General features: G+C 37.2%; 9 protein-coding genes across 10 annotated transcripts in view; 7 read left to right on the top strand and 2 right to left on the bottom strand.

Annotated features, from left to right (window-relative positions):
• Positions 1-51,675, bottom strand: part of LOC136247462 (uncharacterized) — a 55,009-nt gene extending 3,334 nt beyond the window's left edge. Inside the window, exons 1-4 of one of the 2 annotated variants that reach the window (XR_010697566.1) lie at positions 51,457-51,675; positions 38,335-41,417; positions 37,779-37,936; positions 37,652-37,725 (exon numbers count right to left, since the gene is read on the bottom strand). Coding sequence is in view for 1 of the 2 variants with exons in the window: in XM_066039177.1 (XP_065895249.1) it covers positions 37,652-37,725; positions 37,779-41,416 (3,712 nt within the window). In the remaining variant the exon portion in view is untranslated. Of the gene's footprint in view, positions 1-37,651; positions 37,726-37,778; positions 41,418-51,456 lie in introns of those variants that run through there. The other variant, XM_066039177.1, reaches the window with a different exon arrangement.
• LOC136248156 (calcium-responsive transcription factor-like) lies at positions 51,534-53,094 on the top strand. The gene is made up of 3 exons (XM_066039971.1): positions 51,534-51,898; positions 52,301-53,030; positions 53,078-53,094. The coding sequence occupies exons 1-3, from the start codon at positions 51,626-51,628 to the stop codon at positions 53,092-53,094; spliced, it is 1,020 nt and encodes a 339-aa protein (XP_065896043.1). The 5' UTR covers positions 51,534-51,625.
• Positions 53,095-54,423: 1,329 nt separating this feature from the next.
• On the top strand, positions 54,424-57,571 carry LOC136245896 (uncharacterized). Its single transcript, XM_066037353.1, has 9 exons — positions 54,424-54,714; positions 54,803-55,135; positions 55,189-55,230; positions 55,584-55,677; positions 55,734-55,874; positions 55,931-55,998; positions 56,495-56,549; positions 56,806-56,861; positions 56,916-57,571. Exons 1-9 carry the CDS (start codon positions 54,457-54,459, stop codon positions 57,444-57,446), a joined length of 1,578 nt encoding a protein of 525 aa, XP_065893425.1. The 5' UTR covers positions 54,424-54,456; the 3' UTR covers positions 57,447-57,571.
• A 20,370-nt stretch (positions 57,572-77,941) lies between these two features.
• Positions 77,942-86,337, bottom strand: LOC136248155 (probable outer membrane protein pmp20). The gene is made up of 2 exons (XM_066039970.1): positions 81,050-86,337; positions 77,942-78,172 (listed from the first exon to the last, which is right to left on the bottom strand). Exons 1-2 carry the CDS (start codon positions 86,335-86,337, stop codon positions 78,076-78,078), a joined length of 5,385 nt encoding a protein of 1,794 aa, XP_065896042.1. The 3' UTR covers positions 77,942-78,075.
• A 19,403-nt stretch (positions 86,338-105,740) lies between these two features.
• On the top strand, positions 105,741-115,419 carry LOC136247461 (probable outer membrane protein pmp20). The gene is made up of 2 exons (XM_066039176.1): positions 105,741-111,056; positions 115,116-115,419. The coding sequence occupies exons 1-2, from the start codon at positions 105,766-105,768 to the stop codon at positions 115,192-115,194; spliced, it is 5,370 nt and encodes a 1,789-aa protein (XP_065895248.1). The 5' UTR covers positions 105,741-105,765; the 3' UTR covers positions 115,195-115,419.
• An 8,809-nt stretch (positions 115,420-124,228) lies between these two features.
• LOC136248154 (uncharacterized protein B0403.1-like) lies at positions 124,229-126,155 on the top strand. The gene is made up of 2 exons (XM_066039969.1): positions 124,229-124,915; positions 126,069-126,155. The coding sequence occupies exons 1-2, from the start codon at positions 124,229-124,231 to the stop codon at positions 126,153-126,155; spliced, it is 774 nt and encodes a 257-aa protein (XP_065896041.1).
• A 4,903-nt stretch (positions 126,156-131,058) lies between these two features.
• Positions 131,059-138,472, top strand: LOC136245886 (tyrosinase-like). The gene is made up of 3 exons (XM_066037346.1): positions 131,059-131,169; positions 135,025-136,663; positions 138,143-138,472. Exons 1-3 carry the CDS (start codon positions 131,123-131,125, stop codon positions 138,191-138,193), a joined length of 1,737 nt encoding a protein of 578 aa, XP_065893418.1. The 5' UTR covers positions 131,059-131,122; the 3' UTR covers positions 138,194-138,472.
• A 1,266-nt stretch (positions 138,473-139,738) lies between these two features.
• LOC136248153 (uncharacterized) lies at positions 139,739-141,077 on the top strand. Its single transcript, XM_066039968.1, has 3 exons — positions 139,739-140,426; positions 140,879-140,908; positions 140,980-141,077. Exons 1-3 carry the CDS (start codon positions 139,739-139,741, stop codon positions 141,075-141,077), a joined length of 816 nt encoding a protein of 271 aa, XP_065896040.1.
• Positions 141,078-141,100: 23 nt separating this feature from the next.
• LOC136248152 (uncharacterized) lies at positions 141,101-141,775 on the top strand. Its single transcript, XM_066039967.1, has one exon. It carries the CDS (start codon positions 141,101-141,103, stop codon positions 141,773-141,775), a length of 675 nt encoding a protein of 224 aa, XP_065896039.1.
• Positions 141,776-144,179: the final 2,404 nt, after the last annotated feature.

The raw sequence follows: 144,179 nt of genomic DNA, 5'->3' as shown, positions 1-144,179 counted from the left end.
ATTTGGCGGTATTTTCGAACTCCATTTATTTTTCATTTATTTATTTATTTTGTTTATTAAGGCTTTGCAGCACAAGTGCTGAAGGTCTGTAGGACACTTGGTCCTACAGCCTATCCAGAGTTGTTACATAAAGTGTGTTTGAAAAGGTGGAGAAAGGAGAGAAAAATCCATGACTGGACCTGGGCAGCCTCGAACCTGCAGCCATCCGATTAACGCTCGAACGGTTACAGGAGTCTGCCAGGCGGTCAGGATGTTTTCTCCTTGTCAATTTCAGGTATATATATCCATAGGAACTCTAGAGAGTGACCTATTATCCAAAGGAACCAAATGGACATTAGTTTATTTATTAAGGCTTTACAGCACAAGTGCTGAAGGTCTGTAGGACACTTGGTCCTACAGCCTATCCATTTAAGCCATGCCCACTAGTAGATTTTATGCTTCTGCAAGAAACTCATCAGTGCTAAAGTACAGAAACCAGTAAATAAACACCTTGCACGTATAAAACTGTACTGTGAAGTTGATATCAAGGATATTTCCATTGTTACACTGCATTTTTAGCTCTTACATGAAGGAGATGCAGAAAGTGAAAAAATGAAGTAAAGAGAAGCAACCTCCTGACCATCCCTATTATGTTAGTCTAGGTGGCCACCACAAATACAACCATAAAATTTAAAGGGCGTTGCTTTATCTACCTTATATGGGTGCATAAGTATGCACAATATTGTCAAAATTTTGCTACTTTATGCACCCATATAAGGCAGCTAAAGCAACGCCTTTTAAATTTTATGGTTGTATTTGTGGTGGGCCACCTAAACTAACATATAGGGATGGTAAGGAGGTTGCTTCTTACTTCATTTTTTCACTTTTTTTTGTATGTCCTTCATGTAGGAGCTAAAAATGCAGTCCAACAAGGAAAATATTCTTGATATCAATTTCACAGTACAGTTCTATACATGCAAGGTGTTTATTTACCAGTTTCTGTACTTTAGCACTAGAGCTGTACCGATAATCGGATCGGCCAAAATATCGGCCACCGATATGGCAATTTTTACCAATATCGACATCGGTACAGAACAGTACGAGGACCGATATCAGCAATAGTTTGTACATAAACGGATTATAATATTGGCTTTCTATGTTATCCATGTGGCTGTTCAGTAGCAGTGGCTTATTGTTCACTGGACAGCAGGCACAACGCTACGAGAAGCCATACAAATACACATGATTCTAGTGTTTGCTGCTGGAAAGCTTATCAGTCTTAAATAAATGAAGCAGTTATATATAGTACCTTTGTAATAAAGAACAGACACAAGAAAACCCACTGTACCAGCCTTCACACAAGCCAATAAAATGCGCAGTAATGCAGAAATATCCGTTTAAGACTCCATGGGAATATGCATAATAATGTTTGTGGGTGCCTAATTGTCTGGATTGCACAATAGAAACCCAAGTCACTATCACCACAAGTATAGAGTGAGCAATGAATATATCCACATGTTGTTGTAGAGTAGGTAACTGTACACTTTTGCATAGATTAACTATGACTTTTGTTTGTAATGCAAATATTGGATCGGCTATCGGTTATCAGCTTCTTTTGGTGGTATCCATATCGGATATCTGTACATGCTAAAATCCCATATCGGTACAGCTCTATTTAGCACTGGTGTATTTCTTGCAGAAGCATAAAAGCTACTGGTGGGCATGGCTAAATAAAAATAAATGGCGTTCGAAAATGCCGCCAAATATCGTAAGGCCCGTAATCCCTCTGTGCTAAAGATATTGAAACCATTTTCTGGTCATTGGTGGCTAATGAACACAGATATATTATACATACATTTGAAAAAAATTGGGCATTGTTTTCTGGTAGTAAAATGCAATGTTCGTAAATGGATGGTTTTGTCCAAGCCTGGAATTTGTCGGACCTTGCATACTATTAGCTGCAGCTCGCACGCTATTAATCCTACATACCTGATTATTGGAGGATAATTGCTGCTTGGTGTAGGTTACTTTGTGGTATAATAAACTAAGCTGTTGGATTTCCATGAAGTGAGTGGCAGCTGTTCGAAAACCATAGTGCCCGATAATTGATAGTTGACTCTAGCTAGTAAATTCCTGGACATTTAAAATAGTGAAGTATCTATAGGTCTGCAGTGAGGTTGAGGTTAATATCAAACCAGGAAAATATTTCAAAAAGATCGAGACTCTCTAATAGAACAGTCAAACACTCTAATAGAACAGTCATCGCTTGTAACAGAGAGAATGAGAACCATTAAGTGTTTACCCCAGGAGGCTAATATGTTCTTGACATAGTGGTGTAAATGCAAATTACATAATATTATACTGAGTAGTTGCTGTCCATTGAATACCAATTGCTAAAAGTCAGAAGGTCTATCATATTACAAGTACACAGAGTAGGAATATAACACTTCTTATTATTTAACTTGGATTTAATATCGTGCACTACTCCAACTTGTTTGAGTACTTTTTATCGATGTGCTATGGTCCCTACTGTAGTTGAAAATTCCAAATTTTTCTATGTACTTGTTTGTTAACTTTTTTTGTAAATAATTATTATGACTGGTGAACCCACGTATACCGCATCTGAAATGGCACCGCGTGCCCCAATTATAGTCTGAACAGTGAAGCATCCATTACACTTCGTTGTCAGCTTGTGCAACCTGTTATGCAGCATTTCGAATCAAGAACTGTTCGAAAAGCACCTCTGCAATCCACGCATACCAAAAGAAATGGTGCCGCGCGCCCCGGTTGTATCAATTATTGTCTGAAAAGTAAAGTATCCATTACACTTCATTGTCGGCTATGTTCAACCCGTTACACAGCAGTACGAATCAAGAACTGTTTGAAAAGCACCTCTGCTATCAATATATCCACCATGACAAATACGGACGATTTCTGTTCAGCGGAAGGGAAGCCATCACATGCTATCGCCAAATCGACACTTTTCGTTGTGTCATCATTGGCAGCATGAAGCAAGTACGAGTATGAAGCGTGACGTGTATTTTGTGTTCTATTGTAATAGTGGTTGTAAAGGAGCATGATAACTGTGATTGTTGAAATTGGAGACTGCAAAGTAGTTTGAAAAACTTATGATCAGATTGAGATGATACTACTAAGCCTCTTTAAACGTACATGTAAGGATGAATTACCATTATTATTGAGATTATTAGGAGACTTCACACTTAAACTGATCAAAGATAAAGTGGTCAAAAGTTACAGGATTTTATCAGTTCTCTGAGGGAAACATCATGGCACAAGTGGCAATCTAAGTAAATCTGTTTTTGTAGTAGGGCCCAAACGAACTTGGATTGTCAGGGTTCGAACATACATCAACTAAAGTTCACGAATCTTTCGAACTTTTAAATGGAGCTGATTCCTGTTTATAAATTATAAATCACAGCATATTAAATGTTAAATGCATGTCTCACAAGTTTGCAACACACACATGCAGTTGTACTGACTCAACAGTTTTACTGAGGAAACTTGAAATTAAATACCACAAGTTAAAATGTTTGTGATTACTAGGTTTTAAATACATTTTACTACTGCTATACAGTTGAGACAAGTGATGGCACCACATAGAAACCTTAAAACCTCATAGAGACATGGCCTGTGACCACCACTAAACCATCAACACATAACTTAATTAAATGCCTAATACCATATGTCTGGCCTCCCCCACATCATTATGCAGCAAAGCAAAATGGATAGCTTAACTGTATCACTATCTAATTAGTAACTATAGTTCGAACTGTTCAACCCACATTCGAATGTTCGTTCGTTCGAACGAACCTTCGAATTCATCAAAGTTCGTTTGGGCCCTATTTTGTAGCAGCTTTACTATGCAGCAAAAAAGACTGTTCCAATACTACATAATTGTACTAGCTCCACTTATGGTCGGTATCAAAGCAAAGCAACTAATTCAACAAATTACTCTCTATATGTGACCAAATTTTGGAAAACCGTCAATATATGCACAATAGTACTTTTGTAATAAAACGCATTTAAAAATTATAGGTAAAAAACGCAAGCTCCAGAAAAAAAATTATGCAAGTTTTTATCACCTCACTGTTGGGCGAATTAAGCTGCCAATGGATAACTCCTGGGAATCATCATGTTCGCCTGTTCATGGGGAGTACAAAAATCTTTGTTTAATCTCCATACACGAAAGGATTTCAAAGTTACAGACGTTTGTTTATGTTGCGGTGACGAAAGAATTCACCGACGATCGTTTTTCAGTGAATTTGCCTTCCATCTCAAACACAGAAGCATGCCTGGGGGAAAAACTATACCTTGGTGGATGCACAAATTCATGGCGAACACAATGAGTGAAGAGTCAATTCCATACGTCGTTGTATCAGTAAGTTATGATGGTTTATGTAAACGCCTGTAGATTCTTTTCTCGATAGCTTCTGTACATATCAATTTATTTGCTCATCCGGCTGTCTAGTGCTGTATTTCCGATGCTGCTTAACTTAAGAAGCTGAAACTTAGCTAGTCCATTCCTCTGTCCCTGTAGAAAACATAGAACAAATAAAATCCATTTTGAAAATTGTGCGGATATCGGCGGTTTTCTAAAATTAGGTCACATATACTGTTCTGAGGCAAAATCTATAAAAATTTAATGATTCCAATGCAATTCACTATTGGAGCTAAATTATTTTGGAGTAGTTCCAACACAAAAGCATAGATGGAATAAATACTGTGTGCTATAAAATTGTGGCACTAACATTTCCTCTGAATCTTTCTATAGTCAAAAGTTTTCTACCTCGAAACTTTAGACATATATTACGGTTCCACTTTGCTATTTTTTTCTCATTATGCCAGCACCCATGAGAAGTTTAGTTTGGGAAGTTGATTATTACACTTCAGCACTAGCTAATCATGAAGAGCTTCATATTGATAGCCTTGTTGAAAGTTTGAGAGTGGCCCAGGCTTACTGGGCTACTTGCTGGTGCTAGGCACAATTGGCTTTATGCTAGAACTGCTAGTGTTCTGAGTTAATAGCAATTGTGATAGCAAAATACAAATATTGGCTATCCCACGGCATTCTATTCCATTAACTATCACTACTACAAATGTGCCATAATAAATTTGCGTCATATTATAACACTGATAATAATTGCATCAAAATTTCAAACGATGACTATTTAAAACGTTGAAAATTTTCTGATCTATACGACAGTTCCTCATCTGTTCACCATTCTGGGGTGGCTGTTTAAGCAGAAAATTGGATCAAATTATAAGGATGCAAGGCACCTGGCTGCTGTGATGAAGACTGGAGGTGATTTGTTTAAGGTGTGGTATCTTGTGGTCTGGAAATACTTTGTATTATAGCGTCAGTTGTTTGATTTATTGTCAATTGTACCACTCCCCATAGTGATAGTGGTTGGGGGAAACTGTTTCATTGTGTTGATGGATCAATAATGCTACGATGATTTTAAACTGTTGGTCTCTGCAAGGTGTCATTTTCCTATAGCTATACAGTTGTACTACGTAAAATAACAAATCTAAAGAAAAATTAAAATTTTAAAGTTCAATTTGGGGGCCTATTATGCTGGCATAATTTTCAGCATCATAGGTGCCTGAAAGCATCAAGTACTAGCATAATAGACAGAATAATAGTCATATTGTAAGCAAAAATGCATGCCACAGAAAAAGGTTGACTTACAATAATAGAACAGTCGATGCCACTAATGGCATTAAGAAGTTATCTGACACAACCATTATTACAAGTACACAGAAAAATTTGGAATTTTCAATTAGAGTAGGGACATAGCACATCGATAAAAAGTACTGGAACAAGTTGGAGTAGTGCACGATATTAAATCAAAGTAAAACAATAAAAAGAAGTGTTATATCCCTACTGTGCTCAAGATACCATAATGGAAATGTACAGTACAGTATAGGGATATAACACTTCTTATTGTTTTACTGTGATTTATTATCATGCACTACTCCAACTTGTTTCAGTACTTTTTATTGATGTGCTATGGTCCCTACTCTAGTTGAAAATTCCAAATATTTCTGTGTACCTGTTTGTTAACTTTTTTGTAAATAATTATTATGACTGGTGAACCCACGCATACCGCATCTAAAATGGTGCCGTGCACCCCAGCTATATCAATTATCGTCCGAAAAATGAAGTATCCATCACGCTTCATTGTCAGCTATGTTCAACCTGTTACACAGCATTTCGGATCAAGAACTGTTCGAATAGCACCTCTGTAATCCATGCATACTGAAATAAATGGTGCCGCACGCCCCAGTTATATCGTCTGAAAAGTGAAGTATCCATTACGCTTTGTTGTCTGCTATGTTCAACCCATTACACAGCAGTACAAATCAAGAACTGTTCAAAAAGCACCTCTGTGATCAAAATAACCACTACGGATGATTTCCATTATGAAGGGAAGCCATCATGTGCTACCACCAAATCGACACTTTTCGCAGTCAGCAAAGATGAATGGGACACAAAGGAGGACACTGGTAAGTCCAAAAAGAATGCATTGTACGTACTGCGGTATGCCAAAGGACACCAGTTGGACTGAAGCGACATTGAACAGTGAAAAAATCAAGCCCGTAGCCTTAGCCATTATTTAGTTACACATGTCTGAAGGCATCAGGGAGTCAGTAGAAAATTCCGTTGTTAAATAATTTTTAAAATTCTGTAGCAACTTGTTGAAAGCGTTTCGTGTCGATCTGAAAGCTTGTTTGGGCTTAGTTTTACCCAACCAATACTGCTTCATCACCATCAGGGAAAATTAGGCTGGTTTTTTGGGTGACATTATTCTGTGGGCCACGCCTACTCCTTTGTGGTCCTTACTATACAGTAACTATCGTACTGTATGATAGTTTACAATGCAGCCAAATTCTTAATGTACAATGAGTACTTTTTACACTTAACCAGTTGTTCACACATAAGCCAAAGTTTATATTCATAGAAAGTAACAAAACATTGGAACTGTGGCAAAACCTTTGAGCATAATAGGCAAAAATTTTTAGCAATGCAGCATAGCATAATAGGCAATACTAAAAGCACAATAGGCTGCTGCCTAGGGATCATACAATAAAAAAAGGAAGTAACAAAGGAGGTCGCCTACACTAGTGGACCTGCTTCAGTACCCACGATTGAAGCAGGGATTAAATGTCCACCAGTGTATCTTCAGGTGTACCTTGCTTCACTACTTTTTATTTCTATGATCCTGATCAAATTTAAAATTCCTTATAATTATATACTGCACTTGTTTGTTTACTTGTTTGTAACACTATGATGACTGGTGACAGGGGTGTAGTCAGGATTTTTTGAAGGGGGGTTCCAGCACCAGCATTGAGTTACTATAAGCAGGGGTCTGGGGGCGCAGCCCCCAGCCGCTGAGACACTTTCAATATTTTAAATCAAAACTCAGCAAATTGCTATATTTTATGCAAAAAGTACATTAATTATGATGCATTAAGTGCCCCTGGGATGAAGGTAGTACTAGATAAAGTCACCTAGTGGAAACAAACAGCATAACACATAGACACACATATTATAGTAATCTGTAAGTGATGGTTATATCTCATGTGGTATAGGAGCCACAAATCCACTGATACAAATGACAATCAAAACAATATAACTATACAAATATGCATAGCATGAATTCATTTTGCATAACATGAGTGATAAATTACTGGAGCTATATATCTTTAAACACTGCACACCAAAGCTATAGCAGTATAAGGTCATGCTAAGTTTTGCATTTAATGTTGGAATGTCTGAAAAACTTCATATGGACATGGATATTTACATCATGTTATATTAGAGTATACCTGACTGCTCTATTAGAGTATATCGATCTTTTTAACAAGTTTTGAAGAGGGCTCGTGTTACCTCTGTAAATCCTTCCGTGAGAGATGAATGTAAGTTTTATCAGTTGTTGTGCTGTGCCATTACACTATATTGCTCATTCATTTTGTCCTGCCACACTAAATGGTGTGTTAGGATCCTGCTTACAGAAGTCTAAGTTTTACAGGGAGGGTTCCTGAACCCCCCGGAACCCCCCTTCCCTACGCCCCTGTATAGGGACCCGCCGATTATACTGGCATAATTATGAGCATGCATAATAGGTGCCTGAAAGCATTGAGCATAATGCTAGCATAATAGGTAGAGTATTTGTATAATAGTATGAATTCTTGCTTATCAAAATAGCAATCACGGAAAGATCGATATACTCTAATAGAACAGTCAGTAACTCTAATAGAACAATCACATAGCTGACTGTTCTATTAGAGTATATCGATATTTTCTGTGATATGCATTTTGACAAGTAAGTTTGTGCTTCAGCCACTTGTTATTTATCCATAAACTGGAAATTATTAGCAGATCATGAGAACTGAGGGATAAATAATTGGGCATAATTTGAGCATAATAGGTAAGTATTGAGCATAAATTTAAGCATAATAGGTAAATATTTGAGTAGTGCAGCATAGCATAATAGGTAAAATTATGAGCATAATTGGCGGGTCCCTACCGAGGTATTCCCCCACTCCATGATCGGGTCAACGTCACATGATTTAACTAAATGTACACTGTTAAAATGAAGAGTAACCACAACTCTCAAGGAGTTCCCAGTGTACACTGTGAAAAAAGAGGGATATAAGATGGTATTTCCAGTGGCTTATTGAATACAAAAAAGCTTGATATAACCTGTATTATACTAACAATCTCATGTAAGGCTTTAGTTAATGTGTTAAACATACTGAAACCATATATGTGATGGTATAGTGTGGGCATTATACTAGATATAAGATATTTCAGGTAATGTGGTAAATAAACTGAAACCATATATGTAATAGTATAGTATGCATTATACTAAAGTATAACATGAGTATAATACAGGGTTTATATTAAAGCTTATTTGTATTCAATAAGCCACTGGAAATACCATCTTATATCCCACCTTTTTCACAGTGGTAGGGAGGATTTAACACCCCTGGAGAGTAACCATTACTCCAAAAGATTAACTGGGGAGTAACACATGCTCTGAAGGTGGTCGGTGTCACTTACTCTTCAGAGTAATAGTTATTCTCTTCAGAGTGTTGGTTACTCTCCATGGGGTGTTAAATCCTCCCTACACTGGGAACTCTCATAGTGGTGGTTACTCTTTATTTTTAACAGTGTAGTTACACAATTCGATTGTTATAAGAATGCTTGTGTCAAAATCCCCACTACTGGGGGTAACTTTGTAGGTGAACCCCCGTATAAACCCCCTATGGATCCCGTATTTAATAATTTTATTTATTTATTGATTAGCAAAACCCATCAAGGGTATAACGCTAATGTACAAAAGAAAGGTCATGTAAGTGATTAACTGAACTAGTTATAACTAGATAAATAATCTTTAAAAAATCTATATTACAATTACTTAAATTCTCAATATTCAAGTTATTCCAGTCAGGGATTGTCCTTGGCAGAAATGAATAAAGATATTGGTTCGTTCTGGCATACTGTTGCATAAACTTTTGATCGTGGTTAGCCCTGGTAGTTGCCGGTTAAGGGGGATGGCACTGGCAAATACTGGGTAGGAATATGTATCAACTTGTTTACGAACTTAAATAGCAGAATTAAACGTGAATATCTTCTACGATTCTCAAACGATGGCCATTTCAACATCATTAGCATGTCAGTTATACTGTTTCTGTGGTTCCTCCTCCAAGGTTGTTTAATACAAACCGCACAGCACGATGTTGTAGCATTTCTAGCTTATGGATGGATGTTTGCTGGTACTGGGGGTTACAATTGATAGGCACATAAGACAGACGTACTTTTTGTGCAGCTGTAATTGTCTCAATAGTTGTCGTATTCTGCAGTGATTATATGATAAAGGAAAGGTGGGGTCTATTCTAAGGAACGGAAAGGACCAGAGAGATCAAGATGCTGTAGAGGAGGCAGGGTGTGACTGTGTTCCACTTGTTGTAGAAACTTTTGGTTTTTGGTCACCATTTGCGCTTCAGACCCTTCGTACCATCGCTGAACGCACCACAGCCAGAAGTGGTGCATCAACCAAACAGGCTCATAAACATTTGTTACAACAACTTTCAGTTTCTTTATGGACGAATAATGCCCGTATGATTTTGCGGTACTGGGCTTTGCAGTGAGAGGACTCTGATTTTCCTTTCCCCAAACCCCTGTTGTAATTAATTGTGTTTGTAGTTTAGTTGTAGAGCAATTTGTATTGTAACTCTAAACAAAAAAAAAAGAACGGAACGGAATGATGGACTAAACCACGGAAAGGAACGCTTTCTCAAATTGAAGCTTGTAACTTACCATTGCTGAAACTGCCCTTACAAGTTATCAGTGGGTGATTAAACATGAGATAAAAAGAATTAAAGGATCGATTGTGGGTTCTTGTTTGTTGTCATTAGTAAAGAAGTATTAATTGTGGGATGAGCTGTAATAGTGATGTTCATCCATGCTTCATCTACGGATATATCAAGAAGGGCGCTTTGTGTGAGCTGTTTTGCTTATTTTGACTTTAAATAACAGTCTGGGCCAGCTTTTCAAGTCATAAATCAGTGTACAAAGCAAGCAGGAAGACACTAGTAACAGGAAAGAGCCAGCTGAATTAAAACTTGAAGAATTCTGGGAAGTATATGAGGAACAAATATTTTGGCAGACTGCAAAGAGGCTATATTCTGCAAACATCACTGAAGTGTATGCATGGAATTATTAACAGCCAGTGCAGTGGACTAATGCCGTGTTCAATAGTGGGCTGATTTTTTCTGTTGCACAAATTCAAGGATGTGTCTGACTGCTAGCCTTGAATCAGGCTAAATGCCAAACTCCAAGATCAACCAAATCTTAATTATAAGCCTTCTATGCATGTGAAACCATGCCCATAGCCACCAGGCAAATGTGATTTGGACCAAGATGTGTGTGTAATTTCAATATATCTAGCCAGACCTGAAATGGAACACTCACATTAATTACATACCACCTAAGAATTCTAGAATTTCTTAAGTGTAACATTTCACATGCTTCAATTCAAACAAAACGGGTTAAATTTGTTCGTCTATTTTCAAGCAATTCCCAGTCCAGCTGGTCCATGAAATTACAGTGTGATCACATGTATTTGTTACAGTGCGGGCTGCTCTGTGTTGGATCTACTCTAGAGTTGAGATTTCAAGGTAGACTGCCAATGTACCGACACTAGTAGCATATTTAAGTGGAGAACAAATGAATACAGTAATGCTAGATTATTTATGTATACAAAGTTTTCATAATGAAATTGATATCCCATTTTGATTTGTATATCATTGACATGACACAAAGAATATGCAAGAAACATGCATGGATATATGATAGTAATATATATGTTTAGTATCATCAACTCTTCTTACCTATTGTGGTTTCAGTTTGTATTTATAATGTAACCAATAAGCATGACGACTTTCGATTGTGGGTTTCATTTTAAAAGGCTCTGAAATGAATTACTGCATGGTTGTCACAAGAAATAATACAGTGTATATGTACAGGTACATGATAATGCCATCACACTGTCATCTCACTGTAATTAACACCTACGCAGATCTATTGCATGCACACCTTATGCATGTGCATAAGATACATCAGTAGTAGAGTCACATGCTATATGTCTTGTTTTTCCTTCTTCATCGTTTATGATTTAATGTATGTGCAATGCTGGAAGATATCTTTGTTTGTAAATGCTAGCCTGTATGCTCTTATTGACTTACAAGCTTAATGTGAGACCGAATTGTGTTAATTTTATTAACTAAACCAGCTGTACGTAAACACCAAAGGGTGTTGACAAACACCAAGAAGTGTTCAAAATTGAATTAGCACAGTGCAAACACCCAAGGGTGTTCCTACTACACCAAAGCAGGTGTGGGTGTTTAGGTAACACAGCAACATGAATGGGTGTTTGAGAACACCCAACTTTAAGGTTACGGGTTACCCATTAAATAATTTTGTAGGCGCTTTGCTTATAGTTCTGTTTTAACTGTTTTTCACGGAAGAACTCACTAAAATAACATGGTATATTAACGTACAAGAAATACCAAAAGCGGCAATACACTCAACAAGGGATGCGCTTGTACAGAAATGCAGGCACTAAACAGCGAAACTGTTGAGTTGCTATTCATCAAAAAACCAGGTTTCATGGGAAGCCAGACCATGATATTCAGCATTAATAAGCTATTACTTAGTGATTTCTAGGTCCTCACAGGCGAATTGAGTTGTTATCCGATTGTAACAGCACTGTAGTGCACTCGCGGTATTTCCGTAGCAGAACTAATCGCCATTATCCTAGAAAGATATGATAATTAACCAGCTTCTAGTCAGTTTTCCCACAAGGTCTCCACGACAGGACCTAGATAATATAACCACCCATTGACACTGCCATAAAAAATTAGTGCTAATTGGCTGACAGCTGCTATTTTTGATGAATAATAACCACATTAAGCAGTAGCTCTTAACTTTATTTATTTATTTATTTATTAATGCTTTACAGCACAAGTGCTGAGGGTCTGTAGGGCACCTGGTCCTACAGCCTGCTCAAAGACTTTAGCTACTTAGACTTTAACTACTTAAGGTGTGTTTGAAAAGTTGGAGAAAGGAGAAAAAATCCATGACTGGACCTAGGTGGCCTCGAACCTGCGGCCATCTGATTTACGCTCGAACGCTTACAGGAGTCTACCAGGTGGTCAGGACGTTTTCTCCTTGTTATTTTCATGTAATTATATCCATAGGAATTCTAGAGAGTAACTCATTATCTCTAAGTACCCGAAGTAGAACCAAATGGACACTAGTTTATTTATTAATGCTTTACAGCACAAGTGCTGAAAGTCTGTAGGACACCTGGTCCTACAGCCTGCTCAAAGACTTTAGCTACTTAGACTTTAACTACTTAAGGTGTGTTTGAAAAGTTGGAGAAAGGAGAAAAAAATCCATGACTGGACCTAGGTAGCCTCGAACCTGCAGCCATCCGATTTAAACTCGAACGCTTACAGGAGTCTACCAGGTGGTCAGGATGTTTTCTCCTTGTTATTTTCATGTAATTATATCCATAGGAATTAACACCACATTGCGGGGACTTAATTTTATGCTTGACTACCTTCCGAAGTAAATTATTAACACTCACTTTGTATGATTCCTCCGCTATTATCACGTGGCTATACAACGCTTTAAAGTTAACAACCTTCTCACTAACACCTGCTCGAGTTTCGTGCCAATATTGCACCAACCATTAGGCCAATGAAATTTGATTAGCAGTTTCGCGTCATCGCCCGCATGCTTTTGATACACCCGCATGGAATTTCATTATTGGCATTTCAGATTGAAATACTCTAATAGAGCAGTCACTTTTACTCTAATGGAGCAATGAGCTATACTCTAATGGAAAAATCACTTGTTTTATGGATTAGTAACGTATTTTAGCTATTTAATGCAGGAGTAATCAATGTAGACTCACCTTTTTGGCAGAAATCTTCATGTTTGGGATGTGTGTTGTGCCTTTTGGAAAATAATGAATAATGAATAATAACCGCCCGCCCGCATCAAATTTTCAAAAATCTGAGCGAGAAACTGGTAATCAAGTTTCATTGGCCTTATCGCGCATCGAAAAATAATAACCTATTATTAAGCGCCTAACCCGTAACCTTAACAGTGTACCACGATAAAAATTTGGAGTCTGAAATGTACACCAACTGACAGATACAGCTTGCTAAAGTTCACCTACTATACAACTATATACCACTATTTCAGGTATCTATACTAGTGTTTCAGTAGAGTGTGACAGTGTAAAATCCAACGCAGTTTCCTGAAACCCCCCCCCCCCCCCCCCCCCCCCCCCCCCCCCCCCTCTCCCCTGACTCTAGGGGCATACTCAGGGCCCCTGAATATGCCCCTAGAAAAGTATCAGTATTGGTGGGATCTTGATGAAGACAGCTAAAGTTCACCAAATTGAAATCCTTGTTAATCAACAGTGTTGGGAGTAACACGTTACTTATGTAACGCGTTACGTAATATTATTACTTTTGTGGTAACAAAGTAATATAACGAAATACGCTATAAAAACAGGTAATATAACGCAAGCAACTTTACTTACAAATGTAACGCGTTACCTAAGTAATATAGTTACTGTAACGAGTCTAATATTACATACTATTATTACTACAAGTAACGAAGTTACTAATCTCGTTAGTTATCCTCTGAGTAACACCTAGCCACAACGAAGTAATGAGGCCTACTCAATGAAGCTTATTCACCAGTTTCTTGCTTATAACCAAAATTTGCATATTGTCCAACAACGCAATCATGTCACGTGATAAGGTGATAGTTTCACACGTGACAGCTTAAGGCTGTGGACACAAAGTAATATAATATGTAATATTATTACAGTTACTTTATTTTATGGGTAATATGTAACTGTAACTAAATAGTTCAGTTGCAAGTAATATGTAATATGTAACTAGTTACTTTTACAAAGTAACTTTCCCAACACTGTTAATCAAATTAACCATGTATACGTACAGTTTGCATTTTGTTTGGTCTCAATTGGCTGTCTTGCCAACTGTTACAAGTTTGCTAGTGAAAATGTTCATCTTGGACCATGACATTTGCTTCCCAATTACCACACATTAAAGGCATAGTGCGACCAAAATTTTTACTGCGTGCCATTCATTGCAAACTACAAGAACATTTTTTGCACACTTTATTATGTAGTATATAGCACTCCAGTAGATATGGGGTAGGTATTCATGGGTAAGTTTCTGCATTTGCCATATGTGATTCATTAGAGTCAATTTGAAAACTTCCAACAAGTATGTTTAAAATATTTTGCTGCATAGAATACTATAGTGAAGGCAATGCCTATATATATAAAATCTAATCAAAAACAGCCAAGCTGTAAAAAAAGGTGAAGCCCCCATAAAGGCCATGGTGAAAAAGATGTGAAATCCAAGGTGGCGGCCAAGAAATGGCTGTGATAGTAGGTTAATGGTTACATTTTAATAACAACAATTCAGGTGAATTTGGTGCCAAGACCAAGAGGCACAAAATTCACCTGAATTGCCGTTATTAAAATGTAACCATTAACCTACCATCACAGCCATTTCTTGGCCGCCACCTTGGATTTCACATCTTTTTTCACCATGGCCTTTATGGGGGCCGCACCTTTTTTACAGCTTGGCTGTTTTTGATTAGATATCACTTCTTTTTGTATTTGTATACTGCAAAGCCGGCCTATGGCTGGCTTTGGGGCTTTTTTAACCCATGTGTTTTTTTCTTTACCACAGAAAGAAGAAAAGAACTTAAAGAAGAATTTTAGTACTTCAATTATTTCTGATTTTATTAGTAATTATACAAATTATATACATATTTTTATTACATGCTCATTATTCCCCACAGGATTTTTTTTGCAGCTGATCTCTCTACTGGATGACTTGAAATGTAGCTGAACTATATACAGGATGGTTTCTTTGTAGCTGAACTCTCTGTAACAGGTGATTTGTTTGCAGCTAAACTCTCTACATGGTGGTGTCTTTATAGCCGAACTCTCTACATGATGGTTTCTTTGTAGCTGAACTCTCTATAAGGTGACTTCGTCTAGCTGAACTCTCTACAGGGTGATTTTTTTGTAGCTGAACTCTCTGCAGGGTGATTTGTTTGCAGCTGAACTCTCTACATGATGGTTTCTTTGTAGCTGAACTCTCTACAAGGTGACTTCGTCCAGTTGATCTCTCTACGGGGTGATTTGTTTCTAGCTGAACTCTCTACAGGTGAATTGTTTGCAGCTAAACTCTCTACATGGTGGTTTCTTTGTAGCTGAACTCTCTACAAGGTAACTTCTTCTCTACAGGGTGATTTGTTGTAGTTGAATTGTCTACAAGGTGGTTTGTATGAGGCTGAACTCTCTACATGGCGGTTTCTTTGTAGCTGAACTCTCTACAGAGTGATTTGTTTGCAGCTGAACTCTCTACATGATGGTTTCTTTGTAACTGAACACTCTACAAGGTGACTTCTTCTAGCTGATCTTTCTACAGGGTGAATTGTTGTAGCTGAACTATCTACAAGGTAACTTCTTCTAGCTGATCTCTATACAGGGTGATTTGTTTGTAGTTCAATTCTGTACAGGTGGTTTCTTTGTAGCTGAACTCTGTACATGATGGTTTCTTTGTAGCTAAACTCTTTACAAGATGACTTCTTCTAGCTGAACTCTCTACGGGGTAATTTCTTTGTAGCTGAACTCTCTATATGATGGTTTCTTTGTAAATGAACTCTCTACAAGGTGAATTCTTCTACCTGATCTCTCTACAGGGTGATTTGTTTGTAACTGAACTCTGTACAAGTGTGTTTTTGTGGGTGATCTCACTGCAGGTTGATTTGTTTGTAGCTGAACTCACTAAAGGGTGATTTTGCTTGTAGCTGAACACCTTGCATTGTATCTAGTTTCTAGCTGATCTCTCTACAGGGTGATTTGTTTGTAGCTGATCTCTCTACAAGTTGATTTGTGTGTAGCTGATCTCTCTGCAGGTTGATTAATTTGCAGCCGATCTCAATTTGTTTGTAGCTGAACTGTCTATAAAGTGATTTATTTGTAGCTGATCTCTCTGCAGGTTGATTTGTTTTAGCTGAACTCTCTACAGGGTGATTTACTTGTAGCTGAACTCCTTACATTGTGACTAGTTTCTAGCTGATCTCTCTACAGGGTGATTTGTTTGTAGCTGATCTCTCTACAAGTTGATTTGTGTGTAGCTGATCTTTCTACTGGTTGATTTGTTTGTAGCCGATCTCTCTACAGGGTAATTTGTTTGTAGCTGAACTCTGTACAAGGTGCTTTTTTGTAGGTGATCTCACTGCAGGTTGATTAGTTTGTAGCTGAACTCACTAAAGGGTGATTTGCTTGTAGCTGAACTCCTTACATTGTGTCCAGTTTCTAGCTGATCTCTCTACAGAGTGATTTGTTTGTAGCTGAACTCTCTATAAGGTGATTTATTTGTAGCTGAACTCCTTACATTGTGTGTAGTTTCTAGCTGATCTCTCTACAGGGTGATTTGTTTGTAATTGATCTCTCTACAAGTTGATTTGTGTGTAGCTGATCTCTCTGCAGGTTGATTTGTTTGTAGCCGATCTCTCTATAGGGTAATTTGTTTGTAGCTGAACTCTCTATAAGGTGATTTGTTTGTAGTTGATCTCTCTGCAGGTTGAATTGTTTTAGCTGAACTCTCTACAGGCTGATTTGTTTGTAGCTGATCTCTCTAAAGGGTAATTTGTTTGTAGCTGAACTCTCTACAAGTTGATTTGTGTGTAGCTGATCTCTCTGCAGGTTGATTTGTTTGTAGCCGATCTCTCTACAGGGCAATTTGTTTGTAGCTGATCTCTCTACAGGGTGGTTTTTTGTAGCTGACCTCTCTTCAGGGTGATTTGTTTCTAGCTGATTGCTCTACAGGTTGATTTGTTTGTAGATGAACTCTCTACAGGGTAATTTGCTTGTAGCTGAACTCCTTACTTTGTGTCTAGTTTTTAGCTGATCTCTCTACAGGGTGATTTGTTTGTAGCTGAACTCCTTACATTGTGTGTAGTTTCTAGCTGATCTCTCTACAGGGTGATTTGTTTGTAGCTGATCTCTCTACAAGTTGATTTGTGTGTATATAGCTGATCTCTCTGCAGGTTGATTTGTTTGTAGCCGATCTCTCTACAGGTAATCTGTTTGTAGCTGAACTCTCTATAAGGTGATTTATTTGTAGCTGATCTCTCTGCAGGTTGATTTGTATTAGCTGAACTCTCTACAGGGTGATTGCTTGTAGCTGAACTTCTTACATTGTGTCTAGTTTCTAGCTGATGTCTCTACAGGGTGATTTTTTGTAGCTGAACTCTCTTCAGGGTGATTTGTTTCTAGCTGATCTCTCTACAGGTAGATTTGTGTTGATTTGTTCATTGCTGATCGCTCTAAAGGTAATTGATTTGTTGCAGTTGAACACCCTGCAAAGTGTTTTGTTTGTAGCTGATCACTCTAAAGGGTAATTTGTTTGTAGCTGAAATCTCTCCACAGTGACTTGTGCGTAGCTGAATTCTGTGTAACTGAATTCTCTAGAGAGTGACTTAATTGTAGCTGCATTCTCTACACAGTGCATGACTTGTTTATAGCTGAACTTTCTTCAGTGTGACTTGTAATGTTCTGAATCTCTATAGTGGTATATTTGCTTAACTCTCCACATGGTGACTGTCTTCTTGCTGAACTGTCTATAAGATTAACTTTTTGCAGCTGAACTCCCAACAGAATAACTTGTGATGTAATAAGATTCTATAATGGAGTAAATAAATTAGCCGAATGCTCTATTAGGGTGACTGTTCTGTTAGAGTATCTCGATCTCGCATTTGCTACACGGAGTTGGCTTTCGAATCATAACTCAGTGGTTTGTAATCCGATTCTTCTGTACTACTGCAAGGACTTTCTATGAAGATTATTCCAGCTATACACCGATTTTCAGCTCATTGCTCTAAGCGGTTTGCCTAGTAGGCGTGAAAACTAATACTTTTTTATTCATAAAAATCGATCGCGTAATTGTGACACAGGTTGGGTTTTGTGTCATATCTCCGTGGTCTTTATCTCGATTCCTTTCAAACCACCAAAAGGCACTCCTACGATGGTTACTCCATCTACATAGCAATTTTCAACTCATTCCATGAAGCGGTTTACCTTGTAGACGTGACAACAAATCGATCTTGTTTTACGCGAATAATCGGTCATAACTCCTGAACCATTCATCGGATTTGTACCAAATTTGATGCTAGGATTCGCCTTTGGACTCCCTTTCTGTGTGCCAAATTTCAAGGCGATCGGACTACGCGTTTGCTTGTTATAGCAATTTTTGCAAGTGTGTGAAAAGACGAAGAAGAAGAAAAAAAAGAAGAAAAAAACGAAACTTTGGCAGCTCGTATCTCGGAAATGGCTGGAGCGATTTCCTTCAAATTTGGAATGTAGACTCCCTTGGCTGGCGGGCAACTGTGTAGCAAATTTGGTTCCGATCAGATAAGTGATCACCGAGATACAAAGGTGTGAAAATGACGTTTTCGTTCTTCCTGTCAATATACTCACGGTGTGGCGCGCCGGCTTCTTGGGCCGCACGACACACTACCGTGTGTCTTGATATTGCCTCTGGCAGCATTAGTAGAGTCTGGTGCAAGCTTTAATTAATAGACAGCAGTAGTATAATTAGTCTTATGTGGCTGGACATATACTCTTGTTACATGTGGGTGAAAAGGGATTATATACTTTCATTTTCAACTGCAAACAAAATTATGGCTACATATAGCCAACAAGTGTGATATACTAATACCTATAGCTATATATACAGCTCTGTATCCAATTAATCTTTGCAGATACTTACTACTTACACATGGTGTGTATGTGTGCATGCACGTGAGGCAAATTTAATATATCATAATCATAAACAATTATAAGTTGTATGAAATACAAAAACAATAGAAAATGTGAATTATTTAGCTGCATATTTCATACATACCTATATATATATATACATATGTACCACTCTGCGTGGGCAGTTCAAAGGTACCGCTAGTGCCATAATTTGTATATTGCACTGCTGCAGACCTCAGCGAGTGCATTATAACTTATAACGCACTGGTTGCGGTTTTAATTTGTAGACCACAACAAGTGCATTATAAGTTTTAATGCACCGACCGCAGTGCAATATACAGATATTGCACTGGCTGCGGTTTTGTGCAGCATAGCACAAGTGCCGGTGGCGAAGACCACTACGACACCTCAGCTGATAGGTGGAAAGACACTTCACAGATAACTCGAATTCTTTTATAGCCTGACATGTAAAGGTCGATTGTGGGCCATAACGTCACCAATACGTATAATGTTTACAAGCAGCCAATGGCGATCGAAAAAGCCAACACGGGTGGCCACAACTCTAGTCCACATATATATATAAACGTACTTATACACCTTACTAGTCTGGTACCAGATTAAACTGTAGTCCACTTCGACAATGACTCAATAAAACAAATATATTCTAAATAATACTAACCTTTACGTTCGATTGTGGTAACCAGTTTTGTCATGCCACCAGATTTCTGTTTAGCCAGTGTGAATGGTAAGAATTAGACTAGTATCGTTTAGTAGTTGGGTTTTGTTTACTTAAAACGTCTATTTAGCTACTTTTTTTCGCTCGAGGGAATCACTATGGCGATTAGTCTAGCGCTTAGTCTATATGGCGATTGAGTGATCATGCTGGCATGTTGAGCACTACATAATGAGAGTCGAACAGCGAATGCAGGTTAGTGATATAACCCATAGCATACTAGCTTTCAATATCTCAGGTGGCTGCAGTACTGCAGGGTGAACGTCATCGCAACGTCCGGCTTGGTTACCCACAATCGATGTTAGAAACCTGGCCTTTATAAGTGTTACAGCTGTCTTGTGAGACTCTCCCCACCTATTAGGTGAGTGGTACATAACAGTTATACAACGTGCACTCGTGCTCTGCCTGTATAAACACACTTGCCTTCGGGCCTAACGGCCCTCAGGTTCGTGCGTTTATATCAGGCAGAGCACTCGTGGCCGTTGTATAACTATATAATATCCTGTGGCATGCCTTGAATACAATGATCATTTTACAAGATTACAACTCATAATTATTATATGCTATGTACAAAGTCATAAGCTAGCAATGGACAAAATGCTTTAACTGCATGTGGTTGGAAATATTTGGATTCTTTGGTTGCGATGATCACAGACATATAATCCACCTTTGGGACTAATGGCTACGCCTTGTGGACAGTAAAATTGGCTTACTTTGCTCCCACATGATCCAAATATGTGAACACACTCTCCATCACCATCAAATATTGATACTCGTTGGTTGTAAGTATCAGCCACAAAGATGTATCCTTCAGCATCAATGGCTAGACTCCTTGGTTGGCATAACTGACCCCAGTTCATTCCTGGATCACCAAACTTGTCAACATAATGTCCATCAATGGTAAACTTGTAAACACAGCGATGACCAACATCAGCAACAAACAAGTGATCACTGATGGCTACATCATGAGGCTGACTAAGATACGAAGTTCCTATAGTACCACAGAAGGTGCCATTATTTTGGAACACTGCAATCCGTGAATTGCCTGTGTCTGCTATGTACACTCTGTCTTCATGGACTGCAATCCCAGTTGGTTGCCTCAACTGTCCACATCCTCTACTACCAAACTGGAGCAAGTACTTTCCTTTGATATCAAACTTTTGCACCCTGTTATTCTTGATTTCAGCAACATAAAGAGAACCGTCACTGTGTGTACTGTTTGGCAACTACTAGCCATTGGCCTTTGTGACTGTTGGCATGAGGATATCCTTAATAGCCCATGTTCCCATATACGTGTATATATATATATATATAGTTGTCACGTGTCACCATACATGTGGTCAGATTGACACCAATGACATGATGTCAGTAGTCCACAGAAAATATACAGACAGTATAACCAGATTTAATTGTTAAATGTACAGAAGCCAGATATCTTTTTTAGTGCTAAGAACACTGACTGAATCAGATGTTATGTAAGTTTACATAACTGTGAGTATATATGCACAAAATACATATCTGAATACGCCTATATGCAAGTGTACATATAGATGTCTATTTACTCTCTATTCATCTACAAGCAAACCAGTGTGCTACAAATAACTATAATAAACCTGGTGCCATCATTATATACCTTATAATATCATGGTATACCATACAAGAAAAGTGTACACTTTGAATGGTTAAACATTTCGTGTACTGAAATGTCATGTATTGTTGAGAATCCTTTTGATGCTGCCTAAGAACTGTTGCAGTGCAAGCTAGCACAGACTCCAACTAAAAGGGCCTCATACTTTTAGCTTTTAGCCGGACTGACTATGAATTTATGTTTTAAGGGGGTATGCTACTAATTCCTATGGCTTCACATGCAAAATCTTGATCTGTGCATGCTTTCCATTCCATTTTGTATTAGATGTGTTTGTGGTACTTAAAATCACCATCTTAATGCAGTTAGAAGTACCAACTTTAAGACTCAGTTTAGTATTTTAGACCTAAAGAATGGGAGTTCTACAAATTTTGGATCTAGTCTACCAGTTTTAGTTCTACTTTGTGATCTGTTACCTAAATATCTTTTAGCAAAAGTATGGAAGTAATTTTTTGAAGTACTTGATCAAATGAGCTATATTGAACCCTCTAAAATTTCTATGGAAAACAGTAAGCCCCTTTTTTGAAGCCATAGTAATCATATCTAAAAATCTGTTTCCATACATTTATAAAGATAATAGTATGCACTACAAGAATTTTTGGGGAGTTTCACAATTAGCTGTAGGAGGAGAACCAATTTTGGTGTTAAAATTATAACCACACCATAATATGCACATACAGAGAATTTGCACTAAACAGAAGTTCATTATTGTCTCAACTAAAACATGCTTTATTCATCAGGTGGTGAACAGTATCTCTGTTGGCTTTACAGCTTGATATAAATCCACAATTTTATTCACGGAAGCCATAGGACATAGTTGCTTGCATAATACTGAATGTTATGGTATTACTAAATGCTTCTAAGAATTTGTATGAATACCATCTGCTTAGCCATAATATCCAGGGACGTTGTTTGTGGAATGGAATGGAAATGGACTGGAACAGTAGTATGTTTACAGTAGTATGTTTGTTGACTAATAAATTAGCTATGCCTAAATCCTATATTGCAGTGGCGGATCCAGGATGGGGCATTTGGGGCAAATGCCCCCCCCCCCTCCCCCTTCAAGAAATTGCATACAAGATCGATATACTCTAATAGAGCAGTCAATTACTCTAATAAAGCAGTCACAATGTTCATGAGGCAGTGTAGCTTACCTATGAAGCTACAAATAGGATTTTATTTTACATAACAGACGTGATATAGTAGGTAAGGATAACTAGCTATTATTGTTGTGACCTTTTTTTTTTTTTTTTTTTTTTTGGTCTTCAACTGGTTTTCAGCAAGTTTTTTTGGTTTTCAACTGTTTTTCAGAAAGGTGCCCCCCCTCTTTCGAAACTCTGGATCCGCCCCTGTATTGTGTCCTTGGGCCCTTAGGCAAGTGACAATGCACTCTAGCCTAGGTATCTGTGCAAAGAACACTATGATCTGCTATGCAAATTTGCTCTGAACAGTTACTCACCATATTAAAGTGTTATTAACCACCAAGGAGTGGGGAGGGACAACTGGAGCAAATTTTTCCCTGTCCTGGCCTGTTTGGGGCCCCTGTAAAATGCATTTGGTGTACTGTAAAACTAGCCCTACCTTTTTCTTCATCTTGTGCCTGTTGGCCCTATCAGTGTTCTCTCAGATAGACAAAATAATATGATGAAATAAATATGCTTAGTTGACTCCCACCTTATCCCACAAACCACACTGGCAGGGGAAAGGGTAAAAAATAAAGAGGAGCCCAATACAATATGGAAAAGTACACCAAATACATTTTTTACTGAGGCCTCACAGAAACAGGAAAAGATTGCTCCAGTTTCCCCAACCCCCTTCAGGCACTTCCAAAAACAGATGGTTGCTCTATAGACCTTTCATGAATATATGATTAAGCATAGCTAATTTATTAGTATCAAAGGAGCATATTACCATTTCATTCCACATTTTACAACATCCCTAATATCCATGTATATTTTTCTGTCAATTAAGGAGGGGCCTCCAAATTTCTTTTTGCCTAGGACCTCATGTAAGGATGCTAAGTAAGGCCGGCCCACAAGCTAGTTATGCTTGCTAGCATGGCATATATTAATGTAACATGTTTGGCCCATTTGTGTACTGATTGGCCTACTAAAAATACCCTGAAGGCTGTTAGTAACAGTTGAAGCAATAAAATGCATGTTAATTAGTTCAAATTAAAATTTCAGCAATACGCTCACATTTTATGAAGCGTTTTTGCTCCATAGAAAACCCATCATCCAACACTATTTCGTTTCAACTAGAGCTCTGTACAGTGCAACAAGATGGGACTGAGATGAAGAGGAAACTGAACACAACAATGTACTGATGACCTGACAGCATGCTTTGGCTTGTGCTTTACGAAGTTGAACATAGGCTAAAAGTGAAATTCAGTGGAACCTCTCTTAACGGCCACCTGAGTTGGGCGGTCACCTCAGCATATAAACGGCCACGTGACTATGGTCCCAACCAATTCCCAATCAGTTTGTACAGAAATAGTTTGCATTAAGCGGTCACCTCTATAACACATATAATTAACACTGAGCCAGCTTCAGTTTGAAGTCCCAAATAGCACTTCATCATACAAAAAGCCTCTCACAAAGCGACCAGCAACAGCCATGATGGTGAGTGAGCTAGTATAACAGTGTCGCCATCACCAATATATGCAGTACTATTATAATAAGTAATTATTTACTGTAATTAATTGTAGTAGAGTCACTGGCAGCACTTGTCAGTGGCTTTCAGTACCTTTTTTGTGTGTGTGTACTGAAAAACAATAATAATAAGTTTATACTCACAGTTGTGTTCTGTATAGGTAGCTAAGCTTATAACTACTCCATGGCTTTGTCTCTTCGCGTGATTCTATATAAATTTCACCGCCTCACAATATGATGATTTGTAAGGTCGCCGGCTCTTACTCTCAGCGGCCTTCGAGTTCAATATATCACAAGTATGATTATTAGTTTCCTTTAGGTGGGGTCTATTCTACGGAACGGAACGGAATGGAATGATGGACTAAACTACGGAACGGAATGCTTTCTCAAATTGAAGCTTGCAGCTTACCATTGCTGTACAAGTTATCGGTGGTACCATAGGCACTTCCAGCAGGTAATCAAACGCACCCTAAGAAAGATAAAACGAATTTAAGGATCAATTGTGGGTTCTTGTTGGTTGTCACTAGTAACGAAGTACTAATTGTGGGAATCGCTGACTCAACATCGGATGTATCAAGTAGGGAACTTAATGCATGACTTGTTTTTACTAGTATGTGAGTTGTTTTTGCTTACTTTGACTTTAGAATGTACATGTCTGGGGCCCAGCCTTTCTAATCAGCATAAATCAGTATGTAGCTAGCTACGCTACAAAGGAAACAAGTATGGTGGTGTTGTGACCCATACGCGTATTTGTCCTATACGCGTATGGGATATCCCATACGAGTATACCTATAGGGGCTTCCTATACGCGTATGGGGTATCCCGTATGCGTATGGGATACCCATACGCGTACAGGGCGCCCATACGCGTATGGGTCACTAGCTTAAATCGATCTATTAGGTATAAATCTTTCATCCAAGGACATGATAAAAATTCATTTTAAAACCTTCTGGTTGACCAACTAGCTAGCGTAGGCTAGCTAGCTAGAGGCTATTCAAGTCCTGACAGTTTCATGCAGTGGTGAATCCAGATGGATTTAGCTAACTTTACTTTTGATTTTATAGCTATTAAGTGATCGAGATACTCTAATAGAACAGTCACTCTAATAGAGCAGTCAGGCTACAACTTAGTACAACTCTCGCCCTACAGTTAGTTTATTTGACAGTTATTAAAACTTCACAGCATAAAAGCTCGAGGTCTACAGGACTCGACGGTCCTGTAGCCTGAAAACAAATTGCAGCTTTGCATACAATGTTTGCATGAGTGAATTACAAGTACATTGTGTTGAGTCACTGATCAGAGTTAATTGTGTTAAAAGTGTGGAAATTAGTTAAAACTGGAATGGCTGATCATCAATAACATGCAGGAATAGACGGTATGAAAATTGCAGGATTAAAAATTCTTCCTGGAGATAGTTTATAAAAAATGTTGCTTAAGTTGATGTACTAAAGAGATGTGTTGATTACAGGTGGATGACAGGGGCGGATTTAGGGAGGGGGCAGCCTTTTCTTAGTACTTGCATGGCCAATAAAACCATAAATCCTCTATGTGTATCAAAAGCATGCTATAGGCTTATTTGAGGAACTATATGCATCACTATCAACACAAATGATCTCTATTTTTTATTAGGACTATGTAATTATACCTATTGTTCAACTCTGCTCCAGGAGAGTATACACAGCTTCTTTTTCCTCAAGAGTTCTTCAAGAAAAGGTTTTGATTGTGGGTTGCATCTCTATAAGTACGGAAGTTTAAATTGTGGGTTTTGTTATAACCAGTGTTTTCCTCTATGGCTATAAGAGGTGATAAAGTATGGTTTGATTCAAAGCGTTAGTTGGTTTAACTGGTTATAGTCAGTATATAGCTCCCAACTCAGCCATTTAGTAAAACTGTAGTCTTGATAATTGACAGTCTGATAAGGTAGCTATAGCTATAGTATATTCACCCACTTTTGTCTATAAATGTTAAATTTGTATCTGATTCAGTTACCTTCTGATATGACCCCATGCTGTGGATTATGCATGGTGCTGGCATTTATAGCTACATAGCTAGATCAGTCTTCATAACCTGGCAGATCTAGTTGACTCATAATCACAACAGCAAATTAATTCAGAAAGTTAATCATCATAAATGCAAGTATAGCTGCATACACCTTGCTAAGGATGACTAATAGCTACCAGTATACTGACTGCCTTCTGCTTTTACACTTATTTGGTGCTTAAGGCTAACAAAGTGTCACTAAGCTAAAGAGCATGCATACTAATTATGATATTTAAATGTGTCATTATGCTCAACACTACTGCCATACCTGTTTCCATATCACAGATTTAGCTGATTAGAACATGGCTAAGAGGAGCTGATTCATTAGGTAAAAATGGTATATAGCTATAGCTACAGTAAATGCTTAATTGGTAGTTACAAATGTAATGTAATGTACTTTCGCGGCTGTTGGTACGTGTTACCAACAGACCTTTGGTGTGTTTACACCATAAAGCAATAATAATAATAAAATGAAGATCAAGAAACACGGTAGTGTGTCGTGCGGCCCAAGAAGCCGGCGTGCCACCCGTGAGTATATTAACAGGAAGAAAGAAAACGCAATTTTCACACCTATGTAGCTCTGTGATCCCTTATCCGATTGGAACCAAATTTGCTAGAGAGGTGCCGGCCAGCAAGGGGAGTCTACACACCAAATTTGAAGAAAATCGCTCCTGCCATTTCCGAGATACGAGCGAATAAAATTTCGTTTTAATTTCTTCGTTTTTCTTCTTCTACTTCATTTCGCACATTTCGCAAAATCCGCCATAAAACACGAATTCGTGCTCGGATCGGGCTGAAATTTGGCACACTTAAAGGGCCCATTAAGGCGGATCTCTGTACCTCGCTCTGTACCAACTTTGGTAGGAATCCGATGAACATTCACGGAGTTATGACCAATTATTTGCGTAAAATAAGGTCGAAGGTCTGTCACGCCTACAGGGTAAACTCCTTTGAGGAATCAGTTGAAAATTGCTATGTAGATGGAGCAACCATCGTAGGAGTGCCTTTTTGTGGTTTGAAATGAATCGGGATAAAGACCACGGAGATATGACACAAAACCCGACCTGTGTCAAAATTACGCGATCGATTTTTATGAATAAAAATACTATTAGTTTTCGTGTCTATCAGGCAAACCGCTTAGAGCAATGAGCTGAAAATCAGTGTGTAGCTGGAATAATCATCATAGAAAGTCCTTGCAGTGGTACAGAAGAATCGGATTACAAACCACTGAGTTATGATTCGAAAGGCAACTACGTGTAGCAAATGCGAGATCGAGATACTCTAATAGAACAGTCACCCTAATAGAGCATTCAGCTACATTTATAACTAGGGATGCGGGAATTATGCCCGAATAATTTCGGGAATAATGATGGGGTAAAAGAATTGAGCACTATTCCAGCATTTTGATGCATTTTTAGAGCATAATTGGCATAAAAATAAATTAAGATCGAGATACTCTAATAGAGCAGTCACTTACTCTAATAGAACAATCGGCGTGGAATATTTCGTTACCCATTATACTAGTAACTGAGCATCTTGCTAGCAAAAAAGCTTTTCTGATGAATTGACACAGCTAGATTTAGTACTTTAAAGTCTTGCTGTACAATTTACTTACTAAAGAGAAGAACAAGTTATAAAAAGTAGGAATAATTTTGGGAATAATGAGTATTTTTGGGAATAATAAAAAGCATAATGATAAGTTTTTAAAAGTAATTCGGAATAGAATAATGATGAAAATTTTGAGCATAATTCCCACAAGCCTATTTATAACTTACTCCATTACAGAATTATATTACATTGCAGGATATTCTGTACGGAATTCAGCTACAAACAGTTAATCTGATATACAATCCAGCTACATGCAAGTCACCCTGTAGAGAGTTCATCTAGAAACAAGTCACCCTGTATCAGCTAGAAGAAGTCACCTTGTAGAGAGTTCAGCTGCAAATAAATCACCCTGTAGAGAATTCAGCTACAAACAAATCACCCTGTAGAAAGATCAGCTAGAAGAAGTTACCTTGTAGAGAGTTCAGCTACAAAGAAACTACCATGTAGAGTGTTCAGCTGCAAACAAATCACATGTAGAGAGTTCAGCAAGAAACAAGTCACCTTGTAGAGAGATCAGCTAGAAACAAGTCACCCTGTAGAGAGTTCAGCTAGAAGAAGTCACATTGTAGAGAGTTCAGCTACAAAGAAACTACCATGTAGAGAGTTAAGCTGCAAACAAACACCCTGTAGAGAACTCAGCTACAAACAAATCGCCCTGTAGATAGATCAGCTAGAAGAAGTTACCTTGTAGGGAGTTCAGCTACAAAGAAATCATCATGTAGAGAGTTCAGCTGCAAACAAATCATCCTGTAGAGAGTTCAGCTATGAAAATATCACCCTGTAGAGAGTTCAGCTAGAAGAAGTCACCTATTAGAGAGTTCAGCTACAAAGCAACCACCATGTAGAGAGTTCAGCTGCAAAAAAAATTCAATCACTCTGTAGAGAGTTCAGCTAGAAGAAGTCACCTTGTAGAGAGTTCAGCTGCAAATAAATCACCCTGTAGAGAATTCAGCTACAAACAAATCACCCTGTAGCAAGATCAGCTAGAAGAAGTTACCTTGTAGAGAGTTCAGCTACAAAGAAATCACCATGTAGAGAGTTCAACTGCAAACAAATCACCTGTAGAGAGTTCAGCTAGAAACAAGTCACCCTGTAGAGAGATCATCTAGAAGAAGTCACCATGTAGAGAGTTCAGCTACAAAGAAACCGCCGTGTAGAGAGTTCAGCTGCAAACAAATCAGCCTGTACAGAGTTCAGATACAAACAAATCACAGATCAGCTGGAAACAAGTCGCATTGTAGGGAGATCAGGTAGTATAAGTTACCTTGTAGAGAGTTCAGCTACAAAGAAACCACCATGTAGAGAGTTTAGCTGCAAACAAATCACCCAGTAGAAAGTTCAGCTATGAACAGATCACCCTGTTGAGAGTTCAGTTAGAAACAAGTCATCCTGTAGAGAGATCACCTAGAAGTATCACCTTGTAGAGAGTTCAGCTACAAACAAATCACCTGTAGAAAGTTCAGCTACAAACAAATCGCCCTGTAGATAGATCAGCTAGAAGAAGTAACCTTGTAGGGAGTTCAGCTACAAAGAAATCAACCTGTAGAGAGTTCAGCTACAAAGAAATTATCATGTAGAGAGTTCAGCTGCAAACAAATCATCCTGTAGAGAGTTCAGCTATGAAAAGATCACACTGTAGAGAGTTCAGCTAGAAGAAGTCACTTTTTAGAGAGTTCAGCTACAAAGCAACCACCATGTAGAGAGTTCAGCTGCAAACACATCACCCTGTAGAGAATTCAGCTACAAACAAATCGTCCTGTAGAGAGACCAGCTAGAAACAAGTCACCCTGTAGACAGATCAGCTAGAAGAAGTTACCTTGTAGAGAGTTCAGCTGCAAACAAATCACCCTGTAGAGAATTCAACTACAAACAGATAACCCTGCAGAGAGTTCAGCTAGAGTCAAGTCACCCTGTAGAGAGAATCCTGTAAAGAGTTCATCTACGTACAAGCAGATTACCATGTAGAGATTTCAGCTACATTTCAAGTCACCCAGTAGAGAGATCAGCTGCAAATTATCCTGTGGGGATTAATTGACATGTAATAAATATATGCTCTCTTTTTATATTATGAACTCTTGATATATGCATTATATATATAATTTGTACATTTACTGATAAAATCAGAATGAGTTAAAGTGTCTATAAAATCTGCTTCATCTTTTTCTTTTTCCTGTGGTAAAGAAAAATATATAGGTTAAAAAGCCCCAAAGCTGGCCATAGGCCATCTTTGGGGTATACAAATACAAAAAGAAGTGAAATCTAATCAAAAACAGCCAAGCTGTAAAAAACCAAGCGGCACCAAATTCACCTGAATTGTTGTTATTAAAATTTTTACCATTAACCTACCATCACAGCCATTTCTTGGTCGCCACCTTGGATTTCACATCTTTTTTCACCATAGCCTTTTCAAGGGCCGCACTCCTTTTTTTACAGCTTGGCTGTTTTTGATTAGATTATAATACTCTGCGTGATACTCAGTGCATATACAGTGGAGCCTCAGTTATCCAAATCTCTTGGGACCATGCATGGGTGGTCCATAAGTCTGAAAAGTCCATATATCTGAAACTGTGTATAAATAACCTTTAAAAATATCTGCATTTTCAACTATCTTAATAGAACAGACACTACTTTAATAGAGCAGTCATTTCTGTAGTTCAGTTAAGCAAGAATCCGGTTAAGTAGGGTCAGGATAATTGAGCTTCCACTGAATTGCAATCAGCCTTAATACAATGAAAAAGTAAATGATATAAATATCATTATTTTCCACTGAAAACAGCTGAAAACACTTTCAGATCCACCTTTAGGGTCTAAGTTTCAAAAATTTACTGGGGTATCCCCAGACCCCCTAGGTTGGTGTGCTTTGCACACTAATGTAGCCTTTATTTCAAACAGCTATGGATACTAGATGAATCTTATCATGGTCTCTACATTAAACACCCCTTATATATATATAAGTACTATCCCTGTGAGAAGGCTTGGTATCATCTAATGTCTGGCTGTCCCTGTCTGGCTTAGCCTCCCCCCTTTCAAAAATCCTAGATCTGCCTTGAGATGGTTCCACACTCTGACAATTCCATGAAATAGAAGTGCTGATGTATGGAAGAAGGATAATTGGAATGAACTACAGTAACTTGCAAGAGTTTCCAGATCTTGTATACCTGTACCTTACAGCTATTTTCATTAGCTTACTGCTAATTTTATGCTAATAAATGGTAATGATCAGATAGCTGTTTAGGGCACTTTACTGAAACATTAGTCATTGAGTTCATAATGTGTAGCGTATGTGTACATTAGTGGTAGCAATTGTAGCTGCTCAAGTCGAGTTTTTAAAATCATAGTTAAATGATTTAGTATGAATTTCATTGCCCTGCAATGAATGCATTCCAATGTGAGTATATGTCCTTGAATAACTGTGGACTCCATAGTTGAGAACAATAGAGCAACTGAGATCTGGCTAAGAAAACGTACAATTGTTTTTTCACTAGGATAGTGTTTGTCCCTAAAAGTACGATGGAGAAGTCCCAGGGTTTGTTAGGCTTTTCCTGCAATGATTTTATAGCTATAGTGCTCTGACCATTGCAGGTTGTCAGTAAAAGTAATACCGAAGTCTTCTTTGTGCAATGTTTTGTTTGGAGAGTTGAAGCTCTTGGCCAGAATTGTACATGAATAGCTAAATTCAGCTTCGTTGTAAAGAATATTAGTATTGCAGCTCCAGAGTGAGATGATGTTAAGTCCTTGGTTTATATGAATTGATAATCTGCAGTCATTTAGTATCATCAGCAAACAAAAAAGGAATTGAAGAGCGAATACTCTCTGGAAAATCATTGATAATAATGGTGCATGGCCCACAGATACTACCTTGTGGTACTCCTGAGAGAACATTGCACAGCATTTTGACACACTAAGCGTGGTACTTTAAGTAAGATTAATATTAATAACTTTATTAGTTTTTGTATCAGGAAATACACGTCTATAGGTACAAGTAACAAATTAAAACATAATAGAAACCCCAGTGTAGCAACTTTTACTTCAATCGACTACCACGGTCTGGAATGCACTACCCATAATCAATTGTAATCTTAGTACATAGCAACAATAAAGAACAAAATTACTAACTACCTATATATCATTTTGAAACTAATTTTGATTCTAATAATATGTGTACATATTCATTTTTATGTCCCTGTAGCCATTGTAACAAGTCCCCCAAACCACCTAATTTTGAAGCATTGTAGTCCTTGTAACAATCACTTTTGTAACATACGTAATTTTTTTCCCTATAACTAATCACTATATAACTATAACTAATCAACTGCATGTAATTATATATTTTAGGCCACTGGCACAGGTTGCCAGTGGACCTTCAGCATATGTACTTGTAGCCACTAATCTGTTGTAACCATGTAGCATTGTAATTCTGTATGCTGTAAAGTCAAAAACAAATAAATAAAAATCCTAGATCAGCCACTGAGTTTGCAACATCTATTTTAGTTTTAACTAGTCTCGATTTTTTTTTGCAACAATTAATATTTCAGTTTCTGGAAACCTCACAATCACCCCTGACTGGCCTGGGCAGGGTCAGTAGCTAATACTGTATACATGTGCCATCTTCACATGCGGCTGGGGTGAGCTGGGATGGCAGTCCATCAAGCCCAGGGAGCTAAAATAGAGAGGAGAGCTGTCCCATATGCGTATGGAGCGCCCATATGCGTACGGGGCCTCATACGCGTATGGGCGTCCCATATGCGCATGGGGCAAGTGATCTGCCCCATATGCATATGGGGTACCCCATACGCGCATGGGGGAAAATACGCGTATGGTTCATAACAGTGACAAGCTGAATCAACTCAGTCTAAGCAGAATCTAAAGGAATTTTGTGCAGTGTGTGAGGAGCAAACAATCAGATACCTCGAGGAGGCTACATTGTGTGAACATTAATGATTCATTAATAGAGTAGTGGACTAATGCCAGATATCTCAGCCTGAGTAGTGAGTTGAATCCAGGATGGAGTCTATTTTACAGAATGGAATGCTTTCTGTATCAAAACTTGCAGCTTGGCTAGCCACTGTCATCGCTGAAATTGCATTTTATCAGTGGAGCCTGCAGGAAAATTGAATAGGATAACAATAAAATATTAATAGCTGTCTCATGCAGTGATTGTTCTACTACCTGATATATCAAGCAGGTCTCTTCAATTCATTTATTGCATGACCAAGGAAAGTTTTGTTACTACAATACAGTAGCTGATTGGATGTCAGTTGTTTCTGCTGATCTTTACAAGATAAATAGTTTAGAAGACCACTCAATTTCTTCAGTTTCAGATCATAATATCCACAGAGAAATTAACTAGAAAGTTACTGGTGACAGGAAAAGGCTAGGTGATCATGACTTTATTCAGTCTAATAAACAGAATATATGGTTGATTGAGTGAGGTATCACTCAAAATGTTCAGACGACCAGCGGTGGAGATGCATGGATTCATCGAGCAGTTGGAGACACCAAAAGCAAACTGACTGTATGTTTTATTAATATTCATTCACTTTTTTATATTTTCTCAATTTTGAGCCTGTACACAAATAATTAAATTTTTCTTAGTCAATAGAAATCCTAGAATAAGATGGGAGAGAAAATTTATCTTTGTTTACCTATACTGTACAACTTCAAAAGAAAATGAAGAAAACATACAGACAAATCAATAAAATTAGTACAACTACAATAAGGTGAATTACAGATTTAAATACTTAGAGCCTTTAGTTAATTATTGCTCCAAAGCAAAATTGTAGATGGAAAAAAAGACTGGTGAGATCTTGGTTAATTAACGACAGTGGATGGAGATTAAAAGGGTGGTAACTTCTTGTTCTTGAATATGTTGCAAAGTGGAGGTATAGCTAGCAATTCGAAGTTCAAGGGGGGTCTGGGGGTGCAACCCCCAGGAGCTGCAGAATTTTTGCAATTTAAAGGTTTGAAAATGCCTTAAAATTTAAAATTGATGCTAAATTTTAAAGTAAAACTAGCTAGCAACTTGCAAATTTCCCACCAAATTTCACAGGGAACCCATGCAGCATGGCCCCCCTTTAGCTAGGATATAATTACTATACAGTGAATTCACACAGCTACAATAAAAAGCTACACAGCTACAAAAATACAGTATACTACTATACTGGTTTGTATGAAGTGAACAGATCATCACGTAAATATATAGTCTGGCGCCGCCCGCCCCTTCGCAAAAAGTAAGGGTCTGGTGAAATACAAATACCTAATCATTTCAAAAGGAATTCAATTAGACAGCGCACGTGATGCTTGTTACGTCAGATAATTGCACTTCAATTCGAACAAAAGCATTGTGTTGCCAAGGCGATTTCTGTGTGAACGTCATTGGCATGCACTAATTGGCTAGCGCCGAATCTGGGCGCTAGAAATGATTTAGTATCTGTATTTCACCAGACCCTTACTTTATGCGAAGGGGCGGGCGGCGCCAGACTAGCAAATATACTGGTGGACAGTCACGAGACCAATCAGTATTCGAAAATGGCGCGATGTGGGTGAGACTGAGAGTTTGCTTGATATCTCGACAGGACGAGTGGGTAGTTGAAGAGGAATGATTTGTACTCAACATCTCATTCAGCTTCTTGCTGCGAATGAATCATCTGGTTTGTCACTGCCAGCCCTTCTCCCAGTAAAAGAAGCCAAGAGAGACAAGCCAAGGAATGCTAATGACTATTTTATGAAGATTGAATTGTGATATAAGTGTGCTGGTTTAGAATCAAAAAAGGCACCTGTCTTACACGTGATAAATGCCAACTGTCAGCACACGTGATACTGTACGTAGAACCCACGGTCATTTCTGTACAAAACTATACGAATGCTATGCTGTACTGTAGGAGGTACTATACGTGTAATTCTGTGCTTTAGTTAGGCTGAGAAACTAGGTAACTACTCGTGTCATGCATTTTCAATAACATCTGTAAAATGGTACGTAGCTACATGTAGATGTGATCGTCCAAAGATTGCATGAGAGTATAAATGTGGTCAGCTAGTTGGTTCAACTCCAGATTATTGATCTGGTTCAGGCCTGACCAACCGGACCGTCTCCTCCGGCCTTGGCACAGCCTTCGGATCCTTGCTCAGCACTAAGGTATTATGTGGGTATTATGAGTCACTTAAGATAAAAGCATTCTTATCACCTAACAATGTGACTCCAATTTTTCATACTACTTGTAGGCAAAGGTGTACCCATAAACTACACTATCCTAAAATTTCAAAAATTATCCTACCATGTGGTGGGCTGTATGATCTTTTCTCTAAAGTACTTTATGTGGTCCTATTATGAGTCATATGTGCTCCTATTATGAGTCATTATGGGGATATTATGGGTCACAATATTCATTACTTCGTAAGTTAATTATTTTATATCCAATTATGGTAAATGTTGTGGAAATATTTAAAGGCACTCTAATGGCATTCAAAACAACATAGTTGACTTTGTTTTTGCACTTTATATCTTCATGCTCCTTACTACATGGTGAGAGGTACATACAGCTAATCTGAAGCAGTATTCCTGCTTAATGAACTGTGCTATCTCTTAATTGGTTTTGTGGTTAGCTTATGATCACTGTCTATGTTGATCTGAAGTAGTGTCATCCATTTCTTCCTAAATCTGCAGGATTTAACCCTCTGAATACATTTTAAGCTATGCCACCTTTCATACAACCTGACCCAAAAAAAACAGCATATACCTTATAGAGGTTCTATAAACATTCAATCATGCAAACTCCATAAAATTTTATTTAACTGACCATTGTATAGTATTATTCCTTTCACCAGCTTTTACAATATGCTGTTGCATGTAACAAAATGATTTTAGCATGCACCCATATAAAAAGTATTGCAGAGGGATTTTGGGCAACAGGGGCATAGCCAGGATTTTTTGAAGGGGGGTTCCAGCACCAGCATTGAGTTGCTAGAAGCAGGGGTCTGGGGGCGCAGCCCCCAGCCGCTGGGAGACTTTCAATATTTTAATAAATCAAAACTCAGCAAATTGCTATATTTTATGCAAAAAAGTACATTAATTATGATGCATTAAGTGCCCCTGGGATGAAGGTAGTACTAGATAAAGTCACCTAGTGGAAACAGATAGCATAACACATAGAGAGAACACATATAGTAATCTGTAAGTGATGGTTATATCTCACTGTGGTATATAGGAGCCATGAATCTACTGATACAAATGACAATCAAAACAATAATACTATACAAATATGCATAGCATGAATTCATTTTGCATAGCACAAGTGATAAATTACTGGAGCTCTATATCTTTAAACACTGCACACTAAAGCTATAGCAGTATAAGGTCATGCTAAGTTTTGCATTTAATGTTGGAATGTCTGAAAAACTTCATATGAACATGGATATTTAAATGCATGTTCTATTAGAGTATACCTGACTGCTCTATTAGAGTATATACCTGACTGCTCTATTAGAGTATATCGATCTTTTTAACAAGTTTTGCATGTTACCTCTGTAAATCCTTCCCTGAGAGATGAATATAAGTTTTATCAATTGTTGTGCTGTGCCATTACACTATATTGCTCACTCATTTTGTCCTGCCACATGCACTAAATGGTGTGTTAGGATCCTGCTTGCAGAAGTATAAATTTTACAAGAGGGGTTTCTGAACCCCCCGTAACCCCCCCTCCCTACGCCCCTGGGTGAACTAATGCATACCAGAAAGAACAGTGTTAGGCTTATTGATTTTGTCTGAACCATACCACAACCATCAGTTTCTGAAATAGCAAAGTGGCCATTACGCTTCATTTTCAGCTATGCTCAGCCAACTAACTATAAAGTGTTACAAATGAAGGAAGAACCTCTGGAATTAATCAGTCACAACAGAAAAATCAGATGATTCCAGTCAAGCCAACACATGGTGATACCACAAATTGACACCTTGTGAATTCAGCAGAGATAAATGGGATGCAAAGGAGGACACAGTAAGTCAATGAAGCATGCATTGCACATACTGTGGTGTGCCAAAAAGCACTAGCCAAGCTGAAGTGGTGCCAAACAAAAATATCAAGCCCGTAAGCCAGAGCCATTATCGGGTTACGCTTGTCTGAAGGAATCAGTCAGTCAGGCAGTCAGTCAGTCAGTAGAAATTTCTACTATTTTGTTGTAGTAATTTTTCGGAAGTGTACTGAAGGAAGTATAAGGCTTGGCTATGCATTACCAATACTGTACTTCCAAGATGCCATAAAGGTAGTGTGAAACTGGCTTTTAGGATGATACTTTTGGCCACAAAAACACCAAACCGTCGTTATCTCTAATATACTTATGATTAATATATGACTTGGACCTATTCATAACCAAGCAATTTTTAAAAGACAGAAATACATGGTTAAATTCACTTTAAAATGGTAATAATTATAATAAACGAATCACACATTATATTCCAAATTTGCAATACTGTACATAAAATGTAAGTTGTCACACTGTGGAAATTACTATGTTAAGTTTATAGTACAACAATTACAGTGCAGAATGTTTAATAAATAAACATTAAATCAATTATTACTTTTAACTGAAGGGTCAAGAAATGAATCTTGAAGGCGAGAAGAAATCGGCAAATTTAGTTCCTGTTGTTTACTCCTACAACAATGCAAAAAGTAGAGTAACTTACCTATCATAGGAGAGACACATACCTCAGTTGATCTTCATCACCATTATCATCATCACTCTCGTCATTAATGGCAATATAATGATGCCTCTTGTAGTGGACTACCTTGTTAATACTAGCAGTAGTACATATCAAAAGCAGTGGAAGAGTAACTAGTACTACCACTAATACTGTAGAAGCAGACTGTAGGAAGTCAAATGTACTGATGATGACTACTAGCAACATGAACTGTAGGAGTAGTCCATCAAATATATTTAACAGTTTATTTTTGTAAGGCCTAAACCACATGTGAACTGTAGCAATTACAACACAAGTCACTAATAAGTAAAATAACATGCTACCATAGTTGCTATTACCAAGGAGCACAATTAACATAATCACTTGGCGACAAATTAGATAATATGAAGCAAACCAGTAATGCTTTTTCTTGTAGCATCCTTGAAACTGGTCCAAAATTGGCTTGAATTTAATAAAGTTGATCTTTCTATTTAGAAATGGCTCCAACAACAAAATGAAAGGTAACCCAATTCCTATTACCAGTTCACAGATGACAGCCACACTGCCATACAGTGCATGTCTACCTCTAAAGTACTTGATGTTAGGGGATGAGTACGTGTATGCTGCATCAATATCAGTAAATGTTAGTGGCCTCAGTAACTGAAGGGAAGTGGAGGATAATGATGTATATGCTAATAATAAAAGAAGGCAAAAAACACGAATGATACATCGACTTATCAATTCAGACACCCTTCTGAAACTGTTTGCTGCTACTACAAAAGCAAACAGTAATGCTGAAACAGCACCAGCATGGCAGTAATGGATAAACAATTGATCAATTCCACTCATTCTTTGTACTAAACAAAGCTTCCCTAGAAATCGAGGGTTTAATTGTGAAATGTCTGAAAATATAGTTATAAACTGAGCTGCACCACTAGATATATACGGATTATTACCTAGCAGAATACCCACCATACTGTAATAGTATATTATTCCATAAAAGTATCCTGAGGACAGTTGAAAGTTAAAGTACATCAAAAAAAACACGCCACCCACTAATATAATCCAATACAAACAGGTCAATACCACCACTAACACTGTCATTCCAGTACTACAGTGGTCTTCACTGATACAGTCAGTAGAGTCATATGCTAGAGTGTATCCTGGACTGCATTCTCCACAAGCAGGGCCAGACCTGTGATGATCACACTGGTAATCTATACTTTGGGGTAGTTCAAAGTAACCTTCTCTGGTCTTCTTACGATTAACAAACATACAATACTCACTAGGGCACAATGAAGTAGTTGCTTTTCCATTGACACTACCAAACCAGTAACTTCTTTTGATTTCATTGTAGTCATCATAACACTCCACCACACCATGATGGTAGCAAACACATCTTTCAAGTGTCTTATTGTATGTATATGCAGGATGGTGATAACAGGGTACTAACTCAATAGTAAGTATCACCTCTATTTGCTGAAAATAATGATTTATTTCAGAATGGAAGAGCAATGTAACGTTGGTGCTGTTTGATATTTCTCTACCAACTAAAATGACATTCAATGGGGACACATTATCAAATACTAGCAGATTGTTGATTAAGGTATAGTTATCTAGACATTGCACATGAAATCCAGTGGACTCTGCTGGTTTATCAAAATAGTCTAATACAATGCCATAAAATTTTACAGGACAGCCAAGAATTTTGTCAGTTATATAATCTAAAAACTGAATATAATCACCATCCAGTTTGTATAGTTTTAACTGATGTGGAGAAGTCATCACAGGGAAATTAGGTACAGTTAATTGAGTGTAATTGTAGTCATACGGAATATTAATAGATGTACCATTGATTATTTGAAAATAATGGAATTTATAAGGCACATACATTTCAGAATGGGAATCTGAACAAGTTGTATTGATTCTGCAATACTTTGATACACTAAAATAGAGAGAATTAGCATCATAGAGTTGCTTACTATTCACAAATGAGACCGTTGTTACAGTATTTTCACTTGGATCAGTAAAGGTTGTATGATCACGATTGCAGCCATAATTTAACTCCACAAATATTGCTCCTCCATGCGAGATAGCAGAATTATCAACAAAACTTACATTAACTACATCTCCATCAAACCAAATGAAGCTTGCTTCATCAAGGTGTAATGCTCCACCACTGTCAGCAGTGTTGTTTATAAATAGGATATTTCCTGTTAGCCCAAGACTACATCTTGAAAAATATATACACACACCAACATTGTTTGAAAAGGTCGATGAATTAAGCTGTATTGCATTTTCAGTAGATGCAGTTACTGCAACATAAATTACACTTTCATCAGCAACGTTATGATCAAACACACTGTTTTTAATTGCATACTTAAAAGCTCCAAAATAGCGGTTTTGTTCATAGTGTGAATCAATAGATGCAGCAGCACCACGAACAGACGTGTTATTAGAAAAATTACACTTATTAAAAGTTACTATGAGAGTTTCACTGGTACTGTCAATATACAGTGTACTTCCTTTGTAGGTCTTACATATATTTGATAACATACTGACATCATCTAGAGTTATATTAGTTTTAGAGGAAGGTGATTTAATTGACAAAATTCCCAAAATAGTATTGTCAGAATCATATACATTAGATATTTTGCTGTTAGTGATATATAAATGATTCAAACTTAACAAACATAATGGTGCAGTACCACACTCAATACCGATGAGAGGAGAATAATTATCTTCCATGGATGTAAAATTGGTATTATTGATAATGAGTGTATTATTCCAAAAATCACTTCCCAATCCCATGAAGATGGAATTTAGTGTAGTAAAGACAGAATCCAGAATAGACAAAACTACAATACCATCATCTGATGCTGCACGAAGGTAGATACCAGTTGGGTTATTGTAGAAAAGCACTTCTTTGAACATTATACTGACATCTTTCCATGCACGAATAACGATACTAAGTGAATAAGGATTGCTAGAAAAGTTAGTCTGTGAGATGGTAATATTCCAAGTTTTGGTGGCACCTCCTACCCCTGTAGCTACATCAAAGTTATGATAATAAACATTACACCTGTGAATTTCTAGATTTACTGATTGGTTGAGTGCTGTGTAAATAGAAAATCCGATATTATAATCACTCTTTGATACAAAATTACAGTTGGTAAAAGTAACATTGTGATAGACATCATCTAAGGCAACAGCCCGATCTGTAGAATATAGAAAATCACAGTTGAATACGGTGATATTAGCAGAATTTTTAATATATAATCCTGCAAAAACATAAGAAGTGCCACACTTATGCATTTTAATTTCTTCAATGATGAGATTATGGCATGATTCACAGTAAATGCTTCCATTTTTGTTGCAAACAATGGTAGCTCCATTACCAGTTATTGTAACAGCATTGAGATGATGTTGGTATAATCCCATTGTGATTGTGCTGTGTAGTTTAACTGATTGTGATGTAATGTTAATTACAGTGTTACTGGTCATATTCTGTAAAGCATTGGATAGTGAAGAACATGGACATTCTCCTTTCACGCAACATTTATTCCTATCACTACCACCAGTGGTGTTGATGGTGATCACTTTACTGTTGACATGTTGATAGGTGAAGTTTGTCAGATATATCAACACACAAAACAACATGTTCATTCTGCAGTGGTAAATAAGATGTTTGGTATTAGCACAAATTATATTATGTATGTAACACTTTCACACCTCAGATCAAAGGAGCTGCCTGGGCTACATTTCGTATGTAGCCCAGCTAGCCGGGCTATATACGAGATGTAGCCGGGCTACAACTGGGCAGTGATTATATAGATGTCAAGGCGCCAAAATTGATTGTGGGGATTCATTAATACTCACATGATTAGGATGCACGACTTGGATTTCACCATGAAAACTACTTAGATGGAGAACATTTTGTTATCCTTGCCATCCTACGACTTGAAAAACGTTGGGCTAAGGTGAAAACTATTGCTATGGCTTATTCATCAATCGTTTCCGCATGTTTTCTAATATGGACATGCCCCCATCACAAAGCTACCACTCTGCACAGAGTAACCACTCTACAAGCAAGCTTATCTGTCTTGGCATTTAGTAAACTCCATACTTTTTCCATAAACGATTCAATAGCACTGATTAAAACATTAAACTCGCATAACTGAAATTCTCCAGGATATGATAACCGAATGTGACCAGAATGTACTAGCAGCTGACCCATAATCGAAAAAATTTTGGTATGCATATATACATTCAGTGGCTGGACTCTTATTGGCTTGGGTGATTGATTGCCCTGTACAAGCTATCAGCCTAATAAGTGTTAGTTGTAACATGGAGTATTTGGGCTTTGCCTGATATGTACTCCCTCTGCCCTCAGGCAGTCGGGCATATATATCAGCCAGAGCCCTCATATCAGTGTTACAACTATTACAATACTTTTTCATATAATAAAGCAAAGCCTACGACAGTCATGCAAGCCACCGCTATTGCTGCCCAGTGAGCCAGCACTGGAATGCCTGTGCACCACTCAGGTACTTGAGCCTTGTGCAGGAAAATCCTCCTGGAGCAGGGCTAGTAACCCTCAGGTGGACTGTACAAGTCTCACATAGAGAGGTCGTGGAACCTGAAGTTCCACAACGACCCCAACACTGCTAAGCGCAACAAGGACAGTTGGGCATTTGCTTCCCCAGTAAACACCAGGTACCCATTGGTGTTATAGCTGGGTGGGCTGCTTCCCCAGATGACACCAGGCCACCAAGTTCCCATTTTAACAGCTGGGTAGACTGGAGCAATGTGAGTAAAGTTTCTTGCTCAAGGAAACAACAACACCAAATTGGCATAACCGAGAATAGAACCTGGAACCTCTCAATTACCAAGCTGATGTTCTAGCCACTTGGCTATGCTGCCTGCTATATGTAATAGTTATACCACAGGCATGAGTGCATATATACAGGCAAAGCACAAGTGCCGGTGATATAGCTAATACGTTCTACTTTAGCATGAAGACTTGCCTAATTGGCAAAATGTTTAGTCGCTATACCCTTCTCTTATATAGGGAACCAAGTAGGCTGTGATTGTGGGATTGAATTTTGCCAAACAAACTGTGATTGTGGGATTCAATTTTAATATATCAAATGGTAGATTGATTCTACTTTTGCTAATATAGCAATGTGCTAATATAGCAATGTTAAGAGACTAGTGTTAATTATGTTACTTTAATCACTACATTTCCAAAAGTAAAAAACAAACTACTGTTGATGTATTAACTCTCTTACCGCCACTGATTATAAACGCCCGTAGCATCACATTCTAAATGCTCTGTAACTTGTCGAGCGTTTTAGTAGCCCCTGCGCTTATCCTGTACTGGACACGCCCTTAAGTGAACGGGAACAGAAATAATCGGTCTCTCGCTCACTATTGCGCAGTTAGATGATGCAATCGCATACTTTCGGAATGTTGATAACAAGTATCGTAGATGATTCTTTGACATGATAGCACTACTAATAAAGAGAAACAGTAAGGAGAGGGATTATATAGGTTGGAGTGGAGTGTTGCTACTTTTGTACGCCTCGAAACGGTGACCTCATGCTAGTATGCGCATGCGTACTTGCTTAAATGCTGGAAAACCAGACTTAGAGATAATCGCTTCAATTGTAAACAGGTAGTGATGTTTATTGTTATAAACAGTGCTAGCCTGTAAAGTAGTGAAATTTCATGTTTGGTTTCGCTTGGATCGATTTTCGTATTTTAAAGTTATAATGAATTTGTGGTTGCTCTTGCGTACACAAAAACTTTATAATTGAAATTCTTGCTCTATAGCGAGTTAAATGATATAATATAGTTTTATAAGATTATATGGTATGGTGTGTAAGTTATAGCAGTTTAGAAATAGTAGATTGGAGCCTCTAAAAATTTGGCGGTGAAGGGGTTAAAATTGAATCTCACAATCACAGCTTGTTTGGCAAAATTCAAACCTACAATCACAGTTTGCTTGCTTCCCTATATATGAGAAGAGAGATAACGTATAACATCAAAGATATCTAACGATTTCTGGATATAGCGTGCACTCCTATTAGGTGTGCAATATCTCGTTAACTTTTCTGAACCAGTGAAATATGTGATATATATGCACTGGCTTTCCTTTGATGTGAGGTGCAAATGTGGTATATATATATATATATATATATATATGTACCACTTTCACACCTCACTTCAATGGGAAAAGAAAGTGTATAAGTGGTATAATAACACTGCTATCAGTGCTCAGGAATGCATTAACGAGAAATGGAGGTAGTATACTACCTCCTATTCTCATTAATGCATTCCAAGCATTCTCAGAAATCATCTGATTTCTTTGATGAAACTGTGTGAACTCTTCTTTTATAGTGACACTTCACAGGATCGATAGTGGGTTTCAATTTTGTAAAGTGGGCCAAAGCATAGATCATGGACTTGGGAAGAAGACAGTTCGTCATTTACTTAATGAAGAAGGTCACAGGTTAGTTTATATGCTGTTTTGATTGTATAGTCAAGTGGTGACGTCCAGACATAGGCGTAGCGCTAAATTGATTTGGCCATTAGTGCTAACAATATTACTCACTACTTTAGTTTATTCATGGCTAGTAAAGTAAGTACTTTAGTGCACTTGAATCATCTTTATATTGCTATTTTGACACCTGGCGCAATGTCACACACACATAGTGACTGGGCGTGGCGCTAATTTAACTAGGCCATTATAGCACTGTAAACATATTCACTGCTTTAGTTCATTCATGGCTAGTACAGTAAGTACTTTATAGTGTCACTCAAGCTTCATTATTAGCTGTTCAGCTCACATTTGGGCTTCCTGTGTTTAATTGTGTACCCACATCGAAGCGATCTGCATGCTTGTGTTGATACACTTACGTTGGGCCTCTCAGCAGCACCTTGTTATTGCTCTTACGACATTATCCACAATTGAAATTCACATGGTCCCATATAAATACACTCGCAAAGCATTCCTGCAGTTTCCCCACACTTGCAGGTGAATCACCCAAGTGGAATATATTAGTTGTAACATGGGCACTTGTGATTTGCCTGAAATATACACACTCACACTCGAGCTCCGCCCTCGCGCTTGTGCGTATATTTCATGAAAATCACTCGTGCCCATGTTACAACTGCTACATATACATATATACCACACCTGTGGTTGAGATCAGAAGCACCGCGCTGTGGTATATAACTGATATACCATGTTTGGTGGCTATGCTTACCATAATTGTATGGTACATCCCGCGAAATCCTTATCTAAATGGTAAACAAGTCTCTAATAACAAACGCCTACATCAACTAAGAATTATTCACCTGAGCATTGCAAGCAATGATATATGTTCGACTTCACCTTCTTCATATAATTCCAAATAGAATACCGTATAGTGAAAACTTTGGCAGTAAAAAAGTGCAACGAAACCCCTCTGTTGAAAAAATTGGCGGAAAAAACTTTGGTGATTTAAATAATATTCGCCAAAGTTTTTACTGCATGGTAAGTAAGGATAATGACAAGGTGTCAACTCATCAGTTAAGTAGTGTAGTAAGTGTATAGGTATGTAGCTAGAGTTGTTGTTGTAGCAACCGATCTAAAAACGTGGTAGCAAAGGCACGCTTCGCTATCTCTTGCAATGCAGAAAGCAACCGTATTTACTTTTCCCGCAGTGACCTCCAGTAGCAGAGGTTATCACATATATCAAAGTACTTGGTCAAATCCATCGCGAGACAAACTAGCTGACGTGCCGGGAAGCCGGTCCGATTTTCTATCCCAAGGAGTGCTTACCATAGTAGGACAAATTCCTAGGAAGATCTCCAAAGTCAGCTCAATCTTTATGGCGAGATGGTACGAGCTGACCTTCATCTCAAGTTCTAGTTACTCAATGTGCTCATGTGATAATCTAAAATAATGGGCGAAATAAATTTGGCAAATTGAACGCTATTCGCCAAATTCGTCAAAGTTTTTTTACCACCAAAGTTTTTACTATACAGTACAATCACTGTGTGATCTGATTAATTTGTAAATTATATTTCAGAAGGCTCAGACTCAGTCTCACGTATTATTGGTGTTGTTCACAGCTCACAACCACCATACTGTATTTAGAAGGTGCAATACTATGCTACAGTACAGCACATCAAAACACAATGGTTAAACTTAACAACTGACAGATAATATTACTACATGGTTGGGTTTCACTGCTCCTACAGGTTATATAACACAGTTTGACCATATGAAAGATCATAGGCTGGAATGATAGTGGAATTTTCTGAAAACAGACTCCATACTCCAGTCAAGTATTTTAAATATGTCACCAGTAGTAATCCCAGAGTCAGCAGCAGCTAAAGAGGAAGCATTTTATGTGGAATGTGTTGTAAAAGTAGTAACATCAATGCCTGATATCTTAAGAAACTCTTTTAACCATTGAGCAATAGTGCATGGAGCCATTGGGTTATGAGATTTGACAATATCTAAGAATAATTGGCCATTCCCTTTTCTTATTGGTGCCATTACATGTTTATACTGATGTATAGAATCCCCTCTAATGGACCTCAATTTTGGTTGAAGACATCTGTTGCTTCTGCCAATGAGCCCGATCTTTGGCTGAAGAATCGTGGCAGCTGATTGGACAAACAGGAACCAAATAGGTCCACCTCTAGTGGGTCTCATTGCTGATTGATCTTCCTGAATATCTCGGAATGAAGACTCCAGTCCGTCCGGTCTGTCCAAGTCCTGGATTCAGCATCTGACACATAAATGGTAATTTGGGGACACATTGATTTTGTGAGAAAATTTTTGCAATAATGAGTGGGTGCAATGAGTAAAATACTGGCATAACAGGTGCAATATTAATTTTGTGAAGTGGACATAAAAATTGCACAAAAGATCAATACTCTAATAGAGCAGTCACATGTGATATAAAATGTCAACAATACATATATATACTACACCTGTGGTGGGGATGAAAAGTGCTACACTGTGGTATATAACTGATATACCACGGAAAACTGTGGTATATATTATCCTAAAACAAAAACATCCTTGGGGCTGTAAAAAAAGGGCGCTGCCAAGCAAAGTAGGATTAAACAAACAAGCTTATTTAACATGACTGGTAAGAAGAAGGACTGATATCAAGTTGCGGCCAAGTAGGTTGGAATATTACCATGATCAATCTGTTAAACAACTGGTAAGAATAAGGACTGATATGAAGTTGCGGCCAAGTGAATTTCCCATTCTCTTTGTATCTAGCTATAGCTATATAATAAAACCAGAGCAAATACACATGCAACTGTTATTAAATTGTATTTGGCCACTTTATAAAATCACACTCTACAAAAAATGCAGCCAAATGACAATTTAATAACAGTTGCATGTGTATTTGCTCTAGTTTTATATATAACTATAGCTAGACACAAAAAGAATAGGTAATACTGCATTCACTTCACCACAACTTGATATCAGTCCTTGTTCTTACCAGTTGTTTAACAGATTGATCATGGTAATATTCCAATCTACTTGGCTGCAACTTGCTATCAGTCCTTGTCCTTACCAGTCATGTTGAATAAGCTTGTTTGATTGATCCTATTTTGCTTGGGAGTGCCTTTTTATAGCCCTAAAGATGCTTTTGTTTTAAAATATCACACATTTTTGTCACTGAGCAAGACAAAAAATTAATGCATAAAGCTAATAACCAGTTTCATAAAAGCCACCTTTGGATATGACAACAGCTTCAACAGTTATTGTGTGTATTACATCACAGCTTGGGATACGAAGTGGCAAAACCAAAGAATGTAGTTTGGTACAAGTAGGCAGGTACTTGTTGGTGTTGCAACTTCAATAGGGTATGGCTTCTGGACACCATTAAAACCATCAGTGAACAGATTGAGTAAAGGCCATTTCCCAGCAGGTGAGAATGTGCCCTAAACTTCTTATTATATTTGATTGTTCCTTGAAATGCACAAACAAAGCTGTACTGTTGGCTGTGTTAGCTATACTTCAGACCCATTATTAAATGTGACCGTCTCAGCAAAAACTCGACTTGTTCGCACAAGCATGCGTATTGAGAAAATTGAAATTTAAAAATAATTCGTAAAATTACGCATGCTACAAAAAAAACTATGCAAGTTTTTATCGAGCCAGTACTCGAAGAAGGAAGACTCAAATTGATTAAACCTATATACCATCTTATTCGCCTGTTCATGAAGAGATCGCAAATCTTGGTTTCGTTTCCCTAGCTCCAACGGTATGTGTGTCACATGCGTTTGTTTACGATGCGGTAAACGTAAACAAGATTGTCATCGTTTCTTCGACGAAACCGCCTTCATATCCATTTTGCGCAAGTATCTACAGGGCTAATACTATGCCTTGGCTGATGTGTTGATCCATGGTGAATGTTTTAAGCCAAATTGCAATGTTGTAGACTAATCCAAACGGAAGTTATGGCTGCGAATGTAGGCACCTGTAGTTTATTTTCAGTATAGTCGCTGTACAAATCGATTATCTTGCTCTTCCTACTGTCTAACGCTATAATTCCAAAACTACACACCACAGAAGGCTGAAACTTTGGTGGTCCATTCCTTGGACACTGCTGATATTGCTGAGTGAATAAAAAAGATTTTTTTAATTGTGCGAACAAGTCGGGTTTTTGCTGAGACGGTCACAAATAACAACTGAATAACAAACACTTATGAGAATAGCACATGCGATAGCAAGTTCATTGAGTTTACTACACTGATCGTGTTCACCTAGCGTAGACGCTTTTAGCAGCATTAGAGTTCACCAACTGTAAATAAATGCTACTGTAGTTAGAGGTGTCTTAAATTTAAGATAGGGTCCTAAAAGACTGCAAAATAAATCAGCAATTAGCATAGGCAATGTTATTATCTTACGAGCGAACTTATGGAAATTGATTTACCACTTCCCAGAAAAACAGCAGGTCATAATCGAGCGAAAATACTCCATATGTTTAATTACATATCAAAGATTTTCCCATGAAGCACAAGAGTGAATGAATCAAACATTGGGAAAATTGTGTATGGTGGCTCTGGCAAGAGAGGTGGAGTTTCCAAGATGTGTACTGAAGAAGCTTAACTAGCCAAAGAACTTGTGATACTGCTGTGGAATTATCACAGTGTATAAAAAAAGGGCGGCTTGTGCTAACGAGTATGCGGAGGAGAAGCAGAAGAATACGACGTTTTCAGTAAAATTTCATGCGATGTTACTAAAATATAACAGGGATTACTTACTTAGTAATACGCTTATATAACAATACACTAAAGGTTTTGTTGTACCACGAGGTTTTTTTTACAAAAGAATAGTTTTAAAGGTAGATTTTAGGTATGCGTTCTATTAGAGTTGGTTGTTCGTGTAAATAACTCATGGTAGTCACGCACCCTACTTTCCTTGGCCGCGCAACTCACTACTGTGTCTTGATACCACACTTTGTGACTAGGATTATCATATATGGTGCAACTTCACACATTCCACAAAATCCTTATCTAAACAGTAATAACATTAACTGCTCCCCCGTCAATTCCTACTCCAACTAATGAACTGCACTCTTTTTAGACTTATTGCAGTTATTCCAAGAATTGTAGCAGTGCCTTTTTCAGAAGATCAAAGAGACCCTGGGTTGTAGTTGACGATGGTTTGTTGATTTTAAAGTAGCTGATATTTGTATATACCTTTTCATCTGCTCCTTCCTTGTCAAAATAAACAGCCATCATCACTTAATTGTTGGCATTGTCACTATCAGTTGAGCCATCTAACAGAATGGAAAAGAACTTGCAATTCTTGTGCTGATCCACTACCTTCATCCTTAATGCTTCTACAAAATTATGTGAAAAGCTTTTGAAGGTATTTTAGTTGTATAAGCTCTCCCAATATTGACTCCATGACGAGCTTCCAATTCACAAATACCATGATGCTTACAAAAGGATAGCTTCTCATTTACAATAATGTATAAAATATCAAATTTGACTTGCAGCTGCGATCTTTCCTCATCTCACAGTCTGTTCAGAGCAACAACTAATGGTACATTGGTAGACCAGTGAGCTTGGTTGATTTTATCGCTCGGCAATGACATATATACGTAGTATGAATATGCTGTTTGCTCTGAGTGTGATCGCTGATGTGAATCAACTATGCTCCTGAAATCCACTGATTTATAAAATTCCTCCAACTAAATAAGTATTTTAGAGCAAAACTTCTTACAGACCATTTGACCATGACCACAAAACCCTGATTGGCTGGAATGTATGACAGCAGTTAACAGAGGTGTCGCATCATAACACAATTAAAGTGCAGTGTCTTGCTTCTATTGTTGAATTAACCTTATTATTCCTGGAATTTCTGCCAGACGCTGTATGAACTAGCCGATTTCTTTATGAAACGTGGCAGAACACCCCGACGGCATGATGGATCACATGTGTGATACTGTAAAATGCTAAAGCTATATAGCCTAACTTATCCTACCAAACCATTCTACAACTACATAATATAGATTATAAGACAACTCACTGATAGTCTGATCACTGAAAATGGAAGATTCGGGTACCCAAAAACGTTCCAAGCAAAGATGACCAGAAAGTACAATAAAACACTTAATTTACCGCCTATGCTTGTGTCTATGAAAAATACAGCACTCAGGTGGTATCTCAAGACAAATACATATAACACTCAGCTTTGCCTCGTGCTGTATTAGCCCCTTGACACACACCCTCGTGCTGTATTAGCCTCTTGACACACACCCTCGTGCTGTATTTTCCATACACATGCGCAGCGGTGCTTTAACTACAAGGCCACACCAACTTGATTTCCTGTTTCCAGTCCACTGCCCTCATGTTTGTTTTGTCAAGCCATTATTCTGTAAATTGATGTATTCTAAGTATCATGTGGCTGTTTTAGTCCAGATTCTTAAGTATACACAGGAGAACGTATGTTGCAGGCAACCGTGCTGACTATTACGATAAATTCTGCAGAAAAACTGTTCTTAGTTGGACTATATTGACATGTTAATGACAGGGATGCAGTCAAGAATTATTTCTCCTGTGTCAAGTGATCCTCATGTTGAATTGAATGATGGCCACAATTTATCAAAAGTGCACATTAAATACTGTAAGGTGCAGCTGAAGTAGCAGTTAACATGGCTTGTCCACCTTGTAGCTACCAGTGTAATAGACATGTACAAAACATGTGTAGCTGTGTTCTTGCTTAGAAGTTAGCATAATGGAATTTTCCGCCTACCCGCATGGCAAAGTTTATTTGACCAGGATGGGAAACAGGAAATCAACCTGACATAGAATACAATATTGATCACATGTTAGTAATGCATTATACTGGGTGTGTGTGTGCATGTTTTCATCGACAGGTGTTATCATCAATCCGATAACCAAACTTAATTTAATAATTGATGCGCTTTAGATGGAATGTACAAAAATTTTCGATTATCGTTTAGGTTCCCTGGGCTAGTGGTAAAGCACCTCGTACAGGCTCTGAACCCTCCAGTGCCCAACTGGTAGACTTGATAATAAACAATAATAATACAACAATCGTCCACCACGCATTACAACCGTACAAATACCCTCACATTACGTAGCGGGTGTCCAGCACTAGTATGACACAATAAAATTAATTGTTCACTAGAGAAACATACTCGAAAACTTACTTTGCACAGCACGCCAGGCGACACAGACTGGTTGCTTTTCTAAGGACCTTAGTTTCGCGAGACGATATTTGGAAAGGGAATCAATTTATTCACCCAACTTGATGTCAGCACGTGATTATTTATATTGTATAGGCGCTTAGCATAAAGGCGCCAAATCCTGTTTCTATGCATGGCACTGGCCTCGAGGTATTTATTTCAAGTTGTTGTGCTCGAAGATAGAACTATGGAGCTGTCCACTTCAACGTGGCAAGAAGGATTGAAAAGAATTGGAGAATATTACGAAGGATTCGTGAAGATGAAGAATGTTGATGATTTGTTGGCCAAGCATAGCACTGAGACAGTTACTACTTATGGTACCAGACGATCTAGAACAATTGGAGTTTCATCTGCTTGTTTAACTAGTGAAGCGTCAGCTGGGGAGAAAGAAAATCATCAATCATCAGTTAGTCATTTTTGCACTTCAAGCAGCAGTCCGGCCATAGATAAACTCTTGAGCATCTATATGACTTGTAAATGTTAGCTAATTTTCTATTGACTGCTGGTTGAATTGAGTGTATGGTATTTGATATGTACAACAATACTCCATATGGAGGTCTGTACATTTTAAATATATAATTATTATTTATGCTGCCAAGGTCACGTATTGCATAAGATACACTAACTATTTCCTGCTGCAATTTCAGTTCATAGCTAAGTTAAAATTTCAGAGGGGTTTTCAGAACCCCAGGAAACTCCCCGAAATACACCCCCGTTTACTATGCAGATATTATTACACCAGCATTGTTTGCTTTCAGTTTTTTTGGTACATAAACTGTATGCTTACTATCAATCTGCTATACAATAGAATGTGAGAAAATTGTACTGGAGAAAAAATGAAGGAAGCAAGGATGTGTGCTTTGATAATTCACCATTTACGGTAGATAGAGAAGTTCTGCTGGATTGTCAGTATGGACCACAATATTGGAAGGAGAAGGAGAAAAAGAATAAGCAGCTACGCTTGCAAAGCTCAAGAAAAAAGGGATGTTGTGCTCATATTAAATTGCGGTATTACACAGTATATAAGGAATTTCAACTGTGTGACACTGTTACTTCTATGATGAATTCTAGACAGCTGCGAAATAAAAAGGAGAAAGCATTGAAGGACCTTAGAGGTCAAATAGTCGCTGGAAAAGTCAAAGGCGAAGAGTACTGTTATGTTTCTCTTCCTACATTAAAAGCTCATACTGATCACAGTTTCACAGAAGTATCTGGTTATAGCCAGAGAGTCCACCCCATTCTAATAACAAAGATAGCAGAGTTAGTTGCTGATGGAATCACAGATATACAGGAAATAAGAAAGATGCTAAGGAATTATGTGAAACACACAGTTTCTGCCCAACTAAACATAACACCCTGTCATACGGATAGATCATTTTTTCCGATGGTATGTGACATTCGAAACCACGTATCCAAAGCTAAAAGAGCCCTGCAGTTGTCAATACTGGACCAAGAAAATCTGAAATTAAGAATTGAAGAATGGAAAAAGTCTTCTCCTTCTTCCAACCATTTTTTCAGGCCTTACATTAAAAAGTCTGGTGGGCAGGTTGATCAAGATGAATCAACAGGCAATGATAACATCCAGTCCAGCACAAGTTATGATGACCTTGATGATTGCTCCCAAACATTTTTGTGGGTACACCAAGAAAAGTGGCAACGAGATCTCCTAGTCAAATATGGCAATATCATAACGTTGATTGATGCCACTTACAAAACAACAAAATATGAAGTAGCTTTGTTTTTTCTATCTGTAAAAACTAATGTAGGCTATGTGGTGGTAGCTGAATTTGTTGTTTCCTCAGAATCAGCTGAAGAGATTGGAGAAGCAATTTCTATTTTGAAGAAGTGGAATCCTAAATGGAATCCAGCATATTTCATGAGTGATTTCTCAGATGCAGAGTATCTTGCAGTCAAAAATGTCTTTCCATCTACCCCAGTATATATTTGTGACTTTCACAGGGAGCAAGCGTGGGAGAGATGGACAAAGGACCATAAACATGGTCTTTCCAATGAAGAAAGGGAGAAGGTTCTTGACCTGCTACGTGAGTGTGCACATGCACCAGTGCCAAGTCAAGATGAAGAAGTACCGATAGACTACTATTACCAGTGTGCAGTGAAACGTCTAAAGGAGTCACGTGTATGGAAAGATCATACTGCTTTACAAGAGTGGCTCATTGGAACATGGCTGGGAATTCCTGAGGTAAGTTTTGAACATGCCCTTGTTGTTAGGGTGATTTATTGAAAATAACAATTGACTTGTTTACGCTCTATACAATGTCATGTATATAGTACATGTACTTTTAATGCAATTTCAGTCTACAATAGTAGTAGTCTGTATAACGCCTGATATTCTTTGTTAATTAATTGGTGTTATCTGCTTTTGTTACAGAGGTGGGCAAGAGTCTATCGTCAAACTTCTTTTCACGCAGCTGTTGAAACTAATAATGGTATAGAAGCTCAAAACAAAGTTTTGAAATATAGTTATTTGCCACACAGAAGAAACATTACACTTTCGTGTCTAGTTGAGATACTGATTGACAGTTTTCTTCCAGATTCTCATGAGAAATACATATTTCAGAATTACAAAATGAGCTCCACTTACCGGTCATACAGTGATGATGTTCCAAAGTATCTGCATGGGCGGCCGCCAGCTTTGATCAAACACTGCTTAAATCGACTAGATAAAGCAAAGAGAAAATTTACTAAAGAATCTTTTCTAAGCTGTGACATTCAGAAAGGAAAGTTTAGTCTTGCTGGTGAAACAAGCACCCATCACATTGATTTTGGATTATCTGATGGTCAGCCTTCTTGTACGTGTGGTGACTGGTCTAAAACTCACTATCCTTGTAAGCACTTTTTGCGGTTTTTTTGTACCAGTCTGGTTGGAGGTGGGATTCACTGCCAGATGCATATTTGAATAGTGCATATATGTGTACTGATACTCACGCACTGACAGAAGCAACAATGGTGAAAGGTATTATGCCTGATGCAGTACCTATGCTGGAGAGTCAGACAGATCTAGATGCGGATGATTTCTGTGTGGAAATAGGGATTCCACCTAAGGAAGAAACTGGTGCCGGGTTACTGCCACACACGATCACAAAGAGTAGTCTTGAAGGCATCCCGAATGATGCGATGGCCTGCAGCTCAAATGATGCTACACCTACAATTAACACTGAAGTTAAGTCACAAGAATTAGAATTTTCCGATTTGAAGAAACGGGTATGCAACAGATTTGTAATTTAATGTATTGCACATACCATGCATTATTTACATTTTCTAGTTAGAGCAATATTTTTGTTAACTGCAGAAACCTCAAGAAGGGAAGCGGACACAACAACAAATAAGAATTGTTTTAAAGAAAGTTGAAACATTGTCTTTTAATATCATAGATAAGGATAAGCTTAAGGTTTTAAAAGGCAAATGTGATGAGCTGGAAGTATTGGCCAGAGATTTGGCACCCTCAACTGATGGCCTTATCTTAAGGCCTAGCTTATCCAGTACACTAACTGCACGCAGAGCAAAGCTTAAGTTTAAGTCTAGATTTTTGTCATTGACTACTATTCATTGTAAAAGAGGTAGAAAGAGGCAAGATTGGAGAATTAGAAACAGAGTTGGTGTGAAGGCAGCCAAATTGAGAAAGGTATATATACCTTATTGCTTGAGAGTATAATAGATAATGGATATTATACACAGGCATTGTTAGAAGATAACAGTTGCAGTGGCCCCAATGGAAAAGTAAGCATTTAATTTTTATATTTACTCTTAATGTGTTAATACATGCTTGGGGGGAAGACAAACCTCTAATATGACATCACCTGTTCAATTCGTAGCTATTATAGTATCAGAGATATCTTAATGATACAAGTACTACCCATGATATCAGTCATTGTGCGTCAGTTTAATGTGGCCATATTGTTCAAAACAAAATAATTAACAGGCATTATAACCAACACACATTTTGTGGGTTGGCAGTTTCAATAGATCTATGCTACCTATGTATAAAAGTAAATTTGACCTACTGTAAAGATTATATAGCTATTGTTGTGTAATTCGCTATGTATTTTACACTTTAATATCCTTTTATTCAGGATTGCGGAATTGATATCACTGAACCTTCAACATCTGGTGTTGACAACGCTATATCATCAACAGCAGCAACTGTACAGAGAGTGGAAAGAGCAGGTCTGATTATTGTATCCAATGATATTTAATATTAGTACTACACATGTACAATTTAGGCAAGAAGAGATCTTGGTGTAAATGTTCTGGATGTGTACAAGATGATTGCGGTGACTGTTGTAACTGCAAGGATATGAAACGGTTTGGTGGCCCAGGAAAGAAAAAGAAGAGATGCAAGCATCGTCAATGTTTAAACACTGGTACTTATCCAATGGTTAAATCCATGTACATGTGTCATCACTGTATGAATTTATAGGTAGGACATCACATCAAAAGTTACCAGCTGTAGTCATGCCTGGAGTACAACCAGCCAAGAAAACAGAAGTATTTATTTAATGTGTATTACTTGATAGCCACTTGATTAATTAAGAAATCATTTACCATAATAGTAGGAAGTGTTGTTTATGTATTATGCAAACTATTATTTTAAGTGATTTGTTAGAAGCAAGCATACTGTATGTAATACCATACGCAAGAAAATTTACTTTGACGTCAAAAAAATTGATGAATTCTGGCTTGTAAGGATTTGATGAAAAAAGGTGACGAATCACTTGGACTTGCTAAGCGCTTACATAATATGGCTGCCTTTTACATGCTTTTGCTTAGCACAAAGTGGAGAGGCACTTAATTGGTAAGCATTTTGACAAATTGCTGTGATTTGTCAAATCCATCAATGTTTTGATGTCAAAATTTCCTTGCATATAGTAATGCTGATACCAGCTTATTTGTTGTTGTAAATTAACTTTCTATTAAATAAAACTATCTGAATATATAGGGCTGAAAATATATGATCTGGCAACTAATGGATATTTATTTTTAGGTATCATGCACTTCCCTAGACCAGTTAGAGGATTCAACAGTATTAAATGTTGAAGGTATGTTGTATATAAACAAGGGAAAAAACACACACACACACTAACCACTGATACGATTACATTACAATAATTGTTGACACTTCATGTGATAACTTCACATGATAAATCAAATGAAGTTAAAATAATACTTGTATGAGGATGGATGCACTGTTAATTTACAATTAGTTTACTGGTTTATACAATTATTGTAGTGAGAGGCTATTATAGTGCAATCAGTATGCATGACTGTATGTAGTTGATTGATTGGTTTCTATAGAGGAGCTGCCACCTGAAAAAAGCATTGTCATCACAAATATGGAAGATACCCCAAAGGTAATCACCATAATTTGGTTGATAGACAATATATAACCTCTCTGTTGAACGTAGGCTACTCCGAACAATGAAATGGTAGTACTGAATGAGATGAATCGTCTTGTTAAACCTATCATAGGCGATGGGAACTGCTTCTACCGCTCAGTGGCTCAAATTGTTTACGGTGATGAAATGTTACATGGAAAGATCAGGGAGTTGCTGGCTGATTTTATATCTAGGAACCGGACTCATTTTCAACCATACATTGATGGAGACATGGTTGAATACATAGCGAGAGTGCGGCTAACGAGGGTGTGGGGAACAGCTGTGGAGCTGTTAGCAGCAGCCTCACTTTTTGATATACCCGTGTATACATTAGTTCCTTACAAAGACACTTATCACTGGCTGTGCTACAAGCCCCTGGAGAATGCTAAGCTGATCTACCCAAAAGAGCCTCCTCCTTCACGGCTACATCACATAGATCACTTTGAACTCCTTAATGTGCATGGCTGTCATTATGATGTTATTGCTTCTGAAGATGGAGGAGTATACATGCTTGACAGACCCCTGCTTAGTAAAACTGAAGATTTCCTTAGCTTAGATTAATTGTACGTGCTGCATGCACAACACGTAGTGTGTAGATACTGTACCTGAATAAGACATCTTGTGCTGATGACAACTTTATTACATTATATTATTTCTCATGATGGTATAGACAATTCTGTTCTGGATATACAGCTGTGTACAGTATAGTTGAAGGTGTGCATGTGTTTGTGCAGTAATTATAAGGTATAATGATAAAGAGCTCTCTAATAGAACTGGAATGAGGGTTCGGAAGCTTTGTAACCTATAAGGCTTTGCAACCTTCAAAATCTGGTTTTAATGCCAAGTATGCCAATGCCGTGAATGCCAAGTAGACCAGACAGCTCAGCATATTATTAGCTTATTATAAAATTATTTCAAGGAGGAAAGTGGCTAACAATGAAATTTAGGCCTCCATGTACATGTGCATTGCTTACATGAAATAATTTAAGATTATACCAGCATTTGAACTCAAGCGTGACTAGTGATACAAGCATTCACAGTGACATAGATGGACATACACAAATAGACAACAAAAAAAATTGGACTAGAATATTAACATTTAGGTGTTGACTGCTACAAAAAATCACTAACAAGATCATAATAACACAGGAAACTCTCCATACTCACACCATATAATATAGCTAAATGCAGCTGTTGTACTAGTCTGGGGGGACAGATTATGGGGGTACAACCGTAGCATCAGTGACAGCTCACACAGTGGGAAACAGAGTCAGACTCAATATGTCAATGCTATCAGGTAGGCTCCAGCCTGGTAGGCCCGGATGGTATACTTAATGATGGCACAGGACAAACTATAGACACAGTTAGTATCTCACCAGGGAATATAGCTAAGCTAGTGACTACTGGCCATGGACTGCCACTTCCAATTGAGTCCATCATAATATATACGAGATCATATATCCGATATACGGACTCGGATTTACTGTGAATAAGGCAACATTGCTCCACCGGAGTCCACCACGAGCTTCATGGCATACCAGACCAGGCGAATTATACCATGAACGTCTTCCCCGCCTGTACTGATAGAACCAGCAAACGTCTGCAAACTTCCTTCTGTATGATGTTAACCCTCCAGTGGTAAATTTGACGAAGTGATAGAGTCTAGGCTAATAAGCGCGTGTAAAACAACAATTATCTCACGTGCTGACATCAGGTTGGGTGAATAAATTGATTCCCCGAACGGGAAGGACCGATCCTCGTCCAATAACTCTTCACGTGATTGGTGTTTTCCCAGATTAGTGTATCGTGATGCCAGATTGCAGTCAAACTTGATATCAGATAAGACTGCATATTCACTCACAGTTAAAGTGTTCTCTGAGATACATGTGAGTTTTAGTATGTACAAGGTGGTGTTGTGGTGTATTCGTATGCAGCAAAGGGTGTATCTATTTCACGGACCGGACCAGGCGAATTTTCCACTTTGGACTCGGAAAAACATTCGACTAATGAAATACAAAGTAACCGGAGTTAGTATGCAACATTGAGAAGTGGTTATATGTAGACTGTACCACATGATGTATGATAAGACTACCCTCGAGACCACCAGTGGCGTAGCTACCATTGAGGCAGCTGCCTCGGTAAAAAATGCTCAACTCAGTGAACAGGCTGAGCAGGCCTGAGTTTGGCACCCCAAATTTTCTACTCAAACGTTACTAGACAGCATTACTGTACCACACACAATAGTATCTATAGCTGTAGTGCTAAGCAGAGCCAGAACCCATGGTGAAACAGTCCGGCATTCACTTTTCAGCTACCGTACAGAGGGAAACTTTGGCGCTGTTAAAATTTGGCGAATTTAGCGAATGACCATGAATTTGCCAAATTTTCTCCATCCAAATATTTTGCTGGTGAAGAAAATAGTCAACCAAGTCTCGAACTAATCGATTTTCTACTCGATTAAGGGCTACTGGGCCAGGCATCACGCAAGAGCCAAGCCTGCTTTGACTCATAGGTAGCTAGCTACTGTACACGTGGTATCCTCAAACTTCACCTCGAATGGGGCGTGACAAGCAGCGAGTCCTACCATATTAAGTACGATATTCAGAGGGTGTAGATCTACTGTCTATACAGTATTACCTTTTAGTTGATAGCTGACTCCAGGCGCGGAAGAGGCGTGTTCTCACTTCAGACACAGCAATTAGTAATCTAAGTAATTAAATAGGGCATCTGCTCTGCTAACAATTTGCCAAATTTTATTTCGCCAACAATGATATTTTGCTTGATTCGCCAAATTGTTCCTCCTCCAAAGTTTCCCTCCATACAGTACTTGAATTTGCAAAAGGATCGAGATACTCTAATAGAGCAGTCATCGTAATATACTCTAATAGAACATTTGGTACAGATTATAGCCACCGTTCTCATTACACTGCTTGGTCTAAATCATTTACATTAATTTTATGTTAATCAATTGATCATGCATATCATGCATTAGCAGTTACAATAAAAAATTGCCTCCATATGCCATTTCAAAGCATGTATTTTCAAAAATTTTCTTAAGGGAGCATCCCTAGCGCATGCAGTTGAGCATCACATCAAAGAGATAATCTCTGACTTAAACATCACATCAGATCAATACTGAAAAAAAAGTGACTATGACTTGCAGTCTATGACTCAAAATATCTCTGGGATAATTCAGTTTTTGTGTTGAGTGAGTCTAATAATTGAAGGATGGTATACTGTAAACTGGGTCTTCTGAAACAATTTCTTCCATCCAACCAGAGAGTCAACCTGAAAATGCTCCACCACCCATGCTTGAAAGTGTGCATGAATCACTGAGTTCAGTCAGAAGCTGACTCTCTCAATTATTCAATGTATAAACTTTGCCTCAGTAAATTTTTTTTCCTAGCTACGCCACTGGACGACCACCTCATAATCAGTGTTGGGAGTAACGCGTTACTTATGTAACGTGTTACGTAATATTATTACTTTTGTGGTAACAAAGTAATATAACGAAATACGCTATGAAAACAGGTAATATAACGCAAGATACTTTACTTACAAATGTAACGCGTTACCTAAGTAATATAATTACTGTAACGAGTCTAATATTATGTAATATTATTACTAATAGTAACAAAGTTACTAATCTCGTTAGTAATCCTCTGAGTAACGCCTAACCACAACAAAGTAACGAGGCCTACTGAATGAGGCTTATTCACTAGGTTCTTACTTATAACCAAGATTTGCACATTGTCCAACAACGCAATCATGTCACATGATAAGGTGATAGTTTCACACGTGACAGCTTAAGGCTGACACAAAGTATTATAATATGTAATATTATTACAGTTACTTTATTTTATGGGTAATATGTAACTGTAACGAAATAGTTCAGTTGCAAGTAATATGTAATATGTAACTAGTTACTTTACAAAGTAACTTGCCCAATACTGCTCATAATGCCTCTGAATCATGTGGACGTTCGAATTGTCGAGTGATCACGGCTGATGGATGATCGCATAAGGCAGTGACAACCATGGACCACCAAGGTAGGCACTAACTACAATATTTAGGATTTTGAAGTGGGCAGGGCATCTTGATCTAGTCAGTGTAGTGGCAGGACCATATTTAGCTACTGGAGGGCACATAAGTTTTCATTTCCTATCTGTGCAGGATAACATGCAGACACTAATTTTATTCAGTAAAATGGCCCTTCCTGTAAAAGACACTGGGGTCTCTGCACCGATGACAATTTTCTGTGTAGGAATGATTTGTTAATATCATAGATAGTAATCGTCTATCTCAGTACCACAGTCCAAGACATTCTAGACAGTGCCTCTCAACAATGTATATCACTACATCTCAGCAAGGGGTAACACACAGGCACTCACTGTAGGTAGATCTGCTACCATGGTCTAAGTCAAAGGTCAAGGCCACCAAATTCGTGCCAAATCAACAGTCAAGGGTAAAAATTTACAACCCAGAATCAAAAAGTACTGAACCGCCATCGCTAAGTCACAGGTCAGAAGGGTCTTAGTCACAAGTCAAAGCAAAGTTTTGGCTAGTCAAAACTGACTGCGGTCGCAGGCTGACCTACAATGAGTATATGTGCAACACCCCCTTGTCACAGGAATTTCATGGCACAGGGTTTTGTGCCTTAACTGAGAATCAATTTAAATGCTTAAGTTTTATGTACTTTAATATAGTTGCTTCATGGTCCAACCAACCACAGATTGAAGCATTGAAAAAAAATCTCTCAAGTAAAAAAATAAAGCTTAAATACCTGTTTAAGCACAGGTGTCATTCTTTCAATACTGTTTACCTCTATCTTCTAATAACCAGCTCTAAAGTACATTACAACTGCAAGCAAATGTGAGACTATGCCTTTCTTCTATTTATTTTTGTACTCATTATTATGTTCTATGCTGACCTACCTACCCCACCCTTCAGAGTGGAACAGCAAATGAAGTTGAACAAACATAATATAAGCGTTTTATTTTGTTTACGACATCCACTGTTGTGCCTGCACAGGTGTCATCTCTTGATCCCTCACAAGTGAAAGAGGTTCTGACTCAAAAAGTATTTATGCAACAGTAGCCACTACAGAGATCTTTGGCAGTATGATGGGACATCACTGTGTGTAACTAGTAAAATATAAGACATGCTCTGGTACAGTACACAGGAACTGCTTATGGTGACGTTAATGCCTTCAGTACCCTCTCTTAACTAAATCAGCATAAAGTAAACATATAGTAAATAGCGAATTTTTTACATACCATAAATGGTGAAAGTTTCGTGGTTAAGGCTTACTGAGACTATTGGTGATGAAATTTTTGCGGCAAATCTTATAACTATATAGTACACTGTAAATTATTTATTTATTGGGGAAACTTTAGCGGTTTGCTTTGAAACCATGAAAAATTTGAAACTTTCACCCAGTAGAACTTTCCCTGTTTACGGTATGTGCTAAGCTTGTAGTACACTGATACTGAATAGTAACCAATTATATTACAGGCATTGATGATTCTACTTCTAATTACACAGTATTGAGTATTAGTGCACTACTTTTTCATGTCAGTGCTCTGTGCTGCAGTCAACTTGGCTTTGGCTTTGTTGAGAGAGAGCTGCTCCTACTGTATATACAGTAGCACAAAGAAGATAACATCAAAGTAGAGAACATATTTAGCACATGAATGACTTCATTTTAAAATGGACTAGTTGACTACAAGCCACTCAGCACATTTCCCAGGCTGCATAAGTTGTATAAATGTAATATATATGTACTTGCACATACCAGTAACCCTAGGGTTTGTATGATGAGTTACCAGTGTACAATTAAGCAGTAGCTAATAAACACTTATCAAGATAACTATGTGCAGCAATTAATGAGATCTCACTAAAGTATATACCATACAACAGGAAATTTGATATGGAAAATTTGACAAATTGTATACGTTATCAATATTTAACTCATTAAAGTTCTACTGAACATGTGCCTCTGTTTGTAATAAGTTTTGTGTGCTTATGCGTGTAGCAGCAATTCAAGATCAAGGTGTGAAGTGAGACACTGCACTTTTAACCTACATGAAGAATGTCTATTTTGCAGTGCTTTATAGCTACATATCAAGGTATCCACGCCCATACACATAGTGTCCTTGCCCATAAACATGGTGTCCTAGAATAGCAGAACAGATGATAAATTTGAACATTGTCACAAATGCGACGAGAAGCAGGCATGAGTTTACATGTGTAATAGCAGGTGAGACCAGTAACTTCAAAAAATTTAAAGGCGCTTAGCTATGCTGAAGAACTGGATTCGTCAAATTTTTCTGTTGTAAGGTATATCACATGTATGCATGCATAGTCTGTCACAGTCAGCATTGAAACTGTGTCACTTTTGCTGACCCGAATAACCCACTAACCTGAAAAAAATTAAAGCAACGCATGACTCAAGAACTACATTTGGATGCTCCACTAACTAAACAGGTATACATATATATATATATCTAATCCAAAACAGCCAAGCTGTAAAAAAACAGTGCGGACCTCAAAAAGGCTATGGTGAAAAAGGATGTGAAATCCAAGGTGGCGGCCAAGAAATGGCTGTGATGGTAGGTTAATGGTAAAATTTTTAATAACGACAATTCAGGTGAATTTTTGTGCCGCTTGGTCTTGGCAAAAAATTCACCTTGCCGTTATTAAAATTTTTACCATTAACCTACCACCACAGCCATTTCTTGGCCGCCACCTTGGATTTCACATCTTTTTTCACCATAGCCTTTTTGAGGGCCGCACTGTTTTATTACAGTTTGGCTGTTTTGGATTAGATTTCATTTCTTTTTGTATTTGTTTACCACAAAGCCGGCCTATGGCCGGCTTTGGGACTTTTTTAACCTGTCTTTTTTTTTCTTTACCACAGGAAGAAGAAAAAATGAAGCAGATGTACTTTAAATATTTCTGATTTTATCAGTAAATGTACAAATTATATATATATAATACATATATTTATTACAGAACTCTCCATGGTGGTTTCTTTGCAACTGAACACTCTACAAGGTGACTTCTTCTTGCTGCCCTCTCTACAGGGTGAATTGTTAGTAGCTGAACAATCTACAAGGTAACTTCTTCTAGCTGATCTCTCTACTGGGTGAATTGTTAGTAGCTGAACAATGTACAAGGTAACTTCTTCTAGCTGATCTCTCTACAGGGTGATTTGTTTGTAGCTGAATTCTGTGCAGGTGATTTGTTTGCAGCTGAGCTCTTTACAGAATGGTTTCTTTGTAGCTGAACTCTCTACAAGGTAACTTCTTCTAACTGATCTTTCTACAGGGCAATTTGTTTGTGGCTGAATTTCTACAGGTTGATTTCTTTGAAGCTGAACTCTCTACATGGTGGTTTCTTTGTAACTGAACTCTCTACAAGGTAATTTCTTCTAGCTGATCTCTCTACAGGTTGATTTGTTTGTAGCTGAACTCTCTACAGGTGATTTCTTTGCAGCTGAACTCTCTACATGATGGTTTCTTTGTAGCTGAACTCTCCACAAGGTAACTTCGTATGGCTGATCTCTCTACAGGGAGATTTGTTTGTAGCTTAACTCTCTACAGGTGATTTGTTTGCAGCTGAACTCTCTACATGATGGTTCTTTGTAGCTGAACTCTCTACAAGGTGACTTCTTCTAGCTGATCTTTCTACAGGGAGATTTGTTTGCAGCTGAACTCTCTCCATGATGGTTTCTTTGTAACTGAACTCTCTACAAGGTGACTTCTTCTAGCTAATCTTTCTAGATGGTGATTTGTTTGTAGCTGAATTCTCTACAAGGAAAGTTCTTCTAGCTGCTCTCTCTACAGGGAGATTTGTTTGTAGCTGAACTCTTTACAGGTGATTTGTTTGCAGCTGAACTCTCTACATGATGGTTTCTTTGTAGCTGAACTCTCTACAAGGTAATTTATTTTAGCTGATGTCTCTACAAGGTCACTAGTTTGTAGCTGAACTCTCTACATGATGATTTCTTTGTAACTGAACTCTCTACAAGGTGACTCCTTTTAGCTGATCTTTCTACAGGGTGATTTGTTTGTAGCTGAACCCTATAGTAGGGACCACAAAGGAGTAGGCATGACCCATGAAATAAAATCACGCAAAAAACAGCCTAAATTTTCCTTGACGACAATGAGGCAGTACTGGTTGGGTAAAACTAAGCCCAAATAAGCTTTCAGACCAACCTGAAACGTTTTCAACACGTTGCTACGGAATTTAAAAAATAATTTATTTAACAGAATTTTTTACTGACTGACTGCACACTGTAAAAACAAAGGTATTCCAAAACACCTTTTTGGGTGTCCTAACTACTATGTTTCTGGGGCTCCCTTGCAGGTGTTTTATTACACTTTGTCAGGTTGTTACAAAACTCCCACTAAGGCGTTAAATAACACTGAATACTAAAAGTCTGACCCTTTGAAAGGAGGGTATTGGGATAGGTGTCACAGGTGCTAACAGGATTACATCTCTTGAAGTCAAAAAAAGTCTGCCTATTGAAATAGAATCATACACAGTAAAAACAAACTAGTGAAGGTCACTATACTAATTTCTGCCACAATACTCACTATTTTTATCTGTGATTTACAAGGCATCATTGGAACAAGGTCAATTACCTCATGATTGGAAGAATGCAAATGTGGTTCCAATATATAAGAAAGACGATAGGTCTTGCCCATTGAATTATCGGCCGGTTTCCCTAACATGCATATGCTATAAGTGTTCGAGCATATTATTAGTTCTAACATTTATAAACACCTGGAGGATAATAATATCTTATGCAATAATCAGAGTGGTTTTAGAAAGGGTCACTCTTGTGAAACCCAACTTCTATCAACTGTGGATGACTTTCTACAAAATCTGAATTCAGGCTTGCAAACTGATGTGCTGTTACTAGATTTTAAGAAAGCGTTCGATAAAGTTCCACACCAACGTCTGTGCCATAAGTTATCACATTATGGGATTCGTAACAATACCCTCAATTGGATTCAGAATTTTCTGACAAATAGAACTCAACAAGTGATTATAAATGGATATAGCAGTAGCCCTAGTAATGTGATATCTGGAGTCCCTCAGGGGACGGTCTTAGGGCCATTATTATTCCTCTGCTATATCAACGATCTACCCGGGAATGTTAAATCATCTGTTAGGCTTTATGCTGATGACGTGTTGCTCTATCGAGCAATACATTCTGCTGCAGATCATGATATTTTACAACAAGACCTGCATTCACTAACACAATGGGCAAAAACATGGCAAATGACGTTTAATTTATCCAAATGTGAGCTACTGCACATTACAAACAAACAAAACCCCTCAAGGTATTGTTATCATATGGATGGTGAGGAGGTGAGATCAGTGCCTAATGCAAAGTATTTGGGAGTTATTCTGGATGAGCATTTAACATTTAATGAACATATTAAGAAAATTGTTAATAAAGCAAACCAAGTTAGGGTTTTTTTACAAAGAAACATTAGTTCTTGCCCAGCTAGGGTGAAAGAAGCCTGCTATATATCTATGGTGAGACCAGTTGTTGAATATTCTAGTGTTGTGTGGTCACCTTTTACAAATAAAAACATAAACTTAGTTGAGTCGGTGCAGCGTAGAGCCGCAAGATTTGTGACTGGTGATTATGGTTTTATGTCTAGTGTCACAGGGATGTTAAACTCACTTGGATGGACATCTTTGGAGTGTAGGCGAGAAATTTCACGGGTTATCATGCTTTTTAAAATATTACATAATGAAACATCCATTTCCAGTTACCACCTTCCTATGCCAATAACCACATGTACAAGAGGGCACTCTTACAGATTCAGACAGGTATCAGCCCACTTAAACATTTATTTGCACTCTTTTTTCCCTGCCACTATCAAAATATGGAACAGCCTCCCAGCTACTGCAATTGAAGCAACCAATGTAGATGACTTTCAGAAAAGGATTGTAGACTATTTTTGTATTAATCCAGCTATATAGTCTAAAATGTTGTACATTTTGTTTTCTTGCATGTATCTGTGCTTTATACTCCCTAATGGAGGTCTGCACAGTATTAATAATAAATAAATAAATTTTTGTGTAGTGACGTTCACTACTTTTGTAGTGACCTTCACTATTCTTTTGTAGTGACCCTCACTACATAGTAGTGAATATCACTACACAAAAATAGTGAGTATTGTGGCAGACATTAGTAGTGACCTTCATTACTTTGTTTTTACTGTGTAAGACATGTACAATACATAACACAGCTACATGCTTTTATTTATGCCTTGCTTATAATAATTAGCGTTTTGTATTAATAATTTAACAACCAAGCATCACTTTTGATTGTGGGTTTCCACAAATTTTGGCAAAAACACCCTATTGGTGCAGAGAAACACCCCTAAAGGTATGGGTGTAATATAACACTCTATCTAGGGTATAATTAAACACTTTGGTTTTTACAGTGTGCCTGATGCTTTCAGACAAGCGCGTAACTCAATAACGACTAAGGCTACAGGCTTGATTTTTCACTGTTCAATGTCGCTTCGGCCCGACTGGTGCCTTTTGGTATACCGCAGTACGTACAATGCATTCTTCATGGACTTACCAGTGTCCTCCTTTGTGTCCCATTCATCTTTGCTGACAGTGAAATGTGTCGATTTGGTGGTAGCACATGATGGCTTCCCTTTGTAACTGAAATTGTCCATAGTGGCTATTTTGATTGCAGAACTGCTGTGTAATGGGTTAAACATAGCAGACAATGAAGTGTAATGGATACTTCACTTTTCAGATAATAATTAATATAACTGGGGCATACGGCACCATTTCTTTCGGTATGCATGGATTGTAGAGGTACTTTTCGAACAGTTCTTGATCCAAAATGCTGTGTAACGGGTTGAACATAGCTGGCAACGAAGTGTAATGGATACTTCACTTTTCAGACAATAAATGATATAGCTGTAGTGCGCGGTGCCATTTCAGCCTCCCCGGATGCGGTATGCATGGGTTCACCAGTCATAATAATTATGTACAAAAAACAAATACACAGAAAATTTTGGAATTTTCAACCAGAGTAGGGACCGTAGCACACCAATCAAAAGTACTGAAACAAGTTGGAGTAGTGCATTATATTAAATCACAGTAAAACAATAAGAAGTGTTATATATATTCCTGCTGTGCTCGAGATACCATAATGGAAATGCACAGTAGGGGTATAACACTTCTTATTGTTTTACTGTGATTTAATATCATGGACTACTCCAACTTGTTTCAGTACTTTTTATCGATGTGCTATGGTCCCTACTCTAGTTGAAAATTCCAAATGTTTCTGTGTACTTGTCATCCTAAAACTTTCCTCAATTTCCATTCATGACAGCTCGGCAGCATTGGTTAGGCACAGCCAAACCCAAAAATGTCTTTAGACTAACTCCATCTTCCACGAAGTTTTATGGAAGTTTAAAAGTTTTCTATTTAATAGAATTTTATGCTGACTGACTAACTAACTACAGTAACTAAATGATGCCTCCATAATAATTTGACGGTGGATAAGGTTAACGGCTTGATTTCTTCACTGTTTGATGCTGCTTCGTCCTGAGATGTGCCTTTTTGTCAATTGCAGTATGTACAAGGCACACATCATGGACTTGCCTTTATCATCCTCTTTTGTGTTCCGGTTTTTTCGCTGACAATGTAAGGTTGCGATGTGGCTTCCCTGTGGCTGCGTTGGCTACTATGCTAATCACCGATATTTTGCTAGCAACTGAATTAATTTCAGAGACACTTCTCGTACTGTTCTTTGTTTGTAACGCTGTGTAACAGGCTGAACATAGGTGAAATTTAAGTGTAACTAAAGCCCACGAATTGTCCATATTTTTCATGGTGACTAGATTGATTGCAGAGGTGCTTCTCCTACTGTTCTTCATTTGTAGTGCTGTATGATGGGCTGAACATAGCTGAAAGCGAAGAGTAATAGCCATTTCACTTTCGAGTCAATAACTGATAGCTGGAGCACGCATTCAGACCAAAACATAACTTACAAGCGAATAAATTAAACAAGACACTGCAAATTCTTCGAAGTGTCTTTAGTGAAATTTATTAAGGATCTACTCTACTTCATTCAACCTCCAACAAGTTTTTGATGGAGCTTGTCAAAAATTTAGTTACAATTAAATCAGTAATGATGGAGTAGCTGTATGTCTGTCCACTTGTATACTGTTGTTTTATATCATCACTTGTAATATCTAATTGTGGGTTTGGGTTATGGATAGTAAAAAGCACTACATGAAACTCACTATTATGAGAAAAATCACAAAATGAGTAGTATTTTGCTCTTATTAACAAGGTCACAAAGTACACCTTAGCTGTCTACTTAATATGGTCACTATAATAAGGTGGTCTTATTAATCAAGTCTTTAGTTGTGCTTGGGACGTAATTACTTGACATGGTCAGTATAATTAGGTGGTCTTATTAATGAGGTCATTAAGTACACTTTAACTGTGTTAGGGACCTTCTGGACATGGTCACTACCATATATGTAACTGAAATGTTTTAAGGGACAAACATTTCCAGAAATTGTACAAAAATATGATTTTTATGTTTTAAAATTCACAAAACTCTGGAAAAAGTGTTTGCAACTATTTCACATTATTTTGCTATGTGTACATGCAATTCATTATTACATTTTCTTAAAGCTATCATTGCTTGTGAAATTTGAAAAAAAGTTTTGTCCCTGAAATTTCTGGTTACAGTAGTCCCTCTATTATCTGGCCATTGATCATCCAAACATTCAATAACCTGAACTGTGTAATGACCATTCTATTAGAGTATTTTGATGAATGTGTAGAGCATTTGAATTGAGTTCTGTATATAAACAAATGAACTTTGATTATCCAAACTTTTTGATTATACATAATCGATCCAAACTGAACTCACCCAGAGCCCAATGATGCAGGGAGTACTGTATATAGTATAAAAGCTGTGATGAATATTGATTTTTATTAACCAAATATTAGACTACAAATATAAAAAGCTTTAAGCATTCCAGTAAATAGCAGGGGTGGATCCAGACTTATGTAAAGCGGAGGTCAAAATGAACTGAGGAACTACATTGTCTCTGGTTTGTTAAGGTAAGACAAAAAAAAAAAAGTCACAGCCAGCTGACAATATCTGCTCACCTCACCAACTACACATTTATTGCTGATAAAGTACATAAAAATCCTTAAATACATATCTCACCACATATTGCTCTATTAGAGTATCTCAATCTTGGTGTACAAACCCTTGGTAAAAAGCTTGCAAAAAATCACAAATTAAATGACTGAATAGTATCCTAGTTGATATCCTGGCTACAGAAATAATGCCAAGAAAACAAACCAATACAACAGTGTGGATTAATATTAAAGATTTGAAACAGCATGGAAATTAAATTCAAATGAGATAGGGCAAAAAATGAACACTTGAATTGTGATTGAAGCATATGTGACTGGGCCTGTGAAAATAGGGCATGTGGGCACTATGAACTTACTATGAGAAAAAAAACGTTAAGTTATAAAAGTATGCACCAAAAAGGTATAAAACAGTTTTGTCACTGATGGGATTGGAACCCTCACCTACACAGCAATGACCAAAAACAACTTCAAGGAGGTACTTTACCAGCTGAGCTATTTATCATGTGGTTAGCAATGGAATGCAGCTGAAGTTTTCTCTACTTGGTTAAACACTGTGACATTTATTACCTTAGCTCTAAAAATCAATGTGGCAACTATTCAAACTCAAGGCACTACTCATTGCTTGAAAACAATGCTTATGCTCTTAGTAATACATATATTTTCAAAACCAATTGCGGCACATACAATTGTCATACATGTAGCTAATGTTTATATATCACAAATATTTTTATTTTATATTTTCTCTAGAACTTGACGTGGATGGATACAATAGTGATTTCGTCAGCGGTATAATATGACTTGCAGTGGTTAAAACTTTTCCAGTGTGTTATATCTGACTCTAACACGTATCGTGTATGTAGCTATACCAATTATGTTGTACACAGATATTATGTACGTTTCATGAATGCTGTATAATCTGTACAAACCAATGACAATTGATATGTAATGTACTCAGTAAATATGACATGGCACGTTCACCTTACTAGTTCAGTATACACCATGTGTCCATGTTTAGAATATGACCTGCACTGATCAATCCATGCCATTTGTTAGGAACTATCCAGGTACCGCCTTACACACCATGATAAAGTCGCAGGCCATATCATTTGCCTGGATCTACTGGCTACACACTGTACATTCCACATCATCCATTCTATATATGTAAATGTGTCCTGTGCAGTATCGGAAATTCCACAGGGAACATGACATTTCCTTTTAAAAGTACAGGTGAAGGATACATCATGAATCCTGTGTGTTGCCTTTACTTTTCCTGCAATAGGAAACATCAGTATTATTTCCATGTACAGGAAATGTACAAACCTTCGGATCTCTTTATTTGATAAGACTTACAGACTGGAAGATGCAATATATACAGGGGCATAGACAGAATTTTTTGAAGGGGTTCCAACAGTAGTATTGACAAGAGTTCATAATTATTTGTATGGGGGCCTTACAAATAACAAGAGTTCATAATATGTGTATGGGGGAGAGTGTCTAACTCTCAGTATGGCCTGTACAAACACCCTGCGTAAAGTTCACCTTTCATCAAAGCAGCACCTTTACTGAGGATAGAAAGCTGTTGATTAGTGTTGATGAAGGTAAAGCCTTTGTTCTGAAATAAGTTACTTTACGCAGGGTGTTTGGTGAATGCATTCAAGTTAGACACTCTCCACCTTACAAATATTATGAACTCTTGGTATTGAGTTACCAGAAGCAGGGGTGTGGGGGCGTATCGCCCAGCCGCTAAGAGACTTTCAATATTTTAATGAATCAACTCCGCAAATTGCTATATTTATGCAAAAAATTGTACATTAAAGTTATAATGCACACAAGTGTCCCTGGGATTTTTATTTTATTCAGTAAGGCTTTACAGCACAAATGCTGAAGGTCTGTAGGACACCTGGTCCTACAGCCTATCTACAGTTGTACGGATGAAACTAGTACTATAACTAGATAAAGCTGCCTAGTGGAAGCAGACAGCATAACACGTGGAGACACATATAGACATCTGAAGTGATAGTTATCCCACTGGTATATATAGGAACCATGATTCCATGAATCCACTGATACAAATGGAATGACTTATTTACAATCAAAAGTAACTACAAATACGCGTAGCATGGATTCGTTTTGATTCCCAAGTGATAAACTACTTGAGTTCTCTTTTAACACTGCATACCACAGCTATAGCAGTATAAGGTCATGCTCAGTGTTGCATTTAGTGTTAGAATGTCTGAAAAACTCTACTAATGAAATTCCTTAACATGGATATTTACAGGCATGAGTATAAGTGGCTGCTATATTAGAGTAACAAGTTTTCAAGAGGACTCAAGTTACCTCTGTAAATCCATTCCTGAGAAAATGAATGTAAGCTTTATCAATTTTTGTGCTGTGTCATACACTATCACTGACTAATTTTATCCCGCCACACTAAATGGTGCATTATGATCCTGCTGTAAATGAAGTTTAAATTTTATTGGGGGTTCCTGAACCCCTTGGAACCCCCCACATACTCAAGATTAATTACTTTCATTATAGTAATAGCAAATTTAATTACTTACAATTCTCTGGGTTACTGACAAAAATCTTTTATTACTTCTGTATCTGGGACATCATTAAGAGTATATATGAAAGTAAAATTATAATACAGTAGTTTCAGATATTGGCACTAGACCATTATGCTGGCATAATGTTGAGCATAATAGGCGTGTGTATACTCTAATCACCCAGTGCTAGTTCATGGCAGCCACAGATCCTTTTCAAAATACATTGTTTTTTATGTTTAAACCACAACAAAGTGAAATAAATATTTGAATTTCATTGGCTACTTACAGGTATCTAAATCCTGTAGATCCTTGTTTATATCTCAGTAGATCGCTATCTCTAGGACTCATACAAAACATGGCAATTAGCTATGTGCCTGTAATATTGGCAATGCATGGGAATTTAAATGGCTAGCAAGAGGTGTACTGTGCTTGTTTTTTCTACAATGAATGCTGCATTTTCATGTCACAAGCAGCTATGAAGGTACACAATGAGCTGTGGTCTGAATTAGTTAGACAATGAAACACAGGAATTTAGAAACTGTCAGGCCCTGTAGTGGCTTTTCAGGGTACTAGCTAAATTCCATAGAACCTTGTGTTTCGATGCCTGACTATTACTTTAAAATATTGTCTGTAAGGATGAGGCAATTATACCAGCACAATTTCAGGAATAATAGGCATGTGTAAGAATGCTGGAATCACAAGACAATTGTGATGTAAGAAAACCTGCAATTTGCAAGATTCCATTAAGATATCTAATACAGCATGCAGAAATTTATAGGGAACAGTCACGTTAGTTAGACTATTCTAATCTAGGCACAAAATAAAATAATTATGATTTGAAATATTCAATTTTTTTTTATTAAGGCTTTAAAGCATGAGTGCTGAAGGTTTGTAGGACACCTGGTCCTACAGCCTGTTTAACGTTGTTACAGAAAGTGTGTTTGAAAAGGTGGAGAAAGGAGAAAAAATCCATGACTGAATCTAGGCAGCCTCGAACCTGCAACCATCCGATTACGCTTGAACGCTTACAGGAGTCTGCCAGGCAGTCAGGATGTTTTCTCCCTTTCAATTTCATGTATATGTATCCAAGGAAATATAACAGCCAACTAAGGAGGAGAGCTTAAAGCTGAAATATCAATTTATAATGTGACCGGATTTGACAAAACCAGGCTTCTACACACATTCAATGCTTTAACTTTAAACAACTGTAGTCAGTATGCTATTGGTCTAAAATTTTAACACTATCCTTCCATAGTGTTATAAAATAGTAAATAATAATTTTAAACTGATGGCTCAGTCCTATAATGAGTTATGGTCCGTCAAAATCACAAATCTGGATGTGTGTGGAAGCCTGGTTTTGTCAAATCCTGTTACAATTATAGCAATAAACTGATATTATTGACTATAATGCTGGCATAAGGCCAACGATTATAAATTCCTTGATTCCTGTCCTAGTCAGACAAAAAGTACCATGCGGGCAGGTGATTATTATTAATTATAGTATTATTAATATCAAAGATATTAAAAGGAGCCCATTAGCTCCAAATAGCTTTTTTTCTCTCAGAGATTATTCAGGAGAGCTAGATTCAAGGTTAGTTGTGATTTGAAAGATTTTACTGGGATTTAACAAGATGCAAACCTCTAGAAGGTAATTAGATTTGAAGTGTTACAGTGTTTCCTAAGCAGCCAGAAAGGCAGCTATGTTAGAACTGCTGGGTTTGTCATGCTTGTGGTGACACATACTAGAACTGTACTTACTCTGTCAACTTCAATACTACAAGTTTTCCAAATGTTTCACACATTAATAACAGATTGTGAATGGGACTGGTGTTGATTAATATGTGCATCTCAAGTTTACCAATGGCTACTTGAAGAGATTCGCTGCTAGTATTAAGTCGGATGCCATGCACTAAATAACATCAGAAATCACATTAGAGTTCACCTATCCAATAATACACCATGACACTAGTCTTCATCTCAATAACACGACTACATAACTTAACTCACTGCCAGTATTAATATTTAGGTCACGCGACTATCAAATGCAATAATAATTTGCATATTACCATGCAGACAGGTGACAGAAAACAAGAAATCTTGGTGGCCAAATATTGGGAATAATGGCCTTGGGCATTAATTTTCTTAAAAGAACACAGGGCCGTAGCAAGGTATGTTGAAGTGGTCCGGCCAATTTTCTGTGAGATAGCTAGCAGCTGGTCACAGTTGTGTAAAGCACACAACCGACATGCGAAGCATGGAGCTGCTAGGGGGGTCTGGGGGCATGCCCCCCCAGGAAAAATTTAAAAAATTAGCACTCTGAGATGGAATCTGGTGCATTTTCTGACTAGTTTTTGACACTTAGACTATACTGTACCATGATTTTTTTATTATTTCATATTTTATGTATGCCACATTATTTGGCATATAATTGTAGCACATGCACATTGAAAATGATTTGGTGATGGTCATGATCATGATGTACTTATAATGTAATAATAGTGTTACAACTGAAATGATGAGAAATGCTAGCTATATAATAATGCAGGGTGAAAATCAATTACAAAACTGATCCATATAATTATAGACACTACATGTCACAACAAAATAAGCATGAAAGTCACAACTGCAGCTATAGCTATTATGCATCATATAAGTCTATTTACAACAGGTACTGCAACTCAAGACTTTTCCACAATTAAGGCAAACACTTACACCTACAGTATCTCTCTCAGTAAATTTCCCAAAGATATATACTTAATCTGGGTTCAGTAGATTTGTTGCTAACAAACTCGTTAGCTACTTCAATGAGATGCAACTGGTCAGTTAGTTCTTTGTGTACATGTAGTACCATTAGGAAATTGAATCTTACTTGAGACATTGTTGACCTAAGGTAACTCTTAATTCTGTGCAATGCAGAAAAATAACTTAAGCATCATTTGCCTATTATTAGCTTTCTCTTTTGCATGCTGCGAGGAAAGCAACTCAGCACAATCTTCATAATCTCTGGGCAGGGCTACTACAGTGTGAACAGCTTCTTTATGGCATTTAGTTCGTTCGTGATTTCCAAAGGCTAGCTATACTTTGGCATCTTTCTAATTAGAAAACCCTGTAGATATAAAGGCCTTGTCTGCACACCTACTAAGATTTAACGTGTTCTTCCTTACTGCCTTCATGCAAAGGTAACAAAACGCTAAATCTTTACTTTCATCATAGTGCAGCCACGTATGGCTGTCGAACCAACTTGCATTAAACTGTCCCCGCTTAACCACCTTTTTACTTCCAAACGAACGACGTGGAAAATGGAATGAACGAGGCTGGTGAGGAGCATCAAGTATTTGTGGATAGTTGAGACTGTCAGTGTGACGCTGTGATACGAGGGACGTGGCGAGCTGTGATGGGGAAGAATAGTTTTGTGATGCGAGGCGGGAACCGGATGTGGCGAGCTGTGATGGGGAAGAATTGTCTTGCTTGGATGATGGCACCAATGATGACGATGGTGAAGATACTGTAGATGATGATAAAGAGGATGAGGTAGACGCAGAACTTGACTTTGAAAACCAGGAGAATAACGTTGCCATTTTCAACTGTCGTATTTATCGAAATGCATCAAAATAATTCATTAATTGAAATTACGAATTCAAACAACACAATTATTGTAGGGTTGCAAAGTGGTCCGGCCATGGCCGGACAAACCGGACCGATTCCTACGGCCCTGTAGGAGTTTTATGACCAAATGCTCTTAACTTTATAGTATTATTTATTATCTACTAACAATTAAAGAAGATGTAAAACTCTCCTCTTACTGCACAAGCCTCACAAATGGCTGTACGCGTTGTTGAGGACAACAGTGTATTGGAAAATCTAAATATATACCCAGAGAGTGCAGATCATGCAACTGCAGCAAGGTGTTAACAAGAACTGAAGAGTGCAAAAATGTGATGCAAAGCTGGCAATTTCAATTGTGTAAGCAATGAAGTGTTTCATCAAGTTTTGATTTTCATGTTTTGATTTTTACTTGTGTTGAAATTTATACCACTATCAGTGGCAGATACAGGAGCCAAGTGAGGCCAGAGCCTCACCACTTTTAGCTGAAATAAAAAATAAATTCAAAATTGAACTCAGAACTAAAAGTGAACATGTAATAGCTACTTAACAATATTATTTAATGACAATAATACTGTACATAGAAATATTTTAAAAACACTAACCTGTCTTTCACAAAGAACAGCTTTGTGTCAACTTTGTCCGTATTAAGCGCCTCTAAAAATAATCACCATTACATTTAGCTTTTGTGTTTTTTATCTTTGTAGCTACTTTGGAAAATTAATAGTTCAATAAATTCATATAGTAAGGTTTAAGAGTTTAACAGTATTATGGAGTGATTTTTTTTGTTGGTGTCCAGTTTTATCACTAAACACTTAGCTACTAGCATCTTGTACACAGCAGTAGCTAGCTACAGCCCAATATCATCTCAAAATATTTTTCTAAATTTTCATGCCTCCATAGACTGTAATCATACAAATGTATATATGTGTAGTTCAGTGTCTCCTGAAAACAATGTCACAGTAGATGATTCAGAGAGTAAGCATACCCTCAGTAACATTCACATTACTTTTTATGTGAAAGGATTGTATATTAGTAATAATAAAGCTCTTGCAGAAACAGAACAATTTATACTACAGTACTATTAGATCCTTCAACATTGATTGAAAAACTGGTCATGAATGAGAATAACTATTCCTCCACGAAATGGACCATGCACCTGTCATCTGCACTGAGAGAATAGAACACTAAGGATGCTGGAAATTAGTTTGTGATAAGAACATATCAGATGATGTATGTGGTTTTATCTGTAAAGCATTAACTATCTGTTAACAATACACTGAGGAAGTTGTATAATTATGAAAAACTGTTCCCTTAGTGCACAAGCCTCACAGATGGTTGTAAGTGCTGTTGAGGACAACAATGCATCGGAAAAGCTGATAATTCCCATATACTGTGAGAGTATTACCAAAGAGATTGTGCAGCTGTAACAAGAAATGGAGAGTGCGAAGATGTGATAACAAGCTGGAAATTTCATTTAGGTATTCATGAAGTTTTTCTTCTGTAATTTTTGGGTAGATTTTTATTATCTACTTAAATGCTTAATAAATATATACTTTATGAAAGTAAGCAGGCAACTGAAAGAGCATGATATCTGGAGTGACTAAGAATGAATGATAGCCAACTAACTATAACAAAGTTTAAGTAATGGACCTTTACAATTGACTGATGTTCTACAGTCAATCTTGCTGCATTCCTATTTGGTCAGTGATTTGAAATGGCTACCATGGATACAAATAATTGAAATCAAATGCAATGCTTTGTTAATGTACAAAAATAAATGCAACAGTGTAGTAAATTATTTTTTTTCTACTAAAATAAAACTGTGTGACTTTCGTAAGCTTATCTGTTTGTGCATTTCATAATCAGTCTTCATCAATCGTCATCTCCATAACTGGTTCACGATAGTGGTACATAGTGTTATGAATCTCAATTGTATCATTAGAATCACTGTTTCTTCTGCTACATGATATAGTTTTAAAATTATGTGACTATCAGTAGTATAGAAGTATAGTATATACAAAACATTTTTAAATTGTGAATATTAGCAGTTGTGATTGTTATTAGCAAATTGTGATGTGATTTCATAACTTCTTAGCGTGCAAGCCCACATTATACCATAATTTGCTTTATTTTCGTACAAAAATTATTCATCATAATAATTTTCATGTAAAAATATTTTCGTATGATTTATATGAATGACTGCTCTATTAGAGTAGTTCAATCTTGTATAAAAATTTTGGTGCTAGAAATTTTGTGCAAATATTGTATACAAAAATTATTTTACAACAGAAAAAACCAAATTACGGTACAGCAGATGCATTCATTAAAATAAACATTCACTTCTATATTATTAAAATAAAATGATGTTTTTGCAATGGAAAACTAAATGGTTTAGGAGGAAAGATAAGTCTAAGCATGTTTGTTTCTTGTATTGTTAAGAATGCAAAGTATTTGTTCATATTATTGCATTGTAAAATACTATTATTGTTTATTCATGCAGGGAAATTCATACTATACCTCATTATAAAGATAGCATCTATTGTTCGCTACTAGGTTTGGTAACTTCCTTATTTTCACTGTATAACTAAAAACTCTTAATTTTGCTTAAAGTTCTATGCATAAAAGTTTGAAAACTGAGAATCTTATATTAGTTTGCAAACAAAACCATGGTAACCATTGTCATAGAGTGCACATATAGTGGATTTTCTTTACATGAACCAAAATAGGTGTTCAACCATTAAAAAATCTGCAACCTTTAAAAACAAACAGGTTGTGTGGCAGAAGCCACACTAATGTAAATTCAGATGCCCACAATAATTATTTATAAGCATGTGTATCTGGGGATTTCCAGGATTTATGTTCTATATGGACTAAGAAAAATCATGAACCACTGAGAATTACAGTTTGCAATTTCCTTGGATTTGTTTTTATGACTTCTTTGTTGGCTAGACAGATTAACTAATGAGCTGTTCTTCATCTAGTTTAAGCCTTTGTCCACCTGTGTTTAAAACCAAGAAAAGCCAATTAGAAATGGTAACAATTAAGTTACATTTTCTGCAATGTAAACAAACACACATAACTGAAATTTGCTTAAAGGTACTGATATTCTTACACTCCATTAACAGCTAATGTGATGAGTCCTGTTTGCTGTTTACAGAAGTGATTGAAATGGAGGCATACAAGTATTTTGTAGCATCCAGTTTTTAACCAATATATTTCAATGCAGCTAGACTATTGCAAACTAGTCAGCTTCGCTGTCAGTGGGCCACAACTGAGACTTCTGGTTTCTAAATTCATTGATCCACCATGGAACAGGACACAATGTAAATTTTATCTCAGCTACAAAATTCTTTTTCACATCACTTTTGTTTATCAGTATTATTCTGAGCTAGAATTTGTGCCATGAATGAAAAGATTAAGATGCTCTAGTACATAAAATTGTCAGGCATTATGACCACAGTTCTAGTTATAGGACAGTGCATGATGGCAACCATGGGCATTAGGAAACACTGAGTGGGTGATGAGATACTAAATGGCCAGAAGAAGATGTTCTTGTATGGATGAAACTATTAAACATGATGGATTTAATTTTTTTAAATGATCAATATCAATTTTTTTGAAGACTACTCGGAATTTTTTTGCACATGTTTAATGTTCACATTAGGTTGTAGATAGCCCTCTATATATCAAACAGTAAGGTCATACCATTTAAGTAGGAATCCATGTGAATTTTTCTCGTGCCGCCCAAAATCCTGTTTTTAAAAATCATCATGTGACACAACTAATGCGCACCATGCCTAACAGGCTAATAGCCCACGTAATCTCCCTAGCCAGTACAGTAACAGTATGACCAATCACCCAGGCTAATAACACAACACTGTGCTGGGTGATCAATCACCCCAGCAAATAAGAGTAAGAATTTGATTTTGCAGACATACCTGAAAACTTTGATGATGGTGGCAACAGGCAGCACTGTTGCTAAGTTTGTTAATATGAACACACAAGTCCTAGAGATACGATGGAAACATGTTTATTAAATGCCACAATCGATTGTGGGGTTGTGGGAAAGTTCAGTTGATTGTGGACTCTCCTAAAGTCTCCAGTAGGCACCGGTCAATTATGCTGGCATAATTTAAACCATAATAGGTGACCAAAAGCATCAAGCATAATGCCAGCTTAATGCCAGCATAATAGGGACGACATTTGAAAATTTAATTAAAATGCGTAATACATGTACCTGAAAGAATCAAATATTCACTGCCAATATTATTATTAGTGCATTTGATATTTAAAAACATGTAATATAGCTTATTAAACCATTTCTTTGTTGGTTATTCACACTTTACAGAAATAAGATCGAGATACTCTAATAGAGCAGTCACTTACTCTAATACAGCAGTCAGGAAAGGCTGCTATACTCTAATGAAACAGTCAGTTCTAGCATAATTTTGAGCACAATAGGCTTAATTTTTGAGCAATGCTCAAAAACATAATAGGTAGAATTTTGGGCATAATAGGCCGGAGCCTAGTCTCCAGCAAACATAATAAGATATGTACATACCTTGCCAAGCTATGGTGAATTACATAATGATGAGTGTTACATTTTAAAATTTGCATCCATATGGTTTGTTACTGATCAGTTTGTGTTAATACTTGTCATAGTATACATTATCATATGAGCTATGATATGGCTTTGGTGTATTCCTCTTATATATAACTGTCATCCTCAGTCATCAGACGTTTACTCTGGAATACACCTTGTAGCCATGGGTTATATATTACATGCATACAGTACACGCAATATATTACACGTAGCTACATACATACAGTACTTACATGTCAATGATGGTAGCATTCTTCCTCATACTATCATCTATAACAATACCGATATCACTGATGATAGGTGGTACTTCGTTGTTGTCATTGGTAGTAACAGGTTTGGGTTTGCAGTGTGTGAGAATCTTCTTTATGTTCTCTTTATGCACAATCAGTTCCATTGCAGCAAATGCTATTAAGGGTAGCATCACTAAAAGAATTACAATTACTGATAACACTCCTGTACTAAAACTGTCAAACAGTGATATCGCTGAGGTAAAAACCATTACTTGTAAAACTACTCCATCAAAAATATTAAGAGTTCTGTGTTTGTATGGCTTGATGATCAGCTGTATTAAAGCTAGGAGTAAAGTAGTGATTAGTAGTAAGGCCTGTGTAGTGTTAGTGTTAGTAGAATTGATGGTGGTCATTGAAATTATCATTAGTCGACAAATCATGTAATAAGCTGCAAATGAATGATACTTGTCATTGTAACATCCTTGAAACTGATTAAACAATGGTTTGAATCTAGTAAGGTTGATCTTGTGATTCAGGAAAGGCTCAAGAAGGAGCAGAAGTGGTAGACCAATCACAATCACTAGTGTACATGGTATTGCTATGATAACATATGGTATATGACGACCATGAAAATACTCTATGTCAGGTGACAGGTAAGTGTAAACCTTATCCACATTATGAAATGACAGTGATCTTAATAGCAGTAATGAAGTTGTGGCCACAGATGTGTATGATAGCAGTAGAAGAAAACAAACCATACGGATAATTCCGCGACTTACAAATGCTGAAAACCTGTGAGACATTCTGGCAGATAGGCAGATCAATCCTACAATAATGGTGACAGCTAGTGGATGTACATAATGAAAGACTTGTTGATCAATTCCACTCATGTTCTTCACAAAGCAAAGTTGTCCTAGAAATTGTGGAGTGACTTTAGCTGCACTAGACATAATGCTAACAACAGTAAACAGTCCTTTTGATACGTACAAATTTTGACGCAATAAAATATCCAACATACTGTAATAGTATGTAATAACATAGAAATAACCAATCTCAACATGATAGTATGTCACCACAAACACTACTACAACCAAGGCTATCCAGTAAATCACTGACAACAGGATCACCAATGTTCTTTGTCCAGTTGTACACTTGTTAACTCTAACACATCTTGCAGAATCAAATGAGAGAGTATAGCCTTTCTCACAACTACCGCAAGCAGTTCCCGATCTGTGTAAACTACACTGATTTATTCTCACTGGTGAGAGTCTGTAAAATCCATTAGTTGTTTCACAACAAGTAAAATTGCAGAAATTGTTAGGACAAACTGCAACTGTAGTTTTACCATCAACAATACCAAACCAGTAACCTCTTTTGATAGTTGATGTGCTACCAGAACAAGACACAATATCACTATTATCGTAGCATACACACTTTTGAGCAGTATTATCATAGTGGTAACCATGGTGACATGGTGATAGTTCTGCTATTAGCTTAACAGAAATTTCTACCTCACTGTTACCATATGATGTGATGGTCATTGAGAAATTAGTTTTATCAGAAATCTTCTTGCCTATTATACTAATGCCCTCAAATATGTTACATGCTATTGGTACTAATCTTGTACTATCAAGTTTGTGATGTTGGTTCTCACCTTTTATGACAAAGTTCATTTCTCCAGCAGGTTCATCATAAAAACTTAGTACACAAGCATTGATTTTAATGTTTTGACCAAGCATTATATTATTCACAAAGTAAATGTCACAATTATTCACTGGTTCTGTTGTAGCAATACAGGTTGTTGGACTATGTAATGCTAGGTGACTAGGGGGATAATTGTGTGTGACATTTAGTCCCACTATGCTACTATTCAAACAAACTTCATCACATGATGGTTGTATGTGCATATAAACATCACCACCTACAAGGGCTGTATTGTTACTGAATTCGATACTTGTAGTGGCAGATAAAATTTTGGTTTGGTTAGTTTGTTTCAGTTCACCATAAATTGCACCACCAAAGAGAGAAGCACTGTTGTGATGAAACATAATTTCACTTTGAAATGTTAGTGTATCATTATCACCAAGATATATGGCTCCACCATTGCTACTAGCTGAATTGTCATTAAACCTTACAAGTGAAGCCATTACAAGATTCATAGTTGACTGTTGGATATTAATGGCCCCACCATCTTTGGCTTTGTTATTTGTAAATTCTACTTTGGTATTTCCTTGAAATAACACAAGAGAGGACCTATTACAAGACATAGCCCCACCCACAGTTGCAGCTTTATTGCTAGTAAATGTCACTTTTGAGTATCCATCAGATATGATGCTGCCAGTCTCAAAACAATAAATTGCTCCTCCATTTTCAGTAGCATTGTTACCTCTATATGTCACTGTTGTGTTACCATCAAATGATATGACAGAATAATCTTTAGATGACACTGCTCCACCAAATTTAGCTTCATTGTCACTAAATGTTACTTTTGAGTTCCCATCAAATGTGATGATACAGTTCTGTACAGAATAAACAGCTCCTCCATTTGTATTAGCATCATTTTCTGTATAATCAACTTCTGTGTTTCCAATATATGATATATTAGAATATTCCACTGAGCCGATAGCTCCTCCATTTTGAGCTTCATTGTCACTAAATGTTACTTTAGAGTTTCCATCAAATGTAATGCTGGAGTTCAGATCAGAATAAACAGCTCCTCCACGTTGATTAGCATCATTACCGTCATATATCACTGTTGTGTTTCCATCAAATATAATTTGTGAATAAGTTACAGAGATCACTGCTCCTCCAAATTCAGCTTCATTAACACTAAATATCACTTTTGAGAATCCATAAAATGTGATGCTACAGTATTTAATAGTATGAATAGCTCCTCCAGAAATTCTAGCCACGTTACGTTTATATGTCACCTTTGTGTTTCCATCAAATGATATTTGTGAATAAGTTCCAAAATACATTGCTCCTCCATGCACTGCTGTATTGCTACTAAATATCACTTTTGAATATCCACTGAATGTGATGCTGCAGTTCTCAAAACAATCAACAGCCCCTCCATTTTCAATAGCTTTATTACCTTCATAAGTTACTGTTGTGTTTCCATCAAATAATATTTGTGAATACTGGGAAGATAACACTGCTCCTCCATACCTAGCCCCATTGTCACTAAATGCTACTTGTGAGTTTCCATCAAATGTGAAACTGCAGTTTATAAGGAAAAAAACAGCCCCTCCATGACTACTCGCTGTATTGCCTTTATAGGTCACTTTTGTGTTTCCAACAAATGATACTTCAGAGTAAACCTCAGAGTATATTCCTCCTCCGTATACTGCTTTATTGTTATTAAACGTTACTATTGAGTTTCCACTAAATATAATACTTGAGTTTAAATAAAGATAAACAGCTCCTCCAGCTACAGTGGCTACATTACCTTCATAAATCACTGTTGTTTTTCCATCAAATGATATAGTAGAATATGTTATAGAGTAAACTGCTGCACCAATCACTGCACTGTTGTAAACAAACATCACAACTGAGTTGCCTTGAAATGCAATACTATTATAGTCTTGTGACAAAATGGCTGATCCACTATTGGTAGCTTCATTACCATTGAACGTCACTGTAGAGCTCCCATCAAATGATACGGTAGAATAAACTCTGGAGAAAACTGCTGCTCCACTTCTTGCTGTATTGTTACTAAATGCAACTGTTGTGTTTCCATCAAATGTAATGCTGCAGTTGTCATAAGAATAAATTGCTCCACCAATTGTACTTGCTTCATTGCTTTTATATGTCACTGTTGTGTTTCCATCAAATGATATTTGTGAACAACTTTTAGAAAAAACTCCCCCTCCCTCTATAGTAGCTAGATTGTCACTAATTGTTACTGCTGAGTTTCCATCAAATGATACCTTAGAGTATTTTGTAGAAAATATAGCTCCTCCATTTTGAGCCTCATTGTCACTAAATGTCACTTTTGAGTTTCCATTAAATGTGATGCTGCAATTGTTCTTACAATGAACAGCTCCTCCATTTTTACTAGCATTATTGCTTTTATATGTTACTGTTGTGTGTTTTTTAAACAATATTACAGAATAGCTATGGGAGTACACAGCTCCTCCATTCACAGCTGTATTGTCATCGAATGTTACCTTTGAGTTGCCATCAAATAACATGTCGCAGTATTGACAGTATAAAGCTCCTCCTTGTCCAGCTTTATTGCTTTGAAATGTTGCCACGGTGTTTCCACCAAATAATACAACAGATTTACCTATGGAGAACAATTCACCACCAAATGATTTAGCAAAATTGCTTTGAAAATCTATTGCTGAGGTTTCATCAAAATGAAATCTAGAATCATTAAGAAAGATAGCTCCACCATTAGTGGTTGCTGAATTATTGCAAAAGGTGATGTTAGAGTTGTTCTTGAATATGACTATTGAGCTGCTGCTAAAAATTCCTCCACCAGCAATCGCCATATTTTGTTTGAATAACACATTGCCACTGATGTGAAGTTTATGATTTGAAAGGTAAATGGGTACTGCTTCATTGCTAATAAACACTGAATTTTGTATATATGAATTAAATCTTACTTCTGAGCTGCCAATATAGACAATGCTTTTAGCAACTCCATTGTTAGAGAAACTACATTTGTCAATCACCAACCTTGCTTGAGTATGAGCTGTATCTGCAGGTATATACTCCACTGCTGCTCCATGACCTCTATATTGATTATTATGTGTAAACACAGAATTGTTGATGTGTATATTTCCTGATGCTTCTGAGAGTAATAGAGCTTGTCCTGCTGAGGAGCTAAAAGAACAACTTTGAATGGTGAGGTTGGATGATTTGTAAAAACTGATCCCAGGATATGATGATCCATCGATAGAGCCACAATTCTCCCAGTTAATACCCTTGATTGTCACATTGTTGCAGGAGAAAAAGCTGATAGCTCCAATACTGTTGCAATTCACAATGGGAGTTCCCTGTCCGATAACTGAAATATTCTCCAACTTTTCTAAACTGATATTTGTGTTCAGTACAACACTTGGTTCAATTATTTTGATTATGGAATTGTTTATAAGAGTATGGACTGCACTAGCCAGTGAGTGAAAAGAACGATCACCAATCACACAACATGGTTTAATTACCTGATCAACCACTGTCCCTGAACCAGAAGCAATATCTTGAGGGAATGTTTCATTAGAAATTTCCTCTGCTTTTGTGAAGACCACAAAAAGTATAAAAAAGATAACAATCCTTTCTGTAAGCATAGCAGCAACAATAACATCAAATTTAAGACAACTAATGCTTGAATTGATATGGTCCAAAGCTTTTATATTGTGAGAAACCATATGCATATCATAAACCACATGTGTTTGACAGTTGCTAAGCTACAATCCTATGCTTGTTTCACAGCTTGAAGATAGGATTTGATGTCAGAATGCTGTTAATAGAAATAGGTACTGTAATCATTTTGATTGATGTATCCAAATTCAATGAATTATCTATATGTGAAGCAATGCATTGATTTTACCTTTTCATGGCTGAAATTCCCACATATACAATACAAGGATTACAAATTTTTGAAATCCTCATAATAGTGAAGCTTTCTTATAATGTGGCACTAGGCATTTAAAGCTGTCAGGCTGATTAATTGCCAGTACAGTATAAAGCTGTTGTAAAATTATGGCTTCATACCTGTGGCACCATTCCATCTGGTATGCAGTGATGAATTATGTTATCAAATGTACGTAAGTAATAATTTGGAATTTTCTAAAGTGGAATCAATAAAACATTTTGGAAATTAACTTCCAAGCCTAGGAGGATGCCTTTGAAGGTGGTGGCTTTTTGTGAGCGTTCTATTAAAAGTTTAGATATATATTATATTATGGGCAATTACTACTACCAAGGTTCATGATGAGACCAATGAAGTAACTCGTGGATTACAGCCATCTTCTATATACTACATTGTATGTACTGATATAACTGTTGTGTAGTTAGTTCAGCTAGATACAGTACAATTCAAAGGAAAGAGATTATGTAGTTGTGTAGTTTAATAAACGGATGTTGGACTGGAGAAGGTTGCTACTAGTTAATATGAAGAAATAAAAATCATACAGAAAACGCTCCATCATAAAAGCTAGTAATTACAGCCTTAAAGGTAAATAAAACTGTAGATATATATAGTGACTATCTCAAAGTTATAGTGATGTGTTTATTGAAAAGGGGCATGCACTTACAGGGCTGATGTATAGTTACATGTTTTCTTTACTGAAAACTATGAAGTACTATGAGCATCCCAATTGGACAGATAACAATATCAACATTGTAATTCATCATGCAACTTGATCCGTACACAACGTAACTAGTTAATTTACCAATAAATTAAACTAATTAAAGTGGTAGTATAGTGGAGTTCTGTTGATGTAAACATTACAACAGTGAAACCATGTACTCATCACTATAGTGTCAGGCTGAAGACTGAAGTAAAGTTTTTTCTTCTTTGTGGAAAGCAAGATTTGCAATTTGGCGCTGGGCATTTAAAGCTGGATCATTCAATAATTACAGCCAACAAACAAAGTAATCACTGGATTTTAGCTTTCCTCTACCTAACTAGATTTCTGTTACATGAACTGATAAACTGTTGAGAGGGTTGCTTGGTTACCTAATTACTGAAAGTAAAATGCAAATGACAGAGCCAATATAAGTTCATAGTTTACAAGGTACTACATAAATTCACTACATCAAATAGTATCACATGGTTTTCAATGTATGAATTGGGTTGTGAAAATTGTGACTAATGAAAATTCTATGAAATTCAATTTATTGTGTTATCATATAAAATAAAGAAGAATTTTCATTTCAAATTCAAACATAGACAAAACCACGAGTAGTAAGAATAGTTTGGTACTCATGATCATTATGATGATAATACTCTTATTTTGATAATTGATTAGCAGCTCAGAAAAGTGTTCCTCAGCTATGGCTAGTTGCATTATACATACGACAGCCATAACCTACCCTGACCATTAGGCAGAGTGGTGCTTTTCTTTACCAATGCCTACATAACACACCCACGAATGTAATTTTGCATTTACTTATCACATTCCATTTTCCTCTACAAAGTGTCTGACATAGAAATGGAGGGTAACAACCTACCGGATAATCAAGATGTTACAATTGTCCCAAGCACCATTGAAACTCCAACATAAAATCTAATAAGGACATTGGGAATAGCTCGCAGCAATGATAGGACTGAGGCCGCCGGCTGCTCATCCTCTATTAATAACATTACACAGTATATATGCATCATGTTCATCTTTGTCCCATTTCATTTTAGTCAACAACTTTCGCTTAGGTTCCTTGTCATACAGGCTCTGCCCTCCAGTGTTCGCTCTCTAGTGCCAAACTGGTAAAGCAGATAAAACAAAAAAAATCTATTAAAGTTGTATGGATGAGTCCGTTGAAAAGGGGTATGCACCTACATAATATATATGTCTTTTACTGAAAACAATAAAATAATGTGAAGCATTCCCAGATGCACAGGTAAAGCAGTCATTTGTAATGCAACTTGATCCATCACTGTCTTCACAACTTGCATTATCTAATTTACCAATAAATTGACTGATGTGACAGTGTAGTGGTGTTCTGTTGATATACAATTTTCTACAGTGAAACAATAGTCTCACCACAATAAAGTGTCAGGTTGAAGACTGAAACTTAGTAAAGTTCTTTGTTTGACAAAGAAAGCAACAGTAGTAATATGGCTACGGACATTCAGGTCTGAATCTTAGTGTCAACATAATTTTAAGACTTAAAGTAACATAATTATGAGAAATACGGGTCAGTAAAATCCAAAGAAGCAAGTCAGCATGTTTAACCATACTATAGAGCTGCAATGGAGGATAACAAATCCTTTTAACACAAATCACTGCATAATGGTAAAATACTCTGTCATATGCATAGTGAACTGACCAGGGACTAAACAAGAGGGCTAAAATACTAGCTGTAACTGACTTTAGGCTGTTGATGAGACTATTTGTAAAAGTCAGATTGAGATAACAAGCAGCTAGCATCGCAGAATACAGGTACACAGCATATAGTCAAACATACGCTTAAGTATGTATGCATCCTAATATATGTACAATTTACCACAGGGATTTAACTAAGATTCAATCACCTGGTAGGCATTTTTAATTTTTTATCAGTTTTGTGCTGATCAAAAATTGCCTTATAATCAGTCATAGCTACCATTTAATTTTCTCTTTTCACCCCACACATTAAAATTACCTTAAAATTCCAAAACAAAAGTTAAAAGTTGCCTTCAAACTCAACCTTGGCTTATACCTACATTAGCTTTTTGTCTCATGAGCTCACTATTTCCTTAAAGTTACCTCCAGATCTCAATCATCTCTTGCAAAATGTTTCCAGATTCAATTTCATCACAGGTATTTTTCTAATTCTTAAGTGAGTACTGTCCCACCAGTTAGTTCAGCCTACTGGGACTTACATAACTATTTGGGCAATCACGACAATATATAACACAAAAGATGTACAAAAATACATACTTCAAATAACTAATGGAAATTTTGCTTAGTTTTAGTTATGTAAAACAAATACTCCCATGTCTCCCACAGTCGTAAAAATTTTTTTGCTACAATTTGTCATGTCATGATCACCACAGAAACCTGAAACTGATGACAGTGGGTATGGTAGCTATTATAAGGAGTACAGAGCGAACAGCGGCGGAGGAAGTAGTTGATATGAGGGGGGGCTGGGCTGACCCACACTTATGGAAATGATCTACATTGTCTCTGCTTTGGTAAGGTGAGACCAAAAAAAAAAAAAGGTCACAGCCAGCTGTGAATAGCTGCCCACCTCACCAGCTACGCATTTATAACTAACAAACTACATAAATCCTTACATAGCTCGCTACATACTGCTCTAATACTATGACTGCTTTATTAGAGTAACTACTCTATTAGAGTATCTCGATCTTTATCACGGTTTTCAGCCCCACTCCAAGAAGGATAATTTCGGCAGTGATGTCATTCTGAGGGGGGGGGGGGGGGGCTAAGCCCCCCCCCCCTTCCGCCGCCTATGAGAGCGAATGATAACAAATGGCTGGATTCCTGGCAAGGCATTACCAACTTGAAAACACATGACCGTGTGCTATGGCAAGTGACACCATCCTGCACTTTGTATACACCTTTAAATTGATCCATAATCATACAGCACATATGTGACCGGATCTGTGAAAAGGGTCTTATAGTCTTTCCAATTGTATGTACTTGGCAATCCATAACTTGACTTGTGAGTATGGTACCAGTCTGAAATTTGGTCACATTACACTCCTAACATAGCACTATTCCTGAATGTAATTTTAAGAAATGGGTTAAACACATGATGAGTTATGACTCGTCCAACTTGGAAATTTGGAAAGGTTATACAACCCCTTTTCACAGATCCGGTCACATATACCAGACTATTTGCATGGTACCTTACAGCAACCTCCAGTCCTTGTGCCATAGCTCTGATGACATCATAAAAAGAGTGTCAGCTTGTAACACAACCAGAGTAAATATTTTGCACTTGCAAACAGCAAAGTATTTAAGATAAAACATGAACAAATACTTACATCTTAATATACTAGAATACTAAAACTAATTAGAGTCAAGCGGGAAGAATGACAATGGGCATGGTGAGGAAAAGGAATTTTGTCACTGTTAGTGAGCCACACAACTTATCACTTATCAAATGCATTTAAATACTCTAATAAAACAACCACCTGCTCAGTGACCTTGAACCACTCTAACAGAACAATCATTTATTCAACTGGTTTTCTGGATAATTTGATGTTACACCATATGGTATAGTAACATCATAAAAGCAACTGACAGTTAGATACCTATGAAAATATGTAAAAATGTTGCAGTAAGTGTTATCTTTATATACTAGCTTGAGGTGGGCATATTCTACAAACTACAAAATACATTAAATCATCCTTTAAATCCAAACGAAATACACAGTTATGTATGAGAAACTTCAATAGGGCACACAATCAAAATTGCTCTGATAAAATTGTCTGTCTGTCCATAGATATGGAATACTTATGCACTCAATAAGAACACTGAACCTGTTTGTGCTAATCCTTACAAAGACAAGACTAGTACTCGGTGAAGGTTCACAGGTGATGGCATGATCATGCACAGTACCACCTGCTTCTAACCCAATAAGCGAGACAAAGAAAATTGACAATCACTTCTCCAGTACGTGTCCATACTTACCGGGTTGACTTTACCAATGTAAGTAAAATTAAAATTCAGTAGAAGAACTGAGATGTGATTTGGGACCTTATCAGTTATCAGGCAAATGAACTACCTGCACCATAGATTATATACCTAGTGTTAGTAGGTATATTATCTATGCCTGCACATATGGGCACGCAAATTATAGTATAGTATGTAATTATTCAATAATAACAAATTACTCATGGATGAAATTATTAGTACTTTTAAAAATTGACTTATTTGTAGTTACTGTACTGCTTGAACCATTAAAATATTTCAAAATCTTTTTAGTAAAAAGTCTGAAATACTATTTATGACCAATCACAGTTTCACAAGTTTCTATTAGGAAGGCATAAAAGTGCATTTCCTGTCACTAACTCTGACAAATCATAATACCTTTTTTTGTGAAATATTATATTGTCATTATGATAGTATCGTATACTAAATCTGGTGATTACTTCATTGGCCACCATTATTGCAACAATCAAGCTTTAAATTCCCAGTGACAAATTGCTACTCTTGCTTTCCTCAAGGAAGAAACTTTACTACAACCACTTCAGTCTTCAGCCTGACAATGCTTTCCTGACAAAAAAATAGGAGTGATAGTATGGTTGTAATGTTTACATCAACAGAACTCCACTACACTACCACTTTAATTAATTTAATTTATTGGTCAATTAACTAGTCATGTTGTGTAGGATCAAGTTGCATGAAGACTTACAATGTTGATGTTGTTATCTGTCCAATTGGGGATATTCACAGTATTTTTTTAGTTTTCAGATTAAATTATGTAACGATATGTAAGCCATGTACTAGGTGCGAGCCCCTTGTTGGTATCAAGACACACGATAGTGTGTCGTGCGGCCCAAGAAGCCGGCGCGCCACACCGTGAGTATATTGACAGGAAGAACGAAAACGTCATTTTCACACCTTTGTATCTCGGTGATCACTTATCTGATTGGAACCAAATTTGCTACACAGTTGCCCGCCAGCCAAGGGAGTCTACATTCCAAATTTGAAGGAAATCGCTCCAGCCATTTCCGAGATACGAGCTGCCAAAGTTTCGTTTTTTTTTCGGTGGGGACTATTCTACGGAACGGAACGGAACGGAACGGAACGGAATGATGGACTAAACTGCGGAACGGAATGCTTTCTCAGATTGAAGCTTGCAGCTTACCATTGCTGTACAAGTTATCAGTGGCACTTCCAGCAGGTAATCAAACGTACCCCAAGAAAGATAAAACGAATTTAAGGATCGATTGTGGGTTCTTGTTGGTTGTCATTAGTAACGAAGTACTAATTGTGGGAATAGCTGACTCAGTGTGTTCATCTTCGGATATATCAAGTAGGGAACTTAATGTATGACTTTTTTTACTAGTATGTGAGTTATTTTTACTTACTTGACTTTAGAATGTACAGTCTGAGGCCCAGCCTTTCTAATCGGCATAAATCAGTATGTGTATAGCTACACTACAAAGGAAACAAGTATGGTGACAAGCTGAATCAACTCAGTCTAAGCAGAATCTAAAGGAATTTTGTGCAGTGTGTGAGGAGCAAACATTCAGATACCTCAAGGAGGCTATATTGTGTGAACATCAATGATTCATTAACAGAGTAGTGGACTATTGTCAGATATCTCAGCCTGAGTACTGAGTTGAATTCTGGATGGGGTCTATTTTACAGAATGGAATGCTTTCTGAATCAACTTGCAGCTTGGCTAGCTGATATCATTGCTGAAATTGCATTTTATCAGTGGAACCTCCAGGAAAATGAAATAGGATAATTATAAAACATTAATTAAGTGATTGTTTAGGTAATCATGACTTCATTCAGTCTAATAAACAGAATATATGGTTGATTGAGTGAGGTATCACTTTCAGAATGTTCAGACGACCAGTGATGAGATACATGGATTCATCGAATTTTTGTTGTGGTTGGAGGCATTAAATATCCAAAAGCAAACTGACTGTATAATATTAATATTAATTCACTTTCTTTATATTTTCTCAATTTTGAGCATGTATACAAATATTTGAATTTTCCTTGTCAATAGAAATCCTAGAATAAGATGGGAGAGAAACTTATCTTTGTTTACCTATACTGTACAACCAAGAGTTCGTAATACTGATTTGTATGGGGGAGAGTGTCTAACTCTCAGTATGGCCTGTACAAACACCCTGCGTAAAGTTCACCTTTCATCAAATCAACACCTTTACTGGGGGATAGAAAACTGTTGATTAGTGTTGCTGAAGAAGGTAAAGCCTTTGTTCTGAAATAAGGCCGAGGTGTTACTTTAAGCAGGGTGTTTGGTGAATGCGTTCAAGTTAGACACTCTCCACCTTATTATGAACTCTTGGTACAACTTCAAAGGAAAATGAAGAAAACATACAGATGAATCAATAAAATCACTACAGTAAGGTGAATTACAGACTAGTGAGATCTTGGTTAATTAATGACAGTGGTTGGAGATTAAGTGTGGTAGCTTCTTGTTCTTGAATATGTTGCTAAGTGGAAGTACAAATCAAAATGGGATATCAATTTCATTATGAAAAATTTGTATACATAAATAATCTAGCATTACTATTTCATTTGTCCTCCACTTAAACATGCTACAACAGTACTAGTGTCAGTACTGGCAGTGAGTCTACCTTGAAATCTCAACTCTAGAGTAGATCCAACACAGGACAGCCCGCACTATAACAAATACATGTGATCCCATTGTAATTTCATGGACCAGCTGGACTGGGAATCACTTGAAAAGACGAACAAATTTAACCTGTTTTGTTTGAAGTGAAGCATGTGAAATGTTACACTTAAGAAATCCTAGGATTCTTAGGTGGCATATAATTAATGTGAGTGTTCCATTTCAGGTCTGACTAGATACATTGAAATTACACACACATCCTGGTCCAAATCACGTTTGCCTGGTGGCTACGTGCATGGTTTCACATGCGGCTTATAATAGAGATTTGGCTGATCTTGGAGTTTTGGCATTTAGCCTGATTCAAGGCTAGCAGTCAGACACATCCTTGAATTGTGCAACAGATAAAATCAGCTCACTATTGAATACGGCATTAGTCCATTGCACCAGCTGTTAATATATAAATAACTCCATGCATACACTTCAGTGATGTTTGCAGAATATACCCTCCTTGCGGTCTGCCAAAATATTTGCTCCTCACACACTGCACAAAATTCTTCAAGTTTTAATTCAGCTGGCTCTTTCCTGTTACCAGTATCTTCCTGCTTGCTTTATTTATACACTGACTTATGGCTTGAAAGACCGGCCCAGACTGTTTTCTAAAGTCTAAATAAGAAAAACAGCTCACATAAAGTTCCCTTCCGTATGGATGAACATCACTGATACAGCTCATCCCACAATAATACTTCGTTACTAATGACAACCAACAAAAACCCACAATCGATCCGTTAATTCCTTTTATCTTATGTTTAATCACCCACTGGAAATGCCACTGCTAACTTATAAGGGAAGTTTCAGCAATGGTAAGTTGCAAGCTTCAATTTGAGAAAGCGTTCCGTTCCGTGGTTTAGTCCATCATTCCGTTCCGTTCCGTTCCGTTCCGTAGAATAGTCCCCACCTTTTTTTTCTTCGTTTTTTTTTCTTCTTCGTCTTTTCGCACACTTGCAAAAATTGCTATAACAAGCAAACGCGTACTCCGATCGCCTTGAAATTTGGCACACTGAAAGGAAGTCCAAAGGCGAATCCTAGCAGCAAATTTGGTACAAATCCGATGAATGGTTTAGGAGTTATTACCGATTATTCGCGTAAAACAAGATCGATTTGTTGTCACGCCTACAGGGTAAACCGCTTCATGGAATGAGTTGAAAATTGCTATGTAGATGGAGTAACCATCGTAGGAGTGCTTTTTGGTGGTTTGAAAGGAATCGAGATAAAGACCACGGAGATATGACACAAAACCCAACCTGTGTCACAATTACGCGATCGATTTTTATGAATAAAAAAGTATTAGTTTTCACGCCTACTAGCCAAACCGCTTAGAGCAATGAGCTGAAAATCGGTGTATAGATGGAATAATCTTCATAGAAAGTCCTTGCAGTAGTACAGAAGAATCGGATTACAAACCACTGAGTTATGATTCGAAAGCCAACTCCGTGTAGCAAATGCGAGATCGAGATACTCTAATAGAACAGTCACCCTAATAGAGCATTCGGCTAATTTATTTACTCCATTATAGAATTTTATTACATCACAAGTTATTCTGTAGAGAGTTCAGCTGCAAACAGTTAATCTTATAGACAGTTCAGCAAGAAGACAGTCACCATGTGGAGAGTTAAGCAAATATATCACTATAGAGATTCAGAACATTACAAGTCACACTGAAGAAAGTTCAGCTATAAACAAGTCATGCACTGTGTAGAGAATTCAGCTACAATTAAGTCACTCTCTAGAGAATTCAGTTACACAGAATTCAGCTACACACAAGTCACTGTGGAGAGAGTTCAGCTACAAACAAATTACCCTTTAGAGTGATCAGCAACAAACAAAACACTTTGCAGGGTGTTCAGCTGCAACAAATCAACCTTTAGAGCGATCAGCAATGAACAAATCAACACAAATCTACCTGTAGAGAGATCAGCTAGAAACAAATCACCCTGAAGAGAGTTCAGCTACAAAAAATCACTCTGTAGAGACATCAGCTAGAAACTAGACACAATGTAAGGAGTTCAGCTAAAACAAATCAACCTGCAGAGAGATCAACTACAAACAAATCACCTTATAGAGAGTTCAACTACAAACAAATTACCCTATAGAGAGATCGGCTACAAACAAATCAACCTGCAGAGAGATCAGCTACACACAAATCAACTTGTAGAGAGATCAACTACAAACAAATCACCCTGTAGAGAGATCAGCTAGAAACTACACACAATGTAAGGAGTTCAGCTACAAATAAATCACCCTGTAGAGAGTTCAGCTAAAACAAATCAACCTGCAGAGAGATCAGCTACAAACAAATCACCTTTTAGACAGTTCAGCTACAAATAAATTACCTTGTAGAGAGATCGGCTACAAACAAATCAACCTGCAGAGAGATCAGCTACACACAATTCAACTTGTAGAGAGATCAGCTACAAACAAATCACCCTGTAGAGAGATCAGCTAGAAACTAGACACAATGTAAGGAGTTCAGCTACAAGCAAATCACCGTGTAGAGAGTTCAGCTACAAACAAACAAACCTGTAGAGCAATCAGCTAGAAACAAATCACCCTGAAGAGAGGTCAGCTACAAAAAATCACCCTGTAGAGATATCAGCTAGAAACAAATCACCCTGAAGAGAGGTCAACTACAAAAAAATCACCCTGTAGAGAGATCAGCTAGAAACAAATCACTCTGAAGAGAGGTCAGCTACAAACAAAACACTTTGCAGAGAATTCAGCTACAAACAAATCAACTTGTAGAGAGATCAGTTACACACAAATCAACCTGTAGAGAGATCAGCTAGAAACTAGACACAATGTAAGGAGTTCAGCTACAAGCAAATCACCCTTTAGTGAGTTCAGCTACAAATGAATCACTTTACAGACAGTTCAGCTACAAACAAATTACCTTGTAGAGAGATCGGCTGCAAATTAATCAACCTGCAGATAGATCAGCTACACACAAATCAACTTGTAGAGAGATCAGCTACCAACAAATCACCCTGTAGAGAGATCAGTTAGAAACTAGATACAATGCAAGGAGTTCAGCTACAAGCAAAATCACCCTTTAGTGAGTTCAGCTACAAACAAATCAACCTGCAGTGAGATCACCCACAAAAACGCACTTGTACAGAGTTCAGTTACAAACAAATCACCCTGTAGAGAGATCAGGTAGAAGAATTCACCTTGTAGAGAGTTCAGCAACAAAGAAACCACCATGTAGAGAGTTCAGCTGCAAACAAATCACCCAGTAGAAAGATCAGCTAGAAGAAGTTACCTTGTAGAGAGTTCAGTTACAAAGAAACCATCACATAGAGAGTTCAGCTACAAAGAAATTACCCCGTAGAGAATTCAGCTAGAAGAAGTCACCTTGTAAAGAGTTCAGCTACAAAGAGACCATCATGTACAGAGTTCAGCTACAAAGAAACCACCTGCACAGAATTCAACTACAAACAAATTACCCTGTATAGAGATCAGCTAGAAGAAATTACCTTGTAGATAGTTCAGCTACAACAATTCACCCTGTAGAAAGATCAGCTAAAAGAAGTCACCTTGTAGAGTGTTCAGTTACAAAGAAACCATCATGTAGAGAGTTCAGCTGCAAACAAATCACTCTGTAGAGAGTTCAGCTACAAAGAAACCGCCATGTAGAGAGTTCAGCCTCATACAAACCACCTTGTAGAGAATTCAACTACAACAAATCACCCTGTAGAGAAGAAGTTACCTTGTAGAGAGTTCAGCTACAAAGAAACCATCATGTAGGGAGTTCAGCTACAAAGAAACCACCATGTAGAGAGATTAGCTGCAAACAATTCACCTGTAGAGAGTTCAGCTAGAAACAAATCACCCCGTAGAGAGATCAGCTGGACGAAGTCACCTTGTAGACAGTTCAGCTACAAAGAAACCATCATGTAGAGAGATCAGCTGCAAACAAATCACCCTGCAGAGAGTTTAGCTACAAAAAAATCACCCTGTAGAGAGTTCAGCTAGATGAAGTCACCTTATAGAGAGTTCAGCTACAAAGAAGCCATCATGTAGAGAGTTCGGCTACAAAGACACCACCATGTAGAGACTTTAGCTGCAAACAAATCACCTGTATAGAGTTCAGCTAGAAACAAAATACCCTGTAGAGAGACCAGCTAGAAGAGGTTACCTTGTAGAGAGTTCAGCTACAAAGAAACCATCCTGTATATAGTTCAGCTACATTTCAAGTCACCCAGTAGAGAGATCAGCTGCAAAAAATATCATGTGGGGAATAATGGGCATGTAATAAATATATGTATATAATTTGTATAATTACTAATAAAATCAAAAATAATTGAAGTACTAAAATTCTTCTTTTAGTTCTTTTCTTATTCCTGTAGTAAAGAAAAAAAACACATGGGTTAAAAAAGCCCCAAAGCCAACCATAGGCCGGCTTTGCAGTATACAAATACAAAAAGAAGTGATATCTAATCAAAAACAGCCAAGCTGTAAAAAAAGGTGCGGCCCCCAAAAAGGCCATGGTGAAAAAAGATGTGAAATCCAAGGTGGCGGCCAAGAAATGGCTGTGATGGTAGGTTAATGGTTACATTTTAATAACGACAATTCAGGTGAATTTGGTGCCAAGACTAAGCGGCACAAAATTCACCTGAATTGTCGTTATTAAAATGTAACCATTAACCTACCATCACAGCCATTTCTTGGCCGCCACCTTGGATTTCACATCTTTTTTCACCATGGCCTTTTTGGGGGCCGCACCTTTTTTACAGCTTGGCTGTTTTTGATTAGATACTCATCTATACAACTTTGAGATAGTCAATATAGTTTTAACATTTCTTTAAGTATGTAGTTACTGCTGCTTATTGCATTTTATTGTTGTTGTTTTAAATTACGTATCATCATTATTCCTTTTCATTGTATTACTCACTGTGATGGTCCTCCTTGTTTATAACTTGTTTGTAGCATATTGAACCTCTATAACACAACATTCAGGAAGGAATGGTGCCACAGGTATGAAGCTATACTTTTACAACTGCTATTGTACAGTACAGTGTATAATTTATCTAATCCAAAACAGCCAAGCTGTAAAAAAGTGTTCGGCCCTCAGAAAGGCTATGGTGAAAAAAGATGTGAAATCCAAGGTGGCGGCCAAGAAATGGCTGTGATGGTAGGTTAATGGTAAAAATTTTAATAACGACAATTCAGGTGAATTTTTGTGCCGCTTCACAAAAATTCACCTGAATTGTCGTTATTAAAATTTTTACCATTAACCTACCATCACAGCCATTTCTTGGCCGCCACCTTGGATTTCACATCTTTTTTCACCATAGCCTTTCTGAGGGCCGAACACTTTTTTACAGCTTGGCTGTTTTGGATTATATTTCATTTCTTTTTGTATTTGTATACCCCAAAGCCGGCCCATAGGCCAGCTTTGGGACTTTTTTAACCTATGTTTTTTTTCTTTACTACAGGAAGAAGAAAATATGAAGTAGATGTACTTTAAATATTTTATCAGTAAATGTACAAATTGTATATATATATAATACATATGTGACCGGATTTGCGAAAAGGGGCCTTCCACACACATCCAATTTGCCAACTTTGACAATTGATAACTTCAGATTGGAAAGAGCTATTGCCTTGAAATTTGGGCAGTGGTGATTTCTTTGCAGCTGAACTCTCTACATGATGGTTTCTTTGTAGCTGAACTCTCTACAAGGTAATTTTTTCTAGCTGATCTCTCTACAGGGAGATTTGTTTGTAGCTGAACTATCTACACGGTGACTTCTTCTAGCTGATCTCTCTACAGGGTGATTTGTTCGTAGCTGAATTCTGTACAGGTGATTTGTTTGCAGCTGAGCTCTTTACAAAATGGTTTCTTTGTAGCTGAACTCTCTACAAAGTAACTTCTTCTAACTGATCTTTCTACAGGGTGATTTGTTTGTAGCTGAACTATCTACAAGGTAATTTCTTCTAGCTGATCTCTCTACAGGGTGATTTGTTTGCAGCTGAGCTCTTTAAAGAATGGTTTCTTTGTAGCTGAACTCTCTACAAGATAACTTTTCTAGCTGATGTCTCTACAAGGTGACTAGTTTGTAGCTGAACTCTCTACATGGTGGTTTCTTTGTAACTGAACTTTCTACAAGGTGACTTCTTCTAGCTGATCTTTCAATAGGGTGATTTGTTTGTAGTTTCACTCTCTACAAGGTAACTTCTTCTAACTGATCTCTCTACAGGGAGATTTGTTTGTAGCTGAACTCTCTACAGGTGATTTGTTTGAAGCTGAATTTTCTAAATGATGGTTTCTTTGTAGCTGAACTCTCTACAAGTTAACTTCTTCTAGCTGATCTCTCTACAGGGTGATTTGTTTGTGGCTGAATTCTGTACAGATGATTTGTTTGCAGTTGAGCTCTTTACAGAATGGTTTCTTTGTAGCTGAACTCTCTAAAAGGTAACTTCTTCTAACTGATCTCTCTACAGGGAGATTTGTTTGTAGCTGAACTCTCTACAGGTGATTTGTTTGAAGCTGAATTTTCTAAATGATGGTTTCTTTGTAGCTGAACTCTCTACAAGTTAACTTCTTCTAGCTGATCTCTCTACAGGGTGATTTGTTTGTAGCTGAATTCTGTACAGATGATTTGTTTGCAGTTGAGCTCTTTACAGAATGGTTTCTTTGTAGCTGAACTCTCTAAAAGGTAACTTCTTCTAACTGATCTTTCTACAGGGCAATTTGTTTGTGGCTGAATTTTCTACAGGGTGATTTCTTTGCAGCTGAACTCTCTACTTGGTGGTTTCTTTGTAGCTGAACTATGTACAAGGTAATTTCTTCTAGCTGACCTCTCTACAGGGTGATTTGTTTGTAACTGAATTCTGTATAGGTGATTTGTTTGCAACTGAACTCTAAACAGAATGGTTTCTTTGTAGCTGAACTCTCTACAAGGTAACTTTTCTAGCTGATGTCTCTACAAGGTGACTAGTTTGTAGCTAAACTCTCTACATGGTGGTTTCTTTGTAATTGAACTTTCTACAAGGTGACTTCTTCTAGCTGATCTTTCTACAGGGTGATTTGCTTGTAGCTGAACTCTCTACAAGGTAACTTCTTCTAACTGATCTCTCTACAGGGCAATTTGTTTGTAGCTGAACTCTCTACAGGTGATTTGTTTGAGGCTGAACTCTCTAAATGATGATTTCTTTGTAGCTGAACTCTCTACAAGTTAACTTCTTCTAGCTGATCTCTCTACAGGGTGATTTGTTTGTAGCTGGATTCTGTACAGATGATTTGTTTGCAGTTGAGCTCTTTAAATAATGGTTTCTTTGTAGCTGAACTATCTACAAGATAACTTCTTCTAGCTGATCTCTCTACATGGTGATTTGTTTGTAGCTGAATTCTGTATAGGTGATTTGTTTGCAGCTGAGTTCTTTAAATAATGGTTTCTTTGTAGCTGAACTCTCTCAAGGTAACTTCTTCTAGCTGATGTCTTTACAGGGTCACTAGTTTGTAGCTGAATTCTCTACATGGCGGTTTCTTTGTAACTGAACTATCTACAAGGTAACTTTTTCTAGCTCATCTTTCTACAGGGTGATTTATTTGTATCTGAATTCTGTACAGGTGATTTGTTTGCAGCTGAGCTCTTTAAAGAATGGTTTCTTTGTAGCTGAACTCTCTACAAGGTAACTTCTTCTAGCTGATGTCTCTACAAGGTCACTAGTTTGTAGCTGAGCTCTCTACATGGTGGTTTCTTTGTAACTGAACTCTCTACAAGGTGACCTCTTCTAGCTGATCTTTCTACAGGGTGATTTGTTTGAAGCTGAACTCTCTACAAGGTAACTTCTTCTAGCTGATCTCTCTACAGGGAGATTTGTTTGTAGCTGAACTCTCTACATGATGGTTTCTTTGTAGTTGAACTCTCTACAAGGTAACTTCTTCTAGCTAATCTCTCTACAGGGAGATTTGTTTGTAGCTGAACTCTCTACATGATGGTTTCTTTGTAGCTGAACTCTCTGCAAGGTAACTTCTTCTATTGATCTCTTCACAGGGCGATTTGTTTGTAGCTGAACTCTCTACATGGTGGTTTCTTTGTAGCTGAACTCTACAAGGTGATTTTTTTCTAGCTGAACTATCTCTTTCCATAGTTGCATGAACTCCCTACAAGGTAACTTCTTCTAGCTGATCTCTCTACAGGGTGACTTGTGTGTAGCTGATCTCTATACAGGTTTCTTATTTCTAGCTGATCTCTTGAATTCTCTTCAGGGTGACTGCTCTATTAGGATGACTGCTCTATTAGAGTATCTCGATCTCGCACTTGCTGCACCAAGTTGGATTTCGTGTTATAACTCCGTGGCTTTAAGTCTGATTCTTCTACACCATTGATGAGCCTTTCTAAGATGATTACTCCATCTGTATAACGATTTTCAAAGCATTACCCCAAGCGGTTTATCTGGTAGGCGTGGCAAGCAGTCGTTTTTTATTAGTTAATCTCGATTGCGTAATTGTTACACACTGTTGGTTTTTTCGTTGTATCTTCCTGTTTTTTAAGTCGATTTCTTTCAAACCACAAACGGTTTGAGGTTCAATAGTTAACCTATTCACCCACCGATTTTCAGCTTCTTCCCATACGCGGTTTACCCTGTAGGCGTGACAACATATTGGTGTTATTTTTCGTGAATAATCGCTCATAACTCTTTGCCTGTTTATCGTATTCCAGCCAAAGTTGGTACCGAGATGCGCCTTTATATCCCCCTTCTGTGTGCCAAATTTCAAGGCAATCGGATATGGCGTTCGAGTTTTATAGCAGTTTTTGTAAGTGTGCGACAAGAAAAAGAAAAATAAGAAGAAGAAGAAGAAGAAGAAGAAGAAAACGAAGAAACTGAGCCAATTTTTGAAGTCGCATATCTCGGGAACGCGCGAAGCGATTTCGCTCAAATTTGGAATGTAGAGTGCTGCAGTTGGGGGTCATGTCCACAGCAAAAATCGTCTTGTTTCTTCTAGGAAGCACAGAGCTACGGAGGTGCGAAAATTGCGTTTTCTTTCTTCCTGTCAATATACTCACGGGTGTTACGCGCCGGCTTCGGCTTGGGCCGCACGACACACTACCGTGTGTCTTGATACTGCACTTGCAATTGATTGGCCTGACTTACAGGGTCCAGCTTTGAATGCCTAGTGCCAAATTATAAGAACTTTAATCCCATTGTATCATTTGTTTGTTTACTGGGCAGACAGACGGTAATATGCTGATGCCTATATCCTTATCAGTTATAAGGCAAATGAACTACCTGCACATATTATGGTCACGCATATTATAGTAATAACAAATTACTCATGGATGGAATTATAAGTACTTAAAAAATTGACTTATTTGTAGTTACGTACTGCTTGAACCATTAAAACATTTCAAAATCTTTTTAGTAAAAAGTCTGAAATACTATTTATGACCAATCAAAGTTTTCACAATACAATTCCTATTAGGAAGGCATAAAAGTACATTTTCCATCACTAACTCTGGCAAATCATAATACTTTTTGTGAAATATCATATTGTCATTATGATAGTATCATATACTAAATCTGGTGATTACTTCATTGGCCACCATAATTGCAACAATCAAGCTTTAAATTCTCAGTGCCAAATTGCTACTCTTGCTTTCCTCAAGGAAGAAACTTTACTACAATCACTTCAGTCTTCAGCCTGACAATGCTTTCCCCCCAAAAAAGATAGGAGTGACAGTATGGTTGTAATGTTTACATCAACAGAACTCCACTACACTACCACTTTAACTAGTTTAGCTACTTTATCGGTCAATTAACTAGTCACGTTGTGTACAGCTCAAGTTGCATGACAAATTACAATGTTGATATTGTTATCCGTCCAATTGGGGATATTCACAGTACTTCATAGTTTTCAGTACAGATAACATGTAACTACACAGGCACATGCTCCTTTTCAATAAACTCACCTATACAACTTTGAGATAGCCAACTTAAGATCATACAGAAAACATCCCATGATAGAAGCAAGTAATTATATACATATGGTCCCCCTTATTTAAGTACTCTTTATTGCAATGATCTTTAGCTACTATATACCTCCAATTTTCCTTACATTTTACAACATTGTTAATCATTATTGAACTTCTACATTGCTGCATCACAGGACATTTATATCCTTTAATAGTAGGGAACTTCAACTATATAGGGAGAATTAATTGGAAAGTCCAGTAGGGAGTGGGAGAGAAACTAGACAATATTAACTTCCAGTGTCTAATTGCTACTCTTGCTTTTTTATAAGAAGAAACTTTACTACAATCACTTCAGCCTTCAACCTGACACTTTCTGTCCTTTAAAAATACAATAAAATGGTTAGAATATGATTTCACTGTTGTAATGTTTACATCAACAGAACTCCACTACACTACCGCCTTAATTAATTTAATTTATTGGTCAATTAACTAGCCATGTTGTGTACGGATCAAGTTGCATGACAATTACAATGTTGATGTTTTTATCTGTCCAATTGGGGATGCTCATAGTATTTTTTTTAGTTTTCGGATTAAATTATGTAACCATATGTAATTCATGTACTGGGTGTGAGCCCCTTTTTGGTATACTCATCTATACAACTTTGAGATAGTCAATATATTATTTATATTTCTTTAAGAATGTAATTACTGCTGCTTATTGCATTTTATTGTTGTTGTTTTTTATTACTTATCATTATTATTCCTTTTAACTGATTTACTCAGGTGATGGTCCTCCTCGTTTATAACTTGTTAGTAACATAATGAACTTCTATAACACAACATTCAGGAAGGAATGGTGCCACAGGTATGAAGCTATACTTTTACAACCGCTACAGTACAGTGTATATGCTGCACTTGCAATTGATTGGCCTGACTTACAGGGTCCAGCTTTGAATGCCTAGTGCCAAATTTTAATCCCATTATTTCATTTGTTTGTTTACTGGGCAGACGGCAATTTTCCAATGGTCACAGGGGCAATTAACACCACAAAGAAATGACACATACATCTACAGCAAACATACAGATAGAAAGTAAGTAATTAGTAAAGTTATCCTCATGTTCTGACAACTGTTTTCTTGAAAAATACAATTGTGTAGAGATAATTATTTCACTGCTACAAGATTTCAAGATTCAGTGTTCCTTGCATAGTGTGCTGGGAATTTCAGCCTTGACAGGATTAATTAAATTAATGCAGAGAAAATTAAATGCCTAGTACATATAGATACTACTATTTTAATTGAATTTGGACATAAAAATAGCATTGCGACATCAAATTCTACCTTTAAGCTGGATGCGACTATGCACTGGCGGATATAGAAATTTTCAGTGGGGGTTTCAGATTCCACTCAACTTCAGCCTAGCCTGTAAGTCAAAGACCAAAAAAAAAAAAAAAAAAAAGGTCACACCCTGCTCTTGAACGTTGTAATTGTGATTTCAAAGGCATTTGTTAAAATTTCGCCAGTAGAAAGTCCAACTATAACACACTACGTATAACGCGTGGAAATTTTATCACCCACACGATAAGTCGTCAATAAATTTGGGGCGCGCGCTATTCTCAGAGGGGATTTCAGCTGAAACCATTGCAACCCCCCTGTATCCGCCACTGCTATGGCTTTAACTATTGGTTTATGATATGCATATGGTTTCTCATAATAATATAAAGCTTCCATATCAATTCAAACATTAGTTGTCTTAAAATTTACTGTTCTTGTGGCACTCATTGCTGTTATGCTTATAGAAAGGATTGTTATTATTTTTATACTTTTTGCGGTCTTCACAAAAGCAGAGGAAATTTCTAATGAAACATTCCCTCAAGATGTTGCTTCTGGTTCAGGGACAGTGGTTGATCAGGTAATTAAACCATGTTGTGTGATTGGTGGTCGTTCTTTTCACTCAGTGGCTAGTGCAGTCCATACTCTTATAAACAATTCCATAATCAAAATAATTGAACCAGGTGTTGTACTGAACACAAATATCAGTTTAGAAAAGTTGGAGAATATTTCAGTTATCGGACAGGGAACTCCCATTGTGAATTGCAACAGTATAGGAGCTATCAGCTTTTTCTCCTGCAACAATGTGACAATTAAGGGTATTAACTGGGAGAATTGTGGCTCTATCGATGGATCATCATATCCTGGGATCAGTTTTTACAAATCATCCAACCTCACCATTCAAAGTTGTTCTTTTAGCTCCTCAGCAGGACAAGCTCTATTACTCTCAGAAGCATCAGGAAATATACACATCAACAATTCTGTGTTTACACATAATAATCAATATAGAGGTCATGGAGCAGCAGTGGAGTATATACCTGCAGATACAGCTCATACTCAAGCAAGGTTGGTGATTGACAAATGTAGTTTCTCTAACAATGGAGTTGCTAAAAGCATTGTCTATATTGGCAGCTCAGAAGTAAGATTTAATTCATATATACAAAATTCAGTGTTTATTAGCAACGAAGCGGTACCCATTTACCTTTCAAATCATAAACTTCACATCAGTGGCAATGTGTTATTCAAACAAAATATGGCGATTGCTGGTGGAGGAATTTTTAGCAGCAGCTCAACAGTCATATTCAAGAACAACTCTAACATCACCTTTTGCAATAATTCAGCAAACACTAATGGTGGAGCCATGTACGTTAATGACTCAAGAATATATTTTGGAGAAACTTCAGTTATAAAGTATGTAAACAATTTAGCAAAATCATTTGGTGGTGCCCTGTTCTCTGTAAACAAGTCTGTTGTATTTTTCAATGGAAACACCACAGTAACGTTTCAAAGCAATAAGGCTGATACAAAAGGGGGAGCTTTATACTGTCAATATTGTGATGTTTTATTTGATGGCAACTCAGCGATAACGTTTAATGACAATATAGCTATGGAAGGAGGAGCTGTGTCATCCCAATGGTATTCTATCCTATTGTTTAATGGAAACACAACAGTGAAATATATAGGTAATGATGCTACTGAAGGTAGAGGGGGAGCTTTATTATCCTATTGGTACTCTAACATCTCATTTTATGGTAACTCAAAAGTGATATTTAGTGGAAATATAGCTAGGTTTGGAGGAGTAGTTTACTCTGAATTTTATTCTAACATATTATTTAATGGAAATGCTACAGTAACAATGAGTGACAATTTAGCTGCTGACTATGGTGGAGCAGTTTGCTCAAGAAGGTTTTCACAAATATCATTTGATGGAAATGCTACAGTGACATATGAAAATAATCAAGCTACTGACTATGGAGGAGCCATATATTCTGATGAGAACTGCAGCATCACATTCAACGGAAGCACAATGGTGGCATTTAATAACAATACAGTATTACTTGGAGGAGCCATTTATTCCAGATGGTATTCTATTGTTTTATTTGATGGAAATTCTACGGTGACATTCAAAGGTAATGAAGTTACCCAAAGTGGATCAGCCATTTTATCACAAGACTATAATAATATTGCATTTCAAGGCAACTCAGCTGTGACATTTGTTTACAACAGTGCTACAAATGGTGCAGCAGTTTACTCTATATCATATTCTACTATATCATTTGATGGAAACACAACAGTGACTTATGAAGGTAATGTAGCCAGTAATCAAGGAGGAGCTGTTTATCTTTATACAAACTCCCATGTCACATTTCACGGAAACTCAGAAGTAATATTTGATAACAATAAAGCAGGATTTGGAGGAGGAGCAATATCATCAGAAAGTTATTGTAAGGTATCATTTGATGGGAACACAGCAGTGACATTTAAAGGTAATAAAGCCAGTGGTAGAGGAGGGGGTTTGTATTCCCGTATATATTCTAGTGTTGTATTTGATGGAAACTCACAAGTAGCATTTAGTGACAATGGAGCTAAGTTAGGAGGAGCAGTGTACTCCTTCAGTTACTCAGAATTATCATTTGATGGAAACACGGTAGTAACTTATGAAGCTAACGAAGCTTTTGAAAATGGAGCAGCTATTAATTCTAAAGAGAACTGTAGTATAACGCTTGATGGACATTCAGAAGTGATATTTAGAAACAATAGAGCAATGCATGGAGCAGCAGTGTACTCTAGAATATATTCACATTTAGCATTCAATGGGTATACGACGGTGACATATCAAAGTAACATGGCTAGAGAATATGGAGGAGCTATCATTTCTGATAATCACTGCAACATCACATTTGATGCAAACTCAAAAGTGACTTTTAATGCTAACAGAGCTAAATTTGGAGGAACAGTGTACTCTTCAAGCTATTCACAAATGTCGTTTGATGGAAACACGACCGTGACATATAAAGGCAATAAAGCTAGTAAAATTGGAGGAAGTGTTCACTCTCATAAGAACTCCAGCATTTCATTTGATGGGAACTCTACAGTGAAATTTATTGACAATGAAGCTCAAAATGGAGGAGCTATTGGCTCAGCAAAATATTCTAATATTTCATTTATTGGAAACACAAACGTTTTTTATATAGAAAATGATGCCAATACAAATGGAGGAGCTGTTTATTCTGTACAGAACTGTAGCATCACATTTGATGGGAACTCTAAAGTAACATTTAGTGACAATGAAGCTAAATTTGGTGGAGCAGTGTCATCTAAAGATTATTCTGTCCTATCATTTGATGGTAACACAACAGTGACATATAAAGGTAACAATGCTACTGAAAATGGAGGAGCAATTTATTGTTTTGAGACTGGCAGCATCATATCTGATGGATACTCAAAAGTGACATTTACTAGCAATAAAGCTGCAACTGTGGGTGGGGCTATGTCTTGTAATAGGTCCTCTCTTGTGTTATTTCAAGGAAATACCAAAGTAGAATTTACAAATAACAAAGCCAAAGATGGTGGGGCCATTACTATCCAACAGTCAACTATGAATCTTGTAATGGTTTCACTTGTAAGGTTTAATGACAATTCAGCTAGTAGCAATGGTGGAGCCATATATCTTGGTGATAATGATACACTAACATTTCAAAGTGAAATTATGTTTCATCACAACAGTGCTTCTCTCTTTGGTGGTGCAATTTATGGTGAACTGAAACAAACTAAACAAACCAAAATTTTATCTACAAGTGTTGATTTTTGTGACAATATTGCCTTTGTAGGCGATAATGTTTACATGCACATACAACCGTCATGTGATGAAGCTTGTTTGAGAAGTAGTATAGTGGGACTAAATGTCACACACAATTATCCACCTATTCATTTAGCCTTATATAATCCAGCAACCTGTATTTCTACTATGGAAACAGTAAGTGGCTGTGACACTTACTTTGTGAATAATATAATGCTTGGTCAAACAATTAAAACCAATGCTTGTGTACTAAGTTTTTATGATCAACCTGCTGGAGGTGTGAACTTTGTGGTAAGCAGTGAAAGTCAATATCACAAACTTGATGGTACAAGATTTGTGCAAATAGGTTGTAATTTGTTTGAAGGTACCAGTGTAATAGGTAAGAAGATTTCTCACAAAACTAATTTCTCAATGACCATCACGTCATATAGTGACAGTGAGTTGGAAATTTCGGTTGAGCTAATAGCAGAACTATCACCATGTCATCCTGGTTTCCACTATGATAATACTACTGAAAAGTGTGTATGCTATGATGACAGTGACATTGTGTCTTGTTCTGGTAGCACATCAACTATCAAAAGAGGTTACTGGTTTGGTATTGTTGATGGTAAAAGAACAGTGGCAGTTTGTCCTAGCAATTACTGCAATTTTACTTGTTGTGAAACAACTAACGGATTTTACCAACTGTCACCAGTGAGATTTAATCAGTGTAGCTCACACAGATCAGGAACTGCTTGTGGTAGTTGTGAAGAAGGTTATACTCTCTCATTTGATTCTGCAAAATGTGTAAGTGTTAACAAGTGTACCACTGGAAATACAATAATACTGATTATTTTGTCAATTATCTATTGGATAGTCTTGGTTGTAGTAGTGTTTGTGGGGACATACTATCATGTTGAGATTGGTTATTTCTATGTTATTACATACTATTACAGTATGTTGGATATTTTACTGGATCAGAATTTGTATGTATCACAAGGACTGTTTACTGTTGTTAGCATTATGTCTAGTGCAGCTAAGGTGACTCCACAATTTCTAGGACAACTTTGTTTGGTAAAGAACATGAGTGGAATTGATCAACAGTTCATTCATTATGTACATCCTCTAGCTGTCACCATCATTTTAGGAATGATATGTCTATCAGCAAGAATGTCACACAGGTTTTCTGCATTTGTTAGTCGTGGAATTATCCGTGTCATTTGCTTTCTTCTACTACTGTCATATACTTCTGTGGCAACAACTTCATTACTGCTATTGAGATCCCTGACATTTCAAAATGTGGAGAAAATTTATGCTTACTTGTCACCTAGCATTGAATACTTTCATGGTCGCCATCTACCATATGCTATCATAGCAATAATATGTACACTAGTGATTGTGATTGGTCTACCACTTCTGCTTCTACTTGAGCCTTTCCTTAACCACAAGATTAACTTTACTAGATTCAAACCATTGTTTGATCAGTTTCAAGGATGTTACAAAGACAAGTATCGTTCATTTGCAGCTTATTACATGATATGTCGACTCACAATAATTTCAATAATCACCATCAATTCTACTAACAATAACACTACACAGGCCTTATTACTCATCACTACTTTACTCCTAGCTTTAACACAGCTGATCATCCAGCCATACAAACACAGAACTCTTAATATTTTTGATGGAATGATATTACAAATAATGATATTTGCATCAGTAATATCACTTTTCGATAATTTTAGTACAGCAGTGTTATCAGTAATCATAATTCTTTTAGTGATATTACCATTAGTAGCATTTGTTGTAATGGAACTGACTGTATATAAAGAAAACTTCAAGAAAATTTTCCTGTACTTCAAATCTAAATTTGTTACTACAATTAACATTGATGAAGTACCCCCCATTAGTGTTACTGGCCCTGCTATAGATGATAATATGAGGAAGAATACAGCCATTATAGTTGACATGTAAGTATCCCACTATGTTTGCATACAAACATACGTACATTATGCACATTACATCCATAAATCTGCATACATGCATACATATATCCATGCGTGCATGTATGGGTGTGTGTGTGTGTGTGTGTATGTGTGCGTGCATGTGTGCGTGCGTGCATGCGTACGTGCATGCTTACACGTGTGTGTACTGTGTACATGCGTGCATGTGTATATATATGTGTACATGCTTGTATGTGAATTAAAGCATCATTCTGAGTGTTGTATACATATGTAACACACTAAAGAGTAGGCAACAGATAAATATAAATCGAGGCAAAGCTAAGTGCTATATTTGTCTTGGGATTACACTTTGACTCTGAGTGCTACATTTCTCTTATAGCATGAGCAAGGCAATACTGTAGTGTTCTCCTTCAATCTGAAACAAAACTGTGGTCATGTAAATCATTCTATATGGCAAATATAGAATTTTTTAAGTTGATTTTCCCATAAAAGGTTCTTTTACCAATGGATTTGGATATTTAGATATTCACATACAACTGCATTTAGAGGGTGCACATAATTGTGATTTTGGTGGTATTACTGTATGATAATCACAATGTTTAGCTAGATGTTGAAGCATTAAAATTGCTGTTTGGTTAAACAAGGAGGATTAGTAAGCACGATGCTTAGCAACTGCTGAAATAGATTAAAGAAATTAGTTTTTACTCTGACTGTTCTATCATACAGCATGATAGAACTGTATAGTAGGGACCACAAAGGTTTAGGCGTGGCCCACAAAAAATGACCAAGAAACCAGCCTCAATTTTCCCTGACTATATGATGAGGCAGTATTGGTTAGACAGCTACAACTAAGTCCAAACAAGCATTCAGATCGACCCAAAATGCTTTCAGTAAGTTGCCATGGAATTTTTAAAAATAATAAACAGAATTTTAATTTTTACTGACTGACTGATTTACTGCCTGACTGATGCCTTCAGATGAGTGTAACTCGATAACTGCTAAGGCATATGGGCTTGATTTTTCACTGTTCGGTGTCACTTTGGTCTGAGAGGTGCCTTTTGGCATACCGCAGTATGTACAATGCATTCTTCATGGACTTACCGGTGTCCTCCGTTGTGTCCCATTCATCTTGGCTGACAACAAAAGGTGTCGATTTGGAGGAAGCACATGATGGCTTCGCTTTGTAATGGAAATCATCCATATTTTTCATGGTGGCTGCTTTGATTGGAGAGGTGCTTTCAAACAGTTCTTAATTTGTAATGTTATGTAATGGGCTGTATATAGCTGACAACGAAGCATAATAGATACTTCATCTTCCAGACAATAATTGGTAGCTGGGGTGTGTGGCACCATTTATTTCTTTTGATGCAGTATGCGTTCACCAGTCATAAACAAAAAAAAGTTAACAAACAAGTACACAAAAATTGGAATTTTAAGAGTAGAGACCATAGTACATTGATAAAATGTATTGAAACTAGCTGGAGTAGTGCACGGCCAGTAAAACAATAGGAAGTGTCATATACCCCTACTGTGCTCAAGATACCATAAGAAGAGCACAATAGGGATATAACATTTTTTATTGTTTTACTGTGATTTAGTATCGTGCACTACTCCAGCGTGTTTCAGTACTTCTTATTGATGTGCTATGGTCCCTACTTTAGTTGAAAATTCCACTTTTTATGTACTTGTTAGAATAGGTGAGTCAGTGGTGGATCTAAGTAGGTTTCTGTGCTTTCAACAGAAACCCCCTTTTAAATTTAACTCCGTGGCAGTCTAACTACAGCCCATTACTGTCATATTGACAATTGGTCATAGCACACAACTATATACCACTGTACTTCAGAAACATACATGCAATTCACTTAACTATCACTATTTATAGCTATTAAACCCTCAGCAACACTTTACTTTTCACATTAAAAACGATTGAGATACTCTAATAGAGCCAGTCAAGCAACTACTCTAATAGAGCAATCAAAGCTACAGTACCAACTTTTGTCCACTTTAATTTTAATACAGTTTAAAGCATTGGATTGATTGGTAATTGTTAACTAAAAGTAACCTAATCCAATTTCAGAGCTTCTAAAATCTCAAAAAGTTCTGGATAAATATCCTCGGCTGCCTTATTTTTCAGCTATGGCAACTTTCAGAACTCCCCTTTTAAAAATCCTAGATCTGCCACTGTGAGAGCTCAATCTACTAAAGTTTCTTGATCTCAACTTACAGAAATTGTATATTGCATATTATGCCAATTGTGCACTGACATCATCGTGTCAAAGTGGTAAAATAATTTTCCCCCATTTTATTAGGTTCAGAATTAGTCAGGCATATTCCCTGACCCCTATGTGAGGCCTGGTGCAAAAGTTATGGACAGTTTTGTTATTATCACTTTTTGCTTACTAAGGAAGTAGCATAGCAGCTAGCAGTGGTGTACAGATGACCCTTGTTGTTAGTTATAAAGCTCCCTGGATTAAACCAAAATTGTATTTTAATGCAATATACAATAAATAATATACTATATATCCTTAGGAGCAAATGAACAAATAGTTTTTAAACTTGCCTTACTTAGTTACTAGCACAATTTATTTGGTTGCACACTAATAAGTCAGGGAATTGAAAAATGCATATAGTCACAACAATAGACAATCAATCATTGAATTTCTAAAATCCATAATTTAAGGTGGATAGGTAGGAGCTGTCTTTACTCCATGTCACTGCTATGACACGTGATGCTACTTATCACATGTATAATTCCAATAAGCGCACACATGTGTGCACGTGATGTAATTGCAATAGGCGACACTGATGCGCCCAACTGATAGATTACTGTTTAACTGCAGCCCTACCAACATCAACTTGATTTAAGGTCTTAAGCTTCATTATGGTAACACTTGTAAACATGTACATTCTAGTAAAGGATTTAGGAATAAAAAGCAGTGAAACAAAGGAGGTCATCTACACCAGTAGCTATACTAGTGCACATTCCATTCCTACTTCAGTCATATGCAGCTTCTCAACAGTACAGCCGTGACTGAAGTATGTTTACTTGTATAGTCGCAAATGTACTTGATCTAGTTTCATTGCTTTTTATTTTGATGATCATTTACTCAAATGCATTTATTACTGTTTGCAAATTAAAATATTACTAGTGAACCAGCATAATCATGATATGTAAAGTGTTAGAGTCAGGTAAATATATTTAAAATTAATTTGTAACTGAATATGTACCAAGAGTATCATTATTGAAAAGTAAATGGCTATTCCGCTACATTATCAGATATGTTCTGTCCAGTTTGCAGTGTTAAAAATGAAGAGCAGCACGAGAAGAACTTCTACAACTGAACCACCCGCTACAGAAATTACATACAAATGTCACACTAAAGTCATGATGTGTTTTTATTTACAAATCAACACTACCTTACAGCTCTTCGGTAGTAAAGAAAGAAATTGGACACAAACGTACAGTGGAACTTCAGCTATCCAAACTTCTGTTAACTGAACTTTCAGCAAATCAAACTCCAAAATGATTACTCTATTAGAGGAGTAGTGAGTGTTCTAATACAGCAGTCAAATCTCAGAAGTGTTAAATACATTACTTTAAGGTGATATTGCGCACATATTCAGAGTTAGAGATACTGTCAGTTAGCTGTTTCTAGGGCTTCTCATAACTGAGGTTCCACTGTAAGTACATAATGCATACACTGTAGCTACTGCGGTTGGTGGTAGGTATGTCTCACGCCTACATATGATGAATAGTGATGAAATATAGTTCATAGCCTAAACCAAAGTTGTCTTACGCTTCATTGAAGGCATCAGACCATGTACTGTATGTAGTCAGTTAGTAGAAAATTCAGTTAAATAAAATTTCATAGAAACATGTCGAAGTACTTGGTGTTGTTCTGAAAGCATGTGTGGGTTTGATTATATATAACCAACACTGCCAAGTTGATGCAAAGGAAAAGTGAGGATGATGCTGTTAACGTTGGATAGGAACCAAACTTTAATGATCCCTATACTGTACAGTACAACCGAATTGTATGATAATCACTTATTTTATCCATCTAGAAAGAGGAAGGATTCTGCAATTGTGATTCATGATGCTATGACCCACTATCGTGAACCCATTATGGAGATAGAAAACTGATTACACCAATTTTATTCATTAATTTAGTTACACACATGCAATTTCTTATTATTATACCCCAAATATTGCCTTTATTTTGTATTACTGTATACAATCATTTTGTAGCTATTTAAATAATCAATGTATTTTTGCTGCTTTCAACCATTAATCTATATATCAATTTGTAATACAGTTGTTCACTAGTTATGTACTTATGACTATCATCACTAGAATAATGCAACAATTATATAATTATGTAAAAACAGATATCATAACATGGTGATTCACGTAACGAGACATGATGATAATTGCACATGATAGTTAGATATAAAACAAATTTAGGTGTATGAAATTTAAAGATTATTGTCCATGTTTGTGCCGCTAGTGTTGAAATCATCACAATTAGCCAATGACAGTGTCACATGTTACAGTACTATCAATTACTGTACTGTGTAAGTCCATTTCATTGACAAGCTCCATAATTAGCTTCATTACTTACATGTGGGCTAGAACAGTGGCAAAATAAGTAGTAACATTGATATGGGGGGGAGGATGACCAGAGTATAGAATCACTGGCAGCAGGGGTCTAGGGGGCTTAGCCACCCCAGAAGTTGTAATCGTTTTAGCTTTTATAATTCATCAAAATTAATTTATAGGTATACAATTTGAAGCATTTCAACTAAAACACCAACCCTTTTGTAAAAAGTATTTAAAACAGGCTATTTGCAGCAGTCAACACACCTCTTTAGGCAAATTTAGCTGTTGTTGGCTACAGGGTTACAGTATAGCAACCTTTAGACACCTGGAAATACTTGGTACAGTTGTAATATACCAACTCTTGAAGTAAGAGGTCAGCAGTGGTTTTTGATCCCTGCGTGTTCACAAAATGTGGTTACATAATACAACCAAATGATATAGACATTAGCAATCCATTGTACTCATTGAAATTCCCCATATGGACAGCAATTATTAACATTTTTGTTTCTGGAGCAAAATATCACAATACATACTTATACAAATAAAAATGTTAGCTACACACAAAACGCTGAATATCTTTTAGTACAGTGCACCAGTCAGAAAGTTCTCCTTGCAAAATTATATCAGCTGGAAGGTCATTCCATATGTTGGCAGCTGTAGCAAATCTGATATTCATATGCACCACTATAGCTATCAGTTCCAATTCCTGGAAACTCACTTATCTCATAATTATCCTATATAGCCATATATATAGTGTACTTAATTTACCATTACTTTGACTCTTAATAAATTCATAGCTATATAGCTTAATTTAAAAGCAATTGGCGTCAGGAGAGAAACGTCAGCATTCAACAATGAAGACACCCAAATGTTAAGAAGTTAAATCCTCACTTAGTTAATGTCTGATTATGAATTTAGATCTGCAAAAGATCCCTCAATAAGTACAACACATGCATTTTGGTCGAGCTTGAATTGAAGCCTACAGTGATTCCAGTGTAGCTATGCCACTACAGATTTAGTGACAGTATAAAACACATAATAGACCATGTATTCCAGAGGTAATTTAAAGTGTATCTGAAAGTATTGTGGGATGCAGAAAATGGTGCAAAACTACATAGCTAGGTAGGTGTTAAACTATGGATGATAAGATTGAGAAAAGGAGTAGCTAGGGATGTGTTAATCTTATACAACACTATCAAGTAACTCACTTATACAAACAAAACAATATGAATATGAAAGCATGGCAAAATTTACAGGAAATAATTGTAGTGTTATAATACTAGCTATGTTGACAAGATTTTCAACTGGTTAGACAAGTAGTTAACTGCATATCAACTAATTTCCCATAGTTTTGCAAAGTTGAAGATTAGGGCATTATAATAAGCTGGCAGGTGGCCTGGTGTGGTAGCTGAGTTTCATATCTAAGAAGACGTATGTACGAACTTGCAAATGCTCAAAATCAGTTGAGTATATAGTTTTGTTTTCAATTTCATGGAATTGTGCAACCTGGTTGGTAAGGGCTCCATCAAGACAGACAAGACCTCACAGCTCATATCATTTGTGTGACTCACCACAGAGCTATTAACAGGCCCGTAGTTAGGGAAGGTGCAAAGGGGTTCTAAAGAACCTCCTCTTGAAAACCTGCATAACACCACCCAAAAGGTCCACTTTTCATCTAAAAAATCCTACCTACTTAGATAAAAGTTTGGTTATGGCCTTGGCTTAGAGAAATCCGTCATGGTCATTATGATCGACAAAATTTCATTGTAAAAATGGCTGTAAGACCACCTAACATTTAATCTGGAATGGCACTTACAGTACAGAAAATTTGACATTTTTATGGCAAATTTGTGCTTTCCATGATATTATAGTGCTGTACAGTATATCACAGGTGAATGTCAAGAGAGAAGAGTACAACATGGGAATCTGCTATTAAGCCACCAAACCTCAGGGTAAACCCTTAACTGACCATGGTATATTTTTAATAAACCAATTAGAAAATTGCAATATGGTAAAATAAATCTAGTAGTTGCACTCATAAGGGCATAGGTGATTGGTCATCCATGATAAACTGTTGGTCTTCCGTGAACTGTCAGTCTGCAATAGGCATAGTACATACTGCTGCATCAGTTGTATTACTTGCTCTTGCAATTTATAGGACTGATGATCCCTGATATACACTGTATATACAATAGCTATCTAAAAGAACTTGTACTACTGTAATAATAATATTTATTGTCACACTGTGATGTTAATCACTTCCTAACCACTAAATAATTTCAGCTTATCTTTCAATAGACCTACTCACAGATTACAGAAATTTCATTTAGCGCATAACTGACATAATCTGGTATATGATCAGGTGTAATGGTGTGTCCACATGTAGCTATTACACACATACAAAATTATGAGTTCGGTTTTGTAACATTTGATATGCAGTGCTTCATGTATAAGGTAACTCAATGGAATTCCCCACATAGACCTCAACTTTAACAGATCTGATATTCATAACAGCAGCAACTGACCAACAGTTCCAATTCTAAGAAAACTCATTTTATTACCCTAGCCATATATATATATATATGTGTGTGTGTGTGTGTGTGTGTGTGTATAGTAAGCCTAATTTAACTATTACTTTGGCTCTGAACTATTTTATAGCTCAGTGACAGTAAGGTAGTGGTGTACAGTTACTCCAAAATGAAGGCACCTACATAATTTGGATGATGGTCAATTTAACAATGAGCATGTCACCTAGATGATCAGGACATTTGAACTTTGATGTGCACCCATACTAGCTACATTGGTTCTAGTACAAAATTAATAGTGACAGCATAAACTAAATAATTTCAGCTTAGTACTTTAAGGGTAGTGTCTAATCACTGGACTGGACTACTGGACTGGAATACTGGAATGGACTACTGGACTGACATTTTTTTGTTTTACACATTTTTAAGGGTGGGCTTACTGTACATTTGGGTGACTTGTGACAACATTTCAACATTGAGTGGTGAATATAATACTTTAATCCTAAAAAGTTACTGTGATAAGCCAAATGGATTCAATTAAATGCATTTGATTCGCTGCTACTGTACTGTATAGCAGATACACACATGTGTGTATACCCAGAAATGTTTCTCTCACTGTTAGGCACACGTGATTATTGTGATACAACTTTCTATAACATATATGGTGAATCGGTGATTAGTCACTGGAGTCCATGATATGTATGTAACTGTCTGTAATGCATATGGGGATTGTTGCACATTACTTTTTAAACTTGTACGTACTGTATGCTGTTGTCCTATGACCATGAAATTTTCTACTACTATTAACTAAGTGGCATTGTAGTACAATTTACAGAATGTAGACATTTCATTCCAGCAATAACCAGTTATGCAATGGGATCTGTTCACACACACCACATATGTGACTGGGCCTGCGATAATAGGGCATGTGGGCACATGATTTTTGCCTACTTTTTCAAACTTTCATTGTACATAACATTTTGCACTATTGTGCTATGGCAATGCAATTTTCAGCTCTTAGTAAGCATTTAACTGGCTTTATGATGCAAGTTACAGAATGCAAATATTCTGTTCCAGTACTGAGATATTACCTGTAGAGTGACTGGGTGTAGTTTGTGCCCACATGCCCTATTTTCGCAGGCCCGGTCACATATGTTGTATCATAATAATCATGTGTGCCTAACAGTGAGAGAAACATTTTTGGTATGCATATCGGCATGCCATACAGTAGAGTAGCAGTGAATAGAAATGCATTTAATTGGCTATCACAGCTACTTTTTAGGATTAAAGTATCATATTCACCACTCCATACTGAAATTTTGTCACAAGTCACCCAAATGTACAGTAACCCCATCCTTAAAAATGTGTAAAACCAAAAAAATTCCAGTCCAGTAGTCCATTCCAGTATTCCATCCCAGTAGCCCAGTACAGTGATTAGACACTACCTACTTTACTTTACTTTGGGTGTATCCATTCACTGGACTGGACTGGACTGGATTAGCTACTGGACTGGACTGGATTAGCTACTGGACTGGACTCAAACTTTTTTTGTTTTCTTGCCTTTTGTAGCTTAACCACAGAAGTGTTTTAGAAATCACACCATTCATCACAAGACACAAAACTTCCACATTATTCAAAAAAAACTACACTAAAACCTCAGTATAGCTTGCTGTCAAAAATAATTTGCCTACCACTAGCAAAGATGCAAGCACTATGCACTGCTAGAACGCATTGACATACAATTCAGTCAGTTTTATGCCTACAATTATATTGACATAACGTAGCATTGCCTAACCTTTCAGCAATCTGAGTATTCACTATAGATTGGCTAGCTCCTTGGTTTACATAGCAATGAGTGCAGTGTTCAGTTAACCAGAAACACCTCCCAATTTTAACAGGCAGGTAAGGTTGCATCTTTGTGAAAAACTATATGTATAGTGTAAAAATATTTAAGAAGAATTTTCAACCTATTGATTACAAACTTATTGTACCATTATATAGACCACTAAAACTGAACTACAGTTAGCTCAGCTGTATATACGTGCCTCTAAAATGCAAGGCAAGATACTGAGAACCCTGAATGTGTGGTATACAATTTAATGATCATGTTGATAATCACTTTTAGTGGTTGAAAAGGGTATTTTAGCAAAATTTATTTGTGACCCGGTCTGTGAAAATGGCTCTTATAGCCTTTCCAATTATCCATGTTTGGCTAATCATAACTCCTAATCTACTAAAGCTGTCATCATGTAATTACACCCACAGCTACTGCCAGGTTAGGGTTGTTGAGTGACCAAATTGTAGGCTTGTACCATATTCACCAGTCAAGTTATGGGTTACCATATATATGCAATTGGAAAGGCTATAAGAGCCCTTTTCGCAGACCGGGTCACATTTGAGTCTAATCCAGTAATCCAGTCCAGTGAATGGATGCACCCCTTTTTATTGGAGATTTGTTTACTGTTTAGATAAGGATTTCGTGGAATGTGTGAAGTTACACCATATATGGTAAGCGTAGCCACAAAGTGGTATATCAGTTATATACCACAGTGCAGCACTTTTGATCTTAACCACAGGTGTGGTATATAGATATAGCTACATACATACGTTTGTACAACTGTTTAGTTAATGGCATATAACAAGTTTTAATGTTTTAGACGAAACATGCACATCATACTACTAATAGCATCCAACTTAGACACAGGGTATGTACAATAGTTAGATAATATATTTTCACATGGCTAGCTATGGAGTGATCAATACCAACTGCAACAAATAGATGATACGGACATAGTGTTTTAAATACCTAATAAATAATTGTTTCAGGTAAATGCATTCATCAAATAACATATAATTGATTACCCAGTGCCTACTTTATCCTACAGTACACTTTTAAATTCAATTAATTCACTCCAAGATGCTAAACACTGTTTTCCAGCCTCATGGCGCATCTCAACATGGTCCAATAAAATGTCCTTGTCATCAATTTTATCTCCTAATTTAGCTAGCTCATTTAAACAATCATACCCATATTTAACAACATCTTGTCTGTCTTTGATCCATTGTTTAGCATCTTCTTCACGTTGGCCATGCAGTTTTAGCTCTGCCTGTTGCTTTGCAATGTTATCATAGTTCAACGAAAAGAGGGTTGTTTGTAACTTAACACATTCTTCTTGGAGGGGTTCAATTGAGCCTTTTTCCCACTCATCCATTTCCACCACGAGATCAAAATTCTCATTGCAACCGGTAAGTTGTTTAAAAATTTGCTCTAGTTTTGTGTCTATGTCTCGTTTGTTGCCACTGTCTCGATTGCGGTATTTTGTAACATAGATCTTTTGGAGCAGTATCAGAGCCAAGCGGAATTGTTCCATACGATCAATGAGGGATTTTGTCAATGACAGTAGCTTGACATGATTTTCCAAAAGTTTCAGCTGGATTTCTGTTTGATGCACACGTTGAAGAATACTAGACATGGACTGAGATATGGATTCCGATGCCTTTGCTGCGACTGTTGATTCGACGAATTCGCTTGTCGCTCCAGATATTTCGCTTGGCTGCCATTTACTCTCAGATCTGCTTCGTTTTAATGGTGGAGAATCACTGCCTGCTAGCTCTCTATTCAGTGCTCGAACCACATCCATATGGCCAGTCCCATTAGAACTTTCTGTCAGCGCAGCGATGAAACGTTCATACCACTGAAATCCTTTTCGAGGAAGTATCATTATAAGATGGTTAATTTTGTTTTCTCTAGTGTAGCGATTGTTCATGTCGTATAGAGTTTCTCTTTCTTCAGTCGTTAGCATACCTTTTTGTATTAACGAAGGTAGTATTTGATGAAGATCAAGGAAGTTTAGAATACATCTTATACACTTATTAAGAACCTTCGCTTTCTCATCTTCGCTTACGCCGGCTACCAGCACCGAACAGTGATTTTGAATACCGCTGCTTTGCTGCGTAGTGATTACTGTACATGGCAAGCTTAAACCGTTTGATGCTGACATCATCGCTATTAGTTCATCAGTTCAGCTAATGACATACTTAGCTAACTAATTACTATACAATGTAGTACGAAACTATTACTGCGCGTTAATTCTCGTGCGACTTCCTGTTTTGTGCGCATCCTGCATGATATCGCATTCTGCATGATTTCGTTCCCAGCCGCCCACGCGATCAATCACGCGAGGGTATTTCCAGAGCTGGGAACGATACTACATCTTGCAGCATGAAGCAGCCTTTTGATAGTTTGAATAGTAATAGAGTTACAGCTACAAAGTTATAAAGTAAAAACCAAACAAGTGTAAAATCGTGGGAACGAAATGCTCTATAGACGGGTTGCCTTTTTAAGGCGTGGTCGTTTTACCGTAAATTTTCCACATACTTTCCGAGTTCGCTAAGTCAAAAATGTATTACGGCTATTGGAGAAAATGAACGTTTCGGTTAACTTTAGCAAGCAGGAGTTAGCCAGCCTTCAGAACAGTTATAGAGAAAGGTTCGAGCTATAACATATCCAGCGTGTAAGGTGAAGGCTGAACGAGAAGATGATTTTCTCTCAATCTCGGGTTTTTGGAAAGCGATAAAACTCGCTGAAAACATTCTTTGTAAGACTTTGCTACTACTTAGAATGATAGACTGGATGATTTTAACTTACCTTGTACCTTTGAAGAACCAAAAACGTTTGCCTAACTATTAAAAAAAATGGGTTTTTTGTTAACTTCTTGACCAACATTGTAATCATGCGTAAAACGGAAAGTCGCGTTTGTTCGTGTTACACAAGGGACACGCCCTAAATAGGCAACCCGTCTATAATAGAGCAGTAACCGCGGGGTTAACAAGGTGCACAAAAAATTCGGGGAAAAGCTTACTAGAGTTCGATCCAGGGATCAGCATACTTATAACACCCGCATTTTCAACTACTGAACCACTGCTATCTTGGCTGATAGCCCCACTAAAATTCTGCTTTATAAATGAAAATTCTAGTTTAAATTTGCTCATCAATAATGATATTAATGTTTGCAATTTCATAGATCTACAAATAGAAGTACTAGCTAGAATCATAGATGTGTGATCTTATGTATGTTCTATTAGAAGTCCTCAACAAAATGTGCACTCTATTAGAGCACTACAATATTAATATTATTACCAAATATTTAAGTAAATCATACAATACATAGGGGCGGATCCAGGACCTGGCAAGGGGAGGGGCACAAACAGGCCAAGTTGTAGCTAGGTGGTTGGGGGAGCAGATTCTCCTGCATTGTTGAAGCAGAAAATAATACACCTCATAGTAGTATCTCACTTGATTTTTACCATTTCGGCTTTTGCAGATGGTTGTGAAGTCCTAAAAACTGTTTTAAAAACTCTGAATGTCTTAAACAGCAACACGATGATTATTTTTAGAGGCGCTTAGTACTCATGAAGGTGCTGATTGACAATTTCATAGCTAGTTTGACTTTGGTTTGCTTTGATTTCAGGTTAATTTGTAATAAATGCTTGTAAAATGTGCATATTTTCGTGACTTTTATAAGCTGATCTTGGCCTGAAAAATTAAAGGTATTTTAATCAGAAGTATGGCTCATCCAAGGCATTTGATTCCGTCCCACACAACCGTTTAATTTCCAAGTTGCAAGAGTGTGGCATATCTGGCAAGCTACTAGCATGGATGAAGAATTTTCTTGTGGGAAAGAAGCACAAAGTTGTACTGAACAGTCATGTATCAGATTGGTCAAGTGTCAGTAGTGGAATGCCTCAAGGCTCTGTTTTGGGCCCTATTTTGTTTAATATATATGTCAGCGACATGCCCTTAATAGTTAATAGTCCCATTTTTCAATTTGTGACCAAATTTTGGAAAATCACCCACATGGGCACATTTGACACCTAAAATATTTAATGATCAAATCATAAACTTTATAGTGCAAATCTATTTGTTGATGGTTTTAAGCCATTCTCAATACCTTAAATTACAAGAAAATTCTTGGAATATTTTCAAAACTGTGCCCTGCTCTTATTAGCAACCCACTAAACATGAAAATTTTAATTATTTCATGTGCGCCCATATGGGTGATTTTCCAACATTTGCAGATGATGTGAAGATGTTCAGAACTATCAGGACTGTGGACGATTTTTGCCAACTTCAACAAGATATAAATTTGCTTTTTGCATGGTCTAAGAAATGGCAACTGAAGTTCAACATTAGTAAGTGTAATTGGTTACACTTAGGTAAACTTGGTGAATATGTAATTGATGACACTACTATAACATCTTGTGATGTTGTAAGGGACTTGGGAATAATGATTGACAATCAGTTAAAGTTTCACAATCATACCACCACAGTTTCCAAGAAAGCTAACAGACTACTAGCAGTTATTCATAAGACTTTTCAGAATTTTGACCATACTACATTCATCAACTTGTATAAATCATATATCCGCCCAGTATTAGAGTATGCTAACATCATCTGGGGACCGCAATACATTCTAGATCAAGAACAAATAGAGAAGATACAGAGAAGAGCTACAAAATTGGTCCAGGATCTTCAAAACTGCACATATAATGATCGCCTCACTGCTCTAAACTTGCCATCACTTAAATACCGTAGACTGCGCGGAGATATGATAATGTACTACCAGCTATTACAAAGCCATTTCAGTCTAGATACATCAGATTTGTTTACTACTGCAACTTCATCAACAACTAGGGGTCACAATTACAAGTTATTTAAACCTCGACATGTAACATCAAGAGTGAGATCTACTTTTTTTCACTGTACGAGCCATCAATGACTGGAACAGTTTACCCAATCACATAGTTAATGCACCCACACTTAATGATTTTAAAAGTTTTCTTGACAGTGGCTGGTCTACTTTATTATATGATTATTAATTAGTTAATAAATTATTGTTATTGTATATACGTTTTTGCTACGTATTTGCAAATTTGTTAAATTCTTTTTGTACAGATCAGGCTTTGCAGGCTCCTTGAGCCTTCTTTACTTGTAACACAAATACTAATACTAATACTAATCCACGGGGGGAGGGGGAATTTGGGACATTCTGGATCCGCCATTGATACAATACATTTATAAGCTTGTTATCATCATTGCGTCAGTACAGAAAAGAAGAAATGTGAGTAAAAACAAACCCCAAACCCAAAGTCAGCTACCGTAATTCGCTTTATTTTCGTACAAAAACAAATTCGTGATAAAAATTTTCGTGTAAAAATATTTTCGTAGATTGACTGCTCTATTAGAGTAGTTCGATCGTCTGCAAAAGTTTTCGTGTAAGAAATTTCGTACAAGCTTTTGCATACGATAATTATTTTACGACGAAAAAAAGAAGCTAATTACGGTATAGGTTGGATTTTGGGCCTTATAAAGTACAAATCCACACAAAATTTTTATTTTTTTAATTTCAACTGCTGTCTGCATTAAAGGTCTGCGGGAAACTGGTGCCCACAGCCAGAAAAAGTACATGTACAACTTAGATTTACAATTGAATAAAATTACAATCAAATCAAGTTAGCTGGCTAAAGTTATTACATACATTTACATTTGATATATAGTTGAACCATCCTATAATTTTAAAATTTACATGTGTATTTAATAATAAACTTACTTACATAAGTACTTATTTTAAGAGAGAGCAAGAAAAAAAATTATTAATTACTGCTGAAGTTTGGTGTGCAGAGAGACTTGGAGCAGGTACTACAAGGGCAGACTGTGAGGATTGTCACAGTCAAAATTGTTTGTAAATGCTGCCAGAAGATCCTGAGTAGCTGTGATTTAATGGTGAAAAAAGGTTGTTTTAAGTCAAGTACTGGTAGACTGTTGTAGGTTATTGGTAATCTGTTAAAGTAGAAGTTACTTTGTTTGTTGGATGATGTAAAATTGTGTTGAAGCTTGTTGCTGGTGGAGGATCTGGTAGGATTGCGGCAAAAGTTGACATAGTTACCGATACTGAAATGATTAAACGGATGCTGGATTGATTTTACGAAGAAGAGTATGTCATAAAGATCATAGGTGTACATCAGTGGTAGCATGTTAAGTTTGATAAGACGTGTTTTGTAATTGGTTACATAGTCATTTAGAATAAATTTGATTGCACGGCGTTGGGTTCTTTCTAAAGTAGAGATGTCGCAAATAAGGTAGGGGTGCCATAAAGGAGAACAGTAAAGTAGTAGTTGTGATCTAACTAATGCTAAATACAAAGTTTTTTGGTTGGAATGTCAACTGAGAGGCTGAAGACTTTAGCTGATATATGTTTAATTTATAATGATTTTTCCAAGATAAATCAGTTGATAAAATGACGCCAAGGTCACGGTGAGTACTACTAGTTTTGATTATAGCCAAGCTGTGAAAAAATGGTGTGGCCTTAAAAGCCAGGGTGAAAAGAGTTGTGAAGTCAAAGGTGGTAGTGAAGAAATGACTGCAGTGATGTTAATAAAGTTTAATAATGGCTGTGTGCATTATTAAAATTTGTTAGCATTAACATCATTGCAGCCTTTCTTGGCTGCCACCTTTGATTTTACAACTTTTTCCCCAAGGCTTTTTAAGGCTGCACCATTTTTTTCACAGCTTGGCTGTTTTGTGTGGATAATAATATCATTATTGATGTACTGTAGCTACATGTACGTATATCTGTACTGTATATGTAGCAGCTCCAGCAGTGCCAGAGATAACAGTAGGAATAAAGCAAAATAAAACTATATAGACAAAGTTGTTGCCATCCTTGCATTATGTGGTTAGCACTTAGGTGGTTTACTGCTTGTAATGTTGGTTTACAGTTGAATGGCTTGTATTATTGTAGGGAGATATTCAAGTTAACTGTCAGGCAAAATGGCGCAGCTATTCTCTAGGTAGTATCACATTTCTAAGTTGACCAAACAGCTCAGAGGTTTGCTTGAGATACGTATATGTTTAGAATTTTGTAGGCAATAACATTATGACACCAAATGTAGATGTCTTCATCACTGATAATATTATGGTGTGGCTGGTGACATGTCGAACTTACATGTGGAATTGTGGAATAAAGCTCCTCAGCAAGAGAGAACTTAGGTGATGTCATTCATAGCATTGAAAATCTATATTCAAATGTTTTTGTAGACCTAGCACTACTTTGAAATGCTTTCAGTTCAGTGATAAACTACATATGATATTTCTTTGTTCTGCTACAAATATACATTTCTAGTTACAGTTCATACTGTACGTGTGCACCATAACTCTGCTAGTGTCTGCATGTATGTTATAGAGATGCATGTTATTTCAATCTCAGAGGATCATAACATAGAATAAGTGAAATTCAACTAAAGTATGTGTGCATGAGTCCTGTTTAACTGTTACCTGATCATGGTGCTACAACGATGTGATTTAATTGCAGTGTTCACAACTGGTACAGTGATATGTGAGGCATACTCTTTGATGAAACAAAGTGAATCAAGACACACGGTAGTGTGTCGTGCGGCCCAAGAAGTCGGCGCGCCACACCGTGAGTATTTTAACAGGAAGAAAGAAAACGCAATTTTCACACCTATGTAGCTGTGTGATCCCTTATCCGATTGGAACCAAATTTGCTAGAGACACGCCGCCCAGTGAGGAGAGTCTACATACCAAATTAGAAGAACATCGCTCTAGCCATTTCCGAGATACGAGCGAGCAAAATTTCGTTTTAATTTCTTCGTTTTTTTCTTCTTCTTCATCTTCTTCATTTCGCACACTTCGCAAAATTCGCCATAAAACACGAATAAAAGTTCGGATTGGGCTGCAATTTGGCACACATAAAGGGCGCATTAAGGCGGATCTCCGTACCAACTTTGGTAGGAATCCGATGAACATTCATGGCGTTATGACCGAATATTTGCGTAAAATAAGGTCGAAGGTCTGTCACGCCTACAGGGTAAACCCCTTGGAGGAATCAGTTGAAAATTGATTTGTAGATGGAGCAACCATCGTTGGAGTGCTTTTTTGTGGTTTGAAAGGAATCGGGATAAAGACCATGGAGATATGACACAAAACCCAACCTGTATCAAAATTACGCGATCGATTTTTATGAATAAAAAACTATTAGCAGTGACGGATTTAGGGGGTTTCAAGGTTTCCACGGAAACTCCCTTTGAAAAAATGATTACATAACAATTAAATGTTTTAATTATTGCGTCGTGCGCCTCGATCGAGATGCTCTACTTGAGCAGTCACAGTAGCCAATACAGCAGTGTGTCGCGAGATCAATAAGCTGTGACCTTTTTTTATTCCCAGTCTCAACTTACCAAACCAGACAATGTAGTACAGACTTTTGCGTGCGTCATGTCAGTGTATATGACCACCTTCTAAACTGGAAACCCCCTTTATAAATTCCTAGATACGCCACTGATTAGTTTTCGTGTCTACCAGGCAAACCGCTTAGAGCAACGAGCTGAAAATCAGTATGTAGCTGGAATAATCATCATAGAAAGTCCTTGCAGTAGTACAGAAGAATCGGATTACAAATCACTGAGTTATGATTCGAAAGGCAACTACGTGTAGCAAATGTGAGATCGAGATACTCTAATAGAACAGTCACCCTAATAAAGCATTCAGCTGTGTTTATAATTTACTCAATTATATTACATTGCAAGTTATTCTGTAGGGAATTCAGCTACAAACAAGTCACCCTGTAGTCAGATCAGCTAGAAAAAGGTACCTAATAGAGAGTTCAGCTACAAACAAACCATCATGTAGAGAGTTCAGCTGCAAACAAATTACCCAGTAGAAAGTTCCACTATGAACAGATCACCCTGTAGAGAGTTCAGTTAGAAACAAGTCATCCTGTAGAGAGATCAGCTAGAAGAAGTCACCTTGCAGAGAGTTCAGCTATAAAGAAACCACCATGTAAGAGAACAACAAATCACCTGTAGAGAGTTCAGCTAGAAACAAGTCACCCTGTAGAGAGATCAGCTAGAAACAAGTCACCCTGTAGAGAGTTCAGCTAGAAGAAGTTACATTGTAGAGAGTTCAGCTACAAAGAAACTACCATGTATAGAGTTCAGCTGCAAACAAATCGCCCTGTAGAGAACTCAGCTACAAACAAATCACCCTGTAGAAAGATCAGCTAGAAGAAGTTACCTTGTAGAGAGTTCAGCTACAAACAAATCACCCTGTAGAGAGTTCAGCTACAAACAAGTCATCCGATAGAGAGATCAGCTAGAAGGATCACCTTGTAGACAGTTCAGCTACAAAGAAATCACCCTGCTTCATCTTTTCTTCTTCCTGTGGTAAAGAAAAAAATGATAGGTTAAAAAGCCCTAAAGCCGGCAATAGGCCAGCTTTGGGGTATGCAAATACAAAAGAAGTGAAATCTAATCCAAAACAGCCAAGCTGTAAAAAAAGAGTGCGGCCCTAATATGATGAAAAAAGATGTGAAATTCAAGGTGGCGGCCAAGAAATGGCTGTGATGGTAGGTTAATGGTAAAAATTTTAATAACGACAATTCAGGTGAATTTTGTGCCAAGACCAAGCGGCACCAAATTCACCTGAATTGTTGTTATTAAAATTTTTACCATTAACCTACCATCACAGCCATTTCTTGGCCACCACCTTGGATTTCACATCTTTTTTCACCATAGCCTTTCTGAGGGCTGCACTCTTTTTTTACAGCTTGGTTATTTTGGATTAGATAATATATACAGCAAACCACAGTAGAGTAGAGTAGTTGATGCTGCATACAAGCACAGCTGGCCAGTCTGCCACTATATTTTTAACCCCACAGATCATGTACAATATAGCTCAGTAATACTAACAGTCTGCTACCGTGACAAATCAAACAGCATGGTAGCAATCCATGACAAATCAAGCAGCATGGTAGCATTCAGTGCTTTTTGTTTGCAGAACAGTCTGGTAAATAGGCACTTTAAAAATTTTGCATGCTGCGTAATTTGAGTGAAGTGTATCTGTTATGGTTTATTTATTGTGAGCATGTGCATGTACATGTGTGTGTTTATGCGCGTGTGTGTGTTGTGTGTGTGTGTGCGTGTGTGTGTGCGTGTACTTTAGTGCACTACGTCAAACTGTTTTTACTGAACATCAATTGTCCATCAGAGCTACACATCTTGTGTACCAAGCTTGTGTACTATCTACCTTTTTGTTTGGAAGTGAACGTTAAACACAACTTTGTCATCATTTGAAGCGATTAGATGGCTATTACCACAGGTGTATCAAAACGATGTTGGGTATTTACTAACAGACAATTAACAATGGGAGGAGCACATCTCATCAGCCACAATAAGAAGATGATGTGGAGATGTAGAGACTATAACATCCAAGTTAAGAAGACATCAATTAGAGTGGCTGGGATATGTGGAAAGAATAGGTGACCATGCATCGTTTACTATGAGTTTGTTTGTTTGAGTGATTACCTGAAGTGTGACCACTCAAACAAACACAAGTGTTTAACAGAAAGAGCTACAGCAAGTCATCTCTGAACAGCATGGAGCTGTTCAGTGCTAGCTTTGTCATTGATGGATAAGAAATGCTGGAGGCCTGAAAGTCCTCGTAAAGAAGTGTGTTCCAATGGTGTGATAACAAGTTCTTGCCTAGTACGTGACCTCAACAGAATGGGAAGTGTCAAGACAAGACAAGCGTGTACATGTAAATAGTGTGCTAACGTAGAGGCTGCATGACTAAGAAATTGATAGGAATGTATGCATGTGCATGAATATTTTACTGATGTGGACAATCTAATTAGCTGCAGTATACCCACTGCCTTTGTTGACCACCAGCTATATCTGATTTCAGAGATGAGGTATGAAGCTATACTGTAATTGTATTGTGGTTTCATAATAAATATAGATACAAGCATGCACTGCATGCACAATATAAAAGAGATCATGCACACAATAGGATAAAGTCAATGCTATCAAACAAGTTCAACACACTCAGTTCAATTCAAGAACAGTAACCTAAAGTTGCTTGGTATGCAGTCATGGAAAGCTTGTTATGGGTAATTCTAATTTCATCTGTTAGTTTGTGGTGAGTGACAAAATATATATATATAGTCTTGAAAGTTTTGGCTGTTTGAGCATTTAATGATTGTGTCATGACATCAAGGGATGCTTTCACATGTTAATAATGTGGTTGTTTATAGCTGTGAATGGATCACTTAGTTCATAAGTACTATAGTATTATACTATGTGCGATACACATATGCATACAGAACTTCAAACACTAAAATTAGCTAGCTATAATTGTCAACTATAATAATGCATAAATAAATTCAATAATAAACTTCCTTTAAATAATTAGCAATGAACACTATGATAATTAGCCAATTTGCAAGCAATATGCTGGACACCTTCCAGAGCAAAAATTGTGTTCCAATGCTACCTACAGTATACTAACTTTGTGTTTAGTTAGTATTGAAACTACTTAATCCCTATACCAAGACAAAACAGACTACGTCACCAATAGTATTCTGGTATCTAGACCTTTAAATAAAAACAATTCTCTATAGAATCCTGGCACGAAATAACATTGTGTATTAACTTGGGATTGCTCCGTCATCCAAGCTTCTAAGGGGATAAAAGTATGGGTTTTGTCCTTATATATGCTAATCATTTATCATCCATGTTACATCTAAGTGAATTTGTGTCATTTTGTAGTCCATTAATCCATAATTGTATGGAGACTATACTATATGATGTGCAAGTGTATATTAACATGTATTAAGTAAATGTACTAGAGGTATTGGGGACATTCCAGGTCCCTAGTGGGATAGCATTCACAGATTATCTCCTAAGAAATTCGTCAATTGGTGAGGTATAATAGTTAGAATGAAAATTTTACCTATGTATGCCACTGATGAGGTTTGAAATCTGAAGACTAGCTAAGTCTATCTAATGCATGATTATCCAATAGCAATAAGGCAGTTGGCTAGGGAAAGTATGGCAAGTAGACAATTCACAGATTCGTCATTTTTTTGTGTGCAGATAAGCAGTTTATTATATAAAGTCATTGTTGGGTTCATAATAATTATTTTAATGTATGAGGGGATGGGGGCATTGCAAATAAACATTATACTACGTATGTGTTGGCTTGGAGGCAGACATGGATTCCTGTTGGGATACTCACATTTTAGAAGCTCTGAAATAGTATTTCAGTAGGCTATACTGTGTTGCTAAAGATAATTAAAACTTGTATATAAATGGCTTTTCTATTATATAGTAGTTGACTGCTCTTTTAGTAGAGTGTCTTGTTCTCCAATGCCAAGGTAGACATGGCCATCCTGCTCCCACTTACCCATTTTCACAACCTATGTATACTGTAGTTTGATTACTCTGTAACATTGCAATACAAATAACATCATTTATAAATAACATCAAAGGCATAGTAAGCTACAGTGTATAGACCATCCACAGCATAACACCTCCTGCTGAAGTTAGCCACTTAAAAAGAAGAGCTTTGTTCACAAATACATGTTTTTGCCTTGTTCTATTAGTGTGCATATTAGATTAGTTTGAAAAAGTATTTGAATCCAAAGATCTTATAGTACTAGGCTTTTGAAAAAGTTAATTTCATTAACACACCACAATGACCTATAATGGATATAACTAGAGCTTTCTAAGAATTGTCATGGTAAACCATAATCCATAGTTAAACTCTATCAAATTCATTACTCTATACCATCCAATGTACATTACCACACTACTCCTCCACAATGAGCATGACTTAGGAGTGGACTAAGGATTAATTTTGCCTTGCACAAATCTTCTGAATGGCCTCAGCTTTCCTTTTAACTACAGAGAAATTCTATATTTCAATCTTACCAATAAGTATACAAATTTTTACAAGTACTTTTAATTATTCAGTAGAGCTCTATGGTTTAAACTGGCAAGCAGTTAAAAGCCTTTTATATGTCAAGGGTATAGAACTTATCAATAAACAACAAAATGATAACTGATTTTGAATTAATATATCATATAAGACTATATGTGACTGGGCCTGCGAAAATAGGGCATGTGGGCACATGATTTTTGCCTACTTTTTCAAACTTACATCACTCATACCTTTTTGTACCATTATGCTATGGCAATGCAATTGTCAGCTCTTAGTAAGAATTTAATTGGCATCATGATACAAGTTACAGAATGCAAATATTATGTTCCAGTACTGAGATATGACCTGTTAGGTGATTGGGTGTAGTTTGTGCCCACATGCCCTGTTTTCGCAGGCCCAGTCACATATAACAAGGCAGTTCTACGACAGCTTTTTCAAAAACTGCAGGCAGTTACTGTAGCAAGAGAACACATTCAGTACATTATGCTTCCAATTAACAGGATAGCTAGGTCTCTAACTGGTGCAACTCAGGGTAACCTAATATGGATGTGATTATAGAGTTTCCAAGAACCGTTTTGATAAAACTACATCACTCTCAAGATATGCACTTTGTGGAGAGGTAGGTATGTTTAGGTCTATAAAACACCTAATGAATATGATATGTGGTATTGAGGCTATCACCACTCCTAGAGAAACATACATTTTAATGGTGTGTGATTTTCTTTCAAAAATGTTTACCCAGCTACAAAAAGTAAACTTGGAATAGCTTCAAATTCGGTGCTGTCATGAAGGATCATTCCTATGTACACGATAGTTTACTTTAGTCACAGCATCATTCTTATTGATGTAATGCTAGATTTTACTATGACTTATAGCTACACGTTATACTGATTGTACAGTAGTTGCTAAATGCTTTATTTTATTTGCTTTTTTTGATGAAGCATACATGTATAATATCATTGGCAGTACATGTACTGTTGACCTGAAGACTTGTTTGGGCTTAGTTTTACCTAACCAATACTGCCTCATCATTGTCAGGTAAAAGTGAGGCTGGTTTTTAGGTGATACTTTTTTCATGGGACACGCCCATGCCTTTGTAGTGCCTCTATACAATACTATCGTAAACAAAAACAGATGTGGACAGGGTACACTGTATAATTATGCATGTGCCAACATGCCTGTGATCATTATTTGTCACCTTGACACAGTATCAAGCATCTAGCTAGTTTTTCCCAACTCTCAGAAGGTATTGATGATCTCTGGCTATGTGGGTGGTATCTTGTTTGTGACTCACGTGGTATTCATTGTTCACATGAGCACAGGGTACAGTGGCAATACAGTGCCAAGTCATTAACATTAAATGGGGTGTTTACACTTCCCCCTGGTTAAAAATCAAAATTAAAAATATGCGTCAAATATGTGTTCTATAGTCAGTTTGTGTTGACCAGTGCCTCCACCAAAACAGTAATATCAAAGAGGTGAACATCTATTTAACTTTGTGTTTAAACTCTACATGTACAGAAAGTAACATTAACAATGTGCGCAAGCATTAGAGAAATGATTTTGCTTGTAAAAAAATTATTTATTTGGCAGCTTAATATATTGCTCTAGTAAAATGGGTTACAGTGGTATCTTGATTACCTGGACATCTATTAACCAAATGTTCAAATGTCCAAATGATGCCAAATTGACTGCTCAATTGGAGTATTTTGTCAACACGTGTCCTTGTTGTTGTCCGCGTAGTTGAGCAAAGCCATGCATAGAGATGTATGGATGTTCAATTTTTACATGCTTTTCAATTATATGAACACCCTGTATGTCAAAAAGTTACTGGCTGTTTTAATAAATTACGTCAATTGGTTCCTTGATGTTATTAATGAGATGAGATATACAGTACCACATAATATTGTAACTTTGATACATCATGTACTTATATTATACTAATAGTAATGATGCCAGCATAGTTTAGCTGGTGCCTAGAATTGGTGTAAATGTACGTATATTACTTTAAGCAACTAACATGTATGTGCATGTGTTTTGATCTGTACGTAGCCTTGGACAACTACCAAAAGAGTGCACATATGACAAAGGGGAAGATTTTGATGGAATCTGTTGCCCTGTTGTTTCCAGTTATGGAGTATGTGGAGGAGTACAGAGAGGACATTGCATTAACATCACTGATAGTTACCCACAATATGACTGTGATGGACAATATAGGAGCTCAAAATACTGTACTGCAGAAAAACACCTAAAACACAGACCTATCAGAAATCAGGTAGATATACGATATCGGTGGCCATCTCAAATATTCACCAAAGTATGTGAGTGTTTTGCTAATTATGGTGGGTACAACTGTATGAGGTGCAAGCCTGGCTATAGTGGAGAAGATTGCTCCCAGAAGCAGTCTCTATATATGCGTAAAAACTTCTTGCATCTTAGCGATGGTGAAAAACAAGAATTTTTAGACATTATTGATGAGGCTAAAAGCAGTAAGGATTCTAGAATCACAATCCCCAGACTTGAACCAATTACATCAAATGGTCATGACTCTTTTCTTGAACTCTCAATATATGATATTTTTGCCATTTACCATTACTATACAAATAGAGACAAAATGATAAATAGATGTGCAGAAGGGACTAGAGCACAAGAAGCATGTAATGGTAAATGCCCTGTACCAGATTTTGCTCACTGGGGTCCAGCCTTTTTGACATGGCATAGAGGGTACTTACTATATTTAGAAGAAGAAATCAGGGATATGCTAAAAAGGTCACCACGTACTAGGAAGTACTTCAATTATCAGAACTTTGCACTCCATTACTGGGATTGGACAGATGAAACTGTAGATGAGGATGATATTTGGGTGGCTATTGGGGATAGTAATGCACTTCACAATAGTCATCAAATTACAGAAGGAAGATTTAGTTCATGGAGTGTTGTATGTAAAGATCATAATGAGCTACTTTGTGACAGTGATTCACTGTGCTTTCTTCCAACACCTGGTCATCCTATTGAGCGAAATGTTGGTGGTGGCTCTGGTAAACAATGTCTTTCTAAACCATCTAAAAATGCTGAATATTCAACTTTACCCAATGCAAAAGATTTTCAAGTAGCATTACAAAAGGTTTATTATGATGTACCTGGATATGGTAATCACTATACTACTGGTGGGTTTAGAAATGCACTGGAAGGATTTAAAAGTCTGGGTAATTCAAGGAAGTCTGTGTGCGAAAATTTAAATGTTAAAGATAGACCTCCATTCCCATTCTTTGAGTTGCACAACAGGGTACATGTGTATATTGGTGGCACCATGTCTGATATTGTGATCTCAAGCAATGATCCCATATTCTACCTGCACCACAGCAATGTTGATCGACTGTATGAAAGCTGGTATCGAACGCATGTTGGTAGCTATCTACCTGATAGCTTTAGTTACGATGTTTTACCAGGACATAATATTGATGAACCACTGGTAGCACTGTTTCCTCGTGTAACAAATGGAGATATGCACAAAAGAACTACTGATCTCGGCTATGATTATGATGAAGTCGTAACTGTTGATGCTAAACTTCAACATCTTCTGACTACTAGCAAGACCACTGGTCAGACCACTGATCAGATCACTGGCCAGACCACTGGGCAAACCACTGGTGGCAGTAGGAGTGGAGTTTATAGCTACACTTTATTTGAGGTGAATTAAAGTAAATATTGTGTGGTGTGATTGCTAACAAAGCTCTGCATGCAATACATGCAGACTTTGACAAGCAATGCTTCCATGCATGAAAACCACAAAGGATAAAATTTTATGTGCGGTTTGACAGTACAGTGGTCCCTCCATTATCTGATCTCATTGAGCCCTAGGTGTGTTTGGATAATAGAAATGTTTGGATAAACAAAGTCCATGCATTAATATACAGAGTTGAGTTTAGAACACACACTTTAGACAAAATACTCTAATAGAACAGTCATTTCCACAGTTCAGACAACAGTAACTTCAGATAATTGATAGTCAGATAATGGAGGGACTACTGTAATTTAAAAGCAGAACTTTAAATTTATATAATTTAGAGCTAGTGATGCACCGATAGCACATTTTCACTACCTATCCAGTACATTTTACAGTAGATGGAAATGGTTGATATCGATCCGATATTGATACTTCGCTACACTGGGGCATTACTCACAAAAACAGCTAGTAATTCGTTGATAGACTTGCAAACTAAACAAATTTGCTAATTTCACAAACTGCAGTTTTCTGGTTTTGTGGCCATCAAATGTGAGAATAACAATAATTTATGGCTTCAATGAATCTTATTTCGTGGCTTTTTGTTGTTTCCACTCTACTAATAATTCTAATGGCTGGCTTCTTTCAAAGAATTCATGGCTTACATCAGCTTTTATTCCAATCCGTTCAATGTGCTATGTATGACAAAAAGCGCTTACAAAGTATCGGTTGGTATCATACATTTATAGCTTTACAGATACCAGTCTGATACGCCAAAATAGGGTTGATACCAGTATTAGTATCGGTATCGGTGTATCACTATTAAATATTTTTTGATAGGGGTTGCAAAAACAGGGCACATGGGTACATGATATGTGACTGAATTTTGGAAAATCACCCATATGGGCACGCATGAAATAATTAGAATTTTCATGTTTAGTGGGATGCTAATAAGGTCAGGGCCCAGTTTTGAAAATATTTCAAGAACTTTCTTGTAATTTTAGGTATTGAGAATGGCTTAAAACCATCAACAAGTAGATCTGCACTATAAAGTATGTGATTTGATCATTAAATATTTTAGATGTCAAATGCGCCCATATGGGTGATTTTCCAAAATTCGGTCACATATTTGCCTACTTTTTAAAACTTTCTTGACTCATAAACTTTTGTACCATTATGCACTGCCAATGAAATTGTTAGTCCTTAGTAAGCTGTTAATGGGCTTTATGATGCAAGTTACAGAATGCAAATATTCTGTTCCAGCACTTAGATATGACCAGTAGTGCAACAGGGTGTAGTTTATGCCCACGTGCACATTACCTGTTTTTGTAGGCCCAGTCACATTTAGAGCTGTACAGTAGTTTCTACAAGTTTCTACAATGATTTTAAATTAAGATCACGGTCACTGTGTATAGATTATAATGCAGTTTGTTTGTTTTTCTGCAGATGGGATCAGTGCTGCTACTGATAACAATGTTTGTGCACTATGTTTACTAAGTGTGAAATTGGTAAATTTACTTTACCTTGCTACTGATAGTTGCAGTATAGTTAGTGTTTAGTTAGTTTCTTTTGTAGGACTGCTCATATAGTGCTAACTACTACCAATGTTTCACTAGAAATCTGAACAAGTGTTCATACAGTGTGATTAGTTTAATATAGTCACATACATAACCATGGTGTGTATTGTGTATGTACGTAATTGCGCCGAGTGTGAAATACTTCACTTTTCAGCAAGTTCTATGAAATTAAGTGTGTTAAAAAATTTCATGAAATTAATTGCAGTCAATAAAAGCTTTGGATCACACACAAGATCATCCATAGTAATGTACTTTCCATTTCCACACCACATCAGGAGAGGTAATACTGATTCTATTTTGCTTCTGTTTTGCTCACAAATGCAAGGGCGGATTTAGGCGGGTGCATGGGGGCTGAGGTACCCCCTCCAAATTTTTACTATGTGCTAGCTATAAAGATAGTAGAAGCTACAATACAGGCCCAGTTGCATCTAAAACATATATTATGGGCAATTAAAACATGGAAAGAGTGAGCTAATCTCTTCTAGAATCAACAAGACATGATCAAAGGGATAGAACTGCTAAAAAAGCAGCTAAACACAGAAATACTTTAATAGAACAGTCAACTACTATAGAACAAAATTCTTAAATAACAAAGACCAACTCCTAAACCCCTTGAACTTCAATAAATTCAAAACACACCGCAGCATTTATGCTGTGCTCTTTTATGAAAGCTACACTGTTAAAATTCAGGTGGTCATAGCACACTTAAACGGCAGCACACCCTAGGGGTGCAGTCACACTTTCAGGATATGGTGTGTAAAGCACATAAGACAAGCAGTGTGACTATACATTGGTGTGTATGACACCAATATTTATACATGAAAAGCTAATCGCTGCCATTATAGATGATTCCAGTATTTAAAAGAGGTATTTTGTGGCATCCTTATCATTGAGGGGCTGTAAGAAGGATCACAAAGTATCAATTTCATTGAATTTATGTGTTTAACATATAATTGTGACAATAAACTCATTTTGTGCTAAGCCATTACACACAGGCAGTTCAGATCAATGCACAAAGCTGGTATATATGTTTGTATCAACAAAATTAATTTCCATTAGCTCATCGCTAAATAAAATACATCAATTATGTAATCAGACATCAGAATGTAAACAACAGTAAAGGGATAACCAGGGGCGGATCTAGGATTTCAGAAGGGGGGTGCTAACATGTGGCAAGAAAGTTGATACAACTAGTGTGTTAAGCACATTCAGCATGCGGAGCATATTCATGCAAGAGTTGTGGCGGTCTGGTGTTGGTTGGGATGAACCCCTAGACAAGGAACACAGGGACACTTGACAATGGATTGCTGAATAGCTACAAGACACTACAGACATTTTACTTCAGAGATGCTACCTGACCCCTGTGAGTGACACACCTAAGAAATTGCATGTGTTTTGTGATGCCAGTAAAAAGGCTTATGGGGCTGTAATATACATTTGCCAGGGAGATCTGACGTCCTTTGTCATGGCCAAGACTAGAGTAGTTCCGATGAAGAATCACACACTCCCAAAACTAGAGTTGATGGCAGCTGTTGTTGGTTCCCTTCTTTGTACATTTGTATTGAAGTCTCTTCACCATCTCCATTTTGATGTCACGATGTGGTCAGACAGTCAGATTACATTGCATTGGTTGTTAAGTAAGAAGAAGCTACAACAATTCGTAGCAAATCGGGTTAATGAGATTAACAAGTTACTGACAGATGTTACTTGGCACTACTGCCCCACAGAATGTAACCCAGCTGACCTTCTTACAAGGGGAATTTCCTCTGACTGCCTCAAAGTATCTCATCTATGGTATCATGGCCAAGACTGGTTGACTCAAGAATCACAGTGGCCTACTTGGAATGTTAGTGAAATCTTACTTTTGCAAGTTGAGGAAGACCCCGCTACAAATACCTGTATGGTGACTCATTCAAGCATTGCTGTTCCAGGTATCCATAACATTATTTTAGCATCAAACTACACTACCCTACCAAGGCTACTACGTGTAACAGCATATATCCCCAGATTCATTCATAATGTGAGACATCCCAGCAACCTTAAGGAAGGCACACTGTTTACTGAAGAGATTAATGTAGCACGTTCTCGTTGGATCTATGGTTGCCAACATACATCAATTCAAAAGGAAATGCACCACCTTCAGACTAATCATGGTAGATGAATACCGATAGTGCGACAACTGCGTTTATTCCTTAGTTATCTGCGTTGTGGTGGGAGGATACACAATGCTCTTGTAAGCTCTGACAAAAAGTTTCCATATCTTCTACCCAAGGATCACCATCTAACAAGGTTAATAGTTTACGCAGTTCACAAGGAGCAACTACATGCGGGAGTCTCCAACACAGTGGCAGCCTTGAGACAATGGTACTGGATTCCATCAGCCATGCATCTAGTGAAACGATTTCTTAGAAAGTGTGTACCCTGCTGAAGGATACTGGGGAAACCCTACCCAGCACAGAATCACCACCACTTCCACATTCCCGTACTAAGGAAGGTAGACCATTTGAGATAACTGGAGTGGATTTCACAGGGGCACTATTTGTGAGGAATCATGGATCTGAACATAAGGTGTACATATGCTTATTTACATGTGGTCTTTCTACAGCTGTACACATTGAGGTGGTCACAGATCTGAGTACAGAGACATTCTTACAGGAATTCCGTGGATTTGTATCGTGTAAGTCAATACTTGCTTGATGCTTTCAGATAATGCCTCAACATTTGAATCAGCAGCAGAGGAATTGAGAAAACTGTTTAATTCGAAGGAGTTGATGGAAACCTTAAGTACAAGAGGAGTAAGATGAAACTTCATACCAAAGTGAGCGCCATGGTATGGGGGTTCTGGGAAAGGATGATTGGAATGACTAAGACGGTCATAAGAAAGGTACTAGGAAGATCATTTATCACGCTGGAAGAATTGCAGACTTTGGTGGTAGAGATCGAGGTAGTGTTGAATGGCCACCCGTTGACTTACCAATCTGCTGACATTATGGACCCAGAGCCATTAACACCCTCCCACTTATTGTATGGCCGCTGGATCACCACTCTTCCCTACCCCATTACCAACAATGATGAACTGAATGATCCCACATTCACTACAGGAACTGTACTTCGGGACAAGCTTCATAGACAAGAACAATTACTGCAGCACTTTCAGACTCGCTGGAAAAGGGAATATTTAACAGCACTGAGAGAGACCCACAAGGATGGAGGTACCACGCAGCAAACAGTAAAGAAAGGGGACATTGTACTTGTCCATGATGATATACCACGAACTCGTTGGCAATTAGCAGTTGTTGAAGAATTGATTGAAGGGTTAGATGGGTTCACAAGAGCAGCAAGAATTCGTACTAAGACGGGTAAGACCAATAGACCAATTACCAAATTATACCCACTTGAAGTGAACATGTCTAATGAGACTACAGCCACTCCTAATGCTGACAGTGATAATGTTTCTGATGTCCAGGTTCCAAAGATGCTACTTCTAGTTGTACGCGAGTAAAAATAAATGCTGCTATCAAGGCTCGTGAACGTATCAAGAATTGGACCAACACATTATCCGTAGCCCCGGAGGATGTCACTCTAGCTAGTTAGGACTTATCATTTGAACCTTTGTGTATGTAGTAGGTTACGTTAGGTATTCTGTGTGGATGTAATTGTGGGTTTGAGTTGGGTCACGTGAGTAATAAGGTCCTTGACACGTGTTGGCGCTCAGATCGCCTCGGTTGTTCCACCGATTGGAAACGCCCCTCCTAGACTCCGTTACAACCCGTTGAACAGTTGCTATCGAGGTTGCTATTTACTGTAGCTACAGTTACTGTAGTTTAAAATAGCTTATGCAGGGCTATTATAGCTATAGATACGTACGCCAATGCAACACGAGAGTGACCAGACCAAAGTGAAACTACAATCATCTGGCAAGACAGAGCTGGCAAAATACTCGTGGGCTGGCACATAGATAGGGTCCGCAACGTGAAATTTCGACCTCTGAAAATCAACTACCAAACCACCCACAAATGCTAGGCTTGGTACCACTTAGAAAATGCCAGATTGGGGTTATTTTTCATTAACGTCTTGTCGTGCAAATCGGCGAATATGCTTACAAATTACGAGATTCTTTTGCTATATCTTCAAGGAAATGTCTTTTAAAGCTACAATATGCACTCTCAACCTTTCTTATTTAATTCATTATTAACTGTACTCTAAACTAAAACCATCAGTGGCTGTATTGTCTGGAGCAATTTCCAGCAGCAGCATCGCGAAATGAAATTTCGGACTCAAAAAAAGTTTCGATGCCACTGGAGCACACAGTATCGATGCCAAAGTAACCCTCCCAGGTAAAACTGGTCTGCATGGCATGGGTCCAACTACTACCACACCAAATATTATCGAATTCCAAAATTGTTTGCCATATGGCTGAGCTCGACGGCTGTCAAAAGTTCGTCAAAAATGCCGATTTTATTCACTGACGGAAACTTTTACTAACTAGATGTGCTAGTTTACTTTTCAAAAGCTTGCTAGACCCATAGCCAGTAGCTTTCATTCATAGGGTTGGTCTGGCAGCTCTTCTAGCGACCTCAAATTCCGCCAAATGCCTATATCCGAGCCTATATCCACGAATTTTGCCGATATCGACCAATTTACAACCCGTTAAAGAAATCTTGCACAAAAAACGTGATGCTTTGCCTCTCTAAAGTCATGCTGCATCCTTGTTTAGTTATATTCGTCCATAGGGTGGCACTAGCGGCTCTCTTATCGAGGCCAAAATCCATCGAAATGCCCACCTCACCATTTGTCATCAGTTTTCGGAAGTTTTACAAGTCAAACATGCTGGTTTACCTCTCTACATCCTTGCTGGACCATTCAATTACCTTCGTCTGTATGGGCAGCTTTCTTCAGTCTCTTGAAAACGTCAGAGCACGCCAATTGGGCGCAACCATCAATACCAGTTAATGCTTATTTTGTTTCATTGGTTCCACGCAAGAATGAGAGCAAATAGGGTTAGTCTAACTCTAAATATTCAGTGTACTCCAAAAAAGCTCTACATGTTTATACAAAATACCAAGTGTCTGGAAAACTGCGTAGGTAGTTCCTATTTATAAGAAAGGTAATAAATCAGACCCATGTAACTATAGACCTGTGTCCCTTACATGTAACTGCTGTAAAATATTAGAGCATATATTATAGTATATTCAAGTGTGTCTAATCATCTAACATCCTTTAACATTTTATGTGATGAACAACATGGTTTCCGTCACAAAAGGAGCTGTGAAACACAATTAATTTCCACGGTTAATGACTTTGCCAAGTGTTTGAATCAAAAGTGCCAGTGTGATGTACTCCTACTTGGCTTCAGTAAGGCCTTTGATAAGGTTCCACATTCCCGACTCTACCTCAAGCTTCAACATTATGGGATTGATGGATCTATCCTATTGTGGATTAAGTCCTTCTTAACTTGCAGATCCTAGTATGTAGTGCTAGAAGGGACAAACAGCTACTCCAAACAAGTTCTCTCTGGTGTACCCCAAGGTACTGTACTCGCACCACTTCTGTTTTTACTGTATATAAATGATCTCCTTGCTTGTGTCAATAGTAAGGTTAAACTGTATGCAGATGATGTCCTACTGTACTCCTACATACATTCCAAATCCGATTGCATAGCCCTACAACAGGATCTTGACAAACTCATTTAATGGGCTCATACTTGGCTGATGGAATTTAACATTAAGAAATGCAAACACTTAAGAATTACCAATAAAAGAAATCCCATCATTCATAGCTATCATCTGGAGAATTGTATCATCTCTGAGGTTCCTCACACAAAATATCTTGGGGTCACCATTGACCAGAAACTATCATGGAATGAACACATTCAAAGAGTTACTAGCAAACCAGGTTAGTGGATT

The sequence above is a fragment of the Dysidea avara genome, chromosome 2 (assembly GCF_963678975.1).
Source record: "Dysidea avara chromosome 2, odDysAvar1.4, whole genome shotgun sequence".
In the NCBI taxonomy this organism is placed as follows: domain Eukaryota; kingdom Metazoa; phylum Porifera; class Demospongiae; order Dictyoceratida; family Dysideidae; genus Dysidea; species Dysidea avara.
The sequence above is the reverse complement of the archived record's forward strand: the minus strand, read 5'-3'. Positions and strand labels throughout refer to the sequence as shown.

Excerpts from the sequence above, each read along its gene's own strand:
- LOC136248156 (XM_066039971.1), top strand. The coding sequence starts at position 51,626 with ATGGCACTGGCCTCGAGGTATTTATTTCAAGTTGTTGTGCTCGAAGAT. Across the intron at positions 51,899-52,300 it reads AAGAAAATCATCAATCATCA|AATGTGAGAAAATTGTACTG; the intron begins GTTAGTCATTTT and ends GCTATACAATAG.
- LOC136245896 (XM_066037353.1), top strand. The coding sequence starts at position 54,457 with ATGGTGAAAGGTATTATGCCTGATGCAGTACCTATGCTGGAGAGTCAG. Across the intron at positions 55,231-55,583 it reads GCAGTGGCCCCAATGGAAAA|GATTGCGGAATTGATATCAC; the intron begins GTAAGCATTTAA and ends CCTTTTATTCAG. Across the intron at positions 55,875-55,930 it reads TCGTCAATGTTTAAACACTG|GTAGGACATCACATCAAAAG; the intron begins GTACTTATCCAA and ends ATGAATTTATAG.
- LOC136248155 (XM_066039970.1), bottom strand. The coding sequence starts at position 86,337 with ATGCTTACAGAAAGGATTGTTATCTTTTTTATACTTTTTGTGGTCTTC. Across the intron at positions 78,173-81,049 it reads AATGCTACCATCATTGACAT|CAGAAGAAACAGTGATTCTA; the intron begins GTAAGTACTGTA and ends TATATCATGTAG.
- LOC136247461 (XM_066039176.1), top strand. The coding sequence starts at position 105,766 with ATGCTTATAGAAAGGATTGTTATTATTTTTATACTTTTTGCGGTCTTC. Across the intron at positions 111,057-115,115 it reads ACAGCCATTATAGTTGACAT|AAAGAGGAAGGATTCTGCAA; the intron begins GTAAGTATCCCA and ends TTATCCATCTAG.
- LOC136248154 (XM_066039969.1), top strand. The coding sequence starts at position 124,229 with ATGGGTGATTTTCCAACATTTGCAGATGATGTGAAGATGTTCAGAACT. Across the intron at positions 124,916-126,068 it reads CTCGACATGTAACATCAAGA|CTTGTTGCTGGTGGAGGATC; the intron begins GTGAGATCTACT and ends ATTGTGTTGAAG.
- LOC136245886 (XM_066037346.1), top strand. The coding sequence starts at position 131,123 with ATGGAAAGCTTGTTATGGGTAATTCTAATTTCATCTGTTAGTTTGTG. Across the intron at positions 131,170-135,024 it reads ATTTCATCTGTTAGTTTGTG|CCTTGGACAACTACCAAAAG; the intron begins GTGAGTGACAAA and ends ATCTGTACGTAG. Across the intron at positions 136,664-138,142 it reads ATAGCTACACTTTATTTGAG|ATGGGATCAGTGCTGCTACT; the intron begins GTGAATTAAAGT and ends GTTTTTCTGCAG.
- LOC136248153 (XM_066039968.1), top strand. The coding sequence starts at position 139,739 with ATGGCCAAGACTAGAGTAGTTCCGATGAAGAATCACACACTCCCAAAA. Across the intron at positions 140,427-140,878 it reads CCACCTTCAGACTAATCATG|CTGTACACATTGAGGTGGTC; the intron begins GTAGATGAATAC and ends GTCTTTCTACAG. Across the intron at positions 140,909-140,979 it reads TGAGGTGGTCACAGATCTGA|ATAATGCCTCAACATTTGAA; the intron begins GTACAGAGACAT and ends TGATGCTTTCAG.
- LOC136248152 (XM_066039967.1), top strand. The coding sequence starts at position 141,101 with ATGGTATGGGGGTTCTGGGAAAGGATGATTGGAATGACTAAGACGGTC.